This window comes from Diplotaxodon limnothrissa, linkage group LG22 (genome assembly GCF_057381915.1).
Source record: "Diplotaxodon limnothrissa isolate DT_005_m linkage group LG22, D_limnothrissa_male_GT1.1, whole genome shotgun sequence".
Classification (NCBI taxonomy): Eukaryota; Metazoa; Chordata; class Actinopteri; order Cichliformes; family Cichlidae; genus Diplotaxodon; species Diplotaxodon limnothrissa.
In genome coordinates, this window is record NC_140616.1 from 13,643,771 (window position 1) to 13,787,949 (window position 144,179).

Below are 144,179 nucleotides of genomic sequence, written 5' to 3' on the forward strand. Positions count from 1 at the left end.
CCTTTGACCAACCAAAGATATGCGTGCAAGGTTAACTGTTAATTGATAGAAACTAATGTAAGTCAGTTAACTTCACTGGATTCAGGCCAACCAACAGCAGGGGAACTGAGGGAGGTGAGAATAGAGCCAACGAGTTGAATCTGTTTTTCAATAGATTCGACACCACAGTGTCTGCTCCTACCCCCACAACCTCACCTGTAGTCAGCCTGGAATCCAGAACCACACCACTGTGCCAGCCTCTCTCTTCACATGTTGCCTCCTGTGAGATTCCTGACACCCCTCCCCCACCCATCACCTTCACTCAATACCAGGTTGAGATGCAAATGAGGAGACTTCACTCAGGCAAGTCTGCTGGACCAGACGGAGTGAGTCCCCTTGTCCTCAAGACCTGTGCCCCCCAGCTGTGTGGAGTCTTTCATAAACTGTTTATGCTGAGTCTGAGTCTGCAGAGGGTCCCGGTGATGTGGAAGACATCATGCCTCGTCCCTGTACCAAAGACGCCTCGTCCCAGTGGCCCCCAGGATTACAGGCCCGTGGCATTGACCTCCCACATCATGAAGACCCTGGAAAGGCTCATCCTGGACCAGCTGCGACCCATAGTAAGACCACATCTGGATCCCCTTCAGTTCGCTTATCAGCCTCGTCTCGGAACAGAGGACGCCATCATCTACCTGCTCAATCGTGTCTACACCCATCTGGACCAGCCGGCGAGCACTGTGAGGGTCATGTTTTTTGACTTTTCCAGTGCTTTCAACACCATCAGGCCGACCCTCCTGGGTGATAAGTTAGCAGCGATGCAGGTGGATGCTTCTCTGGTGTCCTGGATTGTTGATTACCTGACAGGAAGACCACAATATGTACGTCTCCCACAGTGTGTGTCTGACAAGGTGATCAGCAACACAGGGGCACCACAGGGGACTGTCCTCTCCCCCTTCCTCTTCACCCTCTACACCACAGACTTCAGCCACTGCACAGAGACATGCCATCTTCAGAAGTTTTCTGATGACTCTGCGGTGGTTGGATGCATCAGCAGGGATGATGAGACAGAGTACCGGGCTGTGGTCGACTCCTTTGTCACGTGGTGTGAGCAGAATCATCTGCAGCTCAACGTGGCAAAGACCAAGGAACTGATCGTGGACTTCAGGAAGACCAGGAAACACTTGACCCCTGTTTCAATTCAGGGGGTCAGTGTTGACATTGTGGAGGACTATAAATACCTTGGAGTACACATTGACAATAAACTGGACTGGGCTAAAAACACCACAGCACTTTACAGGAAGGGCCAGAGTCGTCTCTATTTTTTGAGGCGACTGAGGTCCTTCAACATCTGCCAGAAAATGCTGAGGATTTTCTATGAGTCTGTTGTGGCCAGTGCGATCCTCTATGCTGTTGCATGCTGGGGGAGCAGGCTGAGGGTCGCAGATGCCAACAGACTTAATAAACTAATCCGTAAGGCCAGCAATGTTGTGGGGATGGAGCTGGACTCCCTCAAGGTGGTGTCGGAGAGGCGGATGCTGTCCAAGATAAAGACAATGTTGGATAACACCTCCCACCCACTCCATGACATGCTGGTCAGTCACAGGAGCACGGTCAGTGAGAGACTGAGATTACCGAAAAGCACCACTGAACGACACAGGAAATCATTCCTGCCTGTGGCCATCTCCCTGTACAACGCATCCACTTAACACACTGTTTGCTGCTACAACTACACATGTTTCTTTTCCAACTATTTATTTATGAGTGACTTATGTATGTATGTATGTATGTATATATATGTATATATTGTACTATTCTTAGTTAGTGTATTGTCTGTCTTGTCTTAATGTTGGTTTAAAATGGAGCACTGTAACAAAAAATAATTTCCCCCAGGGATCAATAAAGGATTCTGATTCTGATTCATGACTTGCCCAGGTGTATCCCACTTCTCAACCTGTGATAGCTGTGATAGATTCTTGTGCTACTGTGACCCTGAATTCAAAAAGTGGAAAAAAGTAGATTGGTGGAGATTAAAAGCTATAATTTTTTTCAGTGATGAAATTAGCTGATCTAAAAGTCTCCTTATAAATATACACCGAGCACTTTGGTCGCTTCAAAGTTTAAGCAAAAGAAGAAGCTCTAAAATGCATCATTTGATGTCAAAGTCATGCCGGGTCCTCTGTTAACTATCAAGTTCTTTGTGCTGTAGGCATCTGTTCAAAATGTATGAGAGGCATAAGCCATGAAATTACAATCCAGTCCTTCAGATTTATTGTTGTTGTGAGAGTAAACAAGGGAAGAGACACACGTGTACGGCTTAGTCTGGAAAGTAAACAAGAAAACAAGATTAGACTTTTATCCACTTATTCTCAATTTACATAGCAAACAAATGATACCAAATAATGAGTAACATAACCTCTTACCATAACCGTCACCCCATGTGAAGGTGAATGGGAGTGCGGTCCTTAGATAAGGAGCGGCAGGGGATTTGAGTCAGGTGACAAAGGAGCACACGAGCCAATCAGTGAGGAGGAAAGCAGAGGAAATGAAGTGATGTAAAAATGAATAAATAAAAAAGATGTGAGGCAAGGAAAAGTAAGAAAAAGTAAACACATCTTCACTACATCTACAGCTTCTCAGAGAAATTCAGAGGCTCAAATCAAAATGGTTAAAGCCGTGTTCACAGGCGTGTAGCACTTGTTTTTCGGTCTGGATTTCTGGATTTGTTTACAAACCAGACAAGATGTATCCTCTTTATAGCTTCCTCTAAGTTTCAGACAGTATTATCTAGTTCCTTTGAGACTTACTCGTGTCAGTCTGCAACATCCTGTATCATCAGCCTGACACAAATACTCTGTCACAACAACTTTTTCAGAGTCAAGGATTAGCTATTCCTGGGCTTAGGTTTTGACCAGATGCCCAAAGTGTGGGCACATGTAGCCTACATATCTGCGCGCACACACACACGCACGAGGCCTGTGGCTGTTTGTGTGTCGCTCCCCAGCTGTTGAGTGCTGCGCAGATGTGACAACCAGAAATGAGGGATTACAGCTAAATCTGGAGGGGGAGCGGAAGAGGAGGAGGTTGGGGTGATCAGGCAACAGCGTGGAGACTGAAGGGAATGAAGACACGGGTTAAGAAGGGTTACAGGAAGTACAACCTGATGATGGAAAAATCAGACACAAATGATGCAAAGCCCCACGCGCTGAGCGGGGGTAGACATAGAGAAAATGTGACACAGCATAAAGAAAACAAAACCAAACACATAAAAAACTCCAGAAGACAGATGTTTTGTTTGTTTGAACAAGTTGGAGGGAAGAAGAATGATCGTTAGCGTCAAGAAAACTTTGGAACACAATCGTTTCCCCGTTTGATTACAAACCCATCGATTTCTTTAGTTATCTTCACAGTCTGCAAACAAGCCTGGGTTAATGTATGCAAGAAGACGCTGCAGTTAAGAAGCTACACAGGAGATCCTTACAGAGTTCCTGCAAAAGAAGTTTCTGCAGCTTTCAGCAGACTCCAGATGTGTCGGAGTCGGGGCGGTCTGCCTCCCCCCACCGCAGGGAAAAGGGAAACACCACCTGGGTCTGGGTGCAGTTCCCCCCTCCAGGGGCGGGGGCACCTAGACCCGGTTTGTAGAGTACGCTTGGGGAGTGTGATCGTGTGTACAACGTCTCTTTATGTCTGTCTCCACGTTGGTTGAGTGTGGAGTAAGTGCATATGAGAGCATGAGGGTGGGAATGGATGTTTGTTTCTGTGTGTGCCTGTATGTCTGTGTCTATATGTCAGGTTGGGTGTCAGGCGCCACCTCTCTGGGGACATCTCAGGCCCTCCAAGGTTTGGAGGCCTATCTCCCCCTACCACCACTTCCCCTGCCAGTGGCGGACCCCCTCAGACATCGGTGCGTTGGTGGTTCTTTGTGTCCGGGGATGGGCGTCCAGGTACACACCGGCTCACTCCTTGGCGGCCGCTTATCGGGGCCTGGAGCCTGGGGCTCGCTCGGGCCACTTCGGAGGTGGGGTGCCCCCGGCCTCTCGGCCTGGGGCTCGGTCACTGAGGCGCAGCTGGCTGCCGGCGGAGCTCACGGGCGCGTCACTGCAACTCCCCCTGGCTTCTGCTCCGCGGCTGCTGAGTGAGCCCTCATCTGGGACTCTCCTCAGCTCTTTCCGGGACAGTGGCGCAGCTGCCCCTCTGTTGGTCTTCCTTGGTCTCTTGTGTTCTGGGGGCCTCTGGATGTCTGGAGTTTTGATCTCCTCCACACCTGCTTCACGCCCTGGAGGACGGGGCTGTGGCCCCCCCACACCCTCTAGCAGATTATTACATGAAGGAACCTTTTAAAAAACAAAAAACAAGCACGTCCATGCTCACAGGTGTACACACGGGTGATCACACCCACAAACTACACCCTTTTTGGCTCCTACCTCAAAGCACACTGTGTTCTGTTGATCTTATGTGCTGCACAATAATGTTTAATATTTAGTATTTACTGTCATATTCCCATATATCATTGTGATGTTGTTTATTCTATTACTCTTGTTCTCTTCTGCTTGCTTTCTTTTTTCTTTCTCAGCAGGTGATCCAGGTGATTGATATATGCATTTTTTTCTTCTCTGCCCGTTCTGTTGGTTTTTGTTTTTTGCCCTTCTCCCCCGTCCCTCTTCTCAGCTGTTTCTCTTTCCCTCTTTCTTTCTCCCCTTCTTTCCCCCAGTCAAGTCTGTCCCGTATTCAGTAAGTGAAAATAAAATAAACAATAAAAGGTGAATCAAATGGACCATTACGGCAAGGCTGGGATGGTCAGTTTGGTAAAGTAAATCCGTTGGGCATCTTTCTTTGCCTTTAGACAACAATTCTGATGGCAAAAGAGCCAAACGGGACAGGCCAAAAAAAAAAGAAAAAAAAAAAAAAAAAAAAAAGATGTGTTTTCTATAATTCACAAAAAGCTTCATCGTCCCAAACGGAAAAGCAGATAACAGTTTACCGGTATCCTTGTAAATGTAACGCATAAAGAAGACATCCACAAGGGCAGCATAAACTTTTGCAGCCTTGTATCTACCTCAATTTCTCCTGGCCAAAGGTTACAGTCAAATCCTGCCCTTTTTAATATTCAAAGCATTTTCACACACACACACACACACACACACACACACACACACACACACACACACACACGGTGTTGTGCCGACTACTAGAAGCTGCTGCAAAAAGAAAATGCAGTCTGAAAATGTGGAAAGACTTTCCTCCACTTGTCAACACATTAGTCAACTGATCTGGAGAGGATTGGCGAGAGCCCAAATTAATGTGCGCCAAAGCAAAGCCCTCTAGGAAGCTTAACGCTGCTCTAATTAAGATGCACATGCACATTTTCCTGCTCCTTTAAAAAAAAAAAAAAAACATGTCCAGGAGACGCTGCATCTTAGACCTTTAAATTAGTTGGCTGTCACTACACAAATTCTGTTTTCACTGCAATAAAGTTCAAGCGAGCGATATCGATTTTGTTTTCGGGTTCTACATTTAAATTTCAGTTTGACTCTGGTTGCTGTATTTGCCAAGCATCAGCTCAAAAGGGACTATTAATGAGACTACACGCAGATCCTTCTCATCCTGAGAGCTGCAGGTATCAGATCAGCTGTGAAACATAATAAAGTGAGTGCTGACATCACACTTGTTAACTGTCTTGATAGCTTTCCTCCCCCTGGACTGTCACAGAATTCTCCCCCTTTCTGACACTATTTTTTTTTTGTTTCCAGAACTGACATCATATTTCCCAAGGGATGAAGTGATTTAATGTTGGATCCCAAAACATCTCGTCACCTCTTCTCAGTGCATTCCCCCCTGCTCTGTCTGTGGAGAAGAGAAGCTGACTCACAGTAACCTGAAGCTAGAGGACTGTCAAGTCAAATCCAAAATCCTGAAATGATTTGAACGGGGGCCATCAGGATGCTTTCAAACAATTTAACACAAAGTTCAGCATTCACCTGTGACAAGGTGAACTTGATCATACTGCGGCTGTGGACCTGAGATCATGCAGATTATTTCATTTTATAAGAGGAGTCATGCATGAGTTTTTCAAGTCACGTGCTATGATCAAAGACTGTATAAAAAGATGGCCATATTCAAGGCACGCGGTACACCGGCATTCATATATATGCACAAAGTAGCATCTATCTATGTCACTTGACATGTTTTCACTAAGCTGATGTATTTTCAGAATTTCACCCATCCATCCATCCTCCAATTAAAGTTAGATTCATGGGGCCTTGAGCCTATCCCAGCAACCATTAAGAAAAAACACGTACATTCTGGACAGGTTGCAAATCTATTGCAGGGCTAACACACCTCATCCACTAGAATATAGCTTGCTCCAATTGCCTTTTAGAAACTCCAAATACAATAAATCCAACAAATGGTCCCGTGTTCTTTTGAAGTGGGGAAGTTTCTCTTATAAGTCTGTTTGAATTTTGCCTTCTCAGGTTGCTTCTTTCCATGTTAGCATTAGCCAACCCTTACCGACAGATGATGCACTTGGGTGAGTAGTGTTGACATCTCTGGTCCAGCTGAAGCCATAAGACGGCTAGCATTTGCGATATTGTTTGACAGGGTGATTTTTCCTCTTTTCATTAGACGGTGGTTTGTCTGAACTAATGGATGTTTGTGGTTTGCTGCAGTTCTGGAGCTCCAGTTCTCTCTTCTCACAAAGTTTGCTATCCTCCTTTTTGCCAAACAGAAATGAGTTTCACGTTCTGGGAAATCCACTTTGCATTCATATCTGTTTGCTAATTATTACACTACATATACACTCACTTGCCACTTTATTAGTTACACTTTTCTATCACAGGATTGCACTCAAGAGGGTCTTAATTCTTCATGGCATAGAGCCAACAAGATGCTGAAAACATTCCCCGGAGATTTTGGTTTGCATATCTATATATGATGCTATACTGACATAATAGCATCACACATTTTGTAAAGTTTGCCGGCTACACATCCATGATGTGACTCTCAAGGTTCAAGGTTCTTTATTCGTCACATGCATAGTTATACAAGTATAACACACAGTCAAATGTAACCTGACACGCTCCTCGACTTGTGCAAAGGGGGGTGGGGTTATATATAATATACACATTAGGTGAATGTGCAGTCGTAGCATGTATACAGCAAGAAGGTGAATTCTGTATATTAAGTGAATTAAATAAGAATAGACAATCTGACTATTTTACAAAATAGACAAAATGAACATATTTAAAATTAAAGGAATTTGAAATGTTGCTTGGGGATAGAAGCTCCTCTTGAGTCTCTCCGTCCTTGCCCGGATGATGCGGAACCTTCTACCAGATTGCAGAAGTTGGAACAGTTTGTTGCCAGGATGGGACGGGTCCTTCAGTATCTGCGCTGCTCTAGTCCGGCATCTCCTGGTGCAAATGTCCTGAAGTGAGGTGAGAGCAATCCTGCAGCAGCGTTCTGCTGTACGGATCACTCTCTGAAGAGCTTTTTGGTCCTTAACACAGCTGTTCCCAAACCAGGATGTGATGTTCTGTGTGAGGATGCTCGTATAGAAAATCTTTTGTTTCACAAGATAAAATCGACTCTATTCAGTTGAGATCTTGTGACTATGGAGGCCATTTGAATACCGTGAACTTATTATCATGTTCAAGAAACCAGTCTGTGCAGATTTGAACTTTTTGAAATGTTATATAATCGCGTGCCATCAAAAGATGGATACACTGTGGTTATAAAGGGATGGGCGTGGTCAGCAACAATAATCAAGTAGGCTGCGATGCCTCAATGATGTTCAGTTGGAACTATAGGGCTGAAAATGTGCTAAGAAAATATCCTCCACAACACTACACCACCACGTGCTGCCCATTCAGAGATGCTCTGCATACCTCGGCTGTAAGTGGTTATTGCTGCTTTCTTATCAGCTCTAAGCAGTCTGGCATGTCTGTACCAATAATTACTGTAATTTTACACAGGACCGTGACTCACATAGAAAACTCAGTCTGTAAGTGTCCAAACAGATCGTGTTAGTTTACTTTACAATGCAGGGAAATGAAAAAAGCTCAATTTTGGGTCTGTGTTTCTATTTTTGTCACACTTCTTTTCATTTCTTTAATTTTTCTGTTTTATCTTACTGGTGACATTTAATTATTTCTTGTTTACTTTAATGAAGTCATAAAACTTATTCTAACAAGAACAAACTTTGCTTTAAAGCCTCTTCTGCAAAGCCAAAAATGTATTTTGAAATACTTCGAAATGCTGTTTAAGAATAGAATATAACCTCTCGTAAGTTGATCAAATTCTCAGTTGTCATTGTCTTTAATAATAGGCACAATCCTGAGTACTGTTCTGATACATATGAAATGTAAAAAGAACATCCCGTCTCTACCAAAGATATTAAAAAGTAAAAAACAACAACAAACCTATTCCCCCTGAGCTCAGATTACGACAAGAATAAACTCTGATTTCAATGTACAACAGAAATAGCAGGAATTTACTGAAAGTTTATAATCCTGCTGGGTTGAGAAACGTTCTTAGTACAATAGGTCAACTCATCCTGTCACTGGTTATGCAATATATACCCTATGAGGCTATTTCTTCTACCTGTGTGGACTTTGATGTCCCCTGACAGCCTCATTAAAGCCTGATTTATCTTAACTTTCTTAACTGGCTTAACATGCTGGTAAAACTGAGTGCCCCTTGGCTTCACAGGCACCATTAAACATGGTTTACAATAATCACACACTTTATTCCTGAGCAAGTTATTACATACAAAATGTAAGCCCCAGTGAACTTCAGGAGCTTAGCTCATGAATTAAATCTACTTAAAGGACAAACCAAGAGATATTCAGGGCACTGTTCACGTAATATATAAGTCAACTTAGTGCTGCCGTCACTGTTTCTCTGAATTCACTATTTATCTTGCAGGCGTACTTACAGTAAATCTGCAACATATTGTCTGTCATGTGTCCTCTATTTACCTGTCTACTTTACTGTGACGGTTATAGAGTGAAAGTCAGATTTGGCGACATCTATGGGTAGAGAGTTGTTTAGCAGGTTGCTCACCGAATTTGAGTCAAAACCTCCATATCAGCTGCTGTCTGCCAGCATTTTACTTGTTACAGATTCTCCTCTTGAAAGTGTAGCAATATAGAATCTGTAAGTATGTGAAAGTGAGGCCACACTTTTTACACAATAAATCCAAAGCTGCCCAAACACTATATATGTATTTAACCTCAAGGTGCTGTCAGAAATCATTTAGAGATTCGTAGAAATTCAGTCAAGGATACAAAGGAAAGGGAGGCGAAATGTAAGAAGCTTATGATGTGCATAAATACAGGCACTGAGTAGTATAAAGATCACAGAAAATAGTTTAGGTCTGCATGGACACTGGGCTAAAAGCATTTCAAGGAAGATAAATACCACAAAAAGAATGTTTTTGATAAAGAAAAATCTAACAATTTGTTTGTGTTTGTCTTGTCTCTGATGTATAGATGTAATAAGTGGTCATTCTGGAGCTATTGAAGCTATTTTACCTTGAGTCTTTTCATCCTATTTTCATGTGGACATATTTATATATTATATTTATCAAAGCATGCCCCCCTAAGTCCCATATGCTGAGAGGAAAAGGAGGTCTTAGAGGACATCATGAAGAGGGGAGTGAAAGCATATCTGTTTGCAAAAGCTAAGAAGCCCTCTACAAAGCTTTACCCATCGTCTGCGATGGTAAAAATGTAACAAAATGGAGAGCAATCACACCGACTACGACTCTGCCTGGAAATGGGAGCCTTTTCAAAACACCTGGGAGATAATAATTCAGGCGTGAGCCTATACAAAATAGAGCTTTTCTGTCATGTTCGAAACTGCTGTGTGTGATGAAAAGTTATCACTGCGCACTGCCAAAAGAGCCCTTCTTCCAGCAGTGAAGCATGATGCTGTAAATGTGAAGATCTGGGGCTGATTTTCTTTTGTTGGACCTGGTCACACCATGATTTTTAAGGCCCATCAAGAAATTCTTAAACAAAAGGTAATGCTACCAGGCTTGGAGTTGAGGAAGGGGTGAAAAAAAGGATAATGTAACAAAGAAAATAATGACACGGATCATTCCTGGAGGAATGGCTGATGGAAAACAATCGTTGCCCAGACAGTTCATGGCAGACATCCTTCCAGCCTCATTCAACTCGCAGGATTGTGCAAGCCAAATGCAACCCTCCAACAACTCACCGTACCGGACATTTAATTTATATAACTGGTGCAAAAAAGTGTCACAAGCTACCAATGAAGGTATATGTGAAATTATAATCAGACTAACTATTCCTAAAAGTTTATAGACGTTTGCTTAACCAGGTTTTTATGTGAACTTTTCTTTATGTCAGTGAATCAGAATATGTCAAGTGTTTCAAAAGAAAAGTGTGATATACTTTATGCTTCTGCTGCATGACTGTAAGAATAAAACAGTCGATTTAGATTGAAATGAGCCCCAACTCATTTTTATGACTCCCAACCTCGAAAGGGGAGTTTCCAAAGAGCGCTCGAATGGCGCATTACTCACCCTGACTGTGTCACTGATGTCCTGAGTTATATCATGTTCTCTGAGGAGGAGGCATCTGTTTCATTGTTTGGGCCAGACGGTGCCGCTTGTCAGGGGAATTTCTTCTCGACAGCACAGACCTGCCCGTGCTACAGATGGCTTATCTCACAGTAAATGATTCAGAAAACGACAATATGCCTCGGAACAGGCATAAGGTCATCTCCTTTAGCTAATGGAATGTCTTCCTTGGTTAGAGCCTGGACAGAGCACTTGTTGGGTATCTGTTTCACGGTGGCGATGTGAAGCTCTTTGTCAGCCGCTCGGGGATAGGTGGGCGTTTTAAATCCACTGGTAACACTCCTGATCCACTCATTTAAATAGTAAGCAGAACAAATAATGCTTTTCCAAACTGGAATTTAAGGTGCAGACATGACAGTGTAATTCCCGTACTTAACTAACCAGACTGATTCTCACTGCCGAAATCATAGCAGTCCAATTTCCTGAAAAATTATGTTTAAAGTTGTCAGCTTGGGCCCCGGAGCAAACGCTAAAGCCATTCCAGTGTTTCATGGTGTCAAAACACTGAATCGTTTATGCAAGTACAGACCTATAAAAAGGCAAGGGACTGTAAGTTAAGACCTACTGTAATATTCAGCAATTATCAGCCTGTCAGCTCAATGCACAAATGTCAGAGAGAATCAGGAGCCGCTGCCTCTCAGCTGAGTCGAACAGCTGTGAATAAGACATTAACAGACATCATCACATCACTGTAACCTGCTTGGTTTACTGTGAACCACTTTATGTCAGTCACGTAATGTACGTCAAATTAACTTGGCAAAAATCCTACAACCTACATGTAAAAAAAATTGGACGTCCAGCACTTTTTTCTTTTTTTTTTTAAATGAACACAAGCAGACAGCTGAATCTTCACAACGCCTTTCTCTTCCTCTCTAATGTGATTGTAGGCATGACGTAGAACATCAAAGACAAAATCTTATCTGACCCCTCTGTCCGCTCTTTGATACGGACATTAGAGCATCTGAGGCTCGTCCCTAGTGATCGTCGGCGTCTTTCTGTCCTGGGTTTGAAGATTAAAAAGAAGCTGACAGGGGCAAAGGGAAAGAAGTGTGATGTGGAGAGACAGATTTGTGGAGACATGAATAGCTTGCAGGTGTTTTTTTTTTTGAGTAAGAAGAGAAAGAGAGATGGATAGAGTGGGAGATTTGGATCTGTGACTTTCCCTCCACGCTGTCACTATGTTTTATGGCAGAAGAGGTGTTTGCGAAACCGGAGGTGCTGCATAGACGGGCCACGTGAAAAGGATAGTTTTAGTTTGCAGCCTGACTGCCGTCTGCTCACAACCAACATATCTAAAAAAGGAGAAGAAAAAACCAGAAGAGATTTGCTTTCAAGTAGTGCTTCAGAAAAACAAACACATCTGAGTGCAGGGTTTGTGAAGGAGTAACAGTTTAGATAAAGAAAGGGCAGTCGAAGGAGAGCAGAACAACACAAGGCCTGAATAAATACACAAAGCTAAATTTGCAAAAAAGGTTTTAATTGGCATTGTTTTAATCATTCTTGGTTCAATTTACAGTTGTTTAATCATTCTCGTCAAAGGCAAACACATTTCGTGTGCTTGTCTTCAACATCGGTAAATGCTTTTCGCCCACGTCCCAAACCCCGTAACATAAACTAACATTACAGAAGAGCACATTCTCTCGTACGCACTTGCATATTCAGATCCTACAAATGACTCCTTTATGAGTACGAAATTCCTAAATGCCACATACTTGAAAAGCGCGGACAAACACATTCTACATACATACGCACAAATGTGCACACATATGCTTGTTTCGTTTTTTTTTTTTTCTCCCCCTGCTCGCTCTCACGCGCACGCACGCACACAAACTCACACGCACTTGTACGCACGCACATTCCACAACCGGCATGTATTATAAATATACATTACGACGCACGCATCCCTCATTTCGCAAGCGCAACACTTTGAGATGCTGCCCCTCAATCGGCATGGCCTGCCACTGCATTCACAGTTGGTTTATGACATGCTCTTCAGCAACAAAATCTGGTAAGCAGTATCCGTTACATGAGAGTGGGGTTACTGCGCGTACGTCCCTACTGATTAGTCATGAACAATAACCTTCTCTTTGTGTCAGGCTGAGTTACATCGATTTATCTACACAAGCAAAAATGCTGCAGTAAAAAATTCACTGTAATAATAGAAAAAAAGAATAAGAATTTTAAAAAAAATGGCACGATAGCTTATTAAGCAAAGGCCTACAAATGCACGCTAATAAATTAGGTAAATAAATAGTTTAATGACAAAATAAATACATTTGAAAAATTAAATAAATTAAAAAAAGCACACATTGTAATCTGATTAAGCCTACGCTGTCCTGTATTACAATATAAAAAAGTGAACTTCTCTTTATTTGCACATTCACAAGTGGTTTTTTTTTTTAACGTCTTTATATATATTTTTTTAACAAAATGGCGGCAGCGTTACTTTGAGACTCAAAGCACAGTTTCTCCTCAGGCACCTGCCGCACTTTGGCGACTGTATGGGGTTGTTTCCAGGGTGACTGTGACTGCTGTTAATGGTCATCAGCACTGATTGGCTGTGGAAAAAGGAACAGACAGGGTTGTCTGGGATTAAAAGGGGACTTGCTGCTGTGAGAGTTTCTTTTTTTTTTTCAAGAACTGTAAATTAGTGACGTTCTGAATGACTGTGCTGATTGCAGCGAAAGGTTTGACATCCGGAAAATCTACGCCAAGTGCTGAAGGTAAATGCGTCAGAACAAAACACACATCTACCACGTCTAAGTGCCATCAAATTACTAGTCCAGGGTCTGTACTTTTCTAGGGTTGTTACAGTGTGAAGGCAGGAAATGCAGACAAAAGACTAGTTCTAAGAGGGCACTTGCTACCTTCTAAGAAATGCAGGCTTTGCATCTGTACCTATCACAAAGCTAGGGGTATTTTTTTGATGTCTGGTGAAAATGGATTTTTGAAAGGCTCGTGGATATATCACAAAGTCTTTCCCCTTTCTTGGACTGTTATTACCACCAGCTTCCTCACATCAGTGTTAAAACATTCTTCAATGTCCAGCGCAACAGCAGGAGTTCTCATCACGACTGATTATGTCCTGATAGTCTGGGTAAGATCAGTACAGATCCAGAGTCCATCTTGCTCATTACTACATCAAAGTTGGGTTTAATGCATCATCAGACTGGGCCTGTGGTCCAAGGACTAAAAAGCCGCTGCGGAGTCCAGGTTTCCAATCTTCTTCAAAGCTCAAAGTTGAAGAGAAAGCAGCTTAAATTCCTCCGGTGATTTGATATCCATGCTACAATAAGAGCGTGTAGTCTGCACCCAAGTTATTACAAGTCAGTTTTCTTACTCTCATCAGGCTTCGGAGCAGCGCAGAAGTCGGACTCTGAGTGTTGTTTTGGTCTCAACACCCGCAATAAAGGTGGTAGTGGTGTGATAATGATATCCAGCAACATGTAAGAAGCTACTTTCGGCCGCTCCCTTTTTCACAAGGGATAAGGCCACAGCCGGTAGCTCCGCATAATTGATTTGGCAGATTTTTACGCCGGATGCTCTTCCTGACACAACCCCGAAGGGATTTGCGTCTCCTCCTGGGATGCAACTGGGAATCTTTCGCTTGTTAGGTGAATGTGTAAACCCCTACACTATGGAGCACATGGAGTGTCAAAATACACTGGTGTAAATATGACAGCAAAAAAGGCCTCTTTTTTTAAAGTCCATTAAGCTAAGTTAAAGTTTGTTTTTGTTGTTTGTTTTTTTTGTTGTTTTTTGTCGTGTTTTTTTTGTCTGTGTCCTTTTGATTGCGCTTCAGTTGCACCTTGACTCTGTGTGTTTCTGTCAGATTTCACGTAATCACAAACTTGGTGGATACAAAGCCCTTTGCAAAAGCCGGGTCCAGCTATGCATGAAGTGCCACTCGGCGACTGTTGCTAGGACAAAAGGATGGCAGACACGAGCAGCATTGCCACGGTGAGAAGAAGGCGGTCACGTGAGGGGCTGCTGCCACTGACGCTCTTCTCCAGCTTCGGGACTTCAGGGTTAAATTCATCTGGAGAGCAAAAACCACAAAAAGAGTAAACAAGAAAGTGAGAAAAGAGAGAGCAAGAATGTAAAACTGCGAGAGGGAAAATGTGTCAGACAGAAGACAGAAGGGAATAAACCATTACTACATTATTAATTAATCAATCTAAAGGAAGTGTGTGATGCATTCAAATTGTGCCTTAACATATGCAGAGAAAGAGACATAATGCAATTACCAACAAACCACCAATCAGCTACATATGGCCATTTCCCCCCTGGGATGGAAAATTAAAAACATTTTTGTTTCTGATCTATTTCTTTTTGTGTGTGTGTGTGTATGTGTGTGTCTCTTCCTTTCCTCACACTAATGATGTTTTTATCCTGGAGGGATTTCAATCACACCAAATTACTATGGCCTTGCCATTGATTAGACACAACAGAACATTAGCTGGAGGGGAGAGACGGAGAAAGAGCCGGGAGAACACATTTTGTATTATTTGGTAAAAAGTGGATTACACTGAGTGATTATGTTCTGCCTCGACATAATGCTTCCCATTATATCTAGAGGGTTATTACAAATCAAAATAAACCAAAAGAAAGCAAACAAAGCTTTCACGTCCATCTGTCCTACAGCTGTAGGATGCCTGGGCTCGAAACCAGCTTCTCTATATAAAATAAACCCAATTATAGAAGAAATCTGCAATTACTTAATGACATCAGCACATTTTGGAAATGTAGGCTGTCTCATATCATGCTCATATATGCTTGCTTTGGGCACATAAGCATGAAGTGCTCTACAAGCTCCTGGATGGTGTAGTCAACATTTTCAAAAATTAGCCCCATAGTGGAAAGGGAGGGACCGGCAAACAATTTTTAGCTAGTAGAAAGAGGATACTACTGATAATACTAATGCTGCAGCACTGCAGAGACAAATCACACCTTTCATGTTTGGAAGAATTGTTCAGTGTTAGGCTGTCATCCTCAGTGTTCACAAAACACAGTAACTAGTGTGGCAGGTACAGTTCTGAGGTACATCCCTCATTTCTTTATATTTTGATAGGACAATAAGAAATCTGTGCAGCAATTTACTGAAACTTGCAAACATACAACAACTCGTGTACAAATGAAGTATGCAATCTCGTAAGAAAGTAAGCTTACTATGGATGGCATTGCCTTGGCCTCCAGTAGCATTGTGAGGAGCTTGGCGTTTCTCCTACATATTAAACAAATATGTAGGAGTGCCTTCTTCCATTTGCGCAATATCTCTAAAATTAGAAACATCCCATTTCAGAGTGACGCTGAAAAACTAGTTCATGCATTTATTGCTTCTAGGCTGGATTACTGTAATTCGTTATTATCAGTATGTCCTAAAAACTCCCTGAAAAGCGTTCAGTTGATCCAAAATGCTGCTGACAGGAACTGGAAAAAGAGAGCATATTTCTCCTTTATTGGCTTCTCTTAGTTGGCTCCCTGTTAAATCCAGAATCAAATCTAAAATCCTCCTCCTCACATACAAGGTCTTAAATAATCAGGCCCCATCTTATCTTAATGACCTTATAGTACCATATCACCCCATTAGAGCTCTTCGCTCTCAGACTGGGGGCTTACTTGTTGGTCTTAGAATATTTAAAAGTAGAATGGGAGGCAGAGCCTTCAGTGGAACCAGCTTCCAATTTGGATTTGGGAGACAGACACTATCTCTACTTTTAAGATTAGACTTAGATTTTCCTTTTTGATAAAGCATATAGTTATAGCTGGAGCAGGAGACCCTGAATCTTCCTTTAGTTACACTACAATAGGTCTAGGGTGCTGGGGAATTCCCATGATGCACTGAGTGTTTTTTCTTCACTGTGTGTACACCTCTGCACATTTAACTATTACTTATTATTAATCTTTGGCCCTCTTCCACAGCATGTCTTTGTCCCGTCTTCGTCCCCTCACCCCAATTGGTTGCAGCAGATAAACACCTCTCACTTAGCCTGGCTATGCTGGGAATTTCTTTGGGTTAAAAAGGAGTTTTTCCTTCCCACAGAGTGTCACATGATCGTTACGGTTTTCTTTGATTTCTTTGTATTATTGTAGGGTCTTAAAAAATATAAAGGGGCTTGAGGTAAATAAATCAAATTGAATTTAATTAAAAATTGTAGTCTTCAGGAATAGTTCTCCAGGCTTTTTGAAGGACATTTAAAACTTGGATGTTGGTTGCGTTTTTTCTGTTTTCTGTCAAGATGATCCTACGTTGATTCAATAATATTGAAGTTCAGGCTCTGGGGAGGCCAAGCCATTCTTGCTTTTAACTGGATTGGCAGTGTGTTTGGGATCATTGCTGAAAAATAAAGCTGTTGGCAATCAGATGCTTTCCAGATGGTATTGCAAATTTTATGGTATCAAAATCTGATGATACTTTTCTGTGTTTATAACTCCATCAGTTTTGACAGGATCTTGAACACCACTGGCTGAAATGTATTACCAAATCATGACAGAGCTTCAACCGTGTTTTACAGATGGCTGTAGAGGCTCGTTGTTGTACCTGTCTCCTGAGAGCCTTTGTACACACTGATGAAGAGCTGAACTCAAAATTTCAAAACTCGTTGTCACTGATTTTTTTGTATAATAACAGACTTCTGCACAAGATTAAAGCATTAACAGTATCTGAAATACTAATACGAGTAAAGACATGGGCATTATATATATATGATACACTGATTTGACCTTATATGAAAAGTAGTTTAATGCAACATGTCTGCTTTGGTAGAAGAAAGATATTTATTTGACAAGCTTTGGCTGACAGACAACAAAACCAGTATGGTTATCAATTAAAATCCCCCCCCCTCTCTTTTATATTATTTTGTGATATAAAGCTCCAGTCTTCCATAAAATTAAACTGGCTTCAGTTACAAAAGCACAAAATTGAACAGGCAAAATGTTTTTCTCTCTTTTTTTTTTTAAATCTTTTTCATTGCAACTTTAAATTCTTGTCTGAACTACCTACATGTAACAGCACTGGCACCTAATTACAAGAAAAAAACTAGATAGCTGGTGATAACAGAGAGAGATGGCAATCACCTTGCAGGTGATAAATGCATGGAATTCTGTTTTTGTTTTCTCTGAGAGTAAAGCGACCTCTCTCACTGCATGACTCCTGACCACGTCAAAGTTTCTCTTAAGTAACACGAGGCATCTGTCTGATGACGCACAACCCTGACATTCACACGGCAATGCATCAGGGTGAAGACAAACAAGGAACACTAAGTTAAGGCGCTGCCTCAGGTAAGACCCACAGGTCACCGCGAGGCCGCCACACCATGTGGATTGTCTCTCTAACAACATTTCAACAGTCTGAGGCACAGCGTACAGTTGGAGATGAGAAGACGAGACATCCTTTGCCTCCAGAAAAAGCCGAACGTTCCTTACCTTTACATAAGCAACTGCACAGTCTCTTCTCGAAAGTTGCTGTGCATGTGAACTGATTCTTACAGACTTGTTTGTGGGTGCCGTGAGCTTTGACAATCACCACCCCACACAATATGCACCTCTTCAAAACCCTTGCTATTTAGGGAGGACGGCATTGGAAGATGAATGTGGGGAACACTTCCTGCCTCGGGCCATAACAAGTTATCAAAGGTCCAGTATTTGACATCTAACATCACAGTACAATTGTAGGATATAGTAATCAATTTCCAAGCGCACAATCCGGTGCAGTCTAGTGTGAAAGGGGGTATAACAACAGATGGGCATGCAGGGTAGCTCTCCTGTCCACGGTGAACCGCCTCAAGGCATTTACAGTGAGATAAGAAACAAAAGCAGTAGACTGTCGATGAGTGGAAAGAGGTTGTCTGGTCTGATAAATCCTCGTGCCAGCTATGCCACAATGATGCTAGACTTGCAGCGAGGCATAAACAACATGAGGCAATGGACCCATCTTGCACGCCTACAGCTCTCCAGGTCAGTGGGGGAGGTGTAATACTGTGGAGGATATTAAAACGGCTTTCACTCGATCTAAATAACAGTCCACTGATTGTTGTTACCAATAAAACCGGGGGAGCAATTAGCACTCACTGACTAACATTGAGCACTGCTGTTATTGTGCACTAAAAGCTGACCATTGACTCCGTCAACTTAAACGTTGAGAGGTTATTAGGCTGGTTTCAGGCCTCTGAATGACTATCTACTACTTCAACTTGCATTTCAACCAGGTCCCGTGCGTAGGTCCAGCTGTGGATGCCATCTTCCTTGTATCTACATAAAGATAGCGGCAGAAATTAGGATCATATGAGACTGCAGTCATGTGAAAAAGAGCATTTTCACAGAGTTCTGTGCAATGCTCTAAAAACTAAGGAAAGGCTTACCACTGCCATCGGATTTAAGAGGATAAGTAGCAGCCAGGTGCTACTAATCAAATGCACTTAATTAACTCATCATTAGCAAGTGTGAGCACCTCTACACTTAAAAGCAGATGTTTTGGCAATTCGCAGGTCTGAAGCATTCAGGTGTGTGTTAACACAATGCCACAATCTTCCCAGGAGTGGACTTTCCACCCAATTCACTCCAAGGTCAAACTGTGCAATACTCAGAGAAAGTGCAAGAAACCCAAGAGCTACATCTTAGATTCTACAGGCCTCTGTGAGCATGTTAAATGTTAAAGTTCATGACAATACAATTAGAAAAAGACTAAACAGGTATAATTTTGTTTTTTCTCTAATAAGAACATGGCAGCACAGCTTTGCAAAGTTATATATGAAAAAAACGAGTGTAGATGTTTGGCCATAATACATAGCGCCACATTCAGTGAAAACTAAGCAGAGCATATCAGCAGAAAAACCTCATACCAACTGTCAACCACGGTGGTGTAGTGGTGATGATTTGGGCTTGTTTTACAGCCACAGTACCTGGGCACTCTGCAGTCCTTTAGTTTACCGAAAACTCCTCTCTATATTAAAGCATTCTAGAATCTCATGTGAAAACGAAAGCTTGTCCAGAACTGAGCCGTACAACAGGTCAACAGCAAATCTACAACAGAATGACAAAAAAAAAACATGAAGGTCCTGCGATGACACAATCAAAATATAGATGCCAAACGGACTGAAATATTGTAGTAGGATCTTAAGAGATCTGTGGATAAAAAATGCCTGCAAACCTCAATGAAGGGAAGCAATGCTTTAAGGAAGAGTGGGCCAAGAAAGCAGCTACTTCATGTTACTGTCAGCTGTTATTAAAGGTGGTTCTGCAAGCTACTGAATCATGGGATGTAGCTGGTTTTTCACATGACTGCATAGAGTCATGTGAAAACCTTTTCAGATGACTGTACTCTTTAGTCACCATATGTCTCATCTTGTCACGAAAAACATTATGTCAGCTCTTACTAACAACCCAAAATTCAGCTGCCAGGTCAGCTGAAAATTTTGCCAGCACGATGTCCATATCACTAATTGTTTAGTTTGATTGGTTAGCGCAGTAGAGTGAAATGGCAGCCAGGTGTCTTTTTGTTCGGTGGCTACTAAAATACAACATCTGCTAACTTCACCAAGGTTTATGCAGTTAACTTACCAGACTTGATTAGAATGATGGACAGACTGCAAAAAAAAAGTGTTTGTTTGCACAACATTTTATGATTGATTTGAAGAAATTCTGCATATAAACAGAGACGGTGAAAAGAAGTAAATTTATGCGTGTGAATTATCCATTTCCAGTTGTATTTTCTTGTCCACCATCTAATTTATGTTCAAGCTTTTAGACCTCCGCTGCTGCAGACACTCAGGTGGAAAGATTTTAAGAGCAGGTATGTCACAGTAGGAAAGATGAACAGAGCGTGCTATGGTTTTGCTATAGCAAACTAGAAACCTATGATTAATTCATGGAGGAAGAAGCAATACTGACACTGAATTCTCGTAGCACAATACTACGAGCAGCTTGCTGTAGGATTCGCTATCCATAATTAATGCTGAACACAGCTACATGCAGATGAGAGGTGAGTTGCAGGGGGGTTAAAAAGTAAATATCACAAAAATGGCAAATCAACTCATTTTACACTTAATTGCAGAGATCCATAAATGCTTTTTAATTGGGGAAAAAATGCAAGCGAAACAGACATTCTGACAGACTGTAAACAAGCCCACAGTGGGCTGTTTCATAAAACTGATTAGTAAGCACTGCTTGCATGCAGTCTGCAAATGGTATCAGCGCTTCCTTTCACAAATTATAAAGTGTGATGAATGATCACCATGCACAGCCTGGGTCCTATTTTTATTGTTGCCCTTAATTTGACCTTCCGAGTAAGTTTGACTGGCCTGGGGGATTTGTTTACAGTCTGTACGTTTATCTTGCTTTTACTTGCCCTTTAACCACATCCGCCGAAATGGTGGGTAAAACTACAACAGCAGGATAGGATCTGCAACAGAAGAAACTCTCTGTTAAATAAGGAAAATGTGACGTAGAAATGAAGCTAATAATAAAGGAACGAGGATGAAGGCAGGCCTAAACACATGTGAGGGAGAGATGGAGAGATTTGTTGACGTTAAGCCAGTCCGTGGGTGGGTCTGGTCCTCAGGGTGAGTCACAGAGTGGGTGTCCAGCGGTCAGCTGAGCCAACGGGGCCATGAGTTGTTATAAGTGTGTGCGCATAGATCTGTATGTCCTGATTTTGTTATTTCTCCAAATGTATTCAGCAAAATGCATCACAACACCGTAGGCTATGATATTTTATGATTCCCTGCCAGTGTGCGTGTGTGTGCGCGTGTTTTTTTTTTTTTATATTAAATTCTACGTAAGCTCGAGCCTGAGTTACTGCTGAGCAATTCGCCCACCACTGAGCTTTTCTTTCTTCCTCTGCCCCTTCTCTCTGCACTCCCCCTTCTCTGCTCCCACTCTGGTTTTATCTCTTTTTCTGCCTGTTTCTCTCACTCTGCCTTATCTATCCTTCTTTCTGTCAGACTTTCTCCTGCTGCATTTTCTCTTTCACTGCCTCCCTTCCCATCTTTTATCTGTCTGACTTTCTCTGTCTCACACTGTCTCTCCCTCAGTCTTTCTCTCTCTCTCTTCTGTTTTCTGCCTTTCCTCTTTCTGAAGGTACTCATTGCTGATGGCTCAAGAGCTCTTTTCATTCTATCTCAGTTGGTCTCAGTTTCCATCTCAGGCAGGTCACACTCTCTTAGCTCTCGTCACAGACTGCCTACAGCTCCGAGAAACAAGCATACTAAATGATTCCCGGCAAGAGGCTTTTGTTTGAGATGGGGATGGAGAAAGACAAAGAAAAATAGAGGGTTTATGTAACCACTCAGCTGCACAATTGACTTGCTCACTGACATGCTTTCTTCTTAGGTAAACATGGGCCTTTCATTTCTTACAAGACCTCTGCTGACCTTGGATTTCGCACAGAAGAAGAAAAATGGTGTTTCTTTGTGAATGTGCATGTGTGTGCGCGCCCGTGCCGAGCATTGTGGGAGTATTTTCTTCCTTGTTTTATAGATTGCCACATTTGAAGATTTCAAAACTCCTGAGTATTGTTTTAATTATTAACATACTAAACAAGACTAATAGTTGAAATGTAGGAACAGCCAGTCTCCCACTGGTTTGTGAAGTCCTGCTTTGGAGCCCAGATTATGCTTTTGATTCAAGGTCAGGTCTCACTGACAAACCATTGGCACTACACACTCATATAGACTTGTCAACATCAAGGTAGACTCGCCCTAAATTACATCCTGGTCTAAATATGACTGTGATTTACAAAATGAGCATCACCCTGTATTGAGTAAGACTTGTAACTAGTGACTGGGAGCTCATTCGATAAGTGTTTACTGGGGCCACAAATGAACTGAGAAGTAAAGTCATTTTCCTCAGCACTTTATTATACAGTCTTCAAGCACTTCATCGACCTCATATCATTGGACAACTGCTTTTTCTTCTTTAAGCTGCCCCCTTTTAGGCCTTGCCACAGCGGATCCTCTGCCTCGATCTCATCCTTTCCCTTGCATGCTGCTCTGTCACACCACACTTTTTAATGTTCTCCTTCACTGCATCCATGAATCTCGTATTTGATCTTCCCATGTTCCTCCTGCCCAGAAGCTTCAGCATCTTTTGTTCAGTATATCCACTATTCCTCCTCTGCACATGTCCAGACCACCTCAGCCTTGCTTCTCTAACTTTTTCTCTAATCTGCTCAATCTGAGCCGATTCTCTGGTGTACTCTGACAATGAGCATTTTGTCATCTTCAACTCCAGGTCGATTTCCTGTCTCTTTGTCCACAAAGCACCCCTTACACTCATCTCCAACCACGCCACCCTGCCTGCACTCTCTTCTTCTTTAGCTCTCTTGTACACTGTCCACTTCTTTGGCTGGTTGACCCCAGGTGCATAAACTCATCCACCTTCACTACCTCTACTCCTTGCACTGGTCGACCTGTGTTCCTCCATGGCCAATTAGAAATCATTGGTTAACCAGCATGCAAGTCTTTGGACTGTAGGAGAATGCCAGAACCCACAGAGGAAACTTGCGTAGGCACAAGGAGATCATGCAAACTCGACATAGAAAAGTCCCGGCTGGAGTTCACACCGGTAATCTTCTCACTATGAGGAAACAGTGCTACCCACTCCACCACTGTACCCACCAGAATGGAAGTTTGAGACATTTACTTGGGTGTGGGAATGTTTATTTGTGTAGAAAATAACATTTTATGCCTCTGATTCATCACTTTTTTGCTAACACCTCCCTCTCTCTCTTCCCTTTCTACATTCGTTTTCTACCTCACTCAACCACCACTGTTTGCTCTTGTTCTCACTCCCACAGCTCCAAAATTGAATGTAGTGTTTACAAACAGTACCCAACAGCTTCTGTGGTATACCTTAAAGTAGGTAAACTGAATTTTACCAAATATCGTGAAAATGATTGTGAGATAAGACAGACTGGCCCAAAATGGTACAAGCAGGCTACTTGACCAGTCAGAAATGTTTAGCGCTGAAAGCCCGAGTTCTTGAACTGTCAGAAAATAATAACCCCTCCGCAGGGACGTCTTTGGTGGGTAAAATATCATCATATAATCACTGTGGTGGAAATACAGTGATTCACTCCAAACATTTCTTGGGAAAAGATGCTTATTGGCTTTATTTCTCAGACTAGGAGGCTACATCAATTTTTTTTTAAATATAATACAATCTGTTAGACACAGGTTTTAAAGCCAATCTAAACTGCAAGAGAAAACAAAGGCAAAAATTTTATATATACTATCCAGAAAAAAGCATTGTGGGCTACACCTCATAATCTTTGAACTCAGGTGTGTTCAGTCCCGTTGTATAAAAATGAAGCACCGTGCCATGCAGGCTGGCTGCGAAGTGTCAGATTATGTCAAGTTACAAAGTGTGCAAGTGCAGAACTGCTGAGGTGCATAGCGCGTTAAAGTCACCAATACTCTGTGAATTCAATAACTGCAGAGCTCCAAACCTCCGCTGCCTTTAATATCAGCACATAAACTGTGCGCTGGGAACTTCATGGTATGGGTTTCCCTGGCTGAGCAGCTGCGTGCCAAGCATCAGGTGGCGTGATGTAAAGGACGTCACCCGTGGACTGGAGCAGCTCTGTGAAGTGACAACTCACCCGTCTCTATCTGGAAGTCTGCTGGATGACACTGGGTTTGATAAACACCAAGAGAAAGAAAGCTGCCTGTGTGCCAGTTGTAAAGTTAAGTGGAGGAGGGTTGTTTTTCTTAGGTTAGCCTAAGCCTTTGGTTCTAGTAAAAGAATAGCTTAATGCTTCAGCTTCCCAAGACATTTCAGACAATTCCATGCTTCCTTCCATACTTTATGGGGACAGTTTCCCGTTTCGCAAAACAGCATCCATGGAGTTATCGAGTCTGGTGTGGAAGAACTTCACTGGACTGCACAGAACCCTTACCTCAGCCCTAACCCATTTTAACACCTTTGGGATGAACTTCAATGAATAATGAGAGCCAGGCTGTCTTGTCTAACATTGGTGTCTGACCTCAAATGCTCTTCTGGATGAATGAGTAAAAATTCACACAGACACTCCAAAATTTCATAGAGGGCTTTCCCAGGAAAAATGGAAGCTGTTAGAGCGGCAAGAGGGAGCCAACTCCATATTACTATCTGTGGATTCAGAATGGGATGTGCCCATACTTCTTGTCCATATAATTGTATTATAATTATTAATGTTATAATAATCAGAATTGTTCATTATGACAATCCCTCGTGCTTCTTGAATTAACAATGGCCACTGCACTTACCATAACTGTAAGGAGGTTTCCTGTTCATTAAGGGAGTTGTACTTACATTTAAATGCAACTTAAACTACAAGAGTTCTTAATAATCCAATACCAGTGCTTCTTTTTTTCTTTGTTCTACCTTTAGTTGTAATCTTTATGCCTCATTGTGTGCAACTCATTAAAATCATTTTCATGTACGATAACGTCAGGTCAGAGACTGCTGTGCAGCATCATGACTGAATTAATGCAGCAGATAGAGGAAACAATTAATCTTATAAAGACACTGATGAATGAACGCTATAATGAGGTCAGTACTGAGGCCATTTCCATTTTGGGTGTATTGGTTCAGTGCTTCCATGCCGCTTATTGCAATTATTTCGCTATCATAACCAATAGAAACGATGCTAACTAAACAGAAAAAAATAAGACCCAATTTGTAATAATAATTTGGCACACTCCTTTTTTATAGTATATAAGTAAATAGATAATTAGAGTGTATATATAAAAAAGCAGGTGCATGATAGTACTGTGGAATCCATAAGCTGCTGTGTGCACCGTCTTGCCCACATTGCACGATGAGCATCATAAGAGCAGAAAATTGAGGTTTTACCGATCAACCAGTTACGGCTTATGGATTTTCTTTCCCTGACCACAGATTTAAAAAATACTTGATTTGGGTTATTTTTTCACAATGATTGGTGCACAAATCACGCTTTGCAGAAACCAAATACGGAGCTACTGGTTCCTGTTCACTTTTGGCAACTTAAAGTCACTCACCAATGTTGTGTATTTTGATGTTTGGCCTGACTGTGTAATCGGGAGTCTGAATGGAGTCCTCGTCTGCCTGGGAGACTGAGAAACACATCACAGCCACACATAGACAGAGAGAAGGAACGAAAGGAGAGGAAGGAATGAAACGCAGAGAGACAGAGGCAGAGAGAGTGAGACACAGACAAGGAGAGAAGACACTCCATTAAAACGACAGCACTGCGAAACAAGGGGGGGAGTGAATTTTAGGCACCATTAAATTCTGCACAGTTACAGAAGAAGATGAAGGAGTCCGTGTACCCCTGCCACTGAAAAAGCATGAAGAAATCGCAGACTTTGAATCCCCATGTGAAAATTAAAACATTAAAAGCATTTGGAACAGAATTCATTATCACATTCAGTGTTCGTGCAGACATGGAATTAAACTCAGTCTGCGCAGGCAAATTAACCATGAATGAATGATGTTTGGGTTGTGTCTCTTCATCTTTGTGTATTTCTGCCTCTTTTCTTTAGCTAATATGTTTGTCTGTGTAAGCCTGTGACTGCGATACAGAGTTAGGTGGATGGAACAGCATTAACGGAGGACGCGCACAGAGGCTGGTAGCAATTTGCAGCTCATCAAGGATGTAAAGCATGTGTCATGAATATTCACATTTCTTTCTTATCTTAAATACTTGGAGGATTTAAGGTGGGACACACACACACACACACACACACACACACAGAATGAAAAGAAGGCAGCTGAAACCAGAAATGTTTTTTGATAGCAAGCTGTTAAATGACCTTGTTAAGCAAAGGTTGGAGCTGGTAAACTGGCTAAATGTGCTCATGCATGCACATCACAGCCATAAGAAACAGTTGACAGTTGACATTCTCCCATGTGTAGACGCATGTGCTCAAACTCCTACACACTCCTACGCACTACGCACACAGATGCACCCAAACACACACACACACAGAAGCAAACAGAGGCGTGGTAGACGCATCAATAGATTAGCAGTGACAGTGGGATGGGGGTTGGGGGGGTTTGGTGTTAAGGTGATGTGTACACAGGGGCTGACACTGGCCTGAGTGTGGGATGTATTAGTGCTGACAAGGTTAGAGGAAAGGGGGAGGCTTTCAGCGATGGGCTGCCTGATCAAAGGCCTGCAGGGAAGAGAGCAGGCTACCAGGGTAAAAATAACACACACACTACACCGTGCGGCAGGCTTCGGAGAGCAAGACAGAGAAAGAAGAGATAGTCAGAGAAGGAGAAGGAGGGGGTGGTCAAGAGAGCTGCGGGAGAGAGGTATGGGGAGTGACAGAGGAAGAGGAGGGCAGAGAGCTGGATCATGCAATTCAATCTATTTTTTTCTCTTTTACATCTTTTGTGTGTGTCACTTGCAGAGAGAGACAGCACATTACTGTAATAGCACCGAGACAGACAATAACATTAAGCCATCCATCTCAAAGCACTGCTTCGAGGTAAAATACGCCATCACCAAAACCCTGCCAAGACAGCACGAGGCAGAAAAGCCTCTCTCTGAGACAGGACTGTCAGATCTTAGTTTTTCTGTGTGTGTATGTGTGTGTCTTTGTCTCAGTTTCTCTCTGTGTTTGTGAGATACAAACAGATAGGAGGTGAGGGCAAATGAAGTGACACAGAAAGAGAGGAAATGGTATAAAATGAGCGGAGGAGACGTATACTAAGACTAAGGCAGATTTTTCTGGTCTCACCAGTGGAGCAGCAGACGAATACTCTCAGTCTCAGGCAGCTGTGACCGTGGTGGTGGTGCGTGGGCGTGGCTAAAACAGAGAGCAAACACACACAACACATGTCAAACTTGTGCCCTCTGCAGGCCGCACGATCCCCAGCAGCCGGCTGTGTAAACGGCAGAGCTGCAACTGAGCAACAGCCCGTCCTCAGCTGAACTTAGAATCTATTAGCAACACCCACGTACCATCAGTACATGTGCGTGGCAGCAGCTGAGGAAAAGCTCCTCATTATAATCTTAGATCAAAACAGTGAATGTGCAGCACCCTCAGTCTTTCGTGCAGGTGTTCGCAGGTCTGACTCACAGATGTAGTAGTACTCCTTGCCCACGTTGAACTCGTAGCCCAGGGAGAAGGCGCTGTAACGCTGGAACTTCTCTGAGAATTTGATGGGTGCATGGGGCGCATGGGGCCGGTTGCACTCCCAACGCTTGGAGCCCTTCTGGGTGTTGCAGGTGCGATAGCCGTGGTAGTCGACCATGTAGAGGATGTACTGCTCTGCTACGACACGCTCTAGCGTCCCACGCTGACTGGTGTTGTAGTGCGGGCAGTAGATGTCCAGGTAGTCGTTGACACTGACTTGCACCGTGTATCCCTCCCTTCGGAGGCTGACATAAAAACAAAGACAGAAATAAGATGAATGCATTCAAAAAAGGCAGAAAGAAATGTGGGTAAGTGACTATGGAACCTCTCTAAACCTCTTTCACTATCTGTTAAAGGAATAGCTCAACATTCACAAATCACAGTCTAGGTAACATTTTCTTTTTAGCCAAAAAGCAGCCTGCACATATTTCCCTGGAAAAGAAAAACTCGTTTTTGGATAAGTGAGTTTTTGCAGAGCTTGTAGATGAAGTCTATTACACTGGTATCAATTTTCTCATTTAATATTCAGCCAGAAAGCAAATGAACATATTCCCCAGAAATGTCAAGTAGCTGTTCAGTAAATAAAACCTAATCTCAGTGAAAAATACCACCACGAGATGAAAAAAAATTTTTATGATCAACACTCTGGAAATGCAACGATGCAAAACAAAGCAGCAAAGATTTTACCGGACTAATAACCAATAAGCTGTCAGTTAATTTCTGCTTCATAACTAACTGAGCAGCTGGTTAACAATTTCAACAGTATAGTTAACACAAATGTAATGCAATGAGGGCTTAAAGAGAGTTAATCCCCACAGCGTTTTCTTCACACCTTGAACTATTACATCTTTCTCCTCCCTCTGCATATAAAAACACACATTTTCCCACCAAATGCCCGGTGGCAATTCCAGGGAATCGTGCTGAGAATCATAATCTGTACTCCTGTCTTTTCCCCAGAGCCAGCTTCGGGCCAGGTCAATGAGGTGGAAGGAGATTCTGTCAGCGGCGATGTATGCTCTGGCTGCTCTGGCTGCAGGGGACTCGGTCTACACAGTAAGCATGATGGAACAATGTCCCCTTTTAGCATAAATGAAATCCACTCTGAGGTTAAGAATATATATTAAAACAGAGGAACTGAACTGAACAACCTAAAGAGTGATGTAATAATGTCCCACACTGCCACCATGCTGTTACCAACACTGTTTGTAATGCTAAGTATACTTATTATGTAAATTACACAATCTGTAATTAGACAAAGTAGAAGTCATTAGAAGGGCTCCTGCAGGTGAGCTGATGAGATGGGAATTGTCCTAAGTTGCAGCGATGTGTAACCCACGCCAAGTGCCCGCAATGACTCATACTAACCATTAGGTGGTGGTATTGTGCTGTATTATATGGGCAAAGATCACCCTTCTTATTCTCTGCACCATTATTATTTGTTTCCTGTTGGTTGGCTTCTCTTTCTTACACATTATCTGCTTCACAAAAGAACGCACACTTTAACACTCTCATAACCACTCCTCACTGTGCATACATTATGCCAACACATGCACACACTGCTGCTGAGAGGATCACACTAACATGCACACGTGCATGCGTTACTGGGTCAGGCACCCAGAGATATTTTTCATTCAATCCCAAAATGAAGATCAGAAATGTCAGACCCTTCTCTATTGCTTTCTTACTGTGCGGATCACTTTTTCTGGATCCTCTCGCCCACTCTGATAATATTTTCCCCTCCGTTTTCTCCCCTTTTCTTCATGTATACACACATGCTGAGGCAGATGAATATCAATTCTCTTAACCAGTGTTCTTTTTGGGCCATCAATCTTATCTGTGCTTTCTATCCCCACTGCTTAGATGTGAGATGACAGACTTTTGTCTTGCAGTGTTGCGGGAAGAGACAACACAGCTATGCTTCAAAGGGACTATATTTAGAGAGGGGGTTTGTGTGGTGGAGGAAGGGAGGAAGGTTGAGATGGTGAGGAGAATGGAGGGGTAGAGAGAGATAAAGAGGTACAATGGGTGTAGGATAGAGAGAATTTGAGGGAGACGTGAGATGAAAGTGCAAGATAGAGGGTGTGCTGAATAAAAAATATGCATTCAGGAGAATCCTGGATGCAAGTTAAGTCAGGCGGACTCACCGTCACTGAAAAATAAGTGTGTGAGAAGACTTGAATGCAAGGAGGGAAGAAGATCCAGCGAGAGAGCATCTGTGCTTGAGTGCTCTATCATATTCATGGATGAAAGGCCACTGGATACTGCTGAGACAGTGCAGCAAATGCAGCAAACTAGTCTGCAAAAGCATTTGTTCTTGAGCATTTGCAGGTTGGAGAGATACATTTTTGAAAATATGCAAAACGGCTCAAGAGTCTTCTTAAATGTACAGCAATGTCTTATTGTCCCTTTCCATGTAGCTTGAATTTAAAAGCTGGACAAATTTAAATGCAAGGATAAGTTTCATCATTAATAATGTTTAGAAGAATCCAATGATTAACCAGCCTGTAAAACGGCAGCAAAAAATGACCATTACTATTTCATAAAGTTTTTGCTTTGAGCGTTTTTCCTGATGTATTACTTTAATAACTTTATCCAAATAGCGGCAGATCTGCTTTCCGCTTTTCGATGACTCATTTCAGCACTTGCATGAAGATGCGGCCCCGTTCTTTTCCTCCTTATTGTTTTGGTTAGCACCTACCCTAGCTACACAGCAGGAGGACTGTTTGTTCCAAAACTGGCCAGCAAATGAGGAAGCTTGGGAAGAAGAGAGGAAGAAGGGGAGGGGAAAATGACACGGTGGGAAAAACAGAAGGTAAGGTGGGGCAGAGGAGAAAACAAGGAGGAAAGGAGACTAAAAGGGTGAAGTGAGAAGACCAGGCTTGCTGATGGGTGAGAGGAGGCGGGGAGTCCCTCTAGGTGTATGCTGTTATATAAGCAGTCCATTTAGTGGCACAAGACAAAAAGGTTGCAGGCCAGAGAGGAATGGAGGGAGGAGAGGAAAAGAGAAGCGGAAAGAGGGGGTGAGAACAGATTTAATAACTTAAGGTAGGGGGAGGAAGAGGAAGGGTGAGGGGGGGGGGAAATACTTCAAATGATGACAACAACAAAGAGTAAAGCACAGAGATGGAGGCAGTGGCCTAGACAGAGACACAGCACCCTCTGGGGATGGACATATATGTGGTAAAAGTGCATAAAAAAGACTGATGGATCTCATTCGCCTGTTGTCTCTCCTTCCCTGCACCCTTTATCCAAGTCGTTTCCTCCCTTTCCACTGTGCATTGTGTCTGCGGTGGTTTTGCTGTCTCATCACCATTTTCCTATGAGTGGGAGTGCACAGCTAGTTAGTATGAGCAGCACAAGCTGGTGAAGACTGCCAGGGGAGGAAAATAGCAGGGGAGAGATCGAGAGAGTGAGAGAGGAATGTGGGGGGGTTAAAAGAGAGAAAGAAGAAGAGAGGAAGAATGAGACAAAGACAGCACCATTGCACCTTTCACGTCTGTGCTAAAAAGAGCCTTAGGAGAATACTGGCAGTAATAAATAACAATGGTGAGGTAGCGCTACAGCGTGAGACACTTACAAACATACAGTGCACAGAAACGGTGCATTTAGCACAGCCACAGGAAATCCACGACTGCTGCAGTAAAATGTAAAAGAAATCCTAAACAATCATATATCAGCAGCTTGGGGCAGTAAGGGATTACGAATTACAGTAGTGCAATTTCTTTGCCTGTATAAAGTTACACTAATTACACATTAAATTTTCAGTAACACTGTTACTTTGACATATTGTAGGCTTGCTCACAGCCTTATTGGAAGTTTTTTCCTGTCTGTGGGCAGGCTGTGGTAAATTGATGAGGGGGCTTGTCAAAAGTGGAAGGCGGCTAGCCTTTACCAAAAAAGAGAAAGTGCACCTCCTGCACTGGCTTGTTAACAAGGTACGTGTCCATTCAGGAGGCGCTCAGCTTTGTTCCAATTTGGAGAGTGTAAGAACTGTGAGCAGGAGGTTGGGACTTCTGGAGAGCTGTGTGTGGTCACTGAGGCTAGGCTAACTGCTGGACAGTCAGTTAATCCATCCAGATTTTGTGCCGCTTGTTAAAGGGGACGTTTTCTGCTTTTTTCCAGTTGCAGTTTTGGATTTACACGATTCTCAATTTAAGATATTCCTCATTCATTTAATACTGAGCTTTGATGTAACCCTTCAGTTCGGCTTTCTAATGATATAGGGACTCTCTCAACCAAAAAGAATGAACCGCAGATAACTGGTGCTGTCATCTCGAAATGACTGTATTAAGGATTTTCTCCATTTCTGACATCAGAATAAGCTGCTGAATAAGCTGCATCTGAAGTCTGACATTTTACACTGAGTTAAACTGAACAACATGATATTTAGTTAGCATTAAAAAATAATTTTAAAATAGCTGACATGTGCCTACATGGTGTTTTACACATTCAACTTTCAACACGGACACACACACATGCACACACACACACACACACACACACACACACACACACACACACACACACACACACACACACACACACACATAAAACAAAAAAGAAAGAAATAGCCTCAGGGAGCCACAAGCTAATGTACTCCTGGTGTGGTTCTCAAGTCTAGATAAATGGAAGAGTTACTTCAAGAAAGTGCATCGATGTTAAATCTGTGTCAGATAAAACATGCGGATCCATCCACTGTGGTGACTCCATGGAAGGTCATATTATTATGAAATCTTATATAAAACTTAGAGAGAATAAAGTTTCAAGAAGGATTTTCGTACTTAGTAAAAGCAAAACCAATTGTGGACCACAAAAAACTCCACATTCTCTTCATTCACTGGTTTCACTGTTTCCCAACCATTTTTATCTATATAGCAAAAAAGGCCTCTAAGGATAATCTATAATACTGATTACAGAGATCATACGAATTCACTATTCTTAAAATCAAAAACATTAAAATTCATTGATCCAGTTTTTGCATCTCTCTATGTGGAGCGAAACTGTGGAACAGACTGAATGATGAGCTGAAGGAATGTCCAAGCCTGACCCAGTTTAAAAATATACGGTTTTTCAGAGGTACAGGAAGGAAGAAGGGCTTTGATCAGGTGCTGTGACCCATCTATGTGTGTATATGGATATCTGTTGGCGTGCTACTGTGTGTGTTTGTGTGTGTGTGTAAGTGTAGTAAACAGTAAAGAAGGTTTTAAACAATGACGCAAAGACAAAAGGTGATGACTATTTATTAAATAGTGGGCTTCTTCCTACTCCTTTGCATCTGTCTGTCTGTGTATCTATAACAGATTGAGAAAAATACAGTGACCTTTGCTGCTGAGTAGCTATTAATGTAATTTTTCCAGTTTTCAAATAACTTGTCCAACACTTGTAAAATTTTATTTCCCTTGCTTTCTACACGAGTGGTGACATTTATTTTTGTTTTGCTTTCCCAAGCTCGAAACTAGAACGGATCCAAGAGCTCAGTCACTTTTTTTTTTCTGTGTAATAATTTTTGCCAGATTACATCAAAGAGAAAGCAGAAGCACAGACGCTGCTGGCTTTCAAGGAAAAATAATCCTGGTGCATTTGTATTTGTTTATTTTTATTTGTCGACTGACATGAATGGATATGAAATGTCTAAACCCACTACGGTATTCTCCACATTCACAGAAGTTGGTAGTGTTTGTTCTGCCACAGGTTCGCCTTACATTACTGCCGGAGGCTCTACTGTTTTCAAAAATCCATTAAAAACAGCTGGAAGAGACAAGTTGTTGCTTTTCACAAATGCAGTCCAACCCTGCAGTGGAAAAGGCAGTAATAGCGTTTGATTGTAGAATGAAGCACTTGTGGGTTGCATAGGCATTACTGCAGATAGGTACTGCTGAGTATAAATTACACCAGTATCATCCTTTGAAAATACACAGTTCAACATCTGTTACAGGCTCAGTTTTATACAATAATATTGATGTTACATGAAAACCAAATAATGGTTTTAAAGCAAAATTCTTTCATTATTCTGCAAATCTCCCATAGCCTTGTTTTTTGTGGCCAGATTTTCTTCCTAGATACAATTATTTTGATCTTGGGAATCCTCGACTCCTCCATGATTTATGTGCTTGAACATCTACAAAGCAATTATGAACAGAGCCGTCCTCTGTCAAAGACAGCAGTATCACTATGCTTTAATTTAAAGTACTGAGCTTTGCATAAACTACCAACATTTTACACAGCAAGTAATCTACACTCACCCAACACTCTATTAGGTACACCTCGTTAGCACCTTTTTCATTCAGACCTGCCTTAATTACTCAGCTGCGCATACAACATGCAAATCTCCTGTTCGATCACATCTCTAAGGTGCTCTGCTGGATTGAGATCTGATGACTGTGAATGCCATTTGAATTCAGTGAACTCACTGACATGTTCAAGAAACTAGTTTGAGAGGATTTGAGCTTTGTGACATGTCAGGTTATCCTGCTGAAAGCAGCCAACAGAGGATGAGAACACTGTGGTAATAAGGGGATGCACAGAGTCAGCAACAATAGTCAGGTACACTGTGGGCTTTAAAAGATGCTCAATTAGCACTAAAAGGACCAAAGTGTGCCAAGAAAACATTCCCCACACAATTACACCACAACCAGTCTGTGTGACAATACAGGATGGAGCCATCCTTTCATGTTGCTTACACCAAATTCTGAGCCTACGATCCAAATGTGGCAGCAGAGATCTAGACTCGGGCTCAGGCCAGGTTGTTTTTCAATCTTCTATTGTTTATTTGATACGCCTGTGTGAATTGTAGCCTGAGCTTCCTGTTTTTAGCAGGAGTGGCACCCGGTGTGGTCTTCTACCGGTGTAGCCATTCTGCTCCAAGGTTCAACATGTTGTGCGCCCAGAGACCCATTCCTGTATACCTTGGTTGTAATGAGTAGTTATTTGTGCTACTATTGCCTTCCTATCGGCTCGAAGCACTCTAACCATTCTCCTATGACCTCTGGCAACAAGGAGGTATTTTCTCCCAGAGAGCCGCTGCTCGCTGGACATTTTCTCTTTTTCAGATCATTCTCTGTAAACCTTAGATAGGGTTGTGTGGGAAAATCCCAGCAGATCAGCAGTTCCTGAAATACTCAGACCAGCTCATCTGGCACAAAAAATTATGATATGCTTAAAGTCACTTAAATCAACTTTCCTCCTCATTCTGATGCTACAGCAGGTCATCTTGATCACATCCTTAAATGAACTGAGTTGCTGCAGTGAGCAGTTGAACTGTTATACCTAATAAAGTGACCAGTAAGTATATATCTAATTAATAGTGCAATGCAGGTGTCCACAATGTTTTATGAGTTTTGGTTTGGAATATAATATATAATAGAAGCTTGCAGTGCATGTATTGTGTTTCTGAGAGACGCACTGTATTTTGATCAAAGTTGCAAACTTTTGTCAGTAAAGATGAGGTCAGCGTGACATCCTCACTGATTGCCTTAAAAAACACAATCTCTCCGAGGTAATCACCGTCAGCCTCATCGGGAGGATAAACTATCGAAGCACAAAATGGCGTGACTTAAATGGCATTCACCAATCGTCTGTTTAGCACCGACAACACTCCTCCAATCAAGTCCCCTGGCAGGGCCTAGCTAGACTCTGCTGATTTTCTCCGTACCTCAGCACCAAAACTCATTACTTGCACATGCACATATGCACACAATGGACACAGACAACCATGAGACATGAACACACACACCCACACACAATATCTCCTGCGAGTCGTCACTGATTGAGTTAATGCTGCAATTAACGGCCCCGTTTACAATGTTTCGATCCAAAATGGAGGACCAGGGGAGAAACAAGTGCTGAGCCAGTTTATGGGAAGTGGCATACGATGCAGCTCACTTCTATTACTATTAGACGACTGGGAGTCATCCACTAGTTTCCTCCACTTCCTCTGTCCACAGTGGTCTCTGAGAGATAGAAAAATATTACCTTTTCATATTTGCTCATTTCTATAGTAACCGCCTCCCAGTTCATTTGATGTGTCTACTTTTGCCTTTATGTTTGCTTGTTTTAGTTTAACTTTACGGAAAGCTTAACAGTCCATTTTAAAAATCTACAAATATACACAACTAAGATTCTGACATATCGAGAGTTTGATGATTTTCAGAGTAAAAGCTGGAAACCGCTCGGGGACACTGTCGAGTCTGTAACTCTGCAAACGCTGAAATGTCAAAGCTTTCAACTGACTTAATCATTTCACTAATTAATACATTTGTGTTGACGTTGCCCGATCATGACATTTACACTGCATGCCAACAACAGGGTTTAACACCGTCATAAGTGGAACATTAAATACACAGTTATTCCTGATGTAATTTGACCGTGCAGAAAGTTATAGATTTCTGCTTTGAAGTGATATTTTATTGATCTCTTCTTAGCAAAAATTTCTTAGCTCTCTTTGCTTTTTCCTTCTCAGGAGAGCCACAGTGCAGTATCAGCTAAAGAGCAGCAGCCAGCAGCGAGCCCCAACACAGAGGCTGAGAAATGAATCTCGAGGTAAAGTTAAAGGATGACTTCTCTGCTCACTATTCCATCTTGTAGTCAGTACATCTCCCCCAACCTCACTCCAGGCTTGCTGTTTTATTAAGTGAGTGGAGGAAGCAGGCAGGACCCATTCAGAAATGTCAGCTATTAGCCACATTGTAACAGAAGCAAATACAATTACTGTAGAAGAGCATGTCTGCAGTAGTTACTCTAAACTAAATGTAAGGGATGACCTAGAGAAACTAAACCATAAACACCAACCTGGGTTGCCTGGCAACCTTAAATATACAACATATAATATGACTAACATGAGGGCGTCTTCCCTTTTCTCTGAATAATTTAATGAATCTTTAATGAATGTGTAAATCCTAAGAAATCCCTACATCCAATCCCTTGGGACAGAGTCCAAACGGCTTAGATGTAAACTGAGGGGGAAAAAGAGAAAAAACAACCAATCTTCACACTTCAGAAGCTTTAATCAGAAAAAAGCTGGTATCTGTGACTGATAAATGCATTTAACGCTTAACTATTTTTCATTATTTATTTCTGCGTTTTTATTTATTCATTAATTACTTCTATGATACACACAAGTCTATTTGTTAATCGTGATTGGTCAGCGGAGTATGACATTCACGGACGACACCGTTTTCCGTTGTGAGAGCAGGGAACAGATGAGGTGGAGGTATGTACTGGAGAGAAGAGGAATGAAAGCCAGTAGAGGCAAGGCAGAGTACATGTGTGTGAATGAGAGCGAGACAGGTGTAACAGTGAAACTGCAAAGAGCAGAAGTAGTGTGGGTGGATGAGTTCAATGACCTGGGGTCAACCATCCAAAGCAATGGACAGTACACACTAGAGGAGGAGGAGAGAGTCCACGCAGGGTGGAGTGGGTGGAGATGTGGAGCTGGAGGCGCTCAAGATGAAAATGCCAAGAGTTTCTTTGGGAGTGACCAGGATAGACATGATTAAGAAACGAGTATATCAGAGGAACAGCTGAGGTTGAGCAGTTTTGTAGACAGGTTTAAAGAGGTTAGGCTGACATGCAGAGGGACAGTTGATATATTGGGCAAAGGAAGCTGAATTTGGAACAATTTGTCAGGCAGGACTAAGAGAGGAAGACCACAAAAAGATTCATGGATGTAGTGAAAGAGGACATGCAGATAGTTCGTGCGATGGAAGAGAGTGAGGGGGGCAGATGATCCACTGTGGCAACACGTAAAGAGAGCAGCCAAAATAAGAAGAACGAGATGTGTTTGGCCATATTTGTCTTTCTGCTAGTTTCTTATGTACCGTCATGTATAGTTTTACCCCTTCAGGCCTCTAAAAATTATTAAATAAAATAATGATAGAAGAGAAAATTGACTTTTAATTTGGCTTCACACAGTCAGATATCCAGCAAACACTTCTGACAGGGACACCAGAGGACATTTTTTTAATGCTCGATTATGCAAAGGCCATTTATTGTTAGCTATTACTGGCTCACTGGCTATACATGTTTGAGTTGCAGCAGCGAGGGAAACAAAACTCATAATGATCACCCTAATAACACCATTTCCACAGCTCCAAACTCTGATTAAATCACTTGCAAAGATTTACGGGTTTGCTGCCAGCTCATTCAGAGGAAATATGAACAGGCATGCATTTCATTGATTAATCTGTGCGGTTTAAGCTGCTCTTTACTTTCCAGACATCCACAGAGGAAGTTTAAATATCAAACTGAAGAATAGATGACACAGTTGAATATTAAACTGTGGCTTTCCTCCAGCTACACTTTTTGCATAAAATAAATATAACAGAGGCCAGTAGGCATCTTCTCTTTTCTTTTATTACAATGGAATGTTTCCAAGGACCACTAGGGAATATTTCTCTGGCTATTATTGGCCCCTGGGCTTTAGGCTTTGCATTGGTGTGGCAACTCACACTGTCAGCAATATGGCTTACACTCTAGTAAGCACTCAAATCCAGCAATTAAACTCCCTGCCCAGTACCTGCACCCAGTTATCCCTGCCATCTAGTTTTCACCACAGTATTTTTCTCTCGCCTCAGACATCTAGTTTATGTTCATTGATTCTAGTCTGCACTTTCTGTTAGCCTCTGAGCATTGTAAAAATAAAGTCTCTTTTCGTTACACCTCACCCCTGGCCTCCGGTTTTGAATCTGCGCTTGAGTCCATCCCATGTCCACGGGCCACTGCGCCTGACAGTATAATCTGGCCAGTATATGGACTCAGCGGATCAAATCCGGACTGCCGTCTCGAAACAGGGCGCCATTCTTGGTACTCCACAGTTTCTCCTGGCGAAGGTTAACTCACTCACTGACGAGCAAGAGAAGATGCAATCCGCGGTTCAGAACCTTCAGTCAGCCACTGCCCCTGAACCCGAACCCATTCCCAGTACGTCGGCACCGGTACCCGCGCCGCCGCCGCCTCAGCCCGCTGCGGATTCTGAGCCTCTGCAGACGCCGATGTTCCGCGATGCCGCCGGAACCCTTTTCTGGCGGCCGGGGGGGGGATGCAGCGGTTTCCTCCTTCAGTGCGAGCTAGCGTTCGGTCGCTCACCCCGCTCGTTTGTTTCTGATACTGTGCGGATTTCTTATTTAGTCGGGAAACTGCGCGATCGCGCCCTTACATGGGCAGAGGCTTATCTAGCTAGACATCCGTTACCGACTTGTCATTATGATGACTTTTTGAGAGAGTTTAAGAAAACTTTCGCTCACCCGACCTCTGAATGCAGTTCGGCGCGGAGGCTGTTGCATCTTCGCCAGGGACGGCGGAGCATTGCGGACTTCCTAATCGATTTCCGCATCGCCGCCGCCGAGGCGGGCTGGTCTGATCGGGCTCTGCATGGGGTGTATTTGCACTCTCTCAACGATGAGATGAAGGACCACCTGGCCTCCCGGGATGAGCCCGCTACTTTTGAGGAGTTGGTTTCCCTCACACTTCGCATTGACAGCAGGTTGCGGGAGAGAGAGTGGGAGAGGGACTACAGTTCCCGTCGGTCCTTGCGGCGGTCATCTCCGGTCGTTTCTCCCCCGCCACCGCTTCCGGTTCAGCCGTCCACTCCCATTGCTGGCACCGGGGGTGGTGAACCGGAACCGGAACCCATGAAGATCGGGCGTTACCAGCTGACGGTGGAGGAGAGAGGCAGGCGCCGCCGTTCACGTTCTTGCTTTTATTGTGGCTCCGGTGAGCATTTGATTTCTTCCTGCCCTAAGAAGGGAAAAGAGACCGCCCGCCGGTAGGTCCGGGGATATGGGTGGGCGGTACCAGGGTTAACGCCAAGCCCCGATTTTTGCTTTCTGTGACACTCTTACTCGGTCAGGGAGCCCACGTCTCATCAGCGCTGGTTGATTCAGGGGCCGAGCAGAGTTTGATCGACAGGGGATTTGCTGGACAGCTTCAGATCCCTCTTTTTGATTTAACTCCGTCTATTCCAGTTAGGGCATTAAACGATCAGGTCTTTTCTTACATTACTCATCGCACTGCACCGGTTACCTTGATCACTTCCGGCAACCACAGAGAAACACTGATCTTTTACACCTCACAATCCCCTGACACGCCCATAATTTTAGGTTTCCCATGGCTAAGACATCATAATCCTCACCTGGATTGGGTGGGACAGAGGGTCGTGAGTTGGAGCCCATATTGTCATGCCAACTGTCTCGTCTCAGCTGCCCCACCTGGGGCCACTGAGCCCTCTAGCAAGGAGAACTGCACCCCTGACCTCTCTGCGGTTCCCCCCCGAATATCATGACATATCAGAAGTTTTTAACAAAGATAAGGCACTGTCCCTACCACCCCATCGCCCTTACGATTGTGCCATTACCTTGTTTTCCGGCTCCACGTTACCTTCCAGCCGTCTCTACAACTTGTCACGCCCTGAACGGGCTGCCATGGAAAAATACATCGGAGACTCACTGGCGGCTGGACTCATCAGACCATCGACTTCCCCCGTGGGTGCTGGCTTCTTCTTCGTGGGTAAGAAGGATGGCACACTCCGTCCATGCATCGACTTTCGGCCCCTTAATGACATCACAGTTAAAAACAAATACCCATTACCACTCATCAGCTCCGCTTTTGAGCCCCTCCATGGGGCCACCATTTTTACCAAACTGGATCTCAGGAACGCATATCACCTAGTCAGAATCAGGGAGGGGGATGAGTGGAAGACTGCGTTTAACACACACTTAGGACATTTCGAGTATTTAGTCATGCCATTTGGCCTCACTAATGCACCTGCAGTTTTCCAAACCCTAGTGAATGATGTCCTTAGGGATTTTCTGGATCGTTTTGTCTTCGTTTACCTCGATGACATCCTGATTTTTTCCAAGGACCTCAAGGAACACAGAATCCATGTCCGGGCCGTACTCCAGCGGTTGTTGGAGAACAAATTATATGTCAAAGCCGAGAAATGCGAATTCCATGCACCATCTGTGTCATTCCTGGGTTACATTCTTGCAGGGGGGCAGGTGAAGACAGATCCGGCTAAAGTGAAGGCAGTAGCGGAGTGGCCACTACCTACCTCACGAAAACACTTACAAGGGTTTTTGGGCTTCGCGAACTTCTACCGCCGCTTCATCAAGAATTACAGTCAAGTAGCCGCTCCCCTAACTCGTCTAACTTCCTCTAAGCTTCCTTACCATTGGAGTCCAGAGGCCGACGCCGCCTTCTCCCGGTTGAAAGAACTGTTTACCTCTGCGCCGGTCTTAATCCATCCCGATCATAGTAAACCTTTTGTCGTGGAAGTAGACGCGTCAGGCGTTGGGGTCGGGGCGGTGTTGTCCCAGCGTTCAGGTTCATCTGCTAAGCTTCAGCCCTGCGCCTTTTTCTCCCGCCGCCTCTCACCTGCGGAGAGGAATTATGACGTTGGAGACAGGGAGTTGCTTGCTGTAAAGCTAGCGCTGGAGGAATGGCGGCATTTACTTGAGGGAGCAGAGCATCCATTCACTATTTGGACTGACCATAAGAACTTAACCTATTTACGCACAGCCAAAAGGCTCAACTCGCGCCAAGCTCGATGGTCCCTATTCTTTACTCGATTTAACTTTTCCATCTCTTACCGACCAGGCACCCGCAACACCAAGCCGGATGCTCTGTCCCGCCAGTTCGACCCTGTGTGTGACCCGTCTGATGCACCCACCATCTTGCCGGCAGGAGTCAGGATCGGTTCTGTCGCCTGGGACGTGGAGGAGGACATCCGCCATGCGCTGGAGACTGAGCCAGACCCCGGCACGGGCCCTCCGAACCGACGCTATGTCCCCACCGTGGCTCGACCTAAGGTGATCGATTGGGTCCACAAGGGCAAATTTTCTTGCCATCCGGGTGGGGGGAGAACAGGCTCACTCCTTAAAAGGTATTTCTGGTGGGAGACTATTGATAAAGACGTCAAAGAATATGTAGCTGCCTGTCCTGTCTGCGCACGTAACAAATCGAGCTCACTACGCCCAGCTGGACTTTTACGACCCCTCACTATACCTCATCGCCCCTGGTCTCACATTGCGTTGGATTTTGTCACCGACCTTCCACGTCTCCCAGGTCAAGCCGGTGGTCGTGAGTCCGTTGTGCCCTCCTTCCGCTCCCCCTCCTCCCGCCCGGCTCGTGGATGGGCATCCTGCCTTCGCGGTCCGGCGCATTCTGGACGTCCGTCGGCGGGGACGGGTCCGGCAGTTCTTGGTGGACTGGGAGGGTTATGGGCCTGAGGAGCGGTCCTGGGTGTCTCGTTCCTTGATTTTGGATCCTGCTTTGCTTTCTGCTTTTTACGGGGCTCGACGCGGGCCGCGGGTGGCTCGGTCGCCGGGGGTCGACCCTTGATGGGGGGGTAGTGTCGTGGTCTGGGTGGTTTTCCACAGCATCAGCTCCTCCCCACTGGGTGGAGTCTTTGTTGTTCCTCACCTGATGGCAATCGGACCAGTAGTATTTATGACCGGCGCACTCAACTGGTCTTTGCCCGATTATCTGCCAACTTTAGTCAGTTCTCGGCCTCACGTCCGTTCCTTGGTGACTAATCGTGTGTATTAACCGTATCTCTGTTTTTTTTCGTCAGCCTCTGAAAACCACCTACCAAGCTCTCCTGGATACCAGTTTGCTGCCACCGGTAATCCCTCTCCGTTTTGGAGCTGCCATTTTCTCCTGCCTGCCTCCCTGCCTTGCATGCAGCACCCACCTGGACCTCTCCTGCCTCCCCCCTCCACGCAACCCCCACCTGCAAGCTTGTAAGACAGCTCAGTGTACTATTTTTTTAGATTCACTCGCAACCCTCTGTGGGATTCCCCTGACTGCTCTGTCCTCTGTTTCAGTGCCCGGGCCCGCCACAGTTTTCCCTGCCCAGTACCTGCACCCAGTTATCCCTGCCATCTAGTTTTCACCACAGTATTTTTCTCTCGCCTCAGACATCTAGTTTATGTTCATTGATTCTAGTCTGCACTTTCTGTTAGCCTCTGAGCATTGTAAAAATAAAGTCTCTTTTCGTTACACCTCACCCCTGGCCTCCGGTTTTGAATCTGCGCTTGAGTCCATCCCATGTCCACGGGCCACTGCGCCTGACAAACTCCTCTCCTAATCACACCAAAACCTTCAGATGTATCATAAACCGATGCCAGTTCCAGTCACGGCCAGTCTTGAAAAGTGATCCACCCCGCTGAGCTCTCGGTGTGATCGTACCTCGCAACATGCCGCGATAACAAGGGTCCATCTCTCCAAAGGTGAGGCTCCAATTGTACTTCACTACTAAAGGCCTGATTGTACACATCTGCTCTCTCTCTGTGAGATTGCTGCTTTTTTGCTTCACTCTCCTCCCCTTTGGTTCACTACTTATCTGTCACCAAATCATGAAAAGCAGAAAAAATGGTCTTTTCTACTTGGAAGCAAAAGGTCCAAAATGTATAAATGGGCATAATGGAGCATACAAACCATATCATAGATATACTTAACTGTACATAAAGACGGTGTTTGTAACATCACCTTTCTCTGGGTCCCTTGTGCCACCAACACATCCCACTGAAGCACTACGAAAAACCTCCAATGGTGTCATTGTGGTAAAATACAGCAAGACCACAGCAGCAGATCCCTGGAGGCCTCTAGGTTTTGGTTGTTTTTCTACCACATCTTCCAGATGCTCGATCATATCAATTTAAACCATGAGATGGTTTTCAAACTATTTCCAAACATTTTTCCCAACGTGACAGGGCAGATTATCTTGCTCAATGAGATCAATACCCACAGGCAACATCACTGCCATGAAGGGATGTGTGTAATGTGCAGCTGAGTGCTAAATGTCAAAACAGTGTCCACATGAATGCCAGAAGCCAAGGTTTCCCAGTACAATATTGTCCAGAACAATGCAATGCCTCTGTTGGCTTGCTTTTCTCCTGCAGTGCATCATGCTACCCAAGTAAATAATTGCACACGCACCTGGCTATTGAAATAAAGTAAAGGAAAATGTGATTCATTAGACCAGGGTATCCTAGCACATTGATCCACAGCCGAGTTTTTAGACTCATGTGCCCTTGGCAGTACTGAAAAGGGACCTGCATGGAGATGCTACAGTCCCCTCTGCTCTTCAGCTAAATATCTGCAAAGTACCTTCATCTAGTGGACATCTGCAACAATGCAAAAAAGAAATCTCTTCAGCCCTGATCTAGGACACAGCCTTCCTCTAGCACAATCTACAATCACACATACTCAGAGTAGTCAAAATGACAATAAACATCCACAATCGATTTCTTTTCAGGTGGATTTCTTTTTCCATCTTTTTCCATTTAGAGAGCTACTCCATCTGCCCAAACTGAAAATGAGATTTTTTGAAATTTTTGACAAGTTCGGACCAGAGGTGCCCGCAGGACGTGACGATCAAAGCCCAATGTGGCATGTTTTTCTGTCATCGAATCAAATCAAAATATTAGCTGTGAGAAAAGGTCTATTTCTATTTTGTTTACTGTATGCTGCCACTTATACAAAGGGTGCTGGCCTTAGAGGAAAAAGACAGGCAGCCTGACAGAAAGTGAGATAGCAGAGGAGCTGTGACACACAATAGGAGCTCTCATCAAGATGAATTCTCCACAGTACACACCCTCAGAGAGGGTGCCAGGCAGCTCCCAGTTGCCCACGTGGCCATGTCCAAAAAACAAAGTGCTTATCCTGCCAATCTCAAACTGTCTGGTTACTAAAAGAGCAGAAGACAGACTCGAGCAAAACAGGGAGTGCACAAACATACATCAGCTTAGTATTCACGTAAAGAAAATCTTCAACAAATGAGACATCTGAGGCAGCGTGCAGGTAAAAGTGAACATAAAACAACCACGTTGCAAAAATATAGGCAAAGTATAACACGAAGGTAAATCCACAGAGGGAGCCACAAGACAACAGTGCCGCTTACATTATCTTTACAAAGTGTAGTATGCAAGCTTTGAAGTTCAGTGAGTGAGGGGGCTCGGCTACTCTCACAGGAAGTTAACCACAGTAGGGCGTTCATTTTCAAAAAACCTCAGTCTGTAAGCTCCTTCTCTGGGCTGGCACACATATCCCTCTCTCATCCCGCACCAAAGAGAGGAAAGAGAACAAAGGAGAGAGAGTGAGAGAGGGGTGCGAGGTGGAAAGGAAGAAAGGAAGATCAAGGAAAGTAGTTCTGGGTCAGATTTAAACTGGACGATATTCAGACAATCTAATGGATGCCAAGTAGAATAATCTGGTCTTTTATCTCCAAGCCATGGCAACTGCAGGGTTTAATGTAGGTGTAAGCACCCCCTCCCCGAAGACCACCACGCATGCACACACTCTTTGAAATGTAAAAAAGAAACCTCAAAGCGCGCTCCCTGATCACTTACTCTAAATACAATTAACTTACACATGTCTTTAACAGATAAAAACCCTCAGGTTCTTTCCAGCTCACACCAAACATGCAACAGCGCAAACGCACAAACACTTCCTAGCAGGCCTCCATAAATAATTCACCCATTTTCTTAAAATAACCCGTCGCCCCTTTTAAAATATATCCTCCTTTCTTTGTGCAAATAACCCTCTAGCTCACAGCAGAGTGGTCATGGAGTAATTATTTACACGTTCCAGCAGGGAGCACTGATAAGAGCCCCGTACATGAGGAAAGCGAGATGAGGACCGTCTGCTAAGCTAGCATGTTAATTGGTGGCCTATTAGCAGGTGATGCCAGGCAGGCATGCTGAAAGCAGCTCCCAAGGTAGGTACCACAAACCTGAATAATTGACTGGCTGCAGCCGACGCTCACCCCTATTTCTCTTTACCTCCTCACCTGCGTGGCTGCACTCCCTCCGTTGTTCTTTCCCCACCCTCCACGTCCCATCTTTTTTCCGCCTGCCTTCCGTCACTCCACATTTCTTAGGGTTACGAATTGTGAAAGTTGCAGGTACATAAAAGGTGCTTGTGCAACCGAGGAAATGAAGCGAGGAGCATTCTGAAAGCGTTCGATGCGAAGCATCCTGGGAGAGGCAGCATGTTTGCTTCTTCAGGACAGTTTTTAACACCACAGCTGCTGCTGTTTGGCAACGCGGGCAGAGAGTGACTGGAGAGGCAGAACGGGAGCACTGGGTGCAGGAGGCTAAAATGCTACATGTTTGCAATGTTTTCTGTTTAAACACTTTAGACTGAGGCAGGATTTTAGAGGCCCGCTCAGAGAGGAGGCTTCACAGAGATAGACCTGGAACGGTGTGAGGGAGAGGCAAAGGATTGTGGGTAGGGGTGAATTACACCAGACAATGATACACAAGGAAATCAACCTGCTTTCAATATCTACAATACCTCCTTGTGAATATGGAAATCCCCTCTCTGGAACAACTTTGCGATGAGGCACAATGCATTATCCTGAGGAATCAAATCAAATTAAAACACCCCCTTGCCACCCTTCCATGTGCGGTGCAGCATCTAGCCGAGGCCAATAATGAATACCGCCTCATACCATCTCCTAATGGAATTGCCTTGTCTTGGAGTTCACTGCTGTGACACTGGCTCAGCAGTGGCAAAAAGATTACTAGAAAGATTAAAAGACAGAATAAACCAGAGGCTGCGCATGACAGGCAGACAGGCCCCAAGATCACACATTAGATAATTGGTGCAAGAAGAAAAAAAAATCCCCTCACTCCGTCACTCCTCTGTTTTCTGCTGGGGTTTAGAAATGGTGGGCAGCAGATCCCCGCCTGGCGTGCTGTGACACCTCCACAGTAAAAACTGTTTGAAGAGGCTGGAACAAAGCCTGTGTGCTGTATGTTGTGTGAAAATGTTGCTTTTGTGGGCCTAGTGATGAGTCTAAATCCAGTGGCGTAGTTAGCAATTCTTCACACAGCTGGTTAGATTCGGGAAGGATGCATTGTCGATCCTCCCGAAAGAAAGACACACAAAGACAAACATACACACACTTTTTCCCCCTCACTCCAAAACAAACATCTTTTCACTTCACTACACATGCAAGCTTTATCTCTCCCCCCACCCTCCCTTTTTTTGTGCCAGTGCATCTTTTTCTACTGTATTTTTTCCACTTTGCTCACTCTACACTATCTTTGTATCTATCTACAATGTGTAGTTATCTCTTGCTCCATCTCCTCCCCTCTCAGAACAGCCCAGCCAATGGCTTTTGCCCTTTCATAATTCATGGAGTTGTTCTTATGGCTCAGGCAGCCATGTCGGATGTGAATCTCTGCGCCTCAAAGGCTCACTGAGCCTACACCACCTCAGCCAGGAGGGTTACCGCATGAGCTACTGTGCTCAGGTATCATACAGGACCAAATCAACACGCTCAGTCACACCTGAAACATCCAGCACATGCAAATTATCTGCTTTTGTTTAGACTTGCACACTCTATACCACCTTTGTTTTGACAGTCGATTTGGTATGCCTTTATGCACCGAAAGCTAGGTATGGGAAAAAATCTAATTATACGATTTATCACCTGTCAGCAGAATTGTATTGTGAGGATTAGACTGTGTTATGTTATTATTATATAAATTGGTAAGTTTTCACTCACTTTAATCAGGTGGTAGTTAAAAATATCAATCGTTCAATTCATGCATACTAAGAGTGTAAGTGCTGAAGTTAAGTTTTGTTATTTTATTTGTCATTTTACATTATGCTGTAAATATGACTGACATACATTGCCATAAATCTATACCTCTTATTTCTAAGGCCAACTGGAGCAACGAGCAAGCAAATCTAGGGAGGTTAACAAATGAAAAGAACATAGTATGTCTTAGCAAAGTGTCAACTACTGCATGCAAAGTCTCTGGAAATCTAAGCATGCATTATTCTCTTGTTCTGATGATGGTTATCGAGACCGTTGCCTAACACTTCAGTTCTCCCGAAGGTGTTTAGGTTTGCAGCTACATCAACCAATCATTCAGTGACCCCCTCATGTCCAACAGATCTGGTAAATTTACATTGTTATGTCCAGAAATCCCTTTCATATCTGAGATAATGTTGGTAATATGTCTCCCAGGTGGAGACATAATTAAAAAAAAGTATCAGCCTACAAAAACTTACGTATCTGGGTGGGTGACATGTTTTCCTTCAAAGTGCATACTGAGCACTTCATGAAAATGTTAACGGTTATTGTGTTTTTATTATCATAATAAGACCTTTCTTGGATAAAGTTCTAGATAAAGCCTACAACAATGTAGGTATCTGGGTGGGTGACACTGGGTAAAGTCCTTTCTTATCTATGCAACTTTTTAACACCTACAAACAACTGCTATGATTTTCTCCCCTCCACATGTCTCATCTTTTTGGTACCCAGGAATGATTTCTGAGCCTAGCAGAACAGTGATGTTTTATTTTGCACACTGGTCATGAAGTAACCTTCAGAACAAACTAAACCTGAATGTTTTTGTCCACCTGTGGCAGTTCAGCGCTCTTACCAAGAACAGCCCAACTGCTATTTCTGAGCTGGACTTGTATGTTATGTTATCTTACATGTTCTTTTTAATTTGATTTATTATAATTATGTGTATTTGTGTTATATTTGTGTTAATAATTTTTGTAACCTTGTAGCGCTGCTCCTTCTTGGCCAGGTCTCCCTTGAAAAAGAGATTTTAATCTTAAGGGACCTCCTGGTTAAATAAAAAATGTATAAATAAAAATGTCATCCTAGAAGAGACTACTCTCATTAGGAAAGAGATATTTCATAGGGTAAAGGTGATCAATCAGAACAGCACTGTATTGATCCGCCTCATAGCATAACAGAGATACTGCATGCTCTCACTGGAAGGATCGAGGGTTCAGGTTTTTCCTTTAATTTGTCACATATTCGTACTATTGTCTGAAAGTATTGTGGGGCACGACAGCAAATGAGTTGTATTTATCACAAAGAGCAGATATAGAGCAACATTAGCAATACTTTTATCTTCTGTTTTTGTTGTTGCAATATTTTCAACACTTAACAAGAAAAACACGAGTGGAATCGTAGACTGCATTTAAAATGGTAACCACCATGATGTCTCCCACTGGTTATTGAAATCTCATTGTAAAGCTTTGACCTGAAACCAAGAAACTAAGGACACTGTTTGCCCTGTGAAGTGTAAGATATCCACACTCCAAAGTCTATTTTTTCTCCCACAGAGCCCATAATTAAAAATAATAATAATAATAATGATAATAATAATAATAATAAAAGAAAAAAGAAAAGAAAAAATGTTGTATTCATTAAGGCTTAAAACCAGTGACAAAGACCATGGGCTCCTCAGGTCTCACAGTTGCTGTGAAATAAATTGCTAAAGGCCCAGTCAAACAGGCCCACCTCCTGGTCAGTGACCCCTCCCAGTTGCTATGGAACCACCAGTTGCTATGGAAAAATACATTCCCCAACAATTTGGCAAGTGGTTGCAGGAGATGGTTTGCTGTCCCAAACATTTCTCATATTTTAGTGTTACGACAGTGTGGACATTACTCATTGCTTGGATTAGACAGATAAATTAGCTTTCTAATATATTTGACTCATAGCAGCCTTTAATCAAACGTTATAAAAATAACCCCTTGATGACATTTATTGTATTTAAATTTTTCATTCGTTCGTTCGTTTAAATGCTTAATATGTTTTATTGAATTCATTTTTTTTATTTTAAAGCACTAAATGTATTCCAGGCTTTACCATGCTTTTCCATGGGCATGTAATTCTACATTCATTTCATTACGCAGTGATTTTAACTGAGCAGCAGGGGTGGAATGTGACAAATTGTAATTACCATCATTACTGCAGCAAAGTCACTTTTTAGCAGTGTTATAAAACCCAATAATTTTACCTTTAGCTAGGCAAAGCATTTTGTGCTCTCTGCAATCGGGTGGAGACTTAAAGAAGCATATTATTTGAATGGATAAAAAATGGTGAAATTGCTAAATATCATTGTGATTGTTTCAGTTGCTAGCAGCCTGTAGTTTGCATGCAAGACGCTAAATTATCTGAAAACATTTGCCAACTAGTTGCTAAACAGTAATAAAACCATAAAGAGTGCAATGCAAATGTGGAACATCTGCTTTCAAGCTAAAATGTGTCGATTGCTGCTGCGGCCAACACATTTTATAAGGCAATCTGTTTTCAGATCTGCCTCTCCGGTTTGCATCTCAGCTTTTCAAGATTCACCACTGCTTGATGGTAGTTAGCAAGTGTTTAAAGTCTCTGCCTTGCATGCAAACTACAGTCTTCTAATGATCAAAGCAGTCACAGAGAGGTTTTGGTGCAGCACTCTTTTTGAAACTAGTTTCATACAGTAACCGTCGGGTCAAGAAGTACGCTTCAAGCACTTTTTGCATCCAGTGGAGTTACCCGCTGTCTGTGATTAGAAAGAAATCAGGTTTAGAAGCTATATCCAGTGTTCATAGGCCATCTGTGGTGGAAAGATGTAAAAGTGTTCAGCAGAACTGAGCTGAACAGCAGAGTCTGGTGATGATTCTAGATGGCTTCCAATATATTGTAAAAATAAAATATTGGGTAGAGTAGTTTAAAATATCCTGATATTTATTTCAACCTTATCCAGACTAAAACAGTAACTAACCTGGCAAACGAGCAGAAAAAAAAGGCGAGAAAATAAAATGTAAATGTTCACACAGGGATAAATATATTTCAAATAATGAAACGCAACAGGGCATCCAGTGTGTTTTTGATGTAAAATGACAGATGTGACTGGTCAGTTGACTGGAAGTAGAATTAAGCTGCAGGCCGTTTGCTTCTCACTAAGCAAATCTGTGGGTAAAATGTTCCATGTGGCAAGACAACAAAGGATGTGTCTCTCTGCTAAACAGACAGCAGCTGAATACATCAGTATACTATATGTACACACACACACACACAGCAGTGCATCAACACAAGCGCACGTCCGTCTGTGTACAATCCCATTAAACACACACACACACCTACACTGCTAAGTACTCACAGCTGGGCTTTTCTTTTCTCACACACCCAGCCCAGATGAGTGACAGCTTTATGTACACACTCTGAACACACAGCCATACACAATAACACATATATTAAAACACACACACAGAGACGTTCACACCAACAGAATGAAAAGGAGACTCGTTAGCCACTATAATCAATGTTAATCACTGCAGACTCGCTTCACTGTCAAGACTGCGACAATGTGTGCCCGTGAAAGAAACACAGAGAAAGAGAGACGGAGCAAAACAGAAAGAAGGAGAGAGAAACACAGACAGACTGGGTGGAGCGGGGCAGGGAGAGTGTAAAAATGTGAAATGGTATCCAAAAATATACACTGCCCATGGAGCAGTGAACCCACTGCAGTTTTGATGTACTTTATCTTGTTTTTCAAGGTCTGTTTTCTTGGGTCCGTGTGGCTGAGCCTCGGTGGGAGATGTGGTCGGGCCCGGTTCGTGCCGACAGAGTTTAATTTCAGCCGGGGGACAGGGGGACAGAAAGGGAGGGGATAGAGGTCGCAGAGATGGGGGTATGCGAGAGGTAGCTGGGCAACAAGATAGAGAAGACGGATAGAAAAAGAAGAGATGAAGGAATATAGAGAGAAAGATAAGAATTGTGTCGAATGGCGGAAGTGCGCCCGGGCATGGAGATAGTGGAGAGGTGAACCGCTTTAACCGAGGCACAAGAAAGGAATGCAGAGACGGAGGGCGGCAAAGAAGGGAAAATTGAAAGATGTGAGAGGAGATTATTAAGAAAAGATGTGTAATGCAGAAATAACTGGTGACAACAGGAATGGGTCCACTGGATGCACTGTAAACGTGGAAAAATACACTGTTTTGAAGTTGGAGCAGGGACCGGTGGAGGCCGAGGTGAAGGGAGACTGACAGCAAAGAGCAAGGGAAGGAGACAGCAGACTGGGGGCAGCAAGTAACAGACAGATTGTGTTTATCAATATGTAATACAAATATAGGTGTTGTGAAATTGGCTTTGGCCTTCACGGTTTAACCAAAACTTTAGTGCAAAGCTTAGTCGCTTAACGGGCACCCAGCGGGAGCACACGCTGAATAGTAATGTCTGCAAGCGGTGATTAGAATTTCAGATAGAGACAGACGGGCCGCTTTGCCATGATTTCTGGGCCTAATGCAACCGGCCTGTGTACTGAGGCATTCAGGAGCTCTGAATGTGACCTTATGTCCGCAAAGATAGAATACTCTAACAGCCTAATGTACCGAGCTCTCGCTGTGTGGGTGTGTGTGAAGCATGACAGAGCAAGGCGAGCTGGCCATATTTAACATGCACAAACTGTAAACACAAAGGCGTCGACCTCGTGCAGAGGTCGCACTGCCTGGCATCACTTTAAATTAAGCACACACAGACGATCACTTCACATTTCAGTGAAGTTTGTCCATCTGCTGGAAATTTAATGGCTGTCAGTACAGAGGGATCAGCAAGAGAGAGAGAGGTGAGTGGTGTCAGAGTAACAAAGACAGGGAGAAGCAGATGGAGGAGCAGAGATCAGGAGAGGAGCAACCGACGGTGAAAGGAAGCAAAGAGAAAGAACAAAAAGAACGAGAAAGAGAAAGAAGGAGAATAGAGAGAACTTCCTTCTTCCATTCTTGTCAGTCTTTATGATTATGTTCCTCGCCTCCTCTCCATCAGCCACAGGGTAACCTTCAGCACAAGACCCAAGTAGGGATGATGAATTGAGATGAAGAGCAGAGAAAGGACGAAGATTAGCAAACACGGACGGATGATGAAAAATGACAAATGGATGGAGAGTGAGTGAGGGAGAGAGTGGAGTGAAGGAGGTGTTAGAGGAGAAAGTAAAAGTGGAAGGAGGAAAGGTGACATTGGGGAAGAGGGGGGCGGAGTGTTGAGGAGGGCAAGCCGCTGGCTTTTAGCTGGAGGACGGCCACAGGATGACATTAGAGGAGCGCACTTTGGCTGCTCCTGCTGGGAGGTTCTGCACATGGGTACACACTAACACGCAAAGAGAGAGGCGGATAAACAGACAGACAGCCCTGCAAACGCACACGGGAACACACACCACGCACACACACAGGTGAAAATAAGCACCTGGCGTTGCATACTCATGCCTCCTAACCTGTGGGGAGCCCACCCTGCTCACCCCCTCCACTTCTAGTCTAGTTTGTGCGCTGGCCTGATAACCTTCATGGCAACTGGGCTAAAGACACACTCGTGGTGACAGGTCTGAATACCTGGAAAAACAATGATAACTTGGCTTCAGAGGCTCCTGACAGTTACTTACCAAAAATAGAGCATGTGGCATGTTGTAAATAAAAAAAACACAATTGCACTGAAACAGAGTCGTATTTTAGTGTTAATTTTATGACAGTGTGGAGACCACTCATCGCACGGGCTAGACAGATAAATTAGCTTGCTAATATATTTGACTGATACTGGCCTTTAATTAAACAGCACACATTAGCCAGCCTGTATTATAAAGTAAAGTCATCATCTTCTTGTCCCTTCACAGATTCTTAGAAACACACCATAAAAGAAATGATGGCATTTATTTTGCTTTCATTTTTCATCCATTCATTTAGATTTTATATGTTTTATTGAATTCATTTTTTATTTTAAAGCACTAAATGTATTCCAGGCGTTACCATGCTTTTCCATGGGCGTGTAATTCTACATTCATTTCATTACTCTGTGATTTTAAGTGAGCAGCAGGGGTGGAAAGTGACTAATTGTAATTACCATCATTACTGCAGCAAAGTCACTTTTTTAACAGCATTATAAAACACAATCATTTTAACCTTTAGTTAAGCAAAGCATTTTGTACACTCTCTAATCCACTCCACTGGAGACTTATAGGAGCCTATTACTTGAATGAATGAATGAATTTCAGAATAAATGAGGAAAATATTGGACATATCCAATTAAAAAAGATTTTTTTAACACTACAGAGTATGCATAATAGGAACTATATCTCTCTTTGAACCCTACAAAATAACTCACATCACAGGAGTGCAATGACGGTGAAATCAGGCTGTTTCTTGTCAGTGTTTCAGCATCACTGGTTGCTTTAATCTTGATCAGACCAACACTGAAAAGCCAAAGAAGTGTCCAAAAAAATACTGATAGCTATATAATAAAAAACAAGCAACACATGTTTGAATGACTGAACATTAAGGTATCTTAAATGTGTTTTATATTCTTTGTACTAGACGTTCAGGGGTTTGGAACAGTTGGACGGTGCAATCTGAAGCGTTCACTTCAGGCTGAGGCTGGAAAATATCACCAGATTTCTATCAGCAGATTTATATATAAGACCCATAATGACCACGGGACGTGAAAGTGTTAGATTTCAATAACAGGAGAAAAGGAAATGACAGAAGCAGAGGACAGAGTGGCCTGTATTTGTAAGGGAACAACAAGCGAGCGGGAAAGAACAGCGCTGAAAGAAGAAGTCTGAGCGAAGAAAAGCGACCTAATGAAAGGAAGGGTGACTCATTTGCTGATGAAAAGAGCATTGCACTCCTCTTCCAAATTGCCCCATTTAGACGAGCCACCTCGAGCACACGCGCACGCACACACATACACCCACAAACAACTCAGTGCCCTTTACCTCTCCCTCGGAGCAAGGCATAAACGAGTGGAGTGACAGACACGGAGAGCCGATGGGCCCCCTCCCCAGAGAGGGGAAAACGCACTCAGCCGTACTGATCTTAAAACAACAACCTTCCCCCTTTGCTTGCTCGATTTTTTTCCCCCCTCGCTCTCCTCACCCACTCGCCACCTCTTTTCTCTCCTCACATCCTCATATCTCACGACCCCTGCTTAATTTCCTCGTTCTCCATTTATTTTCATTTGCGACTCCTTATTCATCTCTGGGGTTTTTTCTCCTCTTCTTCTTTTTCGCTGTTTGATTGCTCGGCTTTTGTTTGCTGTTTGCTCTCGTTCCTCCTAATGCTACAACCCAGCCATAGGTTCTCGGCCCCTCCTCAGTAATCGTTGCTCTTTCAAACGTTCGTCTCCCGCTCCGTCTCATCCATTTGATCACATTTTCATGTCACCCTTTATGTCTCATAAATATCCAAGAAGGATCATTGACCCTCCTCTAGTTTCCAGCACAATCCACATCTCTTTTCTCATTTCCCTTGCTCCTTGGTAGAGCTGAGTGCTTTAAAATAAATATCCAATTTTAATGCGTGCAGGAGCAATTTACCCCATTTTTACATTAAAATAAAAACTTCACATATCATTAAACTCTAATTTATATAATATCTCTCAATTTCTGAGTTACTGCCCTGTTGCTCATTGAGATAATGTGACCATGGAGATTAAGTTTTGAAGCCCGAAGGTTAAATTAAAATGATGCCATGACTTACTTCCACAACAGCAATATACAGACCTGCCTTGGATAGGATAAATAAATGGCCTGCATCTAGACTGTCACTACAAAATATGGACTGGAATAATTATTTAGTCAGAGACCAAGCACGTTCACACTACCTCAGCTCAGAGTTGCATAATGCATATATTGTGAGGCAGTGTTGTCTTAAATTGAACCCGGCAAGCTGTGCACTTACTCCAAATGATGATTGCAGCTTTTGACCTTGATTGCCAGGGTAGCTGCTGAATTTGACCAATTTTGACCATAATGGAAAAAATTCTTTTGCAATAAAGATGACAAGTTAGCCCACACAAAAATACCAAATAACACCACACTGTTTTCTGACAAAAATAATGCAGCTGTTTACTAACTAGCGTTGGAGATTTTATGATATCTGTCGTGGTCCCTGGTTTTATTTACTCTTTCTTGAGATTCGTTTCTCATTTTGATTTTTCTATGATATTCTTTCGTGTGTCTTTTCTATGTGCCTTGTATTTACCAGGTTTCAACTCATGTATTATTTTGATAGTGCCTTCATCTTTACTTCCTGTTTCCGCCTGTTCTTTCTCTTATTGGTCAACCAAGCTTTTTGAGTGAATATAGTCCGCTCTTTCGCACGTCTCTCGTCTGTTTATGCTACCTATGTTCTCCTAGTTTTCCTCATGCATTCTGCATGTTTTTGTACTTTATGGAATTTGTATTTCATCTGGACTTTTACAACAGCTCAATAAAATAATTGTCTTATGTCATTGCTATTCTCCGAATCCTGCATTTGGGTTCTCTGTCTTAATTTCTGACAGTATCATCATTTTAATGGCTGAAAAATGACTGTCAGCCCCTCCCTCATATGAGAAACAAAGGAATAATTTCAAAAGTACAAGTAGGAATTTTAAAAACATGTATTTTATAGAAATACCTGCATCCCAGTTACTTTTTAGACTGTTAACGGTCCATGAATAATTAAAATACACACTTGAGCAGTGACGATACCTGAACTGAGCCTTATGATGCCCTTCAATACCGAAATATGAAAAAGGTGAGGTTTTTCTTAAATTATTATCGTAGATACTGTAGGCAGCTAATGTACAGAGGCTGAAATTTTTCTGATGGCGGGCATACAGCTACTAGTGTTCTTGTGTATCCTTCAGCACATCAGGACAACCACAAGCACAGCAAACATAGAAAATGACGACTACTGCAGCTGCCACCGTAGCTCCGCTCGGACTTGCTCATAGGAAAGGCAGCAAGGTTCAGGGATGGAAGTACTTTGCAACGGAGGCAGATGACCGAGGGTTGATAAGTGATTTGCAAAAGGCAATATGCAAATTATGTTATTGTGCTTTTCGTACTAAAAGAGGAGTCACGTCCAAATTAGAAGCACCATAGCATCACATTGATATTCTGATGTCAAGCTTAAGTAAAAACTATTGCAATGTCTAACATTATGCAAATGTTTAAGCTACTGGAACTATTGTTATACCTCATAGTAAATTATCCCTGGTATAATTTTTTTTCTTAAACAATTTGTGTATGGACACAGGTTTAATTCTACTGGTATTGGTACCAACTTCTGCATATTCTACATATTACTTACTACATTATTTCCTCCCAGTGTGACGCAGGAAGGAAAGATGTACCGTATCTCCTTGTCATGCCAACTATACTGTATATATTTAGACAGATACTTGCTTTTCATGAGTGGGAATGTCACTAATAACTGATAACTAATGATGGCTCTGTTTTATTCATTTGTGTCCCAGTGAGCATGCACAAATTTTCCTCTCGGTTTTCCTACTGTGACTTTTGCAAAGAATGCCTACGGACTGAGCTTTACAAATGAAGTTTAACTGGAAGATTTCGCGGACTGCCAGCTGCCCGTGGTTTTCACTTGTTAACTTCATCAGAGAGATTCTTTATCCAAAACGGGACCAATTGGAGTGGTGAGGCTAACATCAAAATTACACTGTGTGGTTTCTTCCTTCATAATAGGAATCTTGGGACAAGTGTACACTTGCATGCAGAGAGCATATTAACCAAACAAGGATGTGTTAGATGTTCAGTCAACTCACTGTTGGGTCAACAATTAATGTTAATTAGCTGCAGCTGGGTAAATCTGCTGCCAACAGTGTTTGCAAAATAAACAGCCAACAAGTAAAACTTTCACACCCTACAGCTCGTTAAGACTCTTATTTGTTGGACACTATGATTTAAATCTGTGGTTAAAAAAGAATTAAAGACTAAAATGTGTTACTAAAAAATCATAACAGTGGTATTAAAACCTTTCATCACTTCAAGGTATCTACAGTTCATTGCAATCTTCACCTCTTTTTCTCTGTTTTTCTCTTTACCCCGCCACTCCCACCCCCAGCTCTTCGCTCATGCTGCCCAATTCCACTTAAAAATCAATTTGGGACAGAGGTTCTCTGCTAGTGCCCTTAGTTTCCATTGTTTTCCAGTCCACATTTAAGACGGTACGCAGGCAATCTCCAGCAGCCTGATTCCCATCTACACTCCGGAGCGAGAGAGCTTTTCTCCGCTCCATGATACCGCTGAGATGCCGGTGACGCAGTCCAGCGTTTGACAAATGAGCCAACAAATTGACTTCTCCGAGCATTCGAAACAACACAAGCAAAACAAAACAAACCTCGTTTAACTAAATGCTGGATGAAATGGCGCAATAGAGCGCGCAAGCCATTATAAATGATTCCACTTTTGCTCTCCATCTCATCTCCCCCCTCTGCTTCTCTTAATCGCTTTTCTCCTCTCCTTTGTGCCCCCCCCCCCCCCCCCCCTTTTTTTCTGTTTCTTGTTGCATGTGCTCCAGACGCACATTGACCCACGTCCTGTGGACCCAGTAGGGGGCCTTGTTCCTTTGCATCGCTCCACTGCACATGACTGACGTTCTCCATATGGGAGAAGGAGGCAGAGGGGGCATACGGAGGGAGGGATACTGGGAGCGAAAGATTCAGAGTCAGTGAGTGGAAAACAGAACAGCCCTGAGTTCAGGGAGGAGGGAGACTGAGTTGAATGTGATTCATGATCAATGGTGCTTCTCCAATTACATTCCAATTAAAGGCAAGTCTGAAGCGCAGCTCTAGTACATTGGAGCACACAAGAGCTTCTGACAGGCTTTGCACCGGGTTTGCTATCCCTTTTACAATGCCCATTTATGTAGGAACCATCTTGCTCACACCCTCACACACTAATTTCCTAACACACACACACTTCTGTAAGATATCTGTCCACATGTGTTTGTGTGTGTTTGCTTTAATACAAGTGCAAATATGTGTTGCCAAAATAAATGTGAGTATATTAAAGCCAGATTAAGGGCAGTTCAAAGGGCTAATGCCCACTATTACATCGACGCTGGTTTAACACCGCCTTACAATCAACAGTCAATAAAAAGCCAAGGGAGATGGAGGGTGAGCAGTGGACCAGAACCACTGGGGATTGAGGGAGAGAGCAAGAGGAAAGAGAGAGGAAGGAGAAAAGGGGGGTGGGGGGAGCAGTGTTACAGAGGGGACTGGAGCATGGCTAACATGGATTGGAGCATAAAGCTTCAAATGATTCCAATTACACAGAAGTGATCAATTAGATAGTTACATTGGTTAGATTAGGGCTGACAGAATCAAATCGCTGGTCTGCTTGTAATGTAACATGGAGGGACTCAAGTAAAGGCAGCATGAGGCAGTGAAAGAGAAAAGTACGTTCAGTACAAGAAACGACAAAAGAAAAGCTGAGAAAAACAACTGAAGCTCATAAATAACGAAGTCATTCTGCGTACTGATGGGAAGGAATATCGCCGATTCTTGAGTAATTCAAATTAGCACCAAACAATTGGCAGATTTTTTTGTGTGTATTTGGTTTTCTGCAAAACAACGTAATATTTTAAAAAAAAGATCATATTTAGACAAAATAAAACGATAATAGCAATTTCAAAGTTTTCAACCACATCTCACATTCTTCCTCTGTGGTGGGGACAAAGTCAAGATTTTTCAAAAAGTCGATAAATTACATAAAAATAAATCGTTTATGGGAGAATTTCTGGCTTGGAATGAACTATGAGCCACCACAGAAGTAAAGGTGTTGTGGTGTGATGAGATTTTATAGACACAAAGTACTGGGTGGAACAATAAGAGTCCAGAGCTAACCCAGCGAGGTAAAATCAGCATACCACAAGTCTGCTGCACTTACTCAATGTGATCTGTAATGATCATTAAAGAAGAGTTTAACTGTTTCATGTTAATATTACAAATAATTAAAGTCTTGAAGGCCTGATTTCTACTGTAAGATATACAAAACGATAATTTCAGAGAAAAGAATTTCTGCTTAAGATGACTTGAACGATCAGCAATATAACTGCAGCTGATTTAAAAGCAATAAATATCCCAGTAACACCAGTGAAAACAGAGAAATTACTGTAAACACGAGCAATCTCACTGCGAGAACCAGGTCTATAACTACTTGCAGTCAGTTGCCAGTTTCAGAGCAAGTTTGGCAACGAAACTCCAATAAGAGTCAGTCTGATGTCAGTTTGTGACTAAATTCTGTCAGGTTGGCAATTACATTAAATCATTCTGTGATACAATACTGCAATTAACTGTGAAAGATCTGTGAAAATCACAAATCTGTTGCTATCTACATATAGTACGTACGTTAACTACTTAGATTCAAAGTCCATCCAAAACCACGCCTGAATCCGACCTGAAACAAAAATTTAGAAATTCCTCCGTAAATAGTGACGCAGTTGCTGCAGGACAGTGATGTAGCAGCATAATGACAATGGTGTTTTTTTGTAGAAATATATAACAAAATACACTGCGCTAACAACCCGGCTGAGTGGAGTTCACTCTTGCAAATGAGTCGCAGACGACTTGCACTCATCAGAGCAGACTGACTCGGCCTGATTAAAGCGTGTTGGCATTCGTCGTTCAAACAAAACCAGTTTAGGTCAGTGGTTGAGCAGCCACCCATATGCATTACAGCTTAAAAGCAGGAGCCCAAATTTGAGTCCGACCTGCGGCCCTTTGTTGCGTGTCTTCTCCTGCTCTCTCTCCCCTCCTTCCTGTCTATTCTTCACTGTTTCACTGTCCAAAAAAAAAGGAGCCAAAAATAATCTTGAAAAATAAAAGTTGTTGACACAGCTACTTGCAATTGGTCACTGAAAGTGAAAAATTTACTCACCAGACAATCACCCATTTTTTCTAGTCACAAGGAGGCTATTTTCACTCTAGTGTGACTGAGCCACTGAGCAAATTTGAAGGGATGAATTTTAACCAAACCGCAACCTTTCCCTAAACCTCACAGAGTGCTTACAGTAACTGCCTAAAGCTAGCCAAAGCTCTGAGCAGGACACAAATCACGGTCTCCTGTCTGATGTCCGCTCCTCCGAACTTATAATGTAGACTTTGTGCATGAACAGAACATGTGCACAATGTGACACACAAGGTTCCTCCTGACAAAATTGCAGTATTTGGTGCCCTGGGATGAGAAAGCATTGATTACTCTGCTATCAATACTAAAACCTAAAGGTAAAGTAATAAGTTATCCCTAGCCGTATTTCATTAAGCACTAAGATGGATTTTTATTGAACTCGGGAAATAAAGTTTTGTCTGGCTCACGACTGAGCAGCTGATTAATAACACCCTAATTGTAGTACTTGTTGTTGACATAACGATGAAACAAAATGCAAACCAAACAAAAAGTGTGAAGCCTATAATCATTCACAACAGAGATGGATGGCTTAGTCATCACCCCGTGCTTTCTCACTCTCGGAAAACAGCATCCGGGCTGAATGGCACTTTGTACTGAGCTTGTATTTAACAGCACGGTTAATTATCCTGTGTTACATGCTATAATAAATTATTAATGCGCGCGAACAACATGAGTCAGTGTTCTCTGGCCCACAGGGGTGTTTGGCTCAGTTCAAACTGCTCAGTTATTACTGATTAAAAACGTGGACGAAACCAGCGTTAGGAAGAAATTGCAGTCAGTTTGAGCCGCTTGGCTGCAGTTTAAGGCTTGTATTGATTTGTGAGGAAGTTAAGAGACCTATGACAACCCCAGAGTAAAAATGATTCAACCAGCCTCCTCCCTTGCTGCCCTTCGGCACCCCTACTTGCCGGGCAAAAAGGGGGCCTTGAACCACCAAACAGCCCAGTTGGGAGCAAGCTGGACACGTTCCAGTCTGAGGAATGTCACACTTCAAAAAACAGGTACAGATCTGTCCTGTAACAACATCTTCAGTTGATTGCTTGGATTAAACTAGACCTTATTCATGCTTCAACCAGCAACAATATCCTTCTATCACAAAGGGGCGTTATATGTTTTATTTATGCTTCAGTTGCACTGTAATATATTAAGTGATTAAAAGTTTTTTGGCTGACAATAAGTAATATATCTTCTGTTTGGAAGCTGTAATGAATAAAAGATCAAAGGATTACTTGCTCTTGAACCTCAAAAGATAAGTGTAAAACTTCACATTATCCAACACAGACAAAGGCACGGGCAACCGAAAAGCAATAGGGCTGCTTTGTTCTTACTGTAATGTATCTTCAGATACAGCCGCCTGATTCACAAGTTAAAGAACCTGCCTACTTAATATGGTAATTGTGTCCTTTAAATGAATAATCCATCATCTTCTGTCAGTTACATTGGTTAAAACAGTTCCCATACAACCTTAAAGAATTAAACAGTTTTAATTTGGATTTCCTACTTTGCTTCATTTGATTCCCACGTCTGCAGGTGGCTCTCTATTTCCCCCTATTGCTCTCCTGCCTCGTCTATGTTCTCCTTAAATGAAATTAAAAGCAATTGCCTCGAACGCAAATCGCTTAGTTGGCATGACAAAAGAACATTTGTGTTGCTAAAGTGTGAACACAAACAAACAAATTGAGCAAAGAAACAATAAGTGGAAACAATGTGCGGTGATTATAAAGCGGAATTAAACCACTAATCTGTGCGCAGAACAATTAGAGAGAAAAGACTTTTGACAGGCAGGTGTTTCTGTGCCCTACCTGCTGTTTTGAGGGTTATGACAGGTGGCGACAGGCTTTCTGTGTCGCTCTCAAGAGGGGTTCCGAATTATTGCTAAACTCATGTTCCCATTTACCGGCAGTTTGTGCACAGCCAGTGTTCTCCAGCGAGGGGCAAATCATCCTCTCTGACAAAGACAAACAAACTACACCCACGTTCTAACAGGTACACATAAATACAGTTACACTGCCCCCTGCAATTCACCAGGGAGAACAATGGATGTGTCACGGTCTGGCTAGCAGACCGTGGGGATGTGGGGAAGGAGGACCCAGGCGCGGAGCTCAAAGTTCAAGCAGTGCGTTTATTTACAGAGGGTGATATCAAACAACAATAAATCCCCGTGTTTTTCCCCAGACTCCCGTGTCGTGTCCTCCAAGTGCTCTCTGCTCCCGTGTCTGCACTCCCGGTGCTCGCTGCTCCTTAAGCCTTCCACGCTCCTCCTGCGGGAAACAATAGCGGCAGCAGTCAGGACACTGAACAATGGCAGGCATACACTACACGACCAAAACCTAAACTGGGTAACTAACGTGGAGTCCCAAGCAATGATCCCGCGTCGGTGGGAGCTCCAAGACTCTCTTAAGTAGCTCCCCCGACGAGGCCTGATCAGCAGCAGGTGTGTGGCTTCGGGTGTGGCCAGTCCCCTTGCAGGGCCACACCCTCCAGGCCTGACGCCGCCTATAAACAAGTGCTCAGCCACCCACACACACACACACATATACACAAGCACAGAGAAGGGGAAGCAACACCAAAATACCCAACAATAACACAGGTCCATCACTGCCCAGGGGTCCTGGGTCGCCCAGTCCCAGGACCCTGACAGGATGAGGTGTACGTAGAAATGGCAGCCTCTCCAATTGACATCTCTCTGTCCTGCAGAGCCATCCCACAATGCAATTAGCACCCCACCCCCACGCATTTGCTCCATTCTTTTCAAATAATTACCTGTTGTACAGAGGCTGCCTCTATGTGTGGAAATGTGTTTAAGTACCTGCCCCTGCGTTTTCATGTTCAAGCTTCCAAAAAGCAGAGAGAAATGTGTGACTAGGCTTCAGTGCTGAAAGCAGCAAAAATGAGGAAAAAAAAAAGACAGTGCACACATAATGGGGGCAGATGGACATTGAGTCATATGCAATACTGCAATCTGTTCCACTTGGTAGCGGTCCGCGCAGCAGTCACTCTCTACAGACAAAGCTGCTAAGTACATTATTGCGTTGTAGTGACTTCCTGCTAACAAGGAGCAGACTTGGGGCGTTTGAAGCTTCAGAAACTGCAATAAGCTGGGCAGAGTTGGGTACTTTATTAGAGTGGCTGCTTCACACTACTGACTTTTCCCATGTGATGATTCACTGTGTGTGTCCGTCTAGGCAGTAGCTTAAGTGCAGACCATATTTGGTGATGGGTCTCCTCTCGATTCCTCATGCTTGCAACACTTACTGTCTGTTCAACTTTATTTGTCCACCAAAGGGCAAAATGTGTGTAGAGCACACATGTGCTGTTTACACGCCGTATATGAAAACCCTCTGAAAAGCCAAGAGGCTTTAAACAGGCCAAGCCAAGGCTGTCCCCAGTGTTTGTACCAAGCTAAAGACATAGTATGGAGAGTTGACACCATGGAGAACAGGGTTTCTACCAAGAAAGCTATTAGGCCCAGTGGCAGCGATCAACTGCTTGGGTGTGTAATGCTGTACTTGGTTAGCTGAGCCTTAAGCAGGGAGTGTAATTCCACACTTCCAGTATGACGATAATAATAATACATTCTATTTAAAGGCACCTTTTAAAACCCTCGAGGTCACCTTAAAGCAAATTTAAAACATATGCACAGTTAAATGAGAATAAAGACCAAGGTCTTATTGAGACTTCTGCAGGGAATCTTTCCAGAGTCCATCATGTAACCTTAACCTATGCAAGTGGCCAACCTCAGCATTTGCCAGCATTCATGCTTATGTGAGGTGACTTTTTTTCCCTCTTGAGTCCCTACACTCTAATTAATGAACATGAACTGATGGATACCAGCTGAACAGACAAAACCATTTTAACTTATAATCTCTGCCTAGTTTTATTTTACTTTGCTTTTTACTTTAAACTTTACAGTTCTACAAATGAGTATTAATAAAGGTAAAATGGCCAATAGGAACAGCAGGTTAGGGAGTTTTAGAAAAAGAAGAAACACCTTAAAAATACATGTTAAACAAATCCTTGAAGTTTAGGACCTGAAGGGGGTCGACTTAGACCTGGTGGGCTGTGGAGTGCAAACCCCTTCTGTTACACCTCAACACTAAATTAGCTGTGTAACCCTTCCACACTAGGGCAAGACTACTGCTTCTTTTAAAAAACAACACAATATTAAAGGCAGGTCTGCGCCAGGATGTCAAAACTGACCAGATGAAAATCAGATGACATCTATCTAACCCGACCATCCTTCCTGGCACTGAACACTGAAACTGGATGTAAATTATGTGCCTCCAATATAAACTTCCAGGGATAGTGCACAGTTTTCTAATCTCCTCAATGTCAACACAAAACCCTTAGACACTTGCACATTGAAAAATTAACTAAATCCCTGAACCATAAATCATAATTTACACCAACAAACAGAGGCAGAGAATACAGATGTTGTGTTTGAACATCTTCATTTGCCGAGATATATAATTTTGCTGTGTCTGTGATGGTGAGTAATGGATCAATTAAGTCATTGTATAGAGAGTAGACACACATGCATCGGTTAAATATATTCTGTTTCGCTTGAGCAGGCTTTCGGGAAATGCAGATGATGCAGCATGTCTGTCTGACAGGCTGTGTACCGTACGCAGCTTGTATTCGTGTGTGGTACAGATTGGCCTATAAGCTGTCAACTTGTGGCAGAGCACCGTGTGAGGCCAACAACATGTTCTGTTGCTTTTTCCCCAGCCACCTTCAACTTCCTGAGGCACAGAACATTTTTGAAGGCAGGGCTGAAAGAGGGCAGAGAAATGCAATTACTGGTAAATAGAGACTCCCTGCTACTGCAAATTTATCCAGGGTCCAGAAATTATTCCTCACAAGGCAGCTAGAGGTGTGTGTATGTGTTTCTGCGTGTGTGTGTATGTCTCGCATGGTGTGAATCATTGTGGCGGTGCCATTAAAGCTTATCAGACTCCAGTGGAGCTGCCAAGCTGTGGTCGGCTCTCTCCTCAGCCCCTCCAGGGTGTCTCTGAGTGGCTGTGGCTGCCGGTTGTTGCCCACTCACGCACTCCCACTGACCCTCGCTCGCTCTCGGGCAGAAAGGCAGAAAACGCTTTGGCAGCTAGACTCTAGGAGCCTTTAAAGACAAGTCAGTCTAATTCAATTCTTCCAATTCAAAGCTAATAACCAGTGGATATGGCGTTGGGTGGGTGGTGGTGGGGGGGTGGGGGGGGGGGGTGCTGACGGTAGATTTTGTGCCACGTTCTCATGCCACCTCCTTTAACCTTGTGTCTACATTTATAAGCTACTTTCCTACAGCATCTCTTACGCTGCAGGTTTCATCCAGCCCAAATCTCTCTTCTAGGTCAAACTTTCTTCCTAGCACTCATGAGATTTAGTGTGGCAACTGTGACAACATTCCTCATCTCAGGAAATGTACACTACAGACCATATTGTGCTCTGTGGCAGTTCATTCAGCGGCAGAACAATAGTCTGGGTATAAAACAGCAAAGAGGCACACAAGCTGTCAGCAGATTCAATGGTTATCAATAAATTTGCTGTTCTGAATTGAGTTCTGAAGCACAGTTGAGGTTTCTCTTCAGATGATTATTAATCAGCTGTCACTTGCTCTGGCTAGTGATTGATTAAACGGCCTCTTTTTTCCCCCGCATGCATCGACTTAAATCTGTATAACCGACAAAAACGGGGAGACCAAACAGATTTATTGGAAGCTAGAAATAAACCTTTAACCCAGTCCTATAAATTGTATCAAATGCACACCAACTACATCATCATGTTGTATTAAAAAAAGGATGAATAGCTCTAACATTCAGTTTGCCTACTTTCATCCGGAAAGACTGCGTTCTCTGTATCCCCCTCTCACAATCTCAGATTCACCTTGTCCACTAAGTACAATAAACAGCTTCTAATTTGTCTCAGTGCCACTGGTGCAGAAACATATCAGCAGCCCTCATTACTAAGCAGTACCTTCTGTCACAGATGGTAAAAAAGCCGCAGATCCTGTGAAATAGTGAGGAAGGATGATGAGGCACGCAACATGACTAAGCAATCATATTACTTTTAGTATTCACTTCAATGCTCTGCATAAAAATCCATTACAAATTTATTCCAGACCAAAGGTTGTTGCTAAATTGAACAGCGACTAGGATGTAAACTCAAAAATCTTTATCATTTCATCCACATATTCTTTTAACTTCTGCAAGGATTCCTGCATGGTTTCAATCATATAAAATTTTATAAATGTGATATAAGGCCAAGCAGCAAATCAAAGCATTTTATATTCAAATTTTACCTGTGACATTTTTTGTTTACATAAATGGATTTCAGAGCATCATCTGACAGGACAACAAATGTCAACGAGACGGGCAGTTTTGTTTTTTTCTGCATTTACGGTCATGAGTGCTTACCAAGAGTATTAGAAGCAATTAAACTAGAGAACTGGCCAATTTTCTCTATTCTTGGTCCAGACCAGTGACCACCCAGTCGACCGATTACAAACCAGTCCATTTTATCCGTGTGCCGCAATCACAGTGCAGGCAGAAAGCCATGCTCCTTTCATCACACCCACCACCTGCTAACACGTCATGAAGCTATACTAATACTAAAGCTATCCAGTGACAACCACAAATCAGCAGCCTCGGTATTAGCAAAAGATATCGTGATATATCATGGATACAAGTGAAAACCAGAAAGGGATGGTTGTCCTGTCATTTGGTGAAGTTACAGACATACTGCAAAATGATGGAAGTACATGATATAAATCTTTTGCACATGCTAAAGGTGTACAGAAATTAATTTTCACTTAATTATTTACACGTCTTTTCAGAAGCACAGCAATGGAAAAGCTTGATAATTTATTTTATTATAAAAATAATATTATGCATTGAAAAAAAATAGATTCTTGTTTGAATAAACTACAAAAATCGTGCAAGAAAATTGCAGTCGGTGCATCTGTAAACAAAACCTAAACTAAAATTGGGTGTAAAAAACTGATATAATATTCTGTACTTAAAAGTATAACTAAAAACGGAGAAACATCTTCATTTTGATCAGGCTATTAGAGTACACTACTTTTGTATATTTTGTGGGTAAACTGTGATGATCACTGTAGGATTTGCCAATACAGAGTCTTGCATTTGTTCTATATAATGTATTGTTCTGAACTTCTTAAAATTTCTCCCCTAACACTCTGCATAATAATAATAAATAAGTAAAACTAAGACTAAAACCAGGAAATCCTGAGTAAGCTAACCCACTTCTGAACTTCTGAAAAACACAACATCAATTATGAAACAAAGATATAAACTAATGAAAACTAATGGCTGTAATTACTCTGGTGAGCAGGACGCGTGAATGCCAGACCTGCTAATAAAACCAGAAATCTGCCAAGCATTCTTTGAGTGCTGTAAAATGATTTTGTTCAGGTGCAAAACAATCCTCTCCCATCTGCTCCTAAGTTTCACATTGATTTTTTTCAGTACAAACAATAAACAAGGGCATGCAACTTGCAAGTCAATTTCTTTGAATAGATGTTGTGAATATTGTTCTTTTATTGAGATAAAGTATTGCCAAAATAACTCAATCTCGTGTTAGCAGCACTTACGTAGTCATAGTCAATACAGGGAGATTGCTGTACACAATATAAAAGAGGCAATATCAGGGGATTTATTTATTGTTTTTATGAGCCGGCATCTAGTTCTCTTAGAACAACAGTGAGCAGGATTTTTTTTTAATTTGGGGTTTTTGCATGACCCTGAATTCGGTAGACTAAGCCATATTTTAAGTTCATTTAATTGTTTTAGCAAACAGAAAAATTCCTTTTCTCCGTATTTGTAAGTTTCATTGTCAAAGTTCTCTTTTTCACCCCCCTCAAGTCACTGGCTCCTTGCCGGTTAGGTGCTGTACCATTTCCTAAGAGTATAACCTATTTTAAAGTCTTTGTAGTGACACAAAGCCAGATTCCCTCTTTCATTAGCAAACCTGGCATCCAAGCACTCAGCCACCATCACTCTCTGACTGTAGAGTCAAAAATGATGTCTCCCTTGGCTCATCGCGCAGAGACATCAGATGTCTGCCAAAATTTTGCATGTATACAAGATGTGCTCCATGCATTATTAATTTGTGAACAGCACTGTGTGGATGCTGTTGTGCTTTTCTCTTTGTGCAAAAATTAATCACTTTTACACATTCGCAGATAGCGGTGTACATTCAGCAGCTGCAACACCTTCGTGGATTTTGTTTCTTGATCAGTTTTGCAAACATTTCTGCATCACATTCAAAGCAAAAGTATTCTAAAGAACAAGTCTTGAACTAGTCAAAGGAGCTTGCAAAGAAAAGCGTCTGGACTTCTTTAAGTTGCTTGAAGACGTTTCACCTCTCATCCGAGAAGCTTCTTCAGTTCTAAGGTCAAAGCACCATTAAAACTAAAGAAACTCAAGAACAAAAGAACTCAGGCCTTTTATGTTATACTCCTCTAAGCAAAGACCAGTAAATACTTCCAAAAGAGTGCTTTGATCATTTCTATTTTATGCTATTTTCATAAGTTGGTACCTTTTCTTAAATTTGACTCAGGAAGCAGGAGGCATGAAGAGGGTATCACTTAGATCAGGAAATCGATCAATACATTTGACTCTGATTCATTAATCTTTTTTGCATGGAGGCTCTCATTCATTATTTTGAGTGTCACTAGCCTTTTGTCTGTCTATACATCTGTCCATCTGAAGCCACAACAGGTATTCAATCATTATAATCAATAGGTTGAAAGGCTGAATTGGTACAGTGTGAGTGCAATATTAAGATAAACACAAGGCCCTTTTGAGAAGCATATGCGTAAGTGCTAATTTTTCATATTACCTTGACTGTCAGCATCAGCCCATACATGCCACACGTCACTGATGGGGTCATGCATTTTTCATAAGGTTGTACATGTATTTTAATGAGCAGGGCTGATGAGGTGTGCTACATCGGCATGGTGGACGGCCTTCGCTACTCCTTCTCATTCACCATGCTGCTCACAACCTGTCAGTCAGACACTCCAAGGCCTCCTCACGTCTGTCTCTAGTAGTATTCTCGAATATCAATCACAACGAAATCTTTGCATATTTTCGCGAGTTAATTAAGAGGAGATTGCAATGTGACGCAGACGATCAATCTGCAAATCAGCGGACCAGATTAAACCCAAATTCCGACTCGGTTTCGCAGATGGCAAACTAAACAGCCTAAACTGACAGAGATGTGTTTGGATGGCAAATCGGATACCCCCCCTGCCGGGTGGAGGAGCCCATGTCAGTGCCTGTGTGTAATTTGGAATTAATGGGACGGTAAAACTTTTAATTCAAAATCCCAGCCTTGGGGACAAACACATTTGCATACAAATGAACACAATTTCCTGTTTGTTCGGTATGCAAATACAAAAAGAAGGAACTTACAGACGGGCTGCCAGAGTTGAACAAGCACCACGACTCGCGCCCGAGTGCCGAATGCGCAGGCACCCAACCGCGCACTTCAAACACAGCAGTGTTTGAAATATCAGACTAGAAACAGGGGTGAGCTGAGACCAACTGAAAGGACCGCACAGTCTTATGGGGCTCGGGGTAACCTTTCTGTCCTCATCTCATTTACACGTGGAAATAACAGTTGAGGTGAGGCTTTCCCCAAACACAGGAGGCAATTAAAGACTACTGATCTGAGGTAGAAGAAGAGTGAAAGATAGCCATCCCAGGGGCAGGATGTGACTGAAATGCACACAATAGAAGTTGGAATCACTTCACAAAGTAATTAACAAATTGCACCTCTTTGGACCATTTAGTAGGAAACACTAAACACACTCCAAAAGTAATTTTTGTATTAATTTCAGATTTCTCTATTCAATACATAGATAAGCTTTTCTGAACAATGTAAAATGTTAAAACCATCTCTTTCTGTGTTATTTTTTAATAAAGGCTGGGGAGCACTTTGAATGTCAATGACACTCAGGATATGATCTGACAGCCCATAATTCACAACTGCAAAGTTTAAAGGAACAGAAAATGAGTTTCTTGTTCGCTTTAAAATAACAGATTGATTTGTGTTGGGCTGCAGTCTCCAGATCAAGTGGTCGATGGTTTGGGTTGATACCCTCTCATCAGCACAAATTCTTATTGGTCTGACAATCACCAGTGTTACTTTCATGGTCAGAAAGGCAGTACATCAATAGTCTTCCAGGGAGAATCCAGTAATTTTGGCAGCAGAAGAACAGAGTACCTGTGAACTTCCAACGTGCCCAACCTCAGGCAAACTGCTGGGTCTGACATATATAATGTTTACTGAATGATTACTTGCTCCAAACTAATTGATATTTCAAAGGAAGTCGTGCGTGTAGCTGCGTTATATTATAAAGGACGGCCACAGAGTCATTGGGAAACTTTGGAAAGACCAGTTGCACATCACAGCCCAACAATCAACGTGACATATTATCCAAAATTGGTAAGCTAACTTGTTTGCATCAATATATTCAAGCAACTTTTCCTGTTCGAGGCTTTGACTGAGAGCTATGGCTTCTCAATTGTGATTTATGTATATAAAAGTTTAATCTGTAGACAGCTCTGGGTTCAACCACCTGGCTGTGATCTTCCTGTGGGGAGTTTTTATCTTTTCCCTGTTCTCTCCAGGGATTCCAGCTACTTCCCACATTTCAAAGACATGCTATGCATGCTAGCCCTGAGATTGAGCTGACCGGTCCAAGGTTTACCTGACCTCTTGCCCTATGACAGAAAGGATAGGCTCCAGCTAACCTGTATTGGATAAGTGGAAGAAAATTGACAGATCATTGGATGGATGGATAGATCAGTAGTGAGATTACAGTTCTTCTGGCTGCTACAGAGGATCATCTGCCTCCATCTTACACGATACCTAGCATCCTCCTCTGTTACACCAACCTCCTCATTTATTACCTCCATGAATCTATTTGTCCTGCTGCATGGCAGCTCCATGTTCAACATGTTTTACCCAATATATCCACCATCCCTCCTCCCACATCAAACAACAGATTCCACAGCGTCAGCTTCTGCCAGTACCAGAAGCTACACCCAAACCTGGATGTAAAAGCTTCTTTCTCATCAAAATGGAAACATTTTAGATTATTAGAGTAACTTCTCGTGCTGCTGGTATTACAAGCTAATGTGCATACTGTTTTGAGTTTGCTGAAGAAAAAATATGATATCAGTGGACCAAGATTTCTTTTTTTTGGTAGAAACTAGACTTGCTGGCATACTAGATGAGGAACAAACCCCCAGCTTGTTAAGATTCGCCAGCCAGAGCAATGTGCCTGCCAGGTTGGATTTGATTCAGACACTAAACAGTGCACTTAATGACATGGTGTGTTATGTTTGCATTGTGTGGGATGTGGCTAACTGAGACAGGCATTACTTATTTACAGTTACACATTTGAATGACAGCCAGAGTCGTTATTTTTCACAGAAATATCTAGTCACAGACTGCCAGTCTCTCTCTCTCGCTGGCTCTCATGCATAACACCATATACTAAATAGCAGGATTTGTAATTAAGTCTCAGGTCATAACTAAAACGACCCCCAGACATTGGGCTATGTTAAAAAGCAACCCGATTCCCAATGACTTCTCATTAGTAAGCTCTGCAGCAGCTCCCGATGTACAATCCTCCCTTGGAACTCTGAAGGTGACACAGCAGTTACAGTGGACTTTGATGGGGCACCGGGGAGCTGTATTTCATATCACAGGACTGCTTCCTCTGCAGAGTAAAAGGTTTCAACAATCAGCAGCTGCAGCCATTTGGGAAGAAGGAGGTAAAATCTTCCCTCTCTGGCAGGAAAGGAGGGGCGGAGGGGTTTATGCTTTCCTTTCCATTCATGTGGCCACTGGTACACGAGAAAGTAAATGAAATGTTAACCCCCAGCAAAATGTCTAGCCTGCCACACATAACTCCTTAAATCTCTTAATTTTTGTGACTGCCTGCATTAAGGCCTCATCTTATAGCTCTTCCTGCTGTCTCAGCATCTCACAACACTAACATTGTGTTAGGAAGCATTATAACAAGGGCTTGTGGACACTGTAGAGAATTAAGAAACAGCTTCAGCGTTCTATCAGGTTAATAAAAAATGACAACCGAGCCTATCTGCAGATATCTGAATGAGCCCAGTTGACAGGTCAGATAGGATTAAGGTGCTTCCTCACCCACCAAGCCAATCTTCTGGCCTGGGGATGGAAACCAGCGCCCACGCTGCTGGGCTTCCAGTTACCAACGGCCTGATCACATTGAGTATTCACTCGCCGACTGCGGGGCTGATTAAATCTGTATTTAATTGGATCAGATCTAGTCGTGATGAAGCGCTCCCCCCGGCGTTTAACCCACGGTCCTCTGTCAAGTGAGAAGGGAAAAAAATACTGTGGGGGAATTAGGAGCGGGAAATGAATACCAATGATAGGCTGTGCTAATAGCACAGGAGGAGTGGACCACACCTGCAGGGCTTTACAGAGAAGAATCAGAGTTACCGGATTTTCTGTCTGTGTGAATGTGTGTGTCCAAGTGTGTGTGTAGCTCTTTTCTTCCTTGATTAGTTAGACATTGAGTTATTTCGGTGGAAACAAAGACTTTTTTTTTGTGGGGGGGGTGTCTTTGATGAGCTGTTTTATAAAAGCACCACATCACTAATAACTAAACAACATTCAAAAAATCTCCTCCAATCAAAACTTTAATCAATTTGTCATGATTGCTCTGCATGTATTTGAATTAAAAGATGTGCAGAACAAATGCAAATTTGCATAATTTCTCAATACTCAATACAATTTTACAATTATCGCCTTGTTAAGAATTCCCAGTCAAGCTGAACAGTACTGTCTGCATTGGCATGTTGGCGTGTATGGTAGATGTAAAGTGCCGGCAAGTGGATTTACAGCGTATCTTGGTTTAAGCCGTGAGGCTTATGGAAGATTTGGCATTTGGGTTTATGTGGTAAAGAGGGAGATGAGGTGTCTGCACAGAGACTGATGCCACATCTAAGATAAACTACTCAGTGGCAGAAGAAGCATCTCAGAAAATGACAATATACAGTGTAATTCCCCCTTACAGGTCACACCTATAGTATGTGTAGTACTACAGATGGATGACTCATTTTTTTTTTCTCTTTGTTATCCAGACTTGTTTACATGGACAACATTTATTGTAGCAGCCTGAAGTCATAAGAGAGCAGGGTTACACATACTGTAAAACCAGCCCTGTACAGCTGGCTATTAAACTACGGCACGTCAGTAATTAAAAGTTTATTGCCTTGCTCAAGGGCACCTTGGCGGTAAATATTAAAAAAAGGCTGAAGTTTTCTGCTTTCGGAGGCTTATAGCTGGATATTACAACAGAATAGTGTAGCTGGACTATTCCATAAAATTCTACTCAAAGACAATTTCTTTCACTTCCAGTGGCAACATCTGAAATTTGTTTTCACCTCTTCAATACAATCAGAAGTAAGACCATGAAAAGAAAGACTGTGGTTATAGTAAGCCATAGTTAAGGTACAGCTGAGGCTAGAATACTAAAATACAAAAAGGGAGATATTAATTATGTATGGTAAAATCTCTAATGTGCTGCATGAAAGATAGATGTATCGTTATGGCCATCCACCTCCACATAAACAACATGCTTGTTCAGTATAATAGCGCCGGAGTGTTGTTAAATATGGATGCAATCCCTAAAGGTACGCTTTTCATATTTTAAGTAGTAAGCTTCGGTGTTATTTATAAATGTTTATGATTAAATTCTTGAATAACTTAGTGGCAAAACAAATCAAGTGAAATTCTTTGGAACATTTGATTATTTGTTGCAGCATAACAGAAATTTCTCATTTTTGTTTTGCACATACAACGGCAATTTGAATAACTATTGGTTTTAAATGTGATCAAAAAAGATTATGTTTCCTTCTCAGTTGAAAAATGTCACATGCCAAAACATGCCAACATTATGTCATTGTCGTTAGTCATCTTATACAGAAAAGTACATCTAAGTGTCAAGCTCCTGTGAGCCAACATTTCATAAATTTCACTGACTGGTACATGCCCATGCTACAGTATTGTTGTGTCTGTTTATGCAGTTGGCAGAGTGGCATACTTAATCACACTGAGAGTGGATGCTGGTTGTTTTTGTATTTGTTGTTTAAAATTTTCATTTTAGCTGGCTTTTAGACGTTTAAAATGAAACATTTGTGGGTATAAATGAGTTGTTATTGCTACGTTAAAACAACCGGATTCTTTCATAAGGTGTCATAGATGCACAAGTGCAAAAACAGGCCATGCTAGCCTTTTGGTAAGCAAAACAATGTTGTCATAATATCATTTAGATATTATTGTCATTAAATAAAAGTTACATGATGCAAAAATGCTAAAAACGAATTCTTTTAGGATGTTGCTAGGTGGTTGCTAGGCAATAAAATGCCTCATTATATCTGTTATAGATAAGAACCTTCAGTGGCTTAAGTGGCCAAGTCTGACAGCTCAACTCTTGGTGGGCCTACGAGGACTTTGTGGACAAAGTAACAAACGAACACACTGACGGAGACTTTGTGTTTTATGGTGTGATGTAGGTAGTCTGCTAAACCACAGACAGCAATAGAAAGAGGCACGTTTCCTGCATTAAAATCTATGAGAAAATTCTGTAACAACAAAAATTATAATAGAACTACAAATTCAAACTTTAAAAATAAGTCAGCAAGTGCTATTTTATTAGATTTGACTTTTAATTTTGTATAAATACATTTTATGGCCCTGTGAAAAATAAAATAAAAGATCATTTCAATAATGGTTCAAAATGACTGACCAAATAAATGCCCAGCTGGCTTCAAGATCACGGCCAAGTGATGAGTCCTGAAAAGACATAGGCTAAACTTAAAAAGCCTTATTAGCTGAAACTCAACAAGGAATTTTGGTATTTGCCCAGTTGTTGGCTCCTTCAGTGGTGCCTGTTGTTCAGTCAGCTTATAGATGTAAGTTGTGAGTATTGTTAAAAAATATTCATAAAAATTAGGGGAAACAAAAACAGAAGCCTGCTCAGATAAATATTTTGCAGGGGCAACACCAGCTCATGTGAGTGGAAGAGGAGAAAGAAGTTGTATTAAGGGGAAGACAGCAGAAAACAGAAGCATGCAGAAGAGTGTCGAGGATGGTTTGGGCACACAGGAGTTCTTCACAGTTGGGCTTACATTGCCAACAGAGCGATACGTAGGTGTGAGGAGGTTGAGCATCTGTGGCAAAACTTACTGACAGGGTGTCCAGTGATTCCCAGCAGTATTGTGTTATTGCATTACGTTACTGCACACAGTATCTCCTAGTAGTGGTTTGCCACAGCCTATTTATAGTGCACTTTGGTTTGGCCAAAAGTGAAGAAAAATTAAATTAAAAGATTAAAAACTGAGAAAGCAATTCCCATCTATACAGGCAATCCAGAAAGAAAATGCTGTAAACAAAGGATGCTTTCAGAAATATAAATGATTATTTATTGGCCCCAAATGTATTCTGCAGCAGGACAACGACCCCAAAAATACAGCAAAAGTCATTAAGAACTTTCTTTAGTAAAAAACAACAAGAAGTTGTTGTTGTTGAAGTTGAATTTTTCTTTTGTTCATTCTCTGCATTTTGTTGATTGATGAAAATAAATGATTGACACTTACATTTTTGAAAGCATGCTTTGTTTCAGGAATTTTCTCTCACCTGTAAATCCTCCAATTCCTAAACCTCTCCCAGCTTCACATCACACTTGGCACACGCCCCCAGGAATTCAACCATAGAAGAAGTCCTAAAGGGCATGAAATTATTTGGCAGTTCCTGGGACTAAACCAGAGGAAGGCCAAGTGAAGTCAAATACTCATCTTAAAACTCCAATATTTTTGGTCAGACTTGGTTTGGGAACTCAGGTGGCTTTGCCAGCAATACATTAGAAGCACAGCTTCAACAAACAGGTTTCAACTGTTAATCATCTCAGACATCCAACCTTCCCATGAGGGAAATTATAATTATCTTTTTCGAGCATTACGTGCGTCACATTATTTTTACAAAGCAGAATGCAGAACATTGTGCTCCGGAAATCGGGGCAGTTAATTTTGACACACAATAGCAGTCAGTTACAATAGAAATTCAATATCAGTAAAAACATCAGAAGATGTTGGTGGCACCGACGTATTCATGGACACAAAAACTTCATTTTGACAGTTTTGGATGAGTTACAGCCTTTTGTAGGTTAACTATAGTGCTTTGCTGAACACATGAACAGTTTTGGGAAATGCTTTTTCTGTTGCTGAGAATTCTTTTTAAAGTGTTATGAGATATGTGCCAAAACAATTAGGGAAAAAAAACTTTCAAGCTTTATAACGTTTTCTCTCTTGCCTATTTTAACTCAACAACAACAACAAAAAAGGAATCACTGGTGCTTTTTAATGGGGATAAAAATCCAGAAAAAAGCTACAGTTCTAAGTTTTGTTCAAAACAAGTTTAAAATTGAAGTAGTAAGGCAATGTTACAGTATTGCTTAATTTCTGATATTCAGAAAAAAGCCTCCTGACCAGAAACTACTTGAAAAACAGAAGATGCCTGGTAGCTTATTAAACATCTTGGTCACAGATAATCCTATTGTAATGCAAATTTGCCTATTTAAGTTCCAAACATTGGTGCAAAATTTCTATCTTGTTACAGACAGATGCGCTAACCTGACTCAGTCAATGCCATTACACTATCATGAGTTGCTTATTTAAATGCAATCCGAGAGCCTGTTTACTTTAAGTGACCTCCCTGGGTCTCGGTCGACAGCGAGTGGAGGTTAGTGATTAAAGGTGTCGTTCCACCCGCTGACCTCGGAGGTCAAAGGAATTCTGGGTGAATTACTTCGCAAAAGGCCAGACCTGTATCGAACGCCTCGGAAAGAACGGCAAGGTTGATTGAAAAATGGATATTTGCATACAAGCACAGGCTGGCAGAGCAGAAAACCCTGGCGCTCTGCTCGGGTTGAGGTGGCAGCGGTGGAAACAAGTCCTCATTAAGGAGAAAAGCATCATTTTCTAAAGCTCCGAGCGCTCTCTCCCTGTCTCTAAATATACAATAGGGCTGACACTAGTTAAAAAATAAAAAAATGAAACCTAAATAACTAAAGAAACCTGTGCTGCATGTTTAAAATTAACTCAGCTCCACTCATAAATAATACATATGATGATAGATTGCTGATGAACTGTCTAATGAAGAGGAGGTGTGTGTTGTGAGGGGGTGCGGGTACTGGTTTTCGCTGACGCACAACAGTTTTGGGGTTTTTTTAGACTTAAAAACTGAGACCGCACACACACACATACCACGATGCAAGAATGCTAATGTCGCTGGCATTTCTGAAACTGCCGTTATCTTTCTAGCACTGCACATTAGGTAGAGATATCGTTTCCTCCACACTCGTTTCCCTCCCTCCGCACGGCGTGCGCTGGAGGTTCGAATCAAAACTTAATGGAACCTCTAATTTGAGCAAAAGTTCATTCCCGTTAAGAAAATTAAAGCCTGCTAATTAGGGATTACAGGCTGTTTTATGATTGCAAATGCCAAGTCTGAGGCTGTCACAGATTTTAGGAAATCTTGAAGACGAGTAAAACTTTCTTTCAGCAGACAATTTGTGTTGACAGAAAGGAGAACTTGAGAGTTTGATGTTTCAATTTGCATTACTCTGGATTAAATTAAAAAGCAAAACAAAAGAGATATCAGACAGAGACGTGAATTTGATTATCTACAGTTTCTCCCTTTTTTCTAATTACAACCGCAATGTTTTTAAAGGCAGCAAGCTTTTCCAAGGAATAAACCTCCTGGTATTAAACCAATTTCCACAAGGGGAATCCATCTCCTGCAGTTGCTGTGCGTCACTTGCTTTCCCCATCTTCTACACAAAGACCTCAGGCTATATATGTTATTCTCTTCACTACATCATTTAACTCCTAACAATGTGCTCCACTGTTATTCTCGCTGCCACCGTAGCCTACGCCTATACTCACTCTATTTCTCATCTGCTATACGAGGACTACCATATACATTTCCTGCGTCTCTCCCTTCTTTGGCTCCTACCTTCCTGACAGGCCTGTTCATGGCCCTGTCACTGACTGTCACCTGTGACACAGGCTTCCACAAAAGACAGTGTGTTTCTTCCTTGCATCATGTGGTAAATGAGTGTCACTTCTCTCTCCCTCTTCCTTTTCTCACACTTCCCTTCCCTCTCACGCATGTGCGCGCACACACAATGCGCACACCTGCAGCACCCTCTATTCTCCTTCCTGCTGTAGATCCCAGAGCTGACAGGTGCTTGGAGGGATTTCACAGTCCTGACACGACAGCAACTGAAAAATTGGTGGCTGTGTTTGAGGCATGTGAATAATACTTAAAGAGAGAGGTACAGAGTGAATTACCTGGCTAGCTAGCTAGCTAGATTGATAGATATGCAGACACAATGGCACAATGTCACAACTTTCCAAGGACTGATGTCCCAACAAATGCACTCCAAGGTCAGATTGTGCAATATTCCAAGACGCTGCCAAAAAAAAAAAAAAACAAACACTCTACAGGTTTCAGTTGGCATGTTAAAAGTTAAAGCTCATGACTGTCCAATTAAAAACAAACCTGGCTTATTTGGAAGAGCATCCAAAGTCCAACTCCTGGAAAATTGTCCTTTGGACAGACTGACAGGCAGACCAAAGCAGAGATGTCTGGCCATAATACACAACACTACATTGCAGCATGTCAGGACAAATACCTTATATGAAATGTCAAGTACAGTGGCGGAGAGGTAATGATTTAGGCTTGTTTTTCAGCACATGACCAGGGCAATCGCAAGTGCAGCAGCAACTCTACAACAGAATGACTGAAAAAGAAAAGAATCAACATGCCACAATAGCCCAGAGGAAGCTGAGACCTCAACCTGATTGAAATGCTGTGCATAAACAAATGCCTATTTTTATTATTTGTTTTTAATTTTAAACCATCTGACAGAACAATGCCACCAGTGACTGGTTTACTGGAGGACTATTCCCCCAGCTCAGGTGTCTTACTACAGCCCTCAACATCAATTACCTGCTTCCCCAGTGAGCTTCTCGTACCACCATTGGACAGACTCCATATCCGTATCTTGGAGCACTGCTGCTACTCTTTATACTGCTCTGGAGATCCAATCTGAGCAGGAGGGCCAGTCTAGCTAGAACCTGTATTACAAACCTTCCACGACACCAAGCTGACAAATGATGCAGAGAAGAACAAGGACTACTTTTGATAACTGCAGTTCAAGACAGAGTTCATCTGCAGGATGAGAGACTCACTAAAGAAGCATCTGATTATATTTATTATTTATTTATTACTGCAAAGTTCTAGGCAAATAAAATATTTGTAGAGAAGAAACTCTATTATTTATTGAGTCATTTAAGAAAGCCAATGTACTAGGAAAGTAGCCACATGCACACCCATGCATGCTAAACCAGATGAGTGCACATACACTAGCATCACACACTGAATTTGCGGGAAATACTGTGGACCATTCAAAGGCCAGTTTTCCGCATCAGATCAGTGGTATCAGTGTCTATAAATTCATAGTGCTGCATTTTCATAAAAGAAGAATTCCAAACTGTTAACCTACAAAGATAAAAATCATCATCGAGAATCGGCTCGAAAAAGAACCACTGATAATGGACTTGGCTAATCACTGCTAGCACAATATATCATGATATATTTGTCCAATTTCCCAACCCTTGTGGACAAGCAGTGGAAATTATCTGAGTGGGCCATTACTATTTCCTGATTCATAGCCACCAGGATCTGTGCCATGCAAACACTACTCCGACCGGTACAATATTGTGTGTGGGTTCAGAATAGCCACTGTGACAGTTGCCTGTTCTGCTATTTTTCCTGATTTTTCAGCAGTGCCTCCAAGCTGCTTGTTCTGATACAGTACACATCAGCACCACAGAAAAGGTTGAGGTCTTTAAAGATACTCCAATTCCTGACACACCATTAATATTCTCCATGCAGACTCTTCCTCTCCCCTACATACAAATATCCCCTTTTCCCCCCTCCTCCTCCTCGTCCTAGCCTATCCCCCACCTCCACTCCACTGTCAGCCTTTACATCTTAGAAGTGCTTTATATCCCCCTCTCACAAGTTCCTTTTTTCCCCTCATTTTCCTCCCCCATACTCACTTTCTTCCTCTTCCTTTTGGTTATTTTTTGTCAGAACTTTTTCTACGTTTTCCTCCTGGGAAGTGGCACAGAATCCCTTTAAGCGCTGCAAAAGCAAATCTATTTATCATAACCATCTATCTCTCACAGTACATATACTTTATCCTATACTGAAAGACACACGGGCACAAAGAATGCAGTGAGAAGGAAAACCACAGCCTCCCTTGTGTTCTCACACTGTACTAAGACGTCTATGAGCGAGATGATTTCTAAATAATGAGACGACCTATGTGATTCACTCTTTCAACTGCAATAGAGCGATAAATTAAAGGGAGGTAAATGGGCGGTAGTGCCCACTTTCCCTCCCACGCACAGCAATGCGGTTGAGCGAGGCAGTCTTCTGGGACTTCCCATTGACTCCACACAAGGTGAGAACGGAGCAGGAACAGAAGGCTGAGCAAAAACACTTCAAACAACACGGCAGGAAGACGGAGAGCGCTGCTGCTCTGCGAGGCAAACGCAGGCGTGAGGGAGACACTGACCAAAAGAGATGGAGAGGGCCAAGACGAGGAGACAGAATCATTACTGTGCTTTCAAAGACAATCAATCAAACAAGGATGTACGCGCACACATACAAGAACCCAGACAGACATTGAGACATGAAAACACCTTAAATGCCACCTAATAGCAGCCAGACAAACACAGAGTGAGAGAGCACAGCAGGACATTGATATTCTATACACCCACACACAGCATGGTGAAGCGCTGGGCTCGTCTCTGTGTGATTCCCAGTTTTACACACCATGCTAGTCTAGACACAGTGCTATGCTGCATTACACCGGTTGTTACCATGAGAAAACATTGCATATACAACACTCACGGTAAGTAAGAAATGTAGCTTTAACACTATGGTCATCGGGGCAGCACTCACAGATGTCTGCTGTACATAGCCCCAAGCTGCTGAAAAGCAGCTGAACCAACCAAATAACAAACAAAGCACTGCAGCAGATTGGTACATAGCCAGGGGAGATTTGCACAGTTTAATCAAAATTTGCGATAACAAGCAGGGCGCCACCCCTTCTTATTCCTCTACAAATCATCCTCCGAGCTTTAACAAATGCAAATAACAGACTGCGATGTAGAGCTATTTCCCTCATCAACATTTCAAACTGATCAGGAGAGAGCAAAGGACTGAAACATCCCCACCTTCGCCACCACCAACCTTCCCACCCTCGGTGACGGAGGACGCCGGCAGTGTGTTGAGTCATGTCTTGTCCAAGTGCAGGGGAAAAAAAACGCAGGTGTGTGAGTACAGAGTCATAATTATGCATGTGCCGTCGCTCATGCATTAACCATGACTGGATTTACACATCAAGGCGGCAAATGAATTCAGAGTAGGTATTTTTTTTATGCAGACCAACACGAGACCTGATTAAATGATGAGGTTGAAGATATGGAAACATGGGTGCAAAGAAAGGAGCAGAGTACCACTGAGCTGTCTGCTGATCTGCTGACTGTACCTCCTGTTATATTACATAAAAGTCTGAACCATTAAAGTATTTTTGCCCATTTGTCTCTAATAAATAATTGCACAAGTATTTTATTGTGGCATAGCTAAGTCTGAGGAGCAGGAGATTATTTTCACCCTGTTTTTCATCCATATGAGTGTGAGATTAAACAAGCCTCATTTCAGTCAGACAGCTGAAGTTTCACATGATTCATTGCAGCAGCAGAATACAGTTTGGATTGTAGGCTCCAAACTCAATTTGCTCTTTATTTGTCAGTTGGGTAAGTACTTGGTTTTCAGTTTTAGCATTCAGGGTTTGGGGTTTGCTTCTTATTATGTGGAAACAAACACCATCTGAACTTGGCCTGACATCTCACAGCATCAGATTTTTTTCTTTCAATAAAGCACCTACTAAAAGATCTATGAGCAGTCCTCTTTATTGAAGTGAAGTCTTGCTACCCTGCAAGAACTCCCTCTTTAGAAAGTGACACACTTCTCGCAATCCGTATTGTACAGAACACACATGCACATCTTTCAGGCTTTCACGCTCTCGCCTGTCATTCACATTGAAGGAGATGACTTACGTTGTCAAACTGAATTGCGGAGCCGATACCATGCTTTGTTTGTGCTGCTTGGAGTTGCGAAAAGTTCAACTTTTCAAGTGCCAGCCAATCAGATCATGTTTATTTAAATCAAGAATTTTGTAGTGATCAAAGTAAGTCACAGGTTGCCAGCTAAGCTCATGCCAACAACTAGTCAAAGCTCAGACTACTTGCCTTGTGACTGGCAACCACAACAGCAAGCCACACATATGGCATACCCAGCAATTAAATGTACGGCAACATGAGAACGCTGCTTGAGGTATTTTGTCTCTTCTAATTTTCTCAATTTTCTTTGTCAAAATCATACCACAGCCATAATGTTTAATCCATGTATGTGGTCATGCGTGAGCCTCATTATGATTTAGTAACACTAAAGTAGGATGGCAACATCTTTGCCACAAGGAAAAATAGGTTACTGCTTTAGTTTATTATGCTTTTGGAGACAAACTCCAAGTAGTTGCAACAACCAGAGTTTGAAACTCTGAGTGACCATGATCAATCACAAGGAGAAGGGACAGGTTGCCAATCCCATCGTGGTGCATCTATGTCACTATTTGTGGAGGAATTCCTGTTTCAAATCTATCAGATTCTGACTCTGGAATACTAAGTAGTTAATGTGAATTTCTATACACGATGACAGTAAAAGATTTAGAATAGGAAATAAATTGTAAATGGACTGGTTCTTGTACAGTGCTTTTCTATTCTGCTTGAGCACTCAAAGCTTTGTACTTCAAGCTTCAATCACCCATTTATACAAAAGATTTTATACAAGCACTATTTTCTATGGCTAAGTGTTTTCTATCTAACATTGATACACATTCATGGTCCAGTGAATGTATCGGGAGAAACTTGGGGTTCAGTGTCACGGACATGCAGACTGGAGAGGCCAGGTATTGAATAACCAACCTTTTGATTGGTAGATGACCTGCTCCACCTCTTAAGCCACAACCACACCAAACACTGCAACAGATTTGCAATTTTTGCAGATTTACCAAAGTTAATTGACAAATTATCACAATTAACACATTAATAGCCAACTTGACCCCACTGAATCACAAACAGACTCTGTTTTATTGCCATTTTAATGTTGTCTTGATGCAAAGTCACTTTTGAAGACAGCAGCTCATTGTCACCAGTCATAGACCCTGTCATAATCCCTGTCTTCAAGGCAAACATTTCAATGAAAAAACTAATTGCACATAGTTGCAGTAATTATGGTTGTGCTAAAGTGTCCAATCAATGTCTTCTGTAGTGTGACTGTAGCATTAAATAGACAACTGAACTGTTAGGAAGTATCCAGTGTTCATGAGGAGAATGAGCCATGCCATTTGTGTACAAAGCAGCGCAGCTCAAGTTGATTGCCTGAACTGGCTGGCAGGCTTCACTTCATTTCTTCAGTTTAATTGAAAAAGTAATCACCTGTGTGTCTAATATAATATATCTAATATTAACTGTTATTTCATTTGATTTCATTTATTTTCTTATGTAACTTTGAACTCATGTAGCACTCAAAAACATTCAGCTTTCACAGTATTGTTTATTGGTCCCCCTCAACACAACAGAAACACAACAAGAAGGACTAATGCGTCTATTCGACCTCTTTCCCAGCAATCCGATGTGGACACTGCATACTGACTTGCGTGTACAGTACTATATTTTTCAAAAGCTGGATGTTCCCTGAAAAAAAGGGTTTTATTTAATACCTCCAACGTAATTACCTCAACAAGCACAGCATTTCAATATCTCCGCAGTTTAAATTTGCGCAGCACAGCTCTCCAGGTTCCTGACAACAATCTAACCTTTACTTCTGCCAGTAGGCAGCTTCCCCTCCGATTCACTTGCGCCACACTTTCAAGTTTTAACGACTTTGCTATCATATTTGTAATAGAGCAGTTTCGCTTGAAGATGTACTGATTTAAATGTTCCCTCTAACAACATAAGAGGGATACATTAAGCGGCGGCGGCTGCCGCTGAGAGGTCAAATTACTTTTTGTCATTCTGGATGCACAGAGCACTAGAGAGAGATTTCAATTTTCTTCAAATATTCTTATTACAGAGACGACGGCTGCCAAAGGGTCTTAGACCTTCATATAATTACATCTTCAATAGGAAAAATCTCAATTATAAGAGAATATCTAATTATTACGCTGCCCATATCCGAAATTGCCCTCACATAAAAAGGAATACTGGAGCCGTATCATCCACTAAGCTGTGAGGACAGTTTCCACTTCTCGTAACACGGCTGTTGTTAAGCACCCAAGAGCATTAGAGGGAAGACCTGTCACGGCTCAAGACCTGAAGGGAATGAACAGAGAACAAGATATGACAGAGCACAAACCTGTGTCCTCGCTCGCTGCCTTTTTTATGAAAGGACACTGATAACTCTGAGGGCGCCAGTTGGTGCAAAATACCGCCTCAATTGCCATACCTCAGAAGAGGCCTTCTGCTTCAATAAAAAAACAAATTATTTTGACCAACTGCTGTGGCTGCCATATTGTTTTCCTGGCCATGTAGCTTAACAAGGCCCATTTCCCAAATAATCAAACTCCAGCCAGTGACCATCCACCTATCAACAGCTTTGATCTTTTTCCTACATGGCAGCCATTTTCATCATAGCAGCAATGTAATTTCCCAGTGGGTAACGGGCACTGCGGTGCAGACTCCCAGTGTAATGTACTGTGGAGTTGCCATTCTGAAGTTGGAAAGCCCTCTTTGTAGAAAGCATTTGCATTCAAATCATTGAGTCTGAAATTGGTTCTACCTGTCTGGGATCTCCTGTGGGTTCCCACTGCCAGTTAAGTGCAGTTTTTATAAGCTTGGAGTGCAGGAATGCTAATGGCCTTTGATGACATATGAAGAGCCTAACTATGTTTTTCCCTTGGACTCCTCCACGGAAAAAAGCACTCCAGGTCACCTGAGGTAGCTCTTAGATGAGTCCCAAGGTAGCTTCCCATCAGAGCTCATGAACGGGTTATAATGGCCCACCACACCTGCAGATTCCTTATTAAAATGAAGCTCAGCAGGCTTGGAGTGCTTTGGACCTTTAGGAGGATCAGAATAGATATAAAAAAGCCGAAACACCAAGACGGGAGACTTTATTGTAACAGAACAATAGCTGATGTTTTCAGACTTTTCCCTTGGTTCAAATCTGTTGAATTGCATGTTGGCTTTAATCAAACTGCTTGGTAGAGTGTGATTTATGCCCAACAACAGCAGTGGCCAAAAATGAACACTGTGCCATTTTATTTTTGTTTTTGCAATTACGTCCCTTAAATATATTAAATTTCACTCTTTGTGTTAAGAATTCTAAATCACATGTTTCATATCTGGAAGAAAAGAAAAAGATGAGAGTAGATATTATAAAATATGCGCATAAGGAGAACGTTGTGATAAAGGTTTTTCATTTTTATCTTGTGAAAGAATTGCACAGGTGCATAAGTTGCATTTACTTTGAGTCTTGGATTTATTCAAAACACATAGGCTACTTTTCTTTCATCCGTGCCTGCACTCGTGTTTTTCTAACCTTTGCTTTCTCTGGAGCTCCTGCTGAAGCTATACCAAGGCCTTGTTTCACACAAACATAGTTAAGGCCTCTAAGGAGCATGAACCCCGGAGCAGTGACTGACAAGCCCATAATAATCAATTCTCAGGCATGCTGTTCCAAGGCAATACTTGATCTGAGCTTCCCAAGCTTAGCGCCGAATGCTTCACGGCGCTTTACGGACACCACAAAATCAAATTAAAAATGCATTTGGAAATTGATCACCTGATGCACCCGGATTGATTGCTGCTCCAAAAGCAACCAGTTCGTATTTTTGTTTGGCCAGGTTCCATTCACCTTCCCATACCATATAAATGTATTGATCTGCACACCCACTCTTGGATCTATAAGAGCCATTAAATATCCTTTCAGTGTTTCTCCATCCACTTATGTGACTCATACCACATTGCAACAAGCTAAAAATGGTCAGAACACAGCTTTGCAGACCAGTAACCTTTAACCACTTTCCACCACTTCACTTCCAATGAGCGCTGGGCGATGATACTAAGTTAGTCGTCCATTTAAAAGCAGTGCTCATCAAACTAATCTTCTAAATGTCTAAAACAAACGAAATGGAAAGCATTCATATCTCAACAAACAACCTGAATAGTTGGAGAGGGGAATATTCCATTTTAGATATGGAGGAACATGATTAATTCAAAAACTCAAAAGGTCAAATTTCACTTTTCAATCAGTGTTATTCACACACATTCCCTCTCATTTAACATAACTGCAACCAAGGAGAAAAAAAGCCCACTATCTACTGCTGTTTGAGGCGCTTGTGTGGTACAATGAATGCAAAAGAACAAATTGAACGCCGGTGAATAAGATGCATTTGTATGCAAAATTACCAAGACAGCCAAGAGACAGAGCTGCAGGCGGACGAACGTGCATGTAATCAGGTAGCAAATCTGCTTGTCTCCCGTAAGCTCCATATGCGTCGCCGTGTTTCTCTGGGCCGAGGGGCAGGTGAGTGGCAGCAGCTATTGTCTCGGAGCACTGGTCCACATGAATGACCCAGCCTGTGTCCACATTAGCACGGATCAACTCCTGTGGGTATCTTCTCCCCAGAAAACAGCAGCTACAGCACATTCAGCCAAATAACCGAACTTCCATATCCGGCAAAGCCTGCGCTCTTTTTCACCCTTCCTGACTTTTGACCGACTTAATTAATCTTTCCACTGCTTTATTCTAGTGAAAGACATCTCTGCTTTCCACCTTTCCAACATCTTCACCTTCCATTCCTTTCTATTACAATCTCTCAGTTAGAGCCAGCTCTTCCTTACAGTACTATTCTTCACACTTTGTAGCCTTTGCTTTTTCTCCATCTACCTTCTGAAATGTCCTTATCCATTACCTGACATTTCTTTTTCCCATCCTTCTCTCTCTCATTTCTTCATTTCTCAGTAATGATTGCCTTTACTGCAACTTAATATCTACAAAGTGTTTCCTACAGGGCACCAGGTTCTCCTCTGTCCCATAGGGGACCGCCTCCAACTCTAGCTGGGTCTACACACCCACAAAAACCGACCTGGTGGTTAATGAGCCTGTTGAGAAAGACGGCACCTTGACTCAACATTGATCACCGGGCCGCTGTTCCTCGAACTCTCTGGGAAGCTATTTGTCAAGGTGATAATTTATTTTGTAGCACCAGATATACTCTGTGGGGAATTGGGTTGTTTTCTTTTGTGTGTGTGTGTTCCAGGGGCTTGACAGACACCATTTCAGGGCCAAATCAGTCCATAATGTGTAGCATAAAACACGCTGAGCTGTAAATCACTAAGTATCGGCCACAAACAGCGAAAGAAAGCTTTCATCTGGCTGAGCAGGCAAGGGAATGGCGATTTAGCAAAGAGACGTGTGGCACATTTTCAAACGCAATTCTCTGGTATTCCTTCACACACCCATGCAAAGACTTTTTTGCTCTGGTGTTCTGCTAAGTTAAAAGCATTAGCAGACGAACTATGTGACTTAGTGAGGGAGTGGGAGATTGAATGAAAGCTGCGCTGCTGTTTTCATCACACCCACATCACACCGGGCAATTATGGAGATGCGTCCTGTGAAACCAGCGAGGCCAGACACCTGATGGGAGGAGGTGGCAGGAGTATGGGACGCTGCTTGCGGGTAGGCGAGGCTACCGCAGTGCACCGCTGCTCCGGCATGCTCTCAAGATGTTCCACATCTCCCCCCTCTAATTGGCAGATGGCCTCAGATGCGAGATGATTTAATGGCCTGCGTGTGTGTTTTTTCTTGCCTCAGTCAGCCATTAGCAGGGACATCTGTAACGAGTTGGCCAGGCACACTGCTGAGAGTGGAAGCTGAGGCCAACACTTTCTAATGGGGGGTAGTGCGGTCGTGACGGGCTTGGGCGGTAATCAAAGCACTCCGAGGTATTTCTTGGGGTTATGATAATCGGGATATCTCGTTTCAAATTGTGCGAGGCATGACAAAAAGCAATAATAAATCATCTGATGTTGTTTACCTCAGAAAAGCTGAAAAGAATCAAACAGAGCAGTATTACTGAGGAATCCACTGTGTGACAATCCACTTTTGACTTTCAGTATACCAGAGCAAGACATTTCTAGCTGAGCGTTATCATAAAAAGCCATTTTCATGGCTTTGGCACAAACAGCTTGGCTTCCAAGTGATCCCATTTCTTGCAGCTGTGCCGTAACCATCTGTGCTGAATGCTGCGCTCAAGGGTGAAACATTAAGGCCTGAACCAGAGTTTTGGCCCTAAAGGCCTCTGGTTTCTTTCTCTCTCCTGCTGCCTTCATTTCTTACTGCTCCCTCCTGAGCTTGCCTCTATAACGAAAGCTGGATGAGAGACAGAGCTGCGTTACTGAACAAGCAAGGCCTTTAGCTGGTTTCTGTGCATGTAGGAGAAATGGCTCCAAGCCTTGGGCCTTTTAAGGCTTGATGGCCATCAGTATTCTTGCCATAGCTTCTGAGGATTTGTCTGCTACCTGCAAACTGGGTCAGTTTTTGCATTATTTTAGAGATTTGTATCTCACTGTGGAGAAAGAAGGTTTTGCACACGCATGCATGTAGACCCACACCTGCACGTTGTCTTTCTCTCTCTGCTTCCTTCCCTCTATGCCTCTCTCTCACACACAAACACACACACTGCATTTTGAATTCATCAATATGTGCACATATTTGTCATTTTAACACATAAATGTCAATTTAAAGCCACCGAATGTGCTAACGCTGTAATGAATAACTACACCGAGCAAACATACCCACGCTGTGAAAATCATTTTAGATGGAGCACACGCCAGACAACTAATTAAAATTGATAGATAGACTACTGTTGATTATGGCACTCAAAAACCCGTGCACTTTTTCAGCACTAAAACGCAACTAAGTCTCAGTTAATACACCCCCTCTCTATTCATGTCACACTGACGGGATTAACTGTAGTCATAAATCTGAAACAGTTGTGAATGTGACTCTGCCATTCTCACATTAATGTTAATGAGGAAGTGACACTGCTGCGACATCACCTTTACTGTTTCCATCAGGTTTCCGAACTGTTATTATAATGACTATTTTTAAATTCACCCCACTTTTCTAATTCCAATCGTTTACTGTATGTGTGCCCCCAGCAGAGAGCCCGGAAGGCGAGTGAGGGACCAGCAGCAGCAGATGTGGGGGCGGAAATGAGATGCAGAAAGAGGGGAAAAGAAAGGTGGGGGGTGGAATTGAGGGGGACAGACGGGCTGGTGATACACAGTAGAAAAATAAGAGAAGGAAGAAAAAAGCAAAGTATGTGATAGAGAGAGGCGATAGGAGAGACCCGCGTCTGAGGTGAATACAAATGGACAGAGGAGGAACACAGATAGAGGAGGCGAACGAGGAGTGGGGGGTGGTGGGGGAGGCAAAGAGGGAAGCTGTGTGAGGAGAAGAGATAAAAGAATGTGAGAAAGATAAATTTACTGTTGGCTAATGAGAAGACAAAGGCAGTAGAATCCACATCGATCTCTGCCCCACAGCAAGCTGGCTTTATAGAAGTAGAGAGAGAAAGAGAGATAGCAGAGCCTGAGAAAGCTCACCAGAGGTAAGCAACCTCACAGATGCCGGAGGAATCACAGGATGAGAATAAAGTCAGAGGTATGTTTGAGTGAGTGTGGCAAGCATACTTATTTGTAATGACCACACATATACACTGACTTCTTCAAGTTTGAGTGATGTATGTGAATAATGCATTGATGCTGAATGGGGGCAGGGAGGACGAGCAGACAGCAAGGTAAAAAAAAAAAAATGAAAACTACTTCAATGACTCAATACTGGGAGCAAGTAGATGGTCTAAATGTGAGACAGGATTCAAATATTTATATAGCAGGCACTTTACAGGCAGGGTGAACACGAGGAGCATCGCAAAAACAGTTTCCCAGTGGAGATGTATTACTGCACTCAAATGGATTAAATGACTGGGAACAAAGGAAACATCTGAAGCTTGGAATTATTGAAGAGATAAAAAAGAAGACACTTATGAACTACTGCAACTGGTTATTATCTTATTATAAACTCGTATTTCTTAAATATAACTCTTGTGGTGTATTTCAGTGGTGGTTCAAGGGCTTTGCTGTAAATAAAAGAAGCACGTCGCTGCAGGAGAAGGTGCTCACACCGTCATGTAAACAAGTTATCAACACAGGTGTGCATCGACAAAGACCAGCATCGGATAATTTGCTAACAAGGGGAGAGAGTGCACCACTTACAGCAGGTTTGAACTGTTCCAGTACACCGCATGCCGATTGCTGGCTCTCGAAAGGTGCAAGTTTGTAAGCGCCAGCGTGATGAGGCTGAGGGAAAACGTTGCGAGAGCCATAATCCCTCCGCTGCTCAGCCAGTTCTGGTGCCCCCTCTTCCTTCTGCGTCCCCGCTCCTTCTGTCCCAGGCGACGCGTCACTCACAACATCCCAGCGGTCAAGAAGAAGAAGAAGAAGACGAAAAGAGAAAGAAAATACGCCTTTTCAAGTTCCAGTTACCTTAACAACGGGTTGAATCGGGGTGACTTGTAAGTGGTTACGTGTTCTTCAACTCAAATCCCATTGCGACGAAACCTATTTGGGCATCTTTACTTGTGCCAAATCTATCCGGACTTCTGACGCGTGCCCGCTGGGCACTTTTTCAAGTCACACCTTTTGTTTTGTTTTCCCAGTTCTTTCACTAGAAAGAACCACATTCAAAACTAACAGCTGTAAGTCGGTGCTTATTGTTCTCGACGCGCTTTAGAGTCGCATCCAAGGCGCTGGACCTCTGCTGTTGAGATTTGTGTAGCTGTAGGTGACCTGCCGCTTCTCTAATCAGCAGCAGTAGCAGCAGCAGCCACACGCTGCGAACACAACGCTACAAACCCGCCCTCTGACGGCTGAGATGTGCCCACATGTCCATCTATTCTCCCGCCCCGCCCCCTCAAAACATGCACCGTCTCACAAGAAAATGAAAATATATGCGTAAAAATAAAAGGATCAGTCATATTGTAGTAAGGAATTTGATTATTTAAAGCTAAGGTGAAGGTGATTTTAGGTTTAAAGGACATTGATTTGACAAACAATAAAACCGCTCCAAAAGAGCCCATCTAGCACCACCTATTAATTAGTAAATAGGTCAGAGTCAATCAGTCAGTGCTGCACCCAGTGGATAGTTTGCTCCAGCTTTTCTGCTTTATTGTGTGTACCTAACTATAAAAAATTACTACTGATAGGCAAAACATGAAAAATCAACTTATTTGATGTCACATTTTCCCATTTGTTAACAAGTTAAAAATAATCACCTTTACTTTACTTTGGTCTTTTTGCCTCCCCCCAACAGCCTCTCATCAGGTATTGTTTTAGTAAACCTTGACACAGACCATATGGTAGAGTGCGCTCCTTTAAGCACTTATGCGGTATGTTATATAGAGTGGTAATGTGACAACTCTGATATCTAAAATAAAACGGTTTCCATGACTCCTTTCATAATTACAGGCCTTAAAAATGCAGTACAGGTCACATCTTGAAAATTTAAGTATTTTTTTCTGTTTCCATAAGAACAGATTAGGTTCAGGGTTTACTGAGAGATTAAACTGGAGAACACACTGTAAGAATAACATCCCCTCTGGCTGCTTCACGACTCATTATCGCATGTTTAACAGTTAATTATCATCAGGCTGTTCACATTTCAACAGCTATAGTGTTTGATATACAAATGGTTGAAAGTTTAATGCAAAGCCACCACACTGTAATAGTGGTACACAGAGCTATCTAGTGCTGGGCTCAGTCATCTTGATGTAAAGCGCCATCGTGTTCAGGACTTCTTTATCAATATTTTTCATTCTGTGTGTGTGTAGATGCACAACGAGTACACAAATTGCACAATCCTAAACAGTGCTTTGAAAAGAATTTTCTTTAAGACTCAGGAATTAAAAGTTTTAGAAAAATTTCAGGTATGTAAGCCAGTGGGCATAAAAGCGATGTCTCATGCAGAAATAATTTTACTTCTAGTGAACTACATCTGCAAACTTCAGCTGAGGTGGAGGAGGGATACAATACTCACACGGTCACAAAATATTCGACCTTAGAGTGTATATAGAAGATGGTTGTAGCCTCTTGGTCTGAAAAATGAGGCAAATGCAGAAGTGATTTATACCTGTTCAAATCCGCATTTACACAAATATCTAATCAGCCAATCACATGGTAGCAACTCAGTGCATGTAGCCATGTAAACATGTGCATGGTCGATCGTCTGAAGTTGAAACCGAGCATCACAATGGACAAGAACAGTTACTTATGTGACTCTGAATGTGGCATTGTTGTCAGTGCCAGAAGGGATGACCTGAGTATTTTAGAAACTGCTGAGATGTTTCTAGTGGGATTTTTCCACACAACTGTCTCTAGGGTTTATAGAGAAAGGTCTGAAAAAGAGAAAATATAGTAAGCAGGAGTTCTCTGGGAGAAAATATCTTGTTGATGTCATAGGTCAGCGAAAAATGGAAAGACTGCTTTTCAGCTGATAAGAAGGCAACGGGAACTCAAATAACCACTTGTTATAACAGAGTTAGAATCAGAATCAGAATAATTTATTAGTCCCAGAGGAAATGATGTAAGTCCTGGAAAAATAGGAGCTGAAACAGGCTGCATGCAGGCTCGTGTATCCGCACTACAACTAATACAGAAGAGCATCTCTGACTGCAAAACATGTCAAAGCTTGAGCCACATGTGTTACTGCAACAGAAAACGACACAGAAGATCCACGCCTGACAGCTAAGAAAAGAAAACCGAGTCAAAGTTCAGTTCAGGCTCCAAAGGAAAAACATTGTCTGATCTAATGAGACTTGATTTCTCTTGCAAAAGTCAAATGGTATGATCAGAATTTGGTGAACCATCCTACCCTGTATCAACAGTTCAGGCTGCTGGTGGTGTAATGGTGTGTAATGGTGTGGGGGTATTTTCTTGCCACACTTTGGTCCTCTTATTACCAAGCGAAGATTCTTTAAATGCCACAAGCTTCCTGACTATTGTTGCTGACCATGCCCATCCCTTTATGACAACACTGTATCTATCTTCTGAAGGTTGCATCAAAAACTGCTTTCTTGAACATGACAGGGAGTTCACTGTACTCAGATGGTCACCCGATCTGAGGAATGTTCCCAGCACCTTGTTGAATCTATAGCATGAAGAATTAAGGCTGCTTTGAAGGCAAAAGGGGTTCAGCTAAGTATTAACAGGTGACACTAATGAAGGAAAACGACCCTAATTTCCTTTGATCTGTGCCCCTGAGTTAAGTCTAAGGTCTGATTTGCTAAATTAAAGTCATATCAAATATAGCATAATGTTGGGCCAGCCTTATGATTGTTAAGTTGCTACTGTGAGATTACAGCGTCCTTCAGTCTCTACGTCAGATTCAAGCCTTGCTCGTGAAGTCCAGAGATTGTGTGCTTTCAATAGGTATATAATACACACTTCTTTTACCCAATGGTACAGCTCCTGTATCAAACTGATTTATCTTTTTTGAAATGCCAGATCATGATTTGTGGAAAAAGACAGGCGGCTGAGGCTGCTGAGGTTTTCCATTTTTCCAGTTTCCTTTTTTTTTTTAGCCATCTTCTTCTATTATATTCAGTAAACGACAGACAGTTCTACAACCAACATTTCAAAAACTGGACAACTCACACCAAAATAATCTAGAGGGACAAACAACACAACACGCCAGTGGAAAAAAAACAAACATGTATTTTTGATTTGGGGGGTAAACTATCCCTTTAAGGTTACGGCTAGAAATAAGATTCACATTAATATTAGAAAATTAATACAGTGAGTGCAAGGCCATTACAAGTACAGTAATAACACATGTGTCTGAGTAATTATATGTGTGTGTGAGTGTATCTGTGTGCTTATGTGTGTGTGTTAAACAGTGAAATATAGACCGAGGGGGGAGCGTATGAAAATTTGGAGACTTTAATTAACCTGTTTAATTTCGCCGGTGGTGGTTTAACCACTCTATCTAGCCTAATGGTTGCCCGCAGTATTAATGGCTCAGTTAATTCCAAATATTAAGCATTAGCCTCGGTTTGATTAACTCTGCCAATTTCATATCTCATAATGGTGTCCCTTTTTGGAGGGGATATCAGTGATAGTCACACCCATAAACATGGTCGTAGACTCTGTCGGTGCAACTTTTTGCTGAGCGATCCAAACATTAATCTGAATTACCGCCGATGATAAATGAATGCTCATTACACTTCTTAGCCGAGTCCCTGAAGGTCAGAATTTTTTGCGAGCGAGGAGACGCAGCCTGAGTCGGTTGTAGATCTGCTGCCTACTTTCCACTCTTTCATCTCTCATTCATACACACCGTCTGTCTAGTTTGCTCTCGTTTGCTCTCACTCACTCCCCGCTTCTCTGTTGTTTTTGTCAGTGATGACGCCTCTCTTGAGTGCCCTCCGGGCATGTTGCCGTGGCGACTGGAGTAAAGGGGTGGATGAAAGAGCAAGTACCATCACTTTATTTTCTCCCCCAACTCTCTCCCCCCCCCCACTCCCTCTCTCTGTCCCGCCACCTATCTGTGCAGCTCTCCTGGATCACTCACCTCCATCCACTCCAACATTTGTCATCCTTTTGTCACCTCTCACTCAGGAGGAAAGAAGTGGTGTATCCACGAGGAGCATATTCTTCCCCCTCTACTTGAACCAATGATCTCTTGCTTCCTGCTGCGGGTCCTGACCGCACAGTACCAGAGAAAGTGAGGGGAAAATGCACAGAAAGACATTTCATATGTTTCGGCTCGTCTCAACCACCAGAGGCTCCAATTTTGCAGATTTATAGAGTGTATTCTGATCATGTGACCGAGTGAAGCTTCTCGGTATCATAACTTATTGAACACGTTTGTTCTTTTGCACTGTTTATACGTGTTTATTGCCTCACGCAGCCTCTGCAGCTGCACAGCTTGTGTTTTGCTGTAGGCACTGATACATACTATAGTAGCACGGCTCGTTACCTTAACTGTGACTGTGTTTGTGATTAATTCATGAACAGCAGCTATAGGCATATTGATTATTCTGATAATTTTTTCTCATCAATCAACCTCAATGCTTTCATGCATCCTCGTTCGCTCATTATTGATTTCATTCTTCAGCCTACTTTACTCCCATTGTAAGCAACATTACAGTTAAAACGATGTGCTGGTTTGTTCCTCAGCGGGACCTCTTTATTCTTCCTCCTGGCTTCTATCTGTGCTATCTCTAATTTTCTACACCCATCTGTTCTTCTTTTCCCTACATCTCATTCTGGATTTATCTCAGCTTTAATGTTAATGGATTAAAATGAGGTTGCCTTGATTGAGTTTAATGTCCAGTGGCGGTGTCAGTAAACAACAATTTATTTGATTAATCAGTTAATCTAGTGAAATGTCAAACTTTGAATATAAACTAAGTGTGACAGGAAAAAAAAAATAACAGCAGAGGCAGGAGCCTTTTGAACCTGGTAACGTAGACAAATAAAAAGCGCTGTGTAAAAAGTAAAAGTGTGTATCCCTGTGTCACAGTGTGTCACCTTGTCAACCCTCCCTCATCCTACTGCTTTTTTGTTTTATTTGTCATGAACATATATTTTGTAGGTTTAAAACTGTTAGAAAGTTACAAAGTGTGAGAGAAGGAAATGAAGACAAACTGGTGAAAATCTGGAGGCAACATGTTGAGACTGAGAAAAGGAAGGTGGGGAAGGGAGGTATGGAGGCATTAGCCAAATGGAAGCAAGGCCAGCAGTGTTTTTGTTAATGGCATGAAGCTGAGGACAGGCCTTGCCCAAACTCCAGGTGGGCCACCATCGTTTTGTCCCCTCGAGTGTAGTGCTTAACCTGCCTCGCTTCAGTGAGTACCCAGCTGTGCAAATGGCTAATGTGATTGTGAAGATATAAGCCCAAGACAATGGCATCTGCCGAGCAATCAAGAATAATGTTCCTCAGCATCAGGCTGCGATTAAAAGACAGCGCAAGGAAATGGACGCTGGGATGGGGCCTGGAGAAGAGAGTGATGTGCTAAATGGTTGTAAAGGACAGAAGCAGGGAGATGAACTGTCAAAGCAATCTGTTTAGAGAGAAATTAAATACTGGAATAATTGAGGGAATGAATTGACATTCAAAGGTGCACTGCCTCTTAATAAATCAAAGTTTGTTCACCTCTTTAGATCCCCTGGGCGTTCCAGCATTTCTGCATGTCAGCATCTGGGGGTTCACGCCGTCCCAATTCATTCCCAGGGCGTCAATTGCTGATGTGTTATCACAGCCACTGGCATCTCATAGAAACACCCAAGGAGTCATTGTTGTTTGTGCCTATACTCTCCAAGTCTTTGGCACTCCCTCCTGCTTGTAAATAACCATTTGGCAAACCCTTCTAGGTAAGTAAAACAGTTTTAAAACAAATCAAAATAAATATTTTCTTAAACCTGAAAATCCTTTTAATTGCCCACAAATAACCAGCGAGTGAAAACTAGGGTAACAAGTCTGAAACACAAAGCACCAAAACTGGACTTTAACTGCAGTCTCCTTGTTGAAAACTGGACCTCTGCCACCCTGTTCCATTTTCAAACTTAACTGCTCTTAAAAAGAAGACTGTAACCTCTCCAGTGTCCAGTCATCCCACAGCCAGCACAATGTACATCAGTGTAACTCCAGCGGCGCCTGGAAAAACTGAAAGATTTCTTTGGGACACAAAGTCACCATGTTCAGTTCAGTGTCACTGATGGCTTTTATTAATTTACTACATGTTTATTTTTTTCTTAATTCTTAATACTCCAGCAGTTGTACCTATACTGTAGTGCTTGCAAATCCTGGCTGCTTTACAGGGTTTCCCTCTGCAATGGGTTCCCACTTTTCATATTAGTCTCCACTTTTCCTCATTAAATAGCACACATATCATGGATAGATAGATGATGACTTACTGATTCTGAAACAGAGACCTCATTTTCACTCATAAGTGACTGTAAATTGGTCTGATATTCTGCAAATGATATTTCCTTAGATAGCTTGAAAGGACCATTACTGTTTGTGGCCTGTGAAGTCCACCGAGACCAAAAGCATCCTGCGCAGTTTTTGACCATAACAGGCTCGTGTAGCTTTAGCCTGGTTTGTTGTTTTATTTGATGCAAAGAAATAATCCTTCTAATTATGTGACGCTATTTTGCTAAGCTAAATATAATAGTTATTTAGCACCAGGTGACTGTCGTTCGGCTGTCCCCCAGCCCAGTAACAAATGGCTGGTGTGTGTGAATGCGGGTGTGTATGTGAGTGCGAATGGTTGTCTGTGTGTATGTGTTAGCCCTGCGACAGACTGGCAACCTTTAGGGTTAGGGTTACAGGGTGTACCCTGCCTCTCGCCCCAAGACAGCTGGGATAGGCTCAAGCCCCCCCTGCGACCCTGTAAAAGGATAAGAGGCAGAGAATGGATGGATGGATACATATACTAGTCAAAAACCTATAAATGAACACGCAATGGTCCGAAATGCTGGTTTTCAAACAAGATCCTGAAATACTGTGTGATTGTTCACACATCAGTGAAGTATTCTGGTAAAAATCAAAGAAGTAAAGCTTAAAAGAGATACTCAGATCCTACTTTTTTTGTCATCCCTTGTTTTTTGTCAGATTGTCCGTTTCCAACATCAGAGATTTGTAGAAAACTGGAGACTCAGATTCTATTTGACCCTCTGTTGAAGTCATGCTGATACCTTTATGGTATGTACTGTATGTGTGGAACACACGTAAACTCCAGTAGATGCTGCTTCATAATAAAGAAATAATGAAACTGGATGAAATGTGAACAAGGTGTCAGCATAGTGTGGCAGGCCAAGTTCTGGGTCACAGCCCACTTTGTTATAGGTGTGGTAACCCATACACCTTGCAATATTTGATGCTGGTTTCCAAATGGAAACCCTCAGGGGGAAACAAATTACAACTTTGCCAGAAACCTGTTATTATGGACATGACTGGCGGCAGGAACGTTTTGGTAAAAACTTAATGGCTCAAGTCACCAGAGTTCATCTGAAGGTGGACTGAAATAACAAAAAGTCATATTTTAAATAAATAATTTTTAGGCCATGTAGTTTTTGTGAAACTGAGAGAAGTAAAACTCTGAAAATCACATATGGTGCATTGTACATATTAACAAAAGGACAGTTTTGTGTTTGGCTGCATCAGGTTTAGTCCGAAGTCCGAAATAAACCCAAACAACACCTTAGATAACATTAATACACGTACATACAGTAATGGCCTCTTGTTGGAAGACCGAGTGGCAGAGAGAGGGTTAAGAAGGTGGAGGGGTGTCGAATGATAGAAAATTATGTTTTGACAGTCAGGAGGTGGTAGGGCATGGGGACGCTGAGAATAGATGCACTTTCAGTGGCATGAAATATTGAGGAGAGGAGAGAGAAAACAAGAGCCAAGCAGCATGTGTCTGATGAGCAAACACAAAGAGAAGAAATTATTAGCATGACTGTTACAGAGAGGAGAAATATTTTCCATTGCACAAAACCTTCAGGAGGCAAAAATAGAAGAATACAGGACTTTTTTTTCTAGGAAAAAATGTTGGTGAAGAGAAATAAAATAGGATTTCATAATACATCAAAAGAAAGGCAGCTGCATATCCAGTATGATTCATTTTTTCAAGCACACTTATATTGTAATGTAATTATGTAATGAGAGCAGTACATTCACAAAACCATGTTGCTTTTAACCTTTTTAGAGTATATGTTAACAACACCAAACAAGCCTTTTGAGGGCATTTGTAGAATTTTACATGAAAACAATTCAACCAATCCTTATTGTTTGAATCGTTACACTCACTACTTTTTTTCCTGTTTATCCAATTTAGGATGGTGAAATAGAGCCTATCTCAGCTGCGATGGAGCAAGAGGCGGTGTACACTGTGGACAGGTTGCCAGTCTGTTGCAGGATTAATACAGGGAGGCAAACAGCCATTCACCCATTAGAATCACCAGTTATTCTAACACGCACATCTTGGGATTGCAACAAGCTACACAGAAACCCCCTAACAAGCTAGTGGATTTGAACCTGGAACCTTCTTGCTGTGAGGCTAACCACTCCTGTGTCACACTGTGTCCCGGCGGGGTGCGCCAGTGTTTTTGAAAACAGGACCCAAAAGCAGATGCTGAAAGAGAAGTTGCAGTTTGAACAAAAACAAGCCTTTATTGGCTGGTGGCAAAAGATAAACAAGTAAACTAAGAAAACTATGAAAAAACATGAAACACTACGACAAACTATGAGACACTATGGCTGTATCCCAATTCAGGGTCTGCAGCCTTAAAGTACGCAGCCTCAACGGTCCTCAAGGGCCGCGTACTTAAAGACTGCTAAGGCCGGAAGTGCGGGGCTTGTGAAATGGGACGGTCTAGCCTCCGTTGCGCTGCCCAGGTTGCCTAGCAACCATGATACTGACAGCTGGAAACGTGTCATACAGCTTTGTTTGACAGAAATGAAGGAGAAAATCTTTTGTTCATTTGTTTGTTTGTTTCTACATGAGCTTTGATCATTCTCTGTAAGATTAAGGTCAGCTATTGAACGGCGTATATTTTAAAGTAAAGGCTTTAAAACCAAGTTAGTACAAACGTCACCAATGTCACGTAACTTTGCCGACATGTGGCCAACAGGAATGTTTTAATGTTCTTCGTTATTAAACATTTGCACATAAATAAGTGACATAATATTCAGTACTTACTTAAAGTACTTACTTAAAGTTTACTCTTCGGGTGCCCCTCATCCGCCGGCAAAATTATCCACACCCACCGCCGCGCTATGCATTCTGGGATATGTTGGGCCACGAAGTCTACACCACCACGTCCTTAAAATTCAGGGAAATGAAGGACGCATTTGAGGGCCGCATTTCGAGCAGCCTTCGAATTGGGACAGCCTTCGTCGCGTCGCTGTGACGTAATCGGCCTTAAAATGCGGCCTTTAAGGCTGCAGACCCTGAATTGGGATACAGCCTATGACTGACTGGGGTGAGGTTAACAGACGACCTGACAACGAATCAACAGAAACACACAGACTAAATACACGCAAGAGTGATTAGGGAAATGAAAACACATGAGCACACATGAACCTAATGACGCTACTAGGAAGTGAAATTAAATACAATGACAAAGAACGGAAGCGTCTTTCAAAATAAAACAGGCAAACATGGAAACAGACATGATAACACCAACTTGACAGGCCTAAATTACTAACAAAAGAGAATCAAAGATACCAAATAAACCCAGTGAGATACAAACTGATTAATGCTATATTGAGCAAATAATAGTAGTGGAAGAATAGATCTGCTAAATTAAAATGGTTTGGGCACATGATAAAGTTATGGAAAATATCTTTTTTTACGTATATGGAAAATCTAACAACTGCTCACTAAAAAAAATATGAACAGGTGTGAAAATGCTAGCTTAGAAACTACTATTCCTCCCATAGGAGAGATAATGCCTTGTTATTTTGCATGTAGTGGTTTAATCCTCCACCCCACAGGGCCATTCCTAAAATCTTTTAATTTTTCTGAACTGGTCATTGGTGGATTTGGTTTGTACTAATGATAGATTTCATTTTCAACTGGCATACATGTAGACTCGAATTCTATTTAAGCCATCTTTCATTTGATGTTAAATTTTATATTTGAAATAGTGTCTGCAAGATGTCCTCGAGGCAGTAAAGAAACCAAAGGCCAGTACATTTCTACCATCGTGGTTCACACGTGGGCTAAGATTACTCTCATAGTATTTTGATAACTTGTGGTGTTGTTATGGTGAGTCTTCGGTCTGCCTTTGTTCGGTAGTGACTGGGACAAAACGTGTATACTGTTAATAACAACCCCCATTTGTCAGTGTGAAGCATTTTGTTCAAGAAGAGTTGGTCTTTGTCTGCATGTTTTTATGCAGCAAACAAGAAACTGCTTCTGCTCTAATGTAATTTTTGATCAGCGGGCTTTTTTTCCTGGCATACTTTCCATTCATTTAAAGATGTGCAATGCTTTTCTGATCACTTTGATAGCAGCACCTGTAAAAGTCGCCTGCAGACTCTGTGATGACATTTTGAGGTTCTTTGACACTTTTCTTTCATCAAATAATCTGTTCTTTGCTTGAATATGAAGGGATGTCTATTCCTGGAGAAACTGACAGTCGCTAAAAATCTGCTTGAATTTATCAATGATTTTCCTCACACTTGAATCCTTTTTTTCTCAAAAATTCTTCGGTGATTGTTAACAATCCTCAGCCAGACCTATGGCGATCCACAACCTCTTTGGCAAGGCAAACACTTTAAAGCAAAGAGAACACCACATCCATAATGCCAGATGACATTTTACAATATAAAGTATTATGCAAAAGTCCTAAGTCACCACTGGTCTTTATTTTTTACTTTATATTTTAATGTGGTCCAGTGCGATAATGCTTTGTTTGTTAACTCATCTTAACTATTAACTTAACTAACCGATAACCCAGGGACCCAGGCTGACAAACAGTTTTGCCAGCACCTGAATATTATTTGAGGTTTTATTTATGACAATAGAATTCAACACACTCGGTGAGAGGGTTTTCAGCCCCACTCTCTCCAGATCAGTACTCCTTCCACTGCTCTTCCTTCCGGTTCCAATGACCTAATAAAATAGGGACAGCATAGAAAACAGATTGGTCCCAGCTGCCCTGCCAGCCTTCCTGACACTGCCCCCTGAAACCGCTGCACCCCCCCTACTCTGCAGCAGAGCCACAGACCACACCCCGCCACACTTATGAATCATTCAAGCATAGAAAAGGCACGCAAGGGATGAAACAGTGTTGCATCTACACATAACAGACAACTTAGCAAATAATCAATTTTAAGATGTATTTTTAGGCTATTGTCGGCAGAAATTATATTTTTGCACCAACAATGTGATTCCAAAGCAACTATCAGCTGAAAACTTGGCATGCTCTGCAGTGTGCCCTTAAAAAAAACATCTGAGGACGGTAAAAGACAAAAGAAGAAATGGCAGACCTAAAAAAAAAAACGGTCTACAGCAGTATCTGAAAGTTGCATCCATGGGAAATAGGAAAAATACAGCACGTGAGCAGCTGATCCATATGCTGTTCACTGACAGCTGATCAAAAATGGCCTCAGTGGAAGATTACCTGTCAAGAAGCCATTCTTAAGGAAGGGAAATGAGGAAAAAAGGCTGAGGTACGCCAAATTACAGAACTATGCTGAACAACAGTGGAAACAGATCTAATGGAGTGAGGAAACAAATTTGAAATTTCAACATTACCGAAGGAGCGCGGGATCATTTCTCATTTCTTTCTGCAGAAATAAGGTCTGGCTCAAACTCTTGCACTTTGTTGTGGAAGTATATATGCACTGTGCAAAAGTCTACTTCCCTTTTTCATGCTACTAATCTTCAAAGATAAAAACAAAAGAAAATCTTGCTGCTTCTTCGTGATTGACGAGGAATCAATAAAAGTAATGGAAAATGTTGTTGCCAAGTGTTTTTGTTCACTGCGGGTGTGTCAGGTGATGGGCATCATTATAGAACACCAAGCACTGAAAATGCCTACACAAGGCTTTTCCAATAATATTTGACAAGTACAAGTAGGTACAAGTATTGACAAACCTGATAGCATGCTGAGAGCAACAAGAGTTGCAAAAAGAAAGAAAGAAAAATCTGAAAGATAAGAGCTAGGTCTAGTTAAAAAGCTTTTCCGGACTTGGTTCTGCTGCTAGGAAAGCCCAGAGGATTGCTTTTATACAACAAACCAAGCAACAGTTAAGTCAATAACAAAACACAAATTAGCAGCCTTGATTGACCACAGGACAAACATCGATTGAGGATGCAATTAAGCTAGCATCTCAGTGTATTCATAAAGGATTGCTTCTCACCCTATCGTCCTCTTTATTCCTCTCTATCTGTGCTCACTGATGCCTGTTGATAAGTAAAGGTAGTGCTGTGAAATCCTTTAATGATTAGGCTTTAAGAAGAGCGACATCAGTAAACTTCTCATTGTCATACAGGCACACGCTGAATAGTAAAAAAATCAGGCTTTGCCTCTCATCACCGAGCCTGCCCACTGCTCTAATGAGAAGTTATGAAGCTAGAACTGCACTGGCAGAGATAACTGATCTTGGCAGAGGGAGTCAGAGTCAAAAGGCAGTGTTAGTCACTGCCATCAGGGCCTCAGGGGTTGGCCGGATCCTGCATGTATAGGCTCAGTAATGCACAAGGAGAACAGCTATTATTAGCAAAGAAACCACTTTCAGTAACTTGTGCATTACAAGCAGCAGCGACACTCAGATCAATGTATGACCACTTATCTCTGTCAGCCGTGTTATCCCTTGTCTCTTCATAGAGACTGAACCATGTGTTGTCAAACAATGATAATCTTTGCACGTCGCCTCCACTCACCTAGCAATCTATCCTTCATCCAAAAATATACAGCTATACTAAACCTGCTGTGTCTTCACATTGACAGCTATTTTTTGTCTCCTCTGTAAATGTTAGGTCGAAAGTTCACTTTGAAATAATGGAGCATGTGACCTTTTTCTCTGTGAGCAGGAGATATTGCTCCCAAGAAATTGGAGCATTTTGGATGAGAGGGTGTACAGAGGAGGGAGGGTGCAGCTAAGCCCCGAGGGAGAGGGAGAAATGTCACAAGGCCTGGCATGGACATCAACCTTTCTTTGTGCGAGCTTTCTAGGAGGGGGGAAAAAACACAGCCTCTGGATTATGACTTCAAATTAGGGGATGGAAAGATAGGTTCGGACTTAGGTGAGGGAGCAGAAAAGGCAGATTATAGAGGAAGATATTCTCAGAGGCTCGGCATTCATCTACTGTAGCTGCAAACTAATGGTTTGATCCTGTGTGTGTGAATTGTCAGACACTGTGCAAGATTCACAACTCACAATCACTTGTAAAACTGCAAGCGCTTCGATTTTGGTCAGGTTAAACATCATACATCAGCAGTATAAATTAAAGCAACCACCGGGTGCAAGATGCAAACGAGATTTTGTGAGAAGGCTAAACAGGTTTTCCTTCATTGTTCATCCTGGTTCTTAGTTTGGTAAGACTTCTGATTATGAGTGGTGCTAACTTTACAACTTTTATTATTGAGATTATGGAAATGTGAGTGAGGCAAAACAACACTTTCTGAAGGAAGCCTCATAATAAAGCTGAATTTTAGAGAAATCAAAGTCCAACTGAAAGTAGACACAGAGGAGTTTGCTTTTGGGATTAGATTTGCAGCTAATGGATACAAGTTAAAAAGGACATGAAAGCAAATGTGCAAACATCACAGAATATTTGTGGAAAGTTTCAACTCAAGGTCCAAATAGTCTGGTTATAAGTTTTTGACTCTTTGATGTACTCATTAGCAGTTTCCATACAAGTGTTGATCTTCCGGCTCTCCATTTCTGACCTCGCTAAAAGCAGAACTGGAAAAAGTCCCAAGCTTCCGGAAAAGAAAGTTGGTGAACACGAAGTTTTTTTTTTACTTTTTTTACTTTTTCATTGGGGGTGAACTAGCTTATTTCAGTTTAGTTTTGATTTTTGAAATGTTAGCTTTAGTTTAGTATTTGTTTGTTTCAGTCAGAGTTTTAGTCTTTATTAATTATTAAGTGTGGAGGGCATGTGTCAGAGGTAAGATTCTTAGGAAGATCAATAGAGGTATTTCAATAAAAACACATAACTTTGACTCTCAGGCTTATGGACATCCAAAGTCTCGACAAATGCATAAATCTAAGCCTCATAAAGCAAATTTTGATATACAGATATTTACTAAGGGTGCAACGATACACAAAATTCACGGTTCGGTTCGGTTCGATATTTTGGTGTCACGGTTCGATATTTTTTCGATACAAAAAATGTTCATTCCTTTTTAATTTGTCATTTATTAAAATTATAAATATATATTTTAACTCAAAAGTACAGTTTTTAAATGTAATGTTGCTGAAACAACAAAATAATTAAAAAAAATAAATCTATCTGATCGAGAAATCACTCATCTTTGGAAAAGAGAGTTTATTACAGAGAAATGGCTCTTTCCAAAATAAAAGCTATACTATATGCTTCTTCTGGGCTATATTCTCAGCAGCATATTAAACATATCAGGTCCCCATAAGGTGAATCATGTGCTAACGGCTGTCTAAATGACTCAGGTAAAGTTTGTAGAATGCGTGCTTGTTGTTTTTGTCTGCTTCCACTTGTCTTTGCACTAGGATGATGTCGGCGTAAATGTGCAGTCATATTCGTTGTGTTCCCACTAGTGCTATCACGGTTAATCTGAAATGACGTTAACGCCACAACACGGCAAATCTCCGTTAACGAGCTACTGCGGATCGCCCCGTGAATGGGGCTAGACGGCCAACATGTTAACAAGCTAACTGCGCTAACGCACTAGTTCCCACCAATTGAGCATTGCGTGGCACATCCGACATACTGTTTTACTTTTGTCCATGACGCGCTTACCATCAGGGTCATACTTCACATGAAAACCAAAATAGTTCCAAACGCCAGATCTGAATGAGGGTGGGGGAGGTTCAATTTCGGCTAGCGTTGAGGCAGTTGCCATGTTGCAACGAACTTAGCTTGTGTCTCGCTAGCTTGTGCTGCGCTCAGTGCATCTGCGCTCGACAGTGCAGCCTAGGCGGAGTAGTCGAACGCAGATCCACTGAGCTCTCAACACAGACAGCATCGTCAGAAGAAAAGTTTATAAAATAAATAAAACATTTTGTATTGTTCGATACATATGCGTACGGAACCGAAAGCACTGTATCGAACGGTTCAATACCGATACGAGTATTGTTGCACCCCTAATATTTACATATACATTTTTTTTTTTTTTTACCAAATTAACAAACACTAAAACTAAAGATATTTCCTCTATATTTTTATTTTAGTTAGTTACCTTTGCAAGTTCCCTAAAACAGTTTCGGTTAGTTTTAATTTCTTTCAAAGGTCTAGTTTTTATTTTAGTTAACTACATTAACCTTAATGTTTCCTTAAAGCTATTTCTAAGACTCGACATTAAAGCTCTATCTTTCCTCTAACTTTTGCTTTCCCTCTTCTCTGTCAGTCTCTGACAGCTGTGATTTCAAACAACAATAGATATATGCGAGGAAAACCAGAAAATGTTGGACAATTGCCTTCCTGATAACTTCTGAATGATGCCTAAAAGGGCAGGATGCAAGCATTTATCTTGAAAACTGAGTGTCATAAGTGCTTTCATGTCATGAGGGCATTGCGCTTCATTCACTGATGTAAACCTGCAAGCCAGCTCCTCAGCAGAAATGATAAATCCATCAGCTCTCCATTATGCTGCCAGTAACGACTGGTCACAAGAAGACATGCTTTATTTTGAGAGATTACAAATAATAAGAGGTAAACAACTTTCTGTGGAAAATCCCATTGATTGTGACAAGCAAGGCAATTCAAAAACAGAAAAAGGCACTCTCTTTATATCATTTTAGTTGTGTAGTCTATCTCTCAGTATTGGAAAAGTGTGAATAATTATTTAAAAGATCGGATTCCAAGGTCTTTGTTTATATGCCTAAAAATAACTTCTTCATTTAAGAGGGTTTTTTTCTGTGTTAAAATGAAACCTTGTTTAACTGTATGAAAAAGGTCTTTCCTTCTGATTGTTTCACTATGTTTGTAGAATACAGTATCACAGTGACATATGGCAGGATGCCCAGAAGCCCTGTACTTGATGCTCAGGATTTCAATCATCAGTCCAACTGATGCTCAGGCCGCTCATCCCTCAGCTTTGGACCAATCCCAGCTAGTGATGCCCAGGCAAGCCGTCATAAGGTCACTATGTCAGGCCTGACCATCTTGCACAAGCCTCCACTTCCAGGGCCGAAGGAACCGACTGACCTAATTAGCAGTTTGAGTAATTTCCACCTGTGTGTGTGTGTGTGTGTGTGTGTGTGTGTGTGTGTGTGTGTGTGTGTGTGTGTGTGTGTGTAGCATAGGGGGTGACAGTAAGGACAGCTGGTCGCTGGCTGGGATAAAATTAAATCTTTCAGACACCTTTTATTCATTGATGTAGAAGAGTACTAGCTGTAAACAAAGCTAAAAGTAGAGAGCCACTTGTCTCTGTGTCCTTTCCTCAGTTATTAATCCATCTATAACACTTTTTATATTCAGATAAACAGACACAAGCGATGGGTACTGTTGGAATACTTTTCTTTCTAGTGAACTATGATCATCCTTGACCATAGCTTCTGGATCTGAAAACTAAAGCAAAAGCAGCTTCAAAGAGACGTCTCATCATCTACAGTCACTGGAGACTTTTTTAGGTACACCTGTTCAACTGCTAATTCATGCAAATATCTAATCAGCCAATCATATGGCAGCAATTCTGTTTATGTGGCAGAAAGGTGATTTAAATAACTTTGAACATGGCATGGTTGTTGGAACCAGACTGGTAGGTCCGAGTAGCCATCCCTAGGGTTTACAGAGAATGGTCTGCAAAAGGAAATTATCCAGTGAGCTACAATCCTCTGGGAGAAAATGCCATGTTGGTGCCTGAGGTCAGAGGAGAATGGTTAGACTGCTTTGAGCTGATAGGAAGGTAACAGTAAGTTAAATAAACACTCGTTACAATCAATGCAGAAAAGCATCTATAAAAGTGTTATACAAACCTTGAAGCAGATGAGCAACAGTAGAAGACCACACTATCTGCCACTCCTGTCAGCTGAAAATGGGAAACTGTGGCTACACTTCACATGGTAAAAAACAAAAAAAACAAAATTGACAACAGAAGAAAAGATTGCTTGGTCTGATGAGTCGTGATTTCTGATGCAATATTCAGATGTTACCATTACAATTCTGCTTGAACAACATGAAAGTATCATACCAGTGTTTCAGGCTATGGCACACTTTGGGCCCTTAAAACCAACTGTTGCTGATGATCATTGTACCTTTTACGACCACACTGTGCCCATTTTCTGATAGCTGCTTCCAGCAGGATAGCACCCCATGTCACAAGGCTCATTTCCATCAAACTGGTTTCTTGAACATGACAATGAGTTCACTGTAGTGAAATGGCCTCCATGGTCACCAAATCTCACACCAATAGAGCGCCTTTGGGATGTGATGAAACAGGAAATTCTCATTATGGATGTGAGGCAGACAAATCTGCAGCAATTGTGTGATACTATCATGTCAATATGGACCAAAATCTCTGAGGAACAAAGAATTACAGCAGGTCTGAAGGCAAAGGGGTCCAACCCTGTGCTTATAACATGTGTCTAACGTGTCTGTCTAATATGTACTAATAATAGATGGAGAGACAACAGACAAATATGTGTTTGGAGAAAGCACAGATGGATTTCACTGTTCTTAAAAATTAAGCAGTAGTTCTACAAACTTATAACACAGCTGCAAGCAGTGGCAACGAGGCACAGAGGCACCTCAGACAGGACACTTTAAAATGAGTATGGACAAAAGATCACTGAAAATATCACAAGTCAGAACTAGATTCATAACTTTGGTTCAATTTGAACACATCGTAGTCATCATCATTTCATTTATGCTGTCAGGTTCAGTGTGGGTTACACTGTTGCCTCTCGCTCCCTTACATAGCATGTCTTTGTCCCGTCTTACTCCCGTTACCCCCAACTAGTTTGCTGATGGCCGCCCTTCCCTAAGTCTGGTCCTGCTGGAGGTTTCTTCCTGTTACACTGGTGGAGGCAGCTACAGTTGTAGCCACAGCTGCCCTGGGGCAGACTGACAGAAGCAAGGCTGCCATATCGCGCCATCGGCCCCTCTGGCCAACACCAGTAGGCGGTAGGTGAAGTGTCTTGCCCAAGGACACAACGACCAGGACAGAGAGCCCGGGGATCGAACCTTCCGGTTACAGATACGCTTCCCAAAGTTTAAGTTTATAAACTTTAGAGTGACACATACATATAGGAAAGTGTGAATACAAATTTTTTAACTGTAAACAGGTTAAACATGCGCTGATAAGTTGTTCCAATTTATTTGTGAGACTTTAATGCAGAGGAGTTTATAGAAATAAATCCTTTGACTATTAATTTAACAATGTTTTCTTTTTTTCTGTCAAACATGACAACACTGTCCACACAGCATGCTCTCATCCACTCTGGGGAGCTTGGGCAGAAGTGGCATGCTAATGGTATTTTTTCCATGTGTCATAATCAGTTTAGAGTAGTGCTTTTCACATTCTCACAGACTGCCTTCATCTGACAGAGGCGCCCGCTGCTGACTGTGAACAATCCAAATGGCTCTGCCTCTCCACTGTCAGAATGAGCACATTCACTTAACTATAGGACTGCAGAAATGGCAGCGGTGCCTGGGAACAAACACATAAATCAGCCGTCAGACGCAGCTGGTCAAATCGCATGCGCATTGCCCAAATGTTAGGAAGGTTGACGCCTTTTGCTCTGGCCCCGATCACATGCACAGTTCTTCAAGACTGTTGACGGCGGTCCCAGCTGAGATTCACAAAGTCTTATCTGCCTCTATTTAAATCCCCATGTTCTGGCTTAACACCAAACACCCTGGCTCTTCTGTTTTTTGTTAACGTCAGTACGAGCCACAGGGGGATCAGCTGATGCTCAGAGAGCTATTTCAGCAAGCCACACAGTCTGCTTTGCTCTCAGCACTTGTACAAAGGCCAAGTGCAATGCCTCAGAGGAGTATTGTTAGTCAGTAGTCCGGTGAGAAGGAGTAATGAGCCGAGCAATCAGTGTTACTTGTTCATAGCCCAGTGACACATAGCTGACGTGGCCTCATATGGAGTTATACAAGCCTCATGAGGGACTTTGTGTGGAGCTACATCTGGTTTAAAGCTGAATGTACGCAGATGTATGACAGCCATCTTGCACAATTATGTCCTTTTTCATTTTCAGCGCTCTCTGATGAGCTGATAACTCACTAGGGCGATACAGTCATCACATTCGGTCTCCCTATTTTTGTTTTCATCACACTGCCAAACCGAGTTTTTCATGATGTGACAATTTTTTTTTCCGGTAATTTAATTAATATTCCATAAGATGCTCCTCAACCCGCAAAAGGACATAAAACCCTGGAGAGGTTCAGAGAGAAACTTGTTTAGCTACATAAATGTTGAACTTTGCTGAGAGAGGTAGAGAGAGGAAGATGGAAAAGTTAATAGCGTTCTCTAGATTGAGGATGCCTCATTATTTGTGGCGATGTGAATCGCATCAAAGCAGCTTATTATGATCATCAGTGCTCGATAGTGGAGATGGAGGTGATCCACTCTTGGGCTGAGGGCACCGCCATAGTGTGCTATTGATTTGGCTGTTAAGAGGTGCTTGTGTTACAAAGGGCATGCATCTCAGTCTTCCATTAGGATAATTATGCTTTCTATCGCCTTTTGCACACCTCTGTGGCCCACTGAATGAATAAAATCGCAAATAATTAAGTTGCTCTTTATGTGTTCTTGCAGAGCTCAAGAAACTAAGCGGCTAAGTGCCATGTGGAAGATTTGCCAGGTGTTAAGGAGAGAAAGAAAAAAACTTTCTCAGGCTAAAACGGAGGGCTTAAAGTGATTTCATAGTGGCACCATAAACTTGTTAACTTTTGACATGTTGAACTTTTTTGTGTCCAGATGAGCCCAACTGAGTGTTTGAAGTTATCTACAAGAAGCTCTAATTTTACTCTGACACGAGTTACATGACATGAGAGTTACTGTGACACAGCTGGACATTACACAGAGCTTTAGTCCCAAATCTTAACAAAGTGCCCCCTGAATACACACGCTGCTTGTGGTCTTCTTCTACCCTTTTATTTGACACGCCGAGGGCCTTCTTGGAGGACCTGTTTTGTAGCGAACCATTTGGTATTAGCATTTTCAAAAGGGCAATCGAGTCAGCGCGTCAGAAAACAGGGAAAGGTCACCAGGTTTCCTGCCGCTTAAAATCTCCACACTCTATCAAGTTCTTGCTTTGCTGCCACGGACCGGCTCATGCCAAATTGAGAGATTGCCCATTTTTCTCCCCAGTGACATTAAGAGGGTCATTTAGCACTCTATCTCCAAAAACCCTGATTGGGCTGAACAAGTCCTTTCCCCCCTGAAACGCGGCGGACAGGAATCAGTGGAATGTAATAGCAGGCCCTCGCATGGCTTAAGGCTTGGTTGTGACATGACTGGCACTGAACCTCAGCGGTGCAACCAGCGTGCTAGGTTAGGAAGGAGCTAAGAGCACAGGAGGGTGGTTGCAGGGGATTTCTCCATGAACGTCTATCAAGCTTGAAAAGAAACTGGGGGTGCATGCCTCGTGCCTCGTGTGTGCCGCGTGGCAAAGCAAGCAAGGGGCCCTACAGAGGCTGGTTCCAGCGGTGGGGAAGATGTGCTTACACGGTTGAGTTAGCTAAGCCTGCAGATCCAGAAGGGACAGAGAGGGTGGCATCGAGAGGAGAGGCAGAGCTCCAGGGAGCAGCGTGAGTCTTGGCTGCGGATAAAAGTGCTGCCTCAGAGGCGCTGATATCTCTGAGTACCCTGGGGTTGACCTTGGCCAACCTGCACTTGCTGCCATCTGCTTGTTACAGAGATATAAGCGAGGTTGTCTTAATTTGTCTTTAGAAATGTGTTTAAAATCATCATGCACTGGAGTGACACATTCACACAGCATTAAGGATCGCTAATAAGTCTTATGTTTATTTATTATAACTTTTGCATCCGGCCATTCATCTTCGTCTCCTTTGCTGCCAACTGTGAGCAGATTTAAAAAGAAACTGAAGCTACGAAGCAGCACGAAAACGGGGAAGCGGCAGAAAACACAGACAACAATAAACATAAAGAAAAACTGATAATATCGAAAAGAATTAACAGGGTATTATCAATACACTTAAATATGTAATATAGAAATGTTAATAAACAAAACAGAAATAAATCTTTTCTGCTGTCATCAGCAAGCTGGAAACATCCTAATAGCTGTGTGTGTACACTCTGATACTCAACATGACAACAGCTTTTACCTTCTTGATGTTTACTTCTATCAGCCAACCAGAAACGGTGTGAATGAAGCACCGTGTGATCACATTTATCTCGCTTTAAGTATTACTTGAAGCCTCTGTCTAAATTGGGTGGAGAGCTTCAGCAATGATTTACCATTGGATTTTAAAAAGCTAAAAGGTTTTTCTCACTTTGCCTAAAATATGGTTTAAAAAGCTTTGAGAATAGAATAGATTATCTTTATTGTTACTCTAACCTCTAACATGTACAGCGGAAATAAGTGCAATTTCAACCGTGCAAAGATCAGTAACCACATGAAAACTATGTGAAAGGTAGAAACTATACAAAACTGTATAAAAGATAAAAGCAACTTTATTCTATTTTCCCAAAATGCACAACTCCTGATGGCACAGTTCATGCCTACAGTATATAGTGTTTGGAAGCTTCTGGAAGCTGTAGTGTTCGCTTATTTATACCTGTTACATGTTCACCAACACCTCCACTCTAAATGCAGACAGCTCAGCAGTGGGTGGGCTGAACAAAACTGATGCTTGTTCACATTATAGATTCAGTAGGTCATGAAAAAACAAAATAAAAAATAAACTTACCTCCATTTTTACCAAAAAAACAAATAGAGAGATATGTCTGCCACTACTCTGGGATTTTTTCTTTTTTCAGAATTATTTGAGTGTCATGTTTCTCTGCTAAAAGAAAACCAAAAGACAATAGCCAGACACAGCTTGTCCACCCTGCTGCCATCTGGCGAGTTAAACAAAAGCATCCACTGCTGTAACATCACGCTTTAGAAAGACTTCTTTACACAGACTGTAAGATGACTGAAATCATCCTACACACTTCATCTTAAAATTGCTTCTTTTATTTACTGAATTATTAACTTATTTGACTTACATGTAGATTTTCCTTCAGTAGCACAAAGATGTCTGAAATTCCTTTACAGAATTTGTGTTGCAGAAGGAGAGTTATGATTTGTTTTCACTGAACTTTGTGCAGTTATGAGAAAAACTAAGTACACCCTTGGGTGTTCCATAAAATTTAAGAAAGCAAGTGGCAGCTAGGAGAAATTGATTAGTTGATAATCAGGGAGTATGAGCACGTCTATAAGAGCGAACGTTTTGGAAGTTTTCCAGTCTGGATCATTCAGGTGTGTGTTGTTGCAATCTCACAATTTTCTCAGGGGATAACTTCCCATCAGAGGGAATGTGCAGTGCTGACCAAGGACCACAGGACCTCATGAGCTCCTCTGTGGAGTAATGTATACTAGAGCTAAATGTGAGGACATCTACCCAACAGCTAAAGCTTGGCTAGTACAGCAGGACAATGATCTGAAGCCCAGCAGCAAATCGACAACAGAATGACTGAAAAAGAAAAAAATCAAAGTGTTGCACTGGCCCAGTCAATGTCCAAACCTCAACCTGATTGAAATGCTGTGGTTCAACTTTAGGAGAGCTGTGCATAAATTAATGCTTCAAACCTCTATAAAGTGGTGCAATGCTGCAAAGAAGAGCGAGCCACAATTCCTCCTTGATGACGTGAACGACTGAGAAAGTCCTTTAGAAAACAGTTACAAAGGTTATTGCTGCTGTAGTTCTAGAATCTGCTTTATCATGAGGTGTACTTAGTTCATAGAGGCCTATGAAAACTGCATTTTCATAGGCCTCCAAAAGCTTAAATCTGAATTCGTAAATATGGAAAAAGCCTTACAAAGCCCGACTTTGTCCGACTAAACCTGAAGCCAGACACTCCATGACCTCTAAATATAACATAAACACTGTTTTATACATTGAAATCATCACACTAGGTAAGGTAAAAGTGTTTCTTAGCGATCAGCTTTATTTAAGCTCCACCTTAACATCTTTTTGAAAGTAATGTAGCATGTACTGCATTGAATACCATATAATGGTAATGCAACCATTCAATTCAAATATAGTTCTATTTATATCACTGGAAATGTAATATTCATTGAAACAAGTTCAATCGTTAACACAGTTCAGCCACTTTTCACTCACTAATGCCTTTTTTCTCCCACCACCTGGTGTCTCTCAGCTGTTGGGAATGTCTTCTTATGGATGACAGGGTCCAAACTAATTTGAAGTGGCATCCTTGGGGCTTGCATGGATTTTATTTTAGCCAAATAAAGTCTCTTGATTAGAATTAAGAGCGGCGCACGAGGCGCAATGAGCTTACTGAATCTCGGTCATGTCGTTTTCATTTTCTCCTCTCTCCTCTTGCCTCGGTCCTTCATTGGCTCTGTCAGTCTGTAAACGACGACTGAATGTGTCTTTCCACCTGCTCCTCGCATCATCAGCATGTTATCATCGCCTGAACACTCTTTCTCGCTCATTGCCTCCTTTCTCTCTGTGTCTCTCCTCTGTTTCTCATCACCTGTCCCTCTCTCCCTCCCTCCTTTCACTTCCTCTTTCTCTCCATTTTCTCCCCCTTCACGCCCCTCGTCCTTTTGCCTGAACGGCATGTGGCGAGCAGGTAAATAAATCACCGAGCAGCTCTGGAGAAGATAACGAGGCAACGGGGGATACTGTGCACTCTGCAGATGTGTGCAGATGCTTCGCCTAGGGCCACATGGATAAGGACCACATCACTCGATGTATATATTTATGTCTTGCTGCACCTCTAGAAAAACACAAGAACCTAAATCAGAGGCTACGAATAAATGCTGCTTTAAATGCGTGAGGTGTTAGGCTTTGCTGTCCTGTCTGTCTGAGAGTGGATAACATTTGAAGGGACAGAGAAAAGAGACTTTTATTTCACCCTCTCTGAGGCCGAGAGAACGTGAAAATATGCCAGGGGTGAAATTTCACTCTTGGTTATTTTACATGCAGCTGAAACAGACACAATCACCAACACGCAAAAGGCCCAATTACATTTTGTGAAAAGAAGAAAGAGACAAAATTATGACATTAGGGTAATGAAGGGAAAACTTTGCTAATGAGAAAGAGAGGCACAGAAGGAAGGAGAGTTTACTTCCATGCTGGTTTGGTGAGAGACAAAGAGAGCACAGTTCAAGAACAGTGAAAGACTCAGAGGAGATCTTTTAACTAGCAATTAAATCCCTGCTTTGGAAAAATGATTATTCTAGCCCTGAGAGAAGAAAAGCTAGCTTTTCATCATTTAGCGGGAAAAAACACTAAAGTGGGAAGACATGGTGGGAAAGATGAGCGAGAGTAAACGCTGCCGTCACAGAGATATCCTCTTACCAAAATGACACTAATAAGCAACACGGAGAGCTTAGAAACGCAGGGACACAAAGATCGATTGACCAAACAGCGACCGAATGGTGGGCAAGGAGAAAGATAAATGAGTGAGGAAATATTATCACAGCACATTATACAAGACAGAGTTCGCGCTGATTACTGGGTTGTAATTACTGCGGAGTAACTGGCTGGATGTGTGTGTACATGCGAGCTTGTGTTTGTTTCTGCTGCAAGAAGAAGTTTATGACATTGAGGAGTGCTACAGTATATTAGAATTTGCTCAGCTAAATGCTTCATGGCATCTAGACAATGGCTTATTTATTAACACTTCTGCCAACCACTGGCAAAGCAAATGGAAGCTCAATTAAGGCGAATAAATTAGGATTAAGGCTGAAATGCGGCGCATTTTCATTTTAATTAAATGTGTTTATTATTTATTTCCAGAGTCGTTGCAGGAGAGAAGGGGGGGTGAGCGAGACGCCTTGCTCCTCCTTTACAGGATGACACAGACTGCAAGAGTTACCCAGGTGAGAGGCCCGTGCTGTGAATGACACATACTGTGGACATGCACATTTTATAAGACAGAAGGAGGTGGCCGTCATTAGCTCTGATGGGAATTCGCAGAATATCCTCAGCCCACAGCCTGATGCTAAACACATTTACGATCCCTGCAATGCGACAGAGGGAGCCGAGTCAACACAGCCCTTCCATTTCATTCTTTTAAAGTTACGCTTGGCGAGGTTTTATGAGCTCCTACACAAATCATATTAGATGAGTTGCCACCAAGTCATTTCTTAAATATTACTGCACCTCATCACATCCAAGAAGGAGAGAAGGCAAAAAAAACAAAAACAAACCCTAAGCAAGGGCCCCCCACACGGAGCGGCACACAGCTAAATGGCAGAGAGACAGCAGAGGGGTGACACACATCGTGTCATCGATGTCATGGCAGCACATCCCGCTGTCTTGTACGGTATAATCTAACCAGCCTGGGTGTTAGACAGGCTTTTACTGCCATGCCAATGCGGCTTCTTGGAAAAGACGTGCAGCGACAAGACACACAGAATCAGAGACAAGATGCACGCAGATGCACAAACAGATAGACATAATCAGACATACACTCTGTATCCCTCTATACACAGATCTCTATCCATTTAAACCTCAATTATGGAACTCGATTGAATAGCTTCCTTGTAATTTTAGGCCAATTATGTAGTCTGGTAGAATAGTTTTCTTATATTTGCAGATTGATGGGCAAGAATAATTGGTACAAAAATCACACTGAGATCATTCACAGTACAGCCGTAATAATAGTAACAAGATTTGACAAAAGTTCTGGCAAATGTCTTTTGATTTATTGACAGCTTGGCAGAATTAAATGGCAAGGGTCTTTTTTTTTTATACGCCCACCATTTTAATGATTGCCAGTCATTCAGGGATTTTATTTTTTAAGTGGAGATACTGCAGAATTTTTCCTTAATAGTCTAAAAAAAAACAAAACAATGTTGCTACCTAAGATTGTACATAAAAAAATAAAAATAAAAATAAGGATCTTTTTTAGATCCCTATGGAGAAACTCATTCTCAGCCCTAAGTAATAGGAGCAGTGGGCAGCTGCTCAGCAGCACCTGGAGACAAACTCCAGATGTAAGCCACTGCTTTGGTCAAGGACACAATGTCAGAGGAATTAACCTAGCGTGCATTTGATGGCAGGAGACACAGGATCTCCCAGAGGAAACCAGTTTGAGCGCAGAGGAAACATGCAAACTCCTCACCCTATAGTTTGAACCCAGGTCCCTCTTGCTGTGAGGCTGCTGCTGTGCAGGATGCAGGCTCCAGGTTTGAAAACTAAAGCCAATGTGTTGGGAACATGTCCTCCGCAAAATGGACTTCTCATTCAGTTTATGTGCTACAAGTGCTTTCTTCATGAGTTTATGGTGTAAACTGCTGGTTTAAAGCCTTGTTCAATTCAACATGTTTATAAGTTTTTAAAATAATAATCCAATTTAGAGGAGAAAGAAAAAATCAGAGTATACTTTAAGGCATGACTACTCTGTGAGTTTCTCATTTATGTGTCCTTTGCTTCAGTTGCGTCTAAGGGTAAAATCCCCAAATCCTCAATGCTCAAAACAAAACATCTACGTTATGGATCTACGAGTGTATATCCAGTAATGTTTTTCTATGTTTTTCAGATTGCATGTTTAAAGCTCAGCATGCATTACACACAATATGCCCGAGTGGATCTATTATATATTGCCATGTTGAAAGCACCATTAAAGATGGACACACTGGAAACTGAAGGAGGTATCCAAGCCTTCTCTATTGCAAACACCCCTGACTGCAGAGAGGAAGGACATTTTACTAAAATCACAATTGTTTGTGGGTCACAATTAAAATCACAATGAGCCAGGGCTCCAAGTGAATTCAACCATTTTCCACTCACTTTAGTTTAGCTTATGCTATTGTCTTTTTGTTAGAATGAGTAGTTTTTGAAGTGGCAAAGATAAATCCCCTATGATGACTTTTACCTCAGCTGCCTCACTACAAGACTGGTAAATGCATTTTTAAACAAGCACTTAAAATTTGTGGAAAAATCAAACCGCAGCTAAGTGTTTCACTCTGAGCTGGTGTGGAGGTAGATTGGCTATTACATAATTACATCAAACGTAACCCTTTGTTGTGCATTAGCACCCCTCCACACCTGAACCCAGTAGGAGTAAAACTGTAGCCTCAGCAGCACTTTGCTTTGAGTGGTATAAATACGCCTATATGTCCATTGTCTTGTCAGGTAGATACAAGCATGAATCAGCTCTCCATTAGACTTTCATGAGGGAGCAGAAAGACAACCCACAGCTTTTATTTCCTTTACATTACCTCTCTGGTCACAAAGGCAGAAGAGTGCTTTGCAAACAATGATATATGACATATACCCACACAAAATGCATTATCATAAAGAAGAGCCCTAGAGTTACTTATCAAAGGAGAAAGAGTTTTGAGCCGAGCCAGAAAAAGATGGAAGGCCAGCGATACTGTAAACATCTAGTCAGAGAAACTATTCAAATGGAGCCCATCTGAGCATCGAGGTAAATTAGATATTAATTCTATGCAATGAGGCTTGCACAGCAAGTCACGTTGACAGCGCCTGGCGACAAAATTAACAAAATAATGAGATTTCAACAAAGTGAAACCAGAGAAAGGGCAAAGGAACTGGAAGGAAGGGGCAGATGAAGGAGAAAACGGTTCGACAGACTGGAAAGAGAAAGAAAGGAATAAAGAAAGATGTCATTTTAGCAGCAAGGGGGAGATAGGTGTGGAAAATGAGGAGGTAAATGCAGCGAAGAAAAAGGGCAGAAAGGGACTCATAGACCGCATTTATAAACACGTCTCTATAGTAACCAACTGGTAATTTCACTAGTGGGAGCAGGTGGGAGGAGGGGGGGGACAAACTGGGCCACCATTTACAAGCATCACTGAAATCAGGCTAGTTATTACAGCAAAGTGAGAGACTGGGAAGGAGAACACTGAAAGGCTGGATATTAAGATTTAAAAAAGAACTGAACTCAGAGGGTGTCTGGAATGGAAACGAAGGGGGAAAAGCTTAGACATGTAGATGGAGGAAGAAAACTTAGGGATGCTCACATTCGTCGCTTTTTTTCTTTAAATGTGAGCAGAAAACAGGTTGTGCTCCCCAGGGCTCTATAATTCTGTGATTGGTCTGTAGTTTTGCCCTGCTGAGGGAGTGATTTCATCCTTTCCTTTTACTGTGAGCAACTTCCAGGGCGCTCCGAGCCTCGCTGTGTAAAATCACGAGCACTTACAGCACACCTTTACTACGGTGGCTAGGTGATAATGTTGGCAGAGTAAAAGACAAAAAAGGTGAGCGTGAACATGAAACGTAGAGGTCAATTTCCCTGTATCAGTACGTGCTTCACATACTGTACAGAGCTGCAGCACTTTCCAACTATGTGCGATTACCTTTTAGCTGTGTGATTGCGAATAGTGATTACTGAGTGCGTGTGTGCGTTCAAGTTTGCAAATGTGTGAGCGTGCGCGTCTTTTGCTATTGTTCCTTCATCACTGAGGCCTGGCTACTGGAGCATAATGTTTGCTGTTGTACTGTAACAAACACTCATTCTCCGCTACTCCATTTCTCCTCCCCCGTTGCTCTGTCTTTATCCTCTTCAAACACACATGCAAAAACACAGCATGGATGCTCTTGCAAGCCCCCACATACTCGTGCAATTCTCCGGTCTGTATGAAATCGACATACACCACCCCTTACACGCACTGTGTAACATCTGGAGTTCATGATGCACTGTTCTGTCAAGTTGTCATCTTAGACGCTCAGATGGCGAGAGAAAAATGTTATCTGCATTCAAGATTATGACAGTTTCCATTAACCAGGAGCACTTGAACCCACGGATGGGGCTGTATTCTTTTGCTTTCAATTCCTCTCAACAAAGCCCAGGTGAAGACAGTCTGAGAAAGGCTATGCAACAATTTTTCCCTCCTCCATGTATTCCTCCTCTTCCTTTTCTCCCCCCGTTTTTTCCTGACAAGCCTGCAGATAAGGCAGCAGAGAACAACAATAAGACCATGGTCTCTTGTCAAGAGACCAAGAGAAGCCCTCTGCGGGACTAACCAGGGTGCTGATAAATAACAGTGCATGCTTGCCTCCTTGGACGGTATGCAGACCTGGAGAATTAATCACAGCCGTAACAGAAGCTCCCCGGCTCCTGCAGACCAGCTGAGGCCGGGATACAGGATCTGTTCTTTTGTTTCTGGCCCTCCACCTATATTCACTCTCATTCATGTACACACAGGAGCCCAGACAGAGATGCATACACACCCCATCATGCAAACTCAGGCAGCTGCACAAACACCAGTGTGCACAGAGGTAATAGTAGGCACGGCAGTGTTAGGCTCGTCCTCTGAATGATGGCAGCAGCATACAGCCACAGGTGAGAGTTATCTTACCACTTTATTTGTAAAGAAATACAGCACCACAGAGTTTGCTCTGTGGTGCTGTAATGTGACACCAGCATGGCTAATAACATGCAATTCCCCCTCCCTTTTCACAGTTTCGCATCTATCTCCTTCTCTCTTCTCCTCTTTGGCTTTCTCGCTGGCTCCTTTAAATTGCTCTTCTCGCATCTTTTTCACTGCTCTCCATCTCTTTTCTGCTCTCCTGCTTCCTCTTCTGTGCTCTGTTTTGTTCACTTTCTTTTTCCAGCTCTTCTGTGATTTCTGTTGCAGATACAGTACAGGAAATCTGTTCTGTGGGGAACCCTTGAGGCAACAATGCTGAGACCACATCACACAAGATGCATATAGATAAACAGTACTTAGGTTGAATGTAGTGCAGCACGCATGCTGCTATACAGAGGACTTGTGGGATTATGCCTGCAACAGCACGTACACTCTTTAAATTTCAGTGTGAAAACGTATACATAATGCAAAAAGAGAAGAAGTAAAAACACAGGAAATGTATCGTCTTGAGAGAGAAACACTGTGGGGTGTGCACTGGCGGTGTATCATTAATGCCGTCTCACAAGACCGATCAACCAAATAAATTACTTGTTTATGTTATGACCACCTACTTTATTCGTTTATTGTTTACCACAGCACATATTTTTAATAAATCAGTTAAGAATAGCATTGTGTGTTTGTTTGGTTTTTCCCCAATATCTGGAGCGCCTGTCAAGAATCAGATTATGAAATGCAAATTCATAACACTTTATCAGTAAGACCCTGTAAGGCACTGAAGCTGAAAGCAGGAAATTCTCCACAGAAGAGGAAGTGAAAGACCTACTTATGGCTCCCAAACTAGAATTCATTGCACCTGACAGCAAGAGCTTGTCCCTTTTATCATCAATAAACAAATACGGATGGGAGGAAAACAGTGGACGTAGCCTTCTCTGTGCAGAACCCAACAACGGTCAGTTCTGTACTGAGACGACGGCCCCACTATATATCGTATATAAAAGATGGACGTGGAATATGAATTAGACACACAGTGCGTGGGCTCAAAATTGACACAAACATTTGTAAATCTTAGTTTATGCTTGTGGGTTATATGCACTATCATATGCATCTGTAAGACTTTTGAGAGTAACTTCACCCATTATACATATTTTATGGAGCAAGAAGTTAACATACCTGGAAAGAAGTGGTTATTAGTGGTTACAGTATGTATGGGTGCAATACACAGACACAGATAAAACATTAGAATTTCACTCATACAAACTGGAGCAAAACCTTCTTGGATGACCTGCTAGCACAGTTAACTACACAGCAAGCCATAATATTTATTATATAATGCATTAAAAATTCACAAACACATTAAACAGTATCAGTTCAGTGCCTTAAATTAGCTGAGGTGAAGCCTGACAGACTGTACTGGCACAGGGCTGTCACTCAAAGTGACCAGAGCCCTAATAAAAACTTTAAGTCTTAATAATATTTAAGCAGATGAGCGTGTTCCTATGCACATGCTCCCTCTAGGTCAAATTATTCATCAACACAAAATCTTTTCTTTGCTATGCAGTATGGATCTACCTTTGAATCTTGGAGATCACTGTTCCATAAGAGGGCTCATTGAGTGCATTTAGGATATAAAGTTTCTTACAGCTAATTGAACCTAAAACAGGGATCATATTGTTTGACCCTCCACTATTAGCTGAGAAGCTGAAGGATAATTGGGGTTCTTTGAAATTGAAATTAGACAAACAAATTCGTGCTCCAGACTATCATCTATTTTAAAATCATCGCATCTGAAAAGGTTTTTTTGTTTGTTTTTTAACATCTACCACTGTAATGCACTACATATAGGAGTTAGTCAATCATCTCTAGCTCATCAGCAATTAGTCCAAAATGCTGCAGCCAGATTACTGACTGGAACAAGAAAAGAGAGATCACATTACTCCAGTGTTGGCAGCTTTGTGCTGGCTGCCTGTGCACTACAGAATGAAGTATGAAGTGGCACTCTTTGTACTTAAAGCTGTCTTGCACCTGCTTATGTGGTAGACATGCTGCATCCATACATTTCCTCATTCCTCCTCATTAAGGTCTGGTACCCGATCACTACTGCCCATCCTGTGGCTGAAGCTTATTTAAAAGAGGTCATGCCTTCGCTGTGGTTGCACCAAGACTCTGGAATGATCTCTCGAGTCTCTCAGAAACGCAGCGACTGTGACTGTCTTTAAATCTAATCGAATACCTTTTATTGTCAAGCTGATCTCTGGAGCTGTGGTTGAAGGGCAATATGTTGTTCTGGAATTTTATATAAATACTGTAAATGTATGTAGCATGATTTTTTTTAGGAACCCTTTTGTTTTATTTATTTTAACTTCACTATTTTACATTTTTTAAATTGTAAATCAGTTTTGTTTTAAATCTAAGTAAATGAAATTTGCTTACTTTATTGCACTTTACTTATTTATTTAAGAAAATCACCATCTGAGCATTAGTCACGAAAGGTTTTAAAAAAATTTTAAAGATTACATTCGGCTGTAAAGTTGTGCATTTTTATCTGGAATCTGTGCGGACTGGCTGGTTTGTTATTGGGGGGTGGTAGCCATTTGAGGAATTGCAGTTTTGAGCTTCAACTCTTGGACCCATATTTGCAAATTTCCAGCTGAAAACATTTTCCAGTAGGCCACAGTCCTATCACTGGTCCATTTGGGCTAATCCAGCTAATCCCTCCTCTCTCCACGGACACCTCTAGCCTCTTGGCTTTCTTCCTTTGATCCAAAGTTGCTGGGGAAGAAAAAATAACTCTTGTCTTGTCTATGTTTCTCCATACAAAAATCCAGTGGGAGGAGGAGGAAACTTGGCAGCCCAGCTTCCCCCTCTCTCTCTTATTTCTGAAAATATCCTGTTCCCTAATCCAGCTAGAGATGGCAGGGAACAGAGCAGGTTGGCGTCCAAGGTGGTATATAGGATTCTGCCTGTTCTCCATCTCCATCCTGCAGGGACTTTGCCTGTTCAGTAATTAAGATCTAACACAGAGAAGATTCCCTGTGATTGTTCTGCATGGTTAATGACTACTGTAAAATGAAACAGTGACATAAGAGCAATGATACCACTGCACTGCTCAGCAGCCCCCACCCCGCAAAAAATATCCTCAAACACGTCACACACTGAGAAAACCGACTGCTGACAGAAGACAAAACACACAGAGAAAAATGTGCTGTGCTTTTTGAATAAACCAAAACCACCAAAATGTCATGTCAGCCACTGGAGTAATTGCTTGTGTGCTTTACTCTTTGCATATTTGTTTCACCTTTTTTTTTCCAGATCAATACTTATAAATACAGATAAGCCAAGCTCGCACTTGTAGTACATTTAGACAGATGAAATTAATGAGGAGTAGCCTGTCAGAAGTCAAGGATCAAAGAAAATACTTTTATTTTTGTCAGACCTTTAAAAAGAAAAAGCTCCAAATCCAATCAATAGCATTTTGTTTTGGTTTTCGGTGTTACTGGGTGAGAGTTTTTGTGTGCGTGTGTTTGCATATATTAACGTCAACTTTTGAACTTTATGAGCTACTGTGTGGATGCGTTTGTGTTTTTGTCTTTTTTTCTGGATGCTTTCAAAGACGTCTCTGTGCGTAAAGATGTATTTGTGACTGTAGGAGTGTGGGCTTGCGAGGGACGGTGCTTGAGGACTGTGCGATCTGCGCGAGATGTCATTCAAATAGCGCACGGCGTGTGCTGCAAGGCTGCGATAAGCGTAAAGATCTGATTTCACTTCTCCGTGTGCCTACCGTTTCGGCTAATTTTCATAATTAATTAAAAAGCGGGTAAACATTACATCACGCAGCTGATAAGGTTCCCTGTTGTTCTCCTTGCTTCCCATTAACTGAGCATTATCAGTGAGCAATGCATTTTCTCCGCTTCATTATTGAACTTCAATGGAGTGATAATATAGACCTAATGTTTGACACCAAAGCTAACTGACACAGTGTGGCCCCTGTCAGTCTGCCAGTCAATGTGATGAGGCTGATGTTGGCATCAAAGACTCGCGAATGTGATTGGTGGGTATTCAAACTGGCCTCTTTATCGGAATAGGCCCTTTTTATTTTGGCTTAATGTTCCTTAATATTATCTTCTAAAGACTTATAACTATATATTCCCTATAGATAGAGAAAGAGAAATAAATTCATGAATCACATTGGGTTATTCTCAACTTCCTTCACATCTTTTCAATAATGAGCAAGTGGAGGAGGCTTTGGCCCAGTTACACCCTGCACGTTTACTGCCAATTTAAAGATGGAGTGAAAATCAGAAGAGGAGGCGAAAGAGAGTTTTTAATTTACTTATTTTTTTCATTTTAATTAACCCTTTTGTGTAAAGTGACTCCCACTGTGATCTAAAATCTCATTTGCAAGCTAAAACAGCTGCTTCATAAAGAGCCACAAACAAACCAACAATAAAATAAACAATTAATAATAAGTGACATGCAATCTAAGCAAAAGGAAGCAGGAGAGCGGGCAAAGACAGGGAGAAGAGGGATGTGAGAGAGGTTTTTAAAATGATGTGCTTGCAGCTGCCTGCTGTGAACAAGCCCTCTCAGCATCCAGGTCCTCATTGGTTAGGATGACTTAGAGTGGCGCCACGGGCCCTTCACTCTATTCCACCTCCATCCTCCATCTCCATCTTCTCCCCATTAATCTTTCACTCGTATTCCTTCTTTTTCTTCCCCTTCCTCCCACTTTTCTCTCTTTTTTTATTTGCCGTCCTATTCAGCTTCCTTTTTGGAGTCCTTTCCTCTTTTTTGCCTCTCACTCATCTTCACATCCCCCATCAGCCAAGCATCCTCTTCACATGCTTTTCACTCTGTATCTGTGTCTATCTCACTTTCTGAGAGCCATTACACTGCATGCCAATCCATATTGCCCCGCTGCTTGTCGTACTTGTGTACCGGCCTGCATATACCTGTATATCGCACAATTGCGACACTCGGTATAACTGTCTCTTCCTCTCTCCAGCCCTCAAAGAGTGCACTGGCTGTCAGCATCACCCACCCGTAGCAGCTCCACTGTTTGCTTTGGGCTTTTGGTGAATAAGCAGGTCTCCTGTTGTTCGAGCGTCTCCTCGCTGCCCTGTATGTGAAGTGTCGCTGTCAGGATTAAAGCCTCGTAATGAAGAGCAGAGGGAGAGTCACGGACCCGAAGGTTGGGTTAGAACACTACTCTGAAGGATTAACACAGCACATAAGTGTTTGGTTGCACCACGGTGTGTTATTTGACAAACTCATTCTTGGGGAAATACTCTCTGTGGGTTACTGCGAAGCCAACAATGAACACAGTAAGCTTGAGTGAGACTGGCGCATCAGGAAAATCAATCGATCCTGTTATAAAGAACAATATTTAAATGTTTACATGCTGACATGGGTTGTTATTTAAAACACTCAACTAGGCTGTTCAGGAACATCAGAAACATGTGTGATTTGTGTTGTGTTGTCTCCTTCACAGGCAACATGCTCATAATACTGTTTCATCCATTAGTGGGAATCCCTAAAGAGAAAAAGATTGGGGAAATAAAATGGGCTAATTCCCACTGGATGTCGCTCAAACCTAGAGGTGACAGAAAAGATGGCACGAAGCAACGAAAAACTCCCGAGCCCCTGAAATCAGGTGTAAGCCTAATAAATATGGACCCACAAAGCGCAAAATAACTGTCCACTTTAATTGCACATTTTCCCACCGTAATTGACGGAATAATTAAGACTCAGAGGAGTCACTGAAACCATCTGTGCAGGCAAAGAGAGGAAGTGCAGGAGGGACAACAGAGGAAGAGCAGAGAGAAACTATAGCGGGGAAATTAGGAGGGGGAGTATGTATAAGAGAGACAAATTGAGACAGAGTAGGCTGAAAAAGAGAGACAACAATAATGCAATGTGAGGGAAGGAGCAGGAAGTAGAGACAGCTGAATGTATTAGCTTCAATGTTACTCGTCATAGAGGAACTATGCTGCCAGATTACACTTCTGCCAAACAGATTTACACAAGAAGTGCCAAGTAAGAATAGGATGTACACACCCCATAGGTGTATATATATATATATATATATAGCAGGGATTCATTCAAGTCCAAGGAGCTCAGTGAAGCTCTAAGAAGGAGAATTGTAGATTCACACAAGTTGATAAGGCCTCTTGGAGCTATTACTAAACAACTGCAGATTTGTTAAACAAATGCATGTAAGTACAAGTTATTCACATGTGTCACTACAGTGACAAAGTCTGGAAGAAGACCCATCTGTCACAGCCAGATAAGAGAAAACTGATAAGCATGGGAACAGGTGCAACAGAAAAAACATCAAAGCTCAAATCTGCAATTAACTGAAAACCTTTTACATCAGGATGGTGCCAACCAAGAAATAATGACAAGAAGCATGTTTATAGGAGTAAAGGTGAGGCTTTCAAACCTAAGAATACTGCACCAACTGTCAAGTGGTGGTGATAGCATTATGCTCTGGGGCTGTTTTGCTATATTACACAAAGTGGATGAAATAATGAAGAAGCAGGAATACCTCCAAATTCTTTAACTTCACCTCTAATCAACAGCTAGATGGTTGAAACTTGAACACAGCTGGGTGTTCCAACCGAGCAATGATCCTAAATACAGAAACTGGTTTTGGAATTGTTAAAGCGGATTAATATTATGCTTTTGGAATGGCCTCCCAGAGCTCTGACCTCCACCCTATTGAAAATCTGTGAACTATGTTTAGAAGCTGAATCCATGCCAGCAAACCATCCGCTTTAAATGAACTCTGCTAATTCTGCCAAGAAGAGTTGTCAAATACCCACCCAGAATTATGCCAGAAGCTTGTTGATGGTTAGCAAAAGTATTGTGGTTGAGGTGCAACCTTCAAAGGTACAACCAAATATTAGTGCAGTGTATGCATATATATGAGCCTGTATGAGTAAGTTACGGCATCGGACCCCAACCCCCGGGCCTCGGACCGGTACCGGTCCGTGAGTCGTTTGGTACCGGGCCGCGAGAGTTGAGGCTCAGGTGTGAAACGTATGGTTTTCAGGATTTTTATCAGTTTTCAGCGTTATTTTGTTATTGTTTTTATCGTTAACTCGGTTTCCTGGGTCTTTTCACATGTGTTATGAATAAATCTTCTTTTTTTCGGTACCGGTTGTAGTTTTATTTTGTTGTATTTATCCGCGACACCTTAAAGGCCGGTCCGTGAAAATATTGTCGGGCATAAACCGGTCCGTGGCGCAAAAAAGGTTGGGGACCGCTGAGTTACGGTAGCTCTGAGAGGCCAAACGGACTGCAACTTAAGAAAACATCAGCAATAAGAAAAACGCTGCAAAAGCACACAAAACTGAAATAGGAAAAACAAAAACTGAAATAAAAAAGAAAAGAAAAGAGAAATAGGGAAAACAAAAACGGAAATAGGAAAAACGGAAACAGAAATAGGAAAAAAAATGATTTCCAAAAGCACAAGGGAAGTGTTTCTGGGGAGACAATAACCCAACGGACCAGTTGCAGGAACCAAAATATGCTAGGTAAGTGTGTTTTAATCTCATGGTTCATATAATACTGATGACGAATTTTTAGGCTAATAGTTAGGCTAACACACTTACCTCTCATCTTTTCTTTCCTCACAAAACCGATAGATCCTCCACTTCTTTCAAGTGTCTCCCAGCGCAATTCTTAGCATATTTTGGTTCCTGCAACTGGTCCGTCAGGTTATTGTCTCCCCAGAAACACTTCCCTTGTGCATTTTGAAATCTGTTTTTTCCTATTTCTGTTTTCGTTTTTCCTACTTCTGTAGTGTTTTTGGGTGCTTTTGCAGCGTTTTTCTTATTACTGGTTTTTTCTTAAGTTGAAGTCCATTAGGCATCTCAGGGCCACAGTAGTATGTCTAAATTTATGTAAAAGTCTAAAATTACCATGAAATTCATGCCCATGATGAGTGTATTTAAACTTCTGACCACAATTGCATGTGTGCATTTCCGATAGCAGTTACTTATCAGTGTGTCAGGGAAATAATTCAGTTTAGAGGACAAACACGGGGACAGAAGGCGATATGAAGAAAATAAGGAGAGAAAAAGACACCACCATTTCTCTTCTTTCTGTACAAACATTCATTCTTTGGTTAGCATGGATATGCACGGGCCATCTGTGCATCTCTACACATGTTACAGCTAACACAGCTAAAAAACCCACCAGCCTGTCTTTGTGCATGCTCGTATTACAAATTGTTGGCACAGACATGTCATCAAGACTGGCTCACAAAAAGATGAAAAAGATTTACTTTACAGTACCGCGCTACAGTTTTTGTTTTTATTTTGAGGCTGTGCATCTGTAGCTACATTTGTGTTGTCAGTGTTTGAGAGTGACAAGCTCTTTGCTAATGAGAGTGAATTTCAATTTGTGGTGCACAGCGGAACAGAATGAAATAAGGGCTCTGTGCGTGCGAACAGGTAAACACAGTTAGCTCCCTTAGCCAATGAATAATGCTTTATTACGGTCTGTAACCATAGTAACATTTAGTACAGACAATACATGGCTTGTACCTCACCAAATAACCAGAGGTGTGTATTTGTCCACTACATTAGGTGACAAACTGATGCCAGTAAAAAGCTTGTGAGAGCAGTGGTCGGATTTTCATGTGGAACCGCAGAAAGCTGATAGAAAATGTGACACAGTTGTTGCACATTTGTCGTTACCGGCAACTTAAAGGTCTCTCCAGTCCAATCATTGCAGATACCAACCACATGCACAGTGTTTTTCAGCTGGATTTAGTTTAACGCTGATGTGTGAGAGCTGTATTAAGCTGTGGTGTGAATATGCTGCAGTCTATCATTATCCACTGTAAATGTGGAAAGAAACGGCACGGGTATGGATGACTAGAGTAGATATAAAGGCTTTTTTTTTTCAAAGGCAGACTATATTTTTGTTTTCTCCAAGTAACATTACCGCAAATCATGGTTGTTTTTTTCTCTTGCTCAAAGGTAATATTTCCTTTTAATAGGAAACAGAATACTTATCCAATTTGTGCCACTTTTTCATAATCCAAATCATGCTATTGTCACATAATCCAATTTTTGGAGTGGGAATGCAATATAGCCATTACTCGAGTCCAGAGCACACAATCTGCATTTTCAGTTTTATAAGAATATATTGCAACATGTGGGCTCTCTGCCACATGGGCTTTCTCTAATAGTTTCTCCATTTCTGTTTGTTTAGTCTTTGAGAGAGAGAGAGAAAATAAACATTAACCTTTAATAAAGGCAGGACAAGAAACCAGCATGGGATAAAAACATATTATTAAAAAAATGGGGAAGAGGTAGTCAACAGGCTTCAGCTCCCACAACGTCAAGGAAATCCCAAGAGGAAAAGACAAGGAAGGGAGCTAAGTCCAGGAAGGCCCGTAGGGAGGGCAAGAATACATTACTGTCAACGATGGCACAGTTCCCCACACTCACAGAGCTACAGATTAGTGTTTAGGGCAAAGGGACCGAAGAACACAACCAATTTTTACAAACTACAAAGACAAAGAGTCCTAAATGTTAATGAAGCTGTGAATGATGGGTTTTATAGCAGTATGCATATTTGAATGTAGTAATCCTTGTACTGTATGGACATTAATCACCTGGCATTTATTTCTGAAGCTTTTTACAAAGGTTTGCTTTTTATAGATGTACAGTAAACCATAGATTTGCGTACTTGAATCTGGAAAGGGCTGTTTTTTGTTCTGCAGTTGCTCCTAAACAATGAAACCCTTGCTTTTTTTCTCCTATGGCACTTTGGAGAAAATTTCTACTACAGAATATAGACAATTTCACAGAAACCACACCCTCAGTCCTCACCATTGCATGATTGCAAATTGTGCTGGAGGGGACATCATAAGTGAAATGCAAAGAAAAATAGCGGTGGTTGGCAAACAAAATAATCCCTAGCCAGTTGGCTCTTCCATTGATCCTGGTCTTCTATCATCCTTTGCCAAGAGCTTCAGCTGTCTTTGTGTTCACATTATAATAACATAACAACCTGCCATTTAACATGATTGACAAGAAGTCAGAATTTAAGCCTGTATAAGAGAAAATTACAGTCTCTTAGCAGCACTGTGTTTTATTCCTCATGTGTTAGACTGAAGTTGTTGTTACAGTATATTAGCTATATTAGAACTGTTTAGCATGCTTACCTCAATAGACATCACAGTAACAAATACACTCACTGGCCAGTTCACTAGTTACACCTTGCTAGCACCAGGTTGGAACCCCTTTGACTTCCAAACTGCTTTAATTCTTTGTGGCATAGATTCAACAAGGTGCTGGAAACATTCATCAGAGATTTTGGTCCATATTGACATGATACCAGCACACCGTTGCTGCAGAACATCCATAACGTGAATCTCGCATTTCACCACATCCCAAAAGTGCTTTGTGAATTGAGATCTGGTGACTGTGGAGGCCATTTGAGTACAATGAACTCATTTTCATGCTCAGGAAGGCAGTTTGGGATGCTTTATGACAGGGCAAATTATCCCGATACCGTCAGAAGATGGGTATGCTGTCGTAACAAAGGGGCTGAAATCGTGCCAAGAAAATATTCCCCACACCATTAGACCGGTTCAGCAGCCTAAACTGTTTGTATAAGGTACTTTATTAGGCACACCTGTTCCTATAATTATTAGCACACATATTTAATCAAGCAATCACTTGGCAACAACACGATGCATTTCAGCATTTAATGGTGGAACAGGAGATTCTCATCATGGATGTGCACCTGGAAATCTGCAGCGACTCTGTGACACTATCATGTCACACGGCCCAAAATCTCTGAGGAATGTTTGTAGGACCGTGTTGAATCTGTGCCATGAAGAATTAAGACAGCTCTGAAAGCAAAAGGGGGTCCGACCCAATACTGGCAAGGTGTACTTGATAAAGTGTCTGGTGAGTCTATGTACTGTCTTTTGGCCTTTATATGTGAAGTGGATGCAGTCTGGAAGTCTGACCACAGCCATTTAGGTACCACATCGACTGTGTGGTTTTGCAGCTGCAGTTTTAGCTGTTGGGGTTCAAACCATTTTCCAGCAGGAACACATCACCGCTGTCTCTAAAGACTCACATTTATGTGCAGTTTAATAGCATTTTTCTAGGATAACTCTTTGGACTGCTACTATTTTGTTTAGCATCATATCAAAAGCAGCGGCCATCTGTTTACCTGCAGCACAAAGTTTTCCACACAACAGTAGAAAAAAACAGCTTGCTTTAAAAAAAAAACCCCTGTGCATTTATTTTCTAACAGCTGCAGTTACAGCTAACCTGAGAGATGAATACATTGCATCTGTTCAGCAGTGAAACGTACTCTTTGTTTCAGCAGTTCAAAACCTTAAATGATAAGCCGCTGCGTAGAGCTGGGCGATAGAACGAGAACGATATGTATCGCGATATAACTTTTACTCGATAGAGAAATTAAGCTATCGCGATAGACCTCGCCGCTCTTGTCCTCTTAAAAAAAAAAAAAAAAAAAGGTCAGCCGATCCAAATTCAGTAGCGCAGAGCCGAACCAATCACAGCCGCAGCGTCACGTCGCGTGACTTGTTACGTACAGCACAAGTGCCAAGCCGCACATGTGTTTGTTTGGGAAGCAGCCAGCGGGTAATGGAGCCAGCGCATAATGGAGGAAATGAGTGTGCCGACTAGAAAAATCAACCGAGCGTGACCGAAGAGAAAACAGATGATGGTTCCAACGCCGGAGAGATTGTCGAACGGAAGAGCCATAGAAGTTCCGTAGTGTGAAGGTATTTCGGCTATTTCAAGTCTGACAAAAAACAGAGTAGCGTGCACTGTAAATTGTGCCGAAAGCAAGTCTGGAAATACAATAAACTGGTGCATGCGTCACACTGTGCGCCACGTTATTGTTTCGGTGAAATGAATTTCTACAATACTGTTACTGTTAATTCTACTCTCTGCAGTGTTTAAATGCTTACATATACACACAGTTACTGTCCCTCCACACATACGACTCGGTTCTGCTTCTATGCCCCAGCTTTGTTTACTTTTTCCCACCGAGGCTTCTAGACTTCTGATTGGCCAACATTTCTGCACGGTTAGGAATCTAGCGCCACCTGCTGCTTTGGCATGTTCATAGCAGCGTTTTCCTTCATTTCTGCCTTTATGTGTGGACGGGATTATTTTTCAAAACGAAAACGGAAAATCTCCGTTTTCAAAAACACCCGTGTACGTGTGGACGTAGCCTCAGTCTCTGACTGGAAGCGCTAATTCGTCATTCGGCTTTTGTCAGACTAAAGTAACTGTTAAAACTGTTTGAAAAGCTAAGCTATACAACAAGGAGAGATTGAGAATTTCCTTTTAGTTCTCAGTTTATTTGATATTGACAAAAGTTAGTCAGTTTTGTCTGATCTTCTGTAAAACAAACTAAGATTTATTTTTAGAATTAATACTTTATTTCTAAGTGGAATTGACAATTTAGTCTGTTTCGTTTATTCTATTTTGAAACTTAAACGCTTTAGCGGCTGCCTTTTGTGTAGTTTGCAATATTTGCCTTTATTTAGCTGAAAAAGTCTCATGTTCCTTAAGTACATCTACCCTGTTGAACTTATTATGGGAAATAAATATTTAAAAAGAAGCTGCTGATTATTTCACATTTTACTTGTGAGCAACGGCACATTTAAATCTTACAAATATAGTTATTTGGCTTATATCGTGATAGATATCGTTATCACCTGAAATGAAAAAAACATATCGTGATATGAAAAAATCTCATATCGCCCAGCTCTACCGCCGCGGTAGGAAATATTAGTGGTGATTAATTACAGCTCTGATATGAAACTTATCAGTGAGATAAAATTACAAACAGTAATGTATTATTTGCATGCACTGTTTCTTTTTCACAAATATCAACTGCAATAATGAGAGATAATTATAGAATATGAATACATTAGCAAAATATGGCTCAGATTTCTTGAAAATCTTTAAGATATCATCGTACCTGTTGAAGCTCAACAGCACATAGTTAAATGTACTTATCAGTTCAACTTCTGTGGATTAAAGTGCCCGGCTTCTAATCTTCAAGAATTCCTCTGAGCTGGTATTTAAGGTATAATGTGTATAATTTCATAGCAAACTAAAGGTATGAAAGAGACAAGCCTACTAAGGCACTCACATGTCCTTCTGCTGCTATTATTAACCCAGGAAAAAATTTAATATAGAACTTAAAACGAATGAGATCAGTTTCTTGATGTTGCTCATTTCAAACATTAGCTAGATACGACAGTCCCTGCCCTCTCCAGGTTATTAAATTGCCCATTGAGGGCATCTATCTCCTTTGATAATTAGGAGCTGCCGGGAAGCTCTTCCTTTTATTTAACAATTACATGTCTGTGAGACAGTCTAAGTGTAAAGATATATTTTCTCCCGCCTATGCTTCATTCTTTCTGGCCCAGTTTTGTGCTGCCATCTCTTCCTAGATCTAAAAAGCTCCAACGAGAGCGTGAAACTGTGAAGTTTGTGAGAAACTCTGAATCTGAACGTTTAAAGAAGCAGGGAGCTATAGGAGGAAGCGTTTAAGGAGGATGTAGGGGGATAATGTAAAAAAGTGTAGAAGAATTTTTTAAAAGGATAGAGAGAGGACTATAGAAATAGAGATAGGCCAAAATTCAGAGTGTGTCCATCGGAGACAGAAGGAGGTGAGGATTTGTTCGTCAGGGTGCAGTGACTGTGAAACTGCTTAAACAAACACTGCATGAGAGTCAGAAGGGGTGGAGGGAGGGGGAGAAACTTAGAAATTTGTCCCCTTTCAAGGAGACAGAAAAAGGAAGAGAAGAAAGCGTAAAGGAAAAGAACAGAGCCTTTAAGGAGTTAGGCACGAGGGTAAAGAAAGCGAGGTAGATGGTGTGTGTCACCAAAAAAAGAGAGATAAAGAGGCAGATTATGAACCAGACCGTGGAATTGAACTCAGAGGTGGGGCGTTGTAAAAGATGGAAGCAATGAAGGTGAAATGCGGTTGGCAAAATAAAGGGAAAGATAGTGAGTGAGTGAGGAAAGCGAACTGATGGAAAGAGATGACTGCCAGAGGGGGGAAAAATGCCTCAGGGACCGTTTCAACCTTAACTCACATAACGCGGCTGTGACAGAAAACCCTTTACCTCCAATCCTGGTAATTTCCATTTTCAATTCAGCCAGTGTTGGCACAGTCTGTTATGTGAGGAGCCAGAGTCATGACTCTACAGGGATTATACAGCCTGTTTAAACCAACTGACATTTGCAAAAACAAATGGATATTTAACAGAAAGTGCTGGAGTTAAGATCTGAGCTTTTTATCCATCGGGTGTCCCGTCTTTTTTCCAGCACTGCGAGTGTACTTTTGCCAAAGGCAGAAAATAATTTTGTAGGAACAGGCATATAATTACTGTACACTACGCATGGGTGATTCAAAATACATCTCAAATGGCATTATGTTTGGAATTTCTTGTATGTTTGACTTTTATCTTCACTCTTTCTAGTTTTACAAATTGCATTTTTTATATTATTTTTGGCATTTTTGCCTTTTATTTAATTGGACAGTGAAGGTTTTCCTGACAGAAAAGGGGAAGGTCATGGAGCAAAGGGCTCTGCAGTGGAAAAGAACCCACGCTGCTCAGTCAGATGGTTGAGCAGATGAGTTAAACTGGCACCCTCTAAATTGTATTTCTGACTTGTTTAGGCATTTCTGGCATCTGGTGTTTATCGTTTATTGATATGACCGATCAGAAATCAGTAATCTTGCAACATAGCTAATTAGTGACTACATGTGTGAAAAGGGGTAATCAGGGTCATGGTGGGGCTGGAGATGGACAAATGTGATATCCAAGTTCTTATCTGACCACAGTTAATAATAGTCCACTCAAGGATTAATATCAGGTCTTAGACTAGTGTTATACTTTATGTGTATCCTGAGTCTTAGACCAGGATTTTACATTCTTGTTTATTATTTATTGGCAGTTTGAATCTTAGTTTGCTTACTGTTCTTTAGTTTTTAGTTCCAGTTACTGTTTGTATGAACGGTTATTCTAACTGTCTAGTTCACGTGTGTTTGGTGTTATTATTTCCACTGAGGAGGTTATGTTCATAAACATAGGTTATGCTATGTTTTCATAGCATTTGCATGCATGTCACCATTCTGTCTGTTAACACAATAGCTCAAAAAGAGTGATGTCTTATTAGCAATCCATTAAAACTTAGCATAGATTCACCAAGGTCTTTAAGATCAACTTAATAATTCATTGGTCAAAAATTGACAGAAAGCCTTATAACTTGTATTGTATTGTCACAATATATAAAGTACTGCATAAGGATTTAAAATATCAAATATCATTTGACATCTGACCTGTCCTTCAAGGTCAATAGATTGATGCAAGGTCAAAGTGAAAATAATACCACATAGAGCTTTTTAAACTGACAACCAATTTTCAGACTGATTATTTTTAACATGACTGTGTTATGTGCATTAGAGTAACAGGTTATAACCATTTACATTCACAACAATTTGAATACATGAATACATCTTTGTAAATAAGAAAATATTATTTTTAGAAAACTGGATAAAATTTGTTTTCACTTGATATTAATTACTAGTCATTCATATTACTTTTACTAAACATGAAATGAATGTACTACACACATGTACTACATGCATGGTAAATAAAATTATGTCAAGTATCTTATTTAAATCTAAATGAGTTTAAAGGGGAAAATAGCAAAATTTGTATTTTAAACTTGCTTTTATGCAACTACGGAAATTCTGAAAGTATGAAAAAAAAAATCAAAATGAATATGTAAAAAATACAACATGAATCCCTTAAAAGTAAATACTGCCCAGAGGGTGAGGTGCTGTTAAGGTTCACAATTGAGGAGGGAGAGTACAAACCACCCATGGTCCAGAAGCTCTTGGTCCAACAATGATTTTAATGAACACACGTGTGGGAAGACACTCTGTACGCAGACAGCCAGTAGTCCTCGACTTAATCAAAGCATGAACAGATATTTTATAGCATCAGGGTTTGATTTACTGACGCCCCTTCATGCGTCACAGATACATTTTATACATAGATTTATACAAGATGATCTTCTGGCTTTTACCCCAGAAGATCATCTTCTATTTTCATGGCTGGCCCTTCCTGTCTACCTTTCAGTTCTTGTCTTGTTCCTCTTTCTTGCCGAGACAACAAGGAACGGTTCCTCTTTTACCGAGACACTTTTGCAGTTACAGCCAGACATGAGTAACCTCTTCTCTAAATAAATCTAACTAATGTGTGTGTGTGTGTGTTGACCTCACATGCTCTCTGTGTCACCTGTTGCACTTCTGACCTTTCACCAGAACGGAGGCTCACTGAGACTATGTGTATGTCTTCTACTAAATAAATGTTTTAATCAAGAACCTCTACTAAACATAATAACTGTGTGCATAAGCATCTTAAGGCCTTCTTAAAGCTATCTGTTACTTTGTTAAAGCAATGATCATTTTAAATAACCTAGTGATTCAAATGGCCTCGTCTGGCCTGCTCCTCAGAATAACTTAGACTTTGCTTTCACTTCTGCAAAACTCTCTGCAAGCCTGTTTCCTGTCCTGTTACTTTTAGCCTTTCTGAAAGACACACTGTTTAACCCCTGAATGCAATATAAACTCCAGATTATATTATTAATGCAATGGTAATGATGACAATTATTTAACAATAGCAGTAAAATAATTTCCCTGCTCCACACTCCCTCTCTCGACCTCTGGAACACCAGAGGTCGCAATACATTGTGTCCTCGCTCAGACCCTCTCTGGTGGTTCAGCAGGCCTCGAGATCTCCAGGATCCTCGCCCCTCCTGTGGTCGCCGAGATCTTCTGCAAAGGAAACAAAACACCTTTTCCTGCATCTCCCTAACTTATCCTTTTTGGGACTCTGTAATCAAAAGCCTGATCCTAATTATGTTCTTAACTTATTGACTTATATTTATATATATTCTTCAACATTACTCATCCCTTTAAAACTCTTTAAGCCCTGCTTTCACGTCCGGTTGCTCGCTCTATTTTTCCCTTATCTGATCATCAACATCCTGTGCACAAATTGTCGCTGCTGCAAGTTCCTCTACTCTAAAAGATCCAAAAGAAAACAACCACTTTAATCAATTAAGTTTAAGCATATAAGCAATTACTCCTGCATAAATTTCATCATAGCTAAATGCTGCCTAAAAACAACTCCTATGTGTTAACTTCATTTTAACCTCACATTTCCTATGTTATAACCCGTTTTTTGGTATAGCCTTTTAATTTCATTTGCTCCCTTTAATGTAACAATACCTCCTAATTCTAATTTATCAGACTTAACCAAAATATATGCTTTCCTTCCTCTTTGGTCCTTCTTTTAAGTTCAGTTAAAAGCTAAATGAATTTGAGGCCTTTTGCCTGGAATCAATACTGTCATGTGTGTTTCTGGACTCTGTGTCTGTAAGCGTGTGCAATCCTTCATGAACTCATATTATCCTCACAGTAGATTGGCTAATCATAGCGCTAGCCAAAGGCTCGTGACCCTCCAGAGACAAATTTGAGCCACAACTCCTTTAAAAGCACAAAATGCAATATGTATAAAAATCATTTCTACGTAGAAGCTCCCCCTTTATCCTAAAGATAAACCTATGTAATATCTGTATGTGTACGCCTACATTATAACCACTTCTTCTAAAAATCAAAAAAGAAATCAAACCTGTTCTACTCCTTCAACCCTCACTAATTTTCCCTCTAAGATTTATTCACAGCTTTGAAAAACCGGCATTGTATCTTCTAAACAGGATTCAGTTCTGTCATGGTCCTGGGCCATGTTGGCCCAGTATTCTTGGTTCCTTGTATTTTCGCTCCTTATTTAGGCCAGGTTTTCTCAGGTGTCCTGTTGTGGTGTTCCCTAAGTGTTTTTTCCCTTTGTGACTCTTACCCCCTTGTGCCCCTCTGTGTATTTATGAGCTCTCGTCTCTCTTTGTGTTTATTCCATGTTTCCCCCAGCCTGTTATGTCTGTGTTCTCCCCGTGCTTTCTCTCCTCCTGTCTGAACCTCTGTGTACTTCCTGTTTTACTTTGACAGTCTCTCGTCAGTATGCGTAATGTTGTGTTCACTCCTGCCCTGTCTCATTATGTTTATCAGTGTCACCTGTGTTCCCCACCTGTGTGTAATCTCCCTGTGTTCTCTGGGTGTATTTAAGTTGTGTCTTCTGTTATGGTAGTTGCTGGTTCATCTGTTTTGTTTCCCCTCGGTCTCCCTGCGTCTCTTGTGTATTTCCCCGGACCTCCCTGCATCCTCGTTTCTGGTTTGTGTTATTAGCTTACCCAGTTTAGGTTTCCGGTTTCTTGTTTTTCCACCAGTGCTGTTTTGTGCCCACCGTTGTAAATAAATATTCACCTGCACCAGAGCTGCCGCCTTTTGGGTCCTTTTCTACAACTCCACACGGCTTGCCCCGCAAACCGTGACAAGTTCACTTTAATCCTTTAACCTTAACTTAAAAATAACAGTTTCAGTTTTACCATATCCAAATGATCAAAAACCCCAAAAGTCCTAAAATGATCCTAAATTATTAAACAATTAAATTATTAAACCCTAAACCCCCCTTTATCTTGATACATTTCATGTGTCAAGATACTATACAAAACTTAAAAATGCTCAGTTTTCCCCACTCATGCTCCAATCTATATCATAAAAATAAACTTAAAACAGAACAATTATCAGTCATGTGTTTCTACAATTAATGGTAACTGAGTTACATCAAAATGTTTCCCCTTTAACATTTGGCATTCTCCCAACAATATACTATAATCCCATAATCTAACCCCACTTAATAAAACAAAACAGAAATTTTCTCTGGTAAAAACAAATTGTTTGTCCACATTTATTCATCCTCACATTCACTCCATATTTTTGCTAATAGTGGAGCTTCCCGCGTCAGATTCTCCACCCTCAGCAAAATGAGCTCAGTCATTTTTTATTTTCCATAGGAAAATATTTCTTTATGCTTTTGGACTGGATTGACTCGCATAAAATCCTTTTTACAGGGACTTACGACCTGAATAGTCCCCAGGTAGCTTTCTCCTCAGCCAATTGCAATCTGGAAAGCCCACCTTATATTTGCTCTTCCCGATAATTTTCAGCGCCGTTATTCACTGTTGCAGGCCTGCTTAAAACAGAAATGGAAAAATAGAGCTGATTGTTAGCTCATAAAAACAAAACAAAATCACCTGACAGGTTTTCTTTAAGTGCACTGTTACAAAATAATGGGCCCAATTTTAGACATGTCCATGTTTCCTAAAACTCCCTCTATTAAAAACAAAAACAACAACCCAAACCTAACTGACAGAATCAACCCATCACCACAACAACCTCAACAACCTTAAACACACAAGTCTTGCCACCACATAATTTCACCTCCTCAATACACCGAAAGTCTCATTAAAACCACACAATTTGCACACAAAAATCACCCCCTTATGCTCTGTAACATACTTCAATTCAGCATAAAACATAACCCCCCTTACAACAACATATCACTAAACTATAAATTTCCTACCCAAATCTGCACTTCTCTTGTCTGCCATGCTTCCTCTTCTGAAAGTCACTTCCTCAGTCACACACATACAGGAAGCTCCTTCGTCACCACTCACTCCAACTAATTTGCATACTGAGTCATCTCTCAATGAGTTGCTGTAACAACAGAAACATATGTTTAAACATTCCCAACTCATTAAATCATTTTATTTCTTTCTACAGTGATCACTGGTTTTGATCACTCAGTACGAGAGAGCACTCCTAAGTCACTCTTTTTAAAACTACTTTAATCACTTTTTGTTTACATAACTCACTCCCTTTGTCATATGGCTTCTTCTATTCCTCAATTACAAACTCAAATGTATTTTATTAAACATTCACACCCTTGTATCATTCATACAAAATAGCAAGCTGTTCTTCATTGCATATGTTTGTGTTCTTAGCCAGGTTTAATCAGTGTCTATGCATTAAACTCCATGAGCTTGTCTTGTCTTTATAAGGTTAATGCATTTTCTGTTTGTGTATGTGAACTTGCATATGTTGCTTTTGCAGTGTGTCAGACTCCTGCACAATTCTCCACTTAAGCCGTCAGTTTCTTTCCCAAATCTGCTAACCCAAATTCTAAGTTCCCACCTTATTAACACCATTCCTGCTCCTTAGCCAGAAGTTAGGGCCCACTTGTCATGTTTATGGAGACATGGCGCTGTAAACAATTCAACCAGAAACTTGCCTTGGCATGTCCAGTCAAGTTAACCTACAGGTTTCTTCCGACCGCTGCATGGGGAGAATTGATCCAGGTCTGTTTAGCCCCTAAAGAAACACAACTGAGACATTTTCATTATTATCATAAGTACTTAAACTACCCGTTTCCCTTTGTCTGGTCAGAAATCCCAACTTATGTCATGTATATACGTGTAAGCAGGTCTTCATTGCTTTTCCTATGTATTTTGTTAATGTTCAGTGAGTGTAAGCTGCTTTCTTCATTGCCTCTATATGTTATAGTCAGGTTTAATTCATGCATCTTTTCCCTGATTTCTTAATTCAAAATTATCTCACTTCTGATTCTTTCCAAAAATAATTTCACATGTAACACTTTGTCTATGTGTGTTTTCTATTCCTGTTTACCTCTTTGTTTGTGACGGTGGACATCTCTAAACCATCATGAGTTCAGGCTTTCATTTCAATCCAATTACACCCTGTATTCTCACAGTCGAACTCGTCCGGCTTCGCCTCTCACTGGTCACTGTCCTCTTCTCTCAGTGTCCTTTTGTTGTCTTGAATTCCAGCAAACACAGTCTGTTTCTTCTCTGTTTCTCTTCAGTATTTTCCTTTTGGATCAAGTCCCAGCCTGGCAAAATACCACATTCAGTGCCTTTAAACAGTCATGTCACACTGTTCTTACCAGCCTGCTGTCCACCGTGCATGTTTCATCACGTGGTTTCTTCTTTTCTGTTGATCCTCTCAGTCATCTCTTTCAAGATTACTCCAAGCATGGCAAATCTGACAATCAATGTCCAGTGCTTTCCCACCGTTCATTATCCCACTGTTCAACTGCCCAGCCTGTAATTTACAGTACATGTTGCACCGTGTGCTTTTCCATGCTGCTGCTGGTCCCGTCAGTTTGGTTTCAGTGTTAACGAGTCAGTTGCACTGTCTTTTGGCTGCTGTTAATTCTTCTCAAGTCCACGATGTTCTGTTGGTCTTCATCAGGAGATTAACTGTCCTTTGAGCTTCTTCTCAGGATGGGGACAAGTGCGAGGTCAAGCTGTAAAATTTTAAGCCAAACTCTGGCCTGTTTTCTCCCAATTATGCTACTCTAGTGGTTTTGGCGCCGTACTCAAAATTCCAGGTTGAGAGAAGTCCACCTTTATTTATCTGTAATCTGTGTTAACACACTAAAACATACAATTAATATCCTTTTCATTTCTTTTCTCAAAACCTCCATTCGCTTTATCTGCCTAGAGTTTAGCTCATCTGTTTCTCTCTCTGGGTGCTCACTCGTCACCTTATATGGGCATGCAAACTTCCTGTCACCCACACCATTTCCTGTTACACACACACAGCACGCAGCTGCTCAGAGCAGCTCAAGCTGCTTTGCTGTTTCTCCAGGCTAATCAAACTTATTTTGTATTTACAATCTACAAACCCTCTGTAATTCTACTAACTTTTGATCTAAAATGTAGCCTCATTCACACAATGATTTCATAATCCTCTCACACACACACCTTTTAAATAAACTAAACTCTTATAACATCACTCATGCATCTCCAAAGAAATACCTCTCACACCTTTATTCATCATTCAAAACCTTCTAGTCACCGCATTCACACACTTAAAGTGTGACCAGAGTTGAGGAATATAACTCAAAACACACTTTCCTAAGAGTATTTTAGACATGCTTGTCATAATCAAAAAGAGCAAGTAAAAAACAAACAAACAAAAAATTGAAACCTCCATTAATTCTCACCGCACACACAAGAAATTAAAAATAAAACACACCAGCAACTAATGCTGGAGAAAAGTTACTACTGAAAGTGATGTGTTAGTCTTAAGTATATACAGTGCACTCAATATATTTATATATCTACATCCAAACTCAGTCAATTACTATACATCCACTACGGCAACTCAAAACTTTATTTATAGTCCTCTAATAAACATAAATGGCATCTTAAACACACACTCAACAATGTTTGCAGCAGTATTTGTAAAACCAACTGTGGTTTAAACAGTTCACTGCTTACTCATTTGCATTTTTCACTCACACACACACCGTCTAAAAATAGCAGCAGGCAGTCAGTGCATTACTGACTCGACACACAGAGATCTCTCACACCAAATGTTCTTATTCTATATTACAACGACGTCTTATATTTACAACCACTGTCAGATCTGTCAGCTTTAGCGCCTACACAATTTCGACAAATTTAAAATAACCGCCCAGCGGATGAACTCCCTGAGTTTTTTGCGACCAATTAACCAGTATCAGACTCTACTGTTTCTGGCCTCATCTCTAAAGTCCCTAACACAATTTAAAAGCGTCAACCAACCCAAACTTTGCCTGAAGCTCTATTTTTTGGCGTTTCCCAGCCAAGGCTTACCCTGAAGTTTTAAGTTAAAGTTACACGCCCGAAGTCCAACTTCTTCTGACCAAAAAAGCGCAGGTACCGTTCCAAACGGTAAGGAGACTCTAACTCCTAGTTATTCTGGAGTGCCCCAAGCTCCACAGTGACCAACTGACTATCCCTCTTCGAGGACAATGCCTAAGCGTCCTTGGCATTGGCAAGCGTTACCTCTGAGCACTGCGCTTCCTAGAACCCCCACGGTTCCGTTCTAAGATAATTTATAATACTTTGAAACAACCGTAAAACACCCAACAAAGTGTATGACTGAAGCAGGTCCAACCTTATAACCAAAAAATAACCAAATTCCCTAAGATACTAAAATCATTGAGCAGTCCAACTGCTTACCACCACGGTCCAACCGCATTCAATCATTACCAGCAGTCCAACTGCTTTTAAATCCTCAGTACTGTCATGAGATTCTCATCAAAATCAAAGCAGACATCCACCAGTAATTTCAGTGAGTAGACTTAAATCTTATCATGTCCAATTTGGCACACTTTGGAAATAATTCAACAGGTAGTGCCTTACCTTTTGGATAAGCCGGCTTATGCCCACTCACTTCGACCACTGGAATTCATGTCTGCCCGTCAGACCACCTCAGAGACCACCAAATTTCTCCATCTAAACCTCCAATCCTCCCTCCTCAACCACCGGACGAAGCCCCCAAATGTTAAGGTTCACAATTGAGGAGGGAGAGTACAAACCACCCATGGTCCAGAAGCTCTTGGTCCAACAATGATTTTAATGAACACACGTGTGGGAAGACACTCTGTACGCAGACAGCCAGTAGTCCTCGACTTAATCAAAGCATGAACAGATATTTTATAGCATCAGGGTT

The 144,179-nt window shown here is 41.8% G+C and overlaps 1 protein-coding gene across 2 annotated transcripts; it reads right to left on the reverse strand.

Moving 5' to 3' along the window:
* Positions 1-14,471: 14,471 nt before the first annotated feature.
* On the reverse strand, positions 14,472-90,834 carry efna3a (ephrin-A3a). Of its 2 annotated transcripts, XM_085346524.1 has the most exons (6): positions 90,725-90,834; positions 27,631-27,932; positions 27,289-27,357; positions 25,582-25,656; positions 15,752-15,858; positions 14,472-14,621 (listed from the first exon to the last, which is right to left on the reverse strand). In XM_085346524.1, exons 1-6 carry the CDS (start codon positions 90,832-90,834, stop codon positions 14,472-14,474), a joined length of 813 nt encoding a protein of 270 aa, XP_085202650.1. The 2 variants fall into 2 exon arrangements, with proteins under 2 accessions (XP_085202650.1, XP_085202651.1); XM_085346525.1 differs by lacking the exon at positions 15,752-15,858 and having other exon boundaries at positions 14,503-14,621.
* Positions 90,835-144,179: the final 53,345 nt, after the last annotated feature.

Coding starts and splice junctions, on each gene's coding strand:
- efna3a (XM_085346524.1), bottom strand. CDS start 90,834: ATGGCTCTCGCAACGTTTTCCCTCAGCCTCATCACGCTGGCGCTTACA. Junction 27,933..90,724: donor TGGAACAGTTCAAACCTGCT/GTAAGTGGTGCA, acceptor TTTTTATGTCAG/CCTCCGAAGGGAGGGATACA. Junction 27,358..27,630: donor CAAGGAGTACTACTACATCT/GTGAGTCAGACC, acceptor TCTCTGTTTTAG/CCACGCCCACGCACCACCAC.